Source organism: Poecile atricapillus, chromosome 4, assembly GCF_030490865.1.
Source record: "Poecile atricapillus isolate bPoeAtr1 chromosome 4, bPoeAtr1.hap1, whole genome shotgun sequence".
Taxonomy (NCBI): Eukaryota; Metazoa; Chordata; class Aves; order Passeriformes; family Paridae; genus Poecile; species Poecile atricapillus.
The window spans coordinates 19,457,924-19,602,102 of NC_081252.1; the positions used below are offsets into that span (position 1 = coordinate 19,457,924).

At 39.0% G+C, this 144,179-nt stretch overlaps 3 protein-coding genes across 15 annotated transcripts; 2 read left to right on the forward strand and 1 right to left on the reverse strand.

Moving 5' to 3' along the window:
- Positions 1-36,178: 36,178 nt before the first annotated feature.
- On the forward strand, positions 36,179-61,289 carry OTUD4 (OTU deubiquitinase 4). Of its 7 annotated transcripts, XM_058837094.1 has the most exons (22): positions 36,179-36,343; positions 37,885-37,968; positions 40,894-40,944; positions 41,260-41,306; positions 43,096-43,168; positions 43,640-43,721; positions 43,940-44,084; positions 45,966-46,023; positions 46,409-46,526; positions 46,753-46,817; positions 48,487-48,587; positions 49,855-49,979; positions 50,093-50,273; positions 50,847-51,012; positions 51,775-51,895; positions 53,566-53,621; positions 54,175-54,333; positions 54,843-54,981; positions 56,031-56,110; positions 56,186-56,300; positions 56,966-57,006; positions 58,653-61,289. In XM_058837094.1, the coding sequence occupies exons 1-22, from the start codon at positions 36,179-36,181 to the stop codon at positions 59,877-59,879; spliced, it is 3,399 nt and encodes a 1,132-aa protein (XP_058693077.1). In that variant the 3' UTR covers positions 59,880-61,289. The 7 variants fall into 7 exon arrangements, with proteins under 7 accessions (XP_058693077.1, XP_058693073.1, XP_058693075.1 ...); XM_058837090.1 differs by having other exon boundaries at positions 56,031-56,300; XM_058837092.1 differs by having other exon boundaries at positions 54,175-54,258; positions 56,031-56,300.
- A 1,678-nt stretch (positions 61,290-62,967) lies between these two features.
- ABCE1 (ATP binding cassette subfamily E member 1) lies at positions 62,968-79,880 on the reverse strand. Its single transcript, XM_058837098.1, has 18 exons — positions 79,757-79,880; positions 73,755-73,919; positions 73,360-73,445; positions 72,753-72,850; positions 72,246-72,363; positions 70,207-70,344; positions 69,993-70,062; positions 68,838-68,934; positions 67,789-67,878; positions 67,062-67,183; positions 66,185-66,406; positions 65,708-65,767; positions 65,565-65,623; positions 65,279-65,389; positions 65,047-65,189; positions 64,831-64,953; positions 63,740-63,851; positions 62,968-63,495 (listed from the first exon to the last, which is right to left on the reverse strand). The coding sequence occupies exons 2-18, from the start codon at positions 73,855-73,857 to the stop codon at positions 63,448-63,450; spliced, it is 1,800 nt and encodes a 599-aa protein (XP_058693081.1). The 5' UTR covers positions 73,858-73,919; positions 79,757-79,880; the 3' UTR covers positions 62,968-63,447.
- Positions 79,502-112,867, forward strand: ANAPC10 (anaphase promoting complex subunit 10). 7 transcript variants are annotated; one of them, XM_058837105.1, is made up of 5 exons: positions 79,502-79,678; positions 86,595-86,711; positions 88,029-88,119; positions 88,857-88,977; positions 112,495-112,867. In XM_058837105.1, the coding sequence occupies exons 2-5, from the start codon at positions 86,597-86,599 to the stop codon at positions 112,723-112,725; spliced, it is 558 nt and encodes a 185-aa protein (XP_058693088.1). In that variant the 5' UTR covers positions 79,502-79,678; positions 86,595-86,596; the 3' UTR covers positions 112,726-112,867. The 7 variants fall into 7 exon arrangements, with proteins under 7 accessions (XP_058693088.1, XP_058693089.1, XP_058693085.1 ...); XM_058837106.1 differs by lacking the exon at positions 79,502-79,678 and adding an exon at positions 79,706-79,728; XM_058837102.1 differs by lacking the exon at positions 79,502-79,678 and adding an exon at positions 80,009-80,191.
- The last annotated feature ends 31,312 nt before the right edge of the window (positions 112,868-144,179 follow it).

A 144,179-nucleotide genomic window follows, 5' to 3' on the forward strand; every position in this document is an offset into this window, starting at 1 on the left:
CATTTTCAAACATGGCCTATTTTGTTTTGGCATCTCAGTGTTTGGCTATCAAATTCCCAAGATTTAGCTGCCACCACAATTAAAGAGCATCTTTAGTAGAAGCAGCCAGACAAGCAAAGATAAAGTGACAGCAACAACCCTGACGGCAAGAGGGACCCACAGAGCAGAATGCTGGCCAATACACCTGTAGTGCCTGCAGATACTCTGGCTCACAAAAAACCCCTACCACTGAGTGTCAGCATGTCAGCTATGAGCAGCAATGTGGAGCTGCTCAGAGTCCCTGCAGGGATGAGTTACACAGGCACTGGAGAAGGATATCCGTCTGTAAAAAGGAGCCTGCACAGCACAAATGATGAGCTGTTCTTAATGTGTCTGCTTATACCTGGTTTCAGAATAAAAGCTTGGTACTGAAAGTATCTTCCCTATTGCCAGAAAGAAGCACTTTTAATTTTTGTCCTAAATCTTCCAAAGGTGCAATGCCTACAGAATTTGCCAATACATAAAACAGGTTCTGAAACTCTATTTTTTCCACAATAGAAGGTCCAGGTTTCCTATCATATCCAATCTTGCTTGGAACAAGAAAACCTTGTAAGCAGTGATACCATAACACCACAGTGCAACACATAATGCAATTTTAGGTCCTTTGAATGTTTGACCTATATTACATAGGCCAACCAGATAGTTACTACAGTGCTCTCTGCTCAACCTGGTCAAACTACACCTTGTGTTATACTCAGATTATCCTTCCTGATACCTATTAGGGAGTTTGCCACAACCTCTTGCTCTGGTTGATAGCATCACAGATTGCCTTCCCAGCAAACCCTGTGGCATACAGCTATGTTTTTCTCTCCACATATAAGTTTCTGACAGAGAACCACAAATAACCTACTAAATCCCAAAAAAATCTGTGACCAGTCTTCCACCTGAGTGATTTTTTTTTTAAATCATGCTATATTTTCAAGGCACTCTTTGTAAGGAGAAAGACCAGAAGTATTTTAAAATCTCTTTCATCTTCCAGGGCTCACAAACTAGAGAGGCTAGGCAGTCACAGGCTTTGGGAATCTACAAAATGCTAGCCTTTACTTCCAGCTGGTACTTTATCTTCTTACTTTGACTACTAGCAAAGGTAATAGCTGTGATGGTAGTCGTAATGATTTTGCTGTCAGACAGAAAAAGCTTCCACGGCAGCACATCCAGTTTGAAGACCAATATGATCTAATCAATAATACATGAAAAAGATACCTGTATGACTAAAAAAAGACTAGGATTGACAGCTTTCTAGAGATGTCTTCCAGACTGTATTTTTTCTTGCCCAAGTTACAAATTAAAGTCGTGCTATGCAGCTATTTCTCTTAAATAAACAGCCTCTGACACCTTGAAAAGCACTACCAGCACCCTTATATAGAACTCAGAGCATGCACACACCCTCTTTGTTAACTGCACACCCACTGTGACTCTTAGGATTTAAGTACAACAGAGGAATCAATGGGATGCACACGGAGGAGTGTACTCCAGATGAGCAGCAGCTTGCTGGAATCCTGATACCTCCCACCTCAGCAATAATACATCTCCCCCCTCCCTGTGGTTACTAAGCTAAAGGCATTGTCTGAGAATGGGAGCTCTTTGTTTTAGCACTCTGATGGAATTCGGGTTTCAGGCTGAACCACTCTCTTCATGTAAGCTGCAATTATTTTGTGACAAGGCCCATTTTGGAGAAGCTATGGGACAGGCCTGTTGCATTAACAATTTTGAGACTTTCCCTTTATTATTAGGAGTTTTGGAAAGCTGAAAGGTTACTGGACTTCTTAAGAGTGCCTAAAAATTTTTTTCTTTACTTTTTGTCCTAATGGAAACAAAACCATTAAGATCCCAGCATCTCTCTGCACATCTTTCTGTCAACTTGAATACCATTTGCATCCATGTGGCTGGATTTGATAAAGCATAAACATCTCAAGGCAATTAGATTCCTACAAAGTTTTATGCAGAAAGGGCAAAGACTCTGAAAATACTTCTCTATTTATGCCTATCAGGTATGTGTCAGGGAAAGGCAGAAGCATGAAATTGTTAAACATCTGGGAATCCACAGAGTCCTCCTTTATGAATATAGTCCTGAAACTATGAGAAAAACAAAACTCAGTCAGACCTTCCACATTCTGGGACACTCTGTCAAACAAGAAGATGCAAACTGATGGGAAAACTGAATACATCCCTAGCCCATCTCATTCCAGCACTTGGCCTAAATAACAGAGTCCTTGTTTTCCTGGGTTTTGACCTTGAACAGTCAGGTTTATCTCACCGGGTTCTGTTTGGCCTTGGCACAGCAGCTGTCTGAAAGAATTTCCAAACCCAGTATGTGATGACTCTGTTTGTCCTAGCACATCATACCCTGACCTAACATCTGAATGGGGCAACGTGGGTGAACTGTTTAGCATGCTCTAGTACACTGACAGGGGTCACCTGATCTTCCAGCTCCTTTTGAACATGATGGCACATAAGCTCAGAGAATTAACAAGCAGGTAGTACTGTCTGTTGGCTTATTGTCTTTATCCTACGCATTTCTGACTGGCCACTGCTGCTCCAAAATAGAAGTTAGGCAACGTGGATTCATCTGTCTTCATGTGAGCAGTTCTTATGTTCAAGTATTCTGAACATATTATTCTAAATTATTTCCTAGCTCTTCATCAACCTCTAGTTTTAGCAACACTGTCCAGTCTGTGTCATAAGCTGTGGCCAGTTCTGGGTCCCCAGCATCAGAAGGACATGAACTTCTTGGAGTAAGTCCAGAGGACAGTGATGAAGGGCTGGAGCACCTCTCCTGTGAAGACAGGCTGAGAGACCTGGGGCTGTTCAGTATGGAAAAGGCTCCAGTGTGACCTTATTGCAGCCTTCCAGTATCTAAAAAGGAGCTTATAAAACAAATGGAGAGCAACTTTTTACATGATAGTGATAGGATGGGGGAATGGTTTTACACTAAAAGAGCAGAGATTTAGATTGGATGTAGGAAGAAATTCTTTACTGAGAGTATGCTGTGTTGTCACTGCAACAGGTTGCCCAGAGAATTGTGGATGCCTCATCCCTGGAAGTGTTCAGGTGTTGGATGGGGGCCCTGAGGAAGTTAATCTAATGGGTGGCCTCCCTGCCCATGACAGGCGTGGGTGGAACTAGAGAATCTTTAAGGTCCCTTTCCCCAAACTGTTCTACACATAATTGATGCGTGCATGATAAAAAATAGTGTCACTCTAAGTGATGGTGGAGTGAGGAGAGAAGCACCTTTCCAGAATGGCACTGGTTTTAAATGATCTAGGCTTTGAGCTAATATTTGTTGCTAGCATAGAGATTGGGGGTTTCCATTAATATCTTTCTTCCTTTTAAAATCTACTTTATGCGAGCAAGTGGAAGTTTTTGATCAGGAAAGGCAATAAAACATGGGCAAAGCATGGACAACACTGCAGGACTTCACAGGAAAAGTGAATAGTGCAGCTATTCTGGAATGGTGGTGTCAGCCTGGAATGACTCCCTACTGTGACATTTTTATTCCACAAAACCATTGATTTATTTTGGATGACAGTACACATATGCACAATTATTCTGAAGAGCTATTCTGGCCAATGACACTAGGCAGGCAAGCATGAAGCATGGTTTTTCAGAGCCATAGGCAGTTTTATTGCTGTCCAGGTCACATCAAAATCTGTGGGAAAATCATGGTTTCAGCCTCTCAAATCCCAACACAAGGTAGAGCAGTATGAATTATATTCATTTACCTTAGCAGAATTTTATTTCAACTTCTTTAAAAACCCTTCTTAAAACCTATTAGTTTTAAATGCAGATTAAAACCAAGAGAATATAAGCTGGGAAACATTCATAGATTTCACTCTTCGTATTTTAACATGCTGAAGAAATAATAGAACTTTGATAAACTTCAGTTAACATTTTATACTGAAAATAAAAGTGATTCTGTCTGTGCATGTGTGAAAGTGTACAGACTTTCGAGATAATCTTTCTGGAAGTTTTTTCATCAGGTCCTGGATAGGACTAGAACCTTGAACAACTTTCAGCTGCTGAGCCACAAAAATGCAGGAACTTGTGGAATTCAAGATGTCTCTGGGTGGCTTCCAGAGGGTCATAGAGAGATAAGGAATTAAAACCAGCAAATGAAAGTTTGCTGGGCAGATAGCTGCACTGCCATAAAGAATGTTTTGTGAATCTGCAAATAGAGAGCCTGATCTAGACTGTTATCAACAATTAAAGAGGAACCATCTGTGCCTGCACAAGGTCCATGTACAGAAACATCTGGAGAAGTTTGCAAAGTCACTGTTGTGTGTTGGCCTTGAATCCTACCAGTATAAATTAAAATATCAATGTTATTAAAGAGCTTATCACTACTACAGTTCTCAGTTTTAGTTGGGACATAACAATTTTTTTTACTGCTTATTCAGGAAAATGAACATGTTGGACTTTAACCTACAGGGTTTATTCTTTCTGAATTCTAACACCATATAGACAATGAATTTTATAAGCCAGGTGATTAAGTTAAGGGTTGAAGAGATAAAAAAAAAATACCTGTCATAAAGAACCTATATGCTCATGTTGTTCTATACATAAGTTCTTCTCAGAGGCCACAGATGTATTTATACCAGAATTTCTGTGACTATTGAACAAATTTCATCTTTCACAAATATTTGCATTCACTGGTTTTGAAAAAATGAAATAAAGAGAAAACATAGTAGCAGATGCCAATGCCACAGCTAGGAATAAACTCCTCTGTACTTGGGAACATTTTCAAAGGTGCTAAACTTTAACTTTAAAACCCTAGAATGGTTATATTGTTTCCATTACCTGTAACCAAACCTCAACAGTAAGGTTAAACCTGCGATAGCCAACCTGACATTCCAGTATTTTTAGATGCATAAATGAATTAAAAATAACCTAAAAAGCTCTTACAAACAAGCAGAAAAAAAAGAAAAAAGAGACAAAAAGCTATCAGGAGTGTGAAAGTGGATTTTGCACAGGATTAACTGCTTAGAAAGGCTCAGGGTGAAAAGCTTATTAATCCTAACGTAGCTGAGAAATCTGTCTGCAAATAATTTTAAAAAAACTGCCTGATATCTACAGAAGCTAATGACATTAGATTTAAAATACTTAAATTTATACTCAGATTCATATTGTTTTCTGAATTGGCATCATTGATAGCGAGGGAATTTGTTTAAAAGGGAGAGAAATAAACCCTACCCTCTTCATGGATACAAATCCCAGCTGCAGCTTACCTCACACTTGAGCTGAATGAAGTGCAGAATAATCCAAACTTTATTTGTGCAATTACTGAAAGTGAGCAGTGGTATCAGAAACACACATTTAGAGACGGCTGTCAAGTCATTTAGCAGTGTCATGCAGAACTCATACATACATACATACATACATCTATAGATATAGATATAGATATAGATATATAAATAGCTTTTTTTCATACTGATAAACATTCTTTGAAACTGCTTGTTTGCAGGATAAGAGGAGACCTTGGGCCTTCTGACTCCAAACAATTTTAAAAAGCCACTAGACTTTGTTTCCAGTTTCATTCAGTTAATCTATTGTACTAAAATCTTTCTTGCAGCCACTTTGTGGTATTTCAGTCTATACAGGATTTAGATACTGTTTTAAGAAAATTCTTAGCTATTCTGGATTAAAGAAAATAACCACAATATGAAACAGAAGTCTGTATTTTTGGTTGTTTCCAGACTTGTCAATGTAGCTCTCTCTTCAGTGTAGTTCTTTTTGTAATAAACACTTCAGATCTTTATTTTATAGTAAGTATATTGTTATTCTTAAGCAATTATGTAAAAAATAACATTAGGAAAGGATACAGATAGCTGGAAGCATACCTAAGGAACTGTGTACTTCTGCCTCAAGCCACCTTAGGCTCAGCATTGCTCTAAATCTCAAAAATTACATTGCCAGTGTTAGTATTTTTACAAGGTTCGTTATCCATTGATTATTTGGGTAGAGCTGGAAGCCACTGAAAGAGAAGCTGGAAAGAAATTTTATTGCATCTTGTGTAACTCATCAGCCTCCACTTATCCCTGTATCTCTTGACATGCAAAGCACTTGAAAAGGCAGTCCCTTTGGAGAAAACTGAGAGCATATGCACATGTCATATAGAGAGCAAATAAGCTGGAGAATGCTGTATTACTCTATTCATTCCAGACATTGTAGTAGGAAGACAAAGGAAGTTTTATAACCACAGATAGCATACACCCAGATGTATGATACACCTAAACATTTGTTGCAGGTGCAACAAACACTATGTTTGCAAGACAGAGAAGCTCCATGGAAAGTTTCTAAATGATGTAGACTAAGTACAAAAACCAGAAAAATATATAGCAAAAATGTAGTTGTATGGAAAAGGTTGTATTGCTAGCCAAAATGGGGCTTGTGGTCTCACTAAGACTTGACACAGCAGCAGTGATGTTAAGCAGGGGGCTGAGCAAATGCTCCCCATCACATGTAGGTTCCACTCACACTATCACCAAAGTGACCTGCTCAGAGCTCTGGCTCTCCAGGGACACCACTCAGGGCCTGGGTACCTAACATTGGTATCCTGATGGGATAACCACCTGCTTCCTGGGTGTTGTAAAGGCTGAGCTAGGCTTTCATGGCTAAGTAGACATCCTTTAGTACACAACAGACTATCACACAACAGACTTCAGTACACAACTGACATCAGTTATAAGAAAGGAAGTGTATGGATGCATCTTTTCTTGTATATACAGCAAATTCTGGCTTAACCCAAGTGCTCCTTCTTATGAATTCCAGTTATTTGTCTGACTGACTAAAGTGAGCTCTTGATTTCCTCCTGTTAGCCAAGGCTGAATTGCAAGATAGTTCCTTTTATTACAGAATTCCTTCAAGATGTATTTTCATAGTATTTTTTTTAGAGTAGCAGCCTACAATAAGAAATCAGAGAATTTCAGAGTTGATTAGGTGGGAAAAGACCTCTGAGATCATCGAGTCCAACCTTTGAACACCACTATGTCAACCAGACTATGGGACTTTTCTTAAACAGCTGCAGGGGTGGTGATTGCACCACGTCCATGGGCAGTTTATTCCAATGTTTAATCACCCTTTCTGTGAAGAAATTCCTCCTGATGTCCAACCTGAATCTCTCCTGGTGCAGCTTCAGACTTTGTCCTCTCATCCTGAATGAAGTAACCCACACAGGTATATTTAGTTTACCAGGTGTGTTACAAGCAACAATAATATACTTGCCAGCTAGCTCAAATATTGTCATTTTCTCTAAGGATAATCTGCTCCAAGTGCATGAATAAACTTTATTTCTAGCAATGTTCACATCTCAGTAATTATCACTCAAGTCTTGTTAAGGACACCTGGAAGGTCTGTCATAAATAAAAAAATCAAAAAGCAAATTTTGAAGAAAAATTTTGGACTGATATCCTTGAGGGGGCATGTTTAGTAAGCAGCACTACCATCACCTCTTTTCTCCTAACCAATAGGCCTCAATTATAAAGATGAAAGCACTTAGCACTCTCCTAGACTCCAGCTACATCTCTCCTCTAACACAATCTGTCCCTGATGCAAGAAAAAAAAATTACCCTGTGCTCATGTGTAAATGGCTCAACTTCCTTAAAACTTAAGTTTCAAGAGACACTTTATAGAGATAAGAGATTTTTTTGAGAGATACTTACTGAGCTTCCCTCACAGCAGCAGCTCTGTCCTTCCACCCAAAACTATAAAAAGTGCTGAGACTCGTGTCCTGATCACTGCTCTGAAAGTCAGGCCAATAAATAGCCCCTAGGATTGGGTTCCTGATGAGGTAAACTGCTGACACACAGCAGCCCGCCTCTCCTCACACTGCTGGGACGCACACAGACGGTGAGGCAAAGTGCTTCCAAATAGCAGCTTTATGCTCATGGACTCCCTGTTTTTCAGAATCTATTTTCCCTCAAGAATAAGTATTTTTTTTTAATACTTGCAGCTCTTCTACTTTAAGGGGAGCATCAAGAAAGCCCGTCAGCAATTCACTGTGAGGACAGAGGGGAAGGGAGTTTGATTTTTCATAGCAGATTATCACCAGCTGTCACATACTTTATGTGTCGGCAGGTATCAGGCTGGAAACAAATTTGTTATTTTATTACACAGCTCAAACTCAGATCCTTAACAACATGGCCACATTGATGTAGCTGCTGAGTAGAAGACCACGATTTGGACAGTGCTTTTTGAGATTTTTATATACAAACACTTCAGGACAATAGGAACAAAAACCTGCTTTCTGTACAGCTACTTGGATTAGCTGCTTCTATTCTTCCACAAGAGAAAGTTGGCAGAGCAGTAAAAGCATATCTATGTACATTATTCATGCACATTTATCTGTCAGCAGGTACAGTCAAAATCCTCTTGATAACGACTTTCAATATTGATTAAAATAGTGTGCATGTTTTACCATAACTGGAGACAATATTTTATGCATTCAATAGGCAACACTTGATAACTCACCAGTGATATAGACAAGTTTATTTAAAAGACACAGCAAAATTTTTGCATCCTTGAAGTTCCCTTATGAGTATCACAGGAATTTTACTTCTAAACTGTAACTGCCAAGGTGCTGCAACTCTATATTGACAAGTCTCCTAATTCTAGGTCTAGATTAACTAGACCGTATTTATTTGGTGTGCTAAAGGAGACTAATGGTTAAAGCACTCATGTCTCATTGTGGCTGAGGGAAAGCATCAGAACTCTACACTTCACAGATTTCTGGGAAGCTAATAAGATGTGTGGCTGAGGCTGTAAGCCAAGAAGTGGGCAAATGGCAGCAGAAAATAATTTCAAGTTACTTCAGGGTCTTTGCTGAGTCATATCAGTTTCAGTGTCTGTATGAGCAAGTCTGTGTGGATTCCACATCACACTCAAAAATACCAGAATGGATTTTTGGCCTGCCTTTAATATTTTTATAGCTAATTTACAACATCTGCCTGAAAATGCACCACAACAGATAGAATAATGCAGACTCGGATGATGTGTTTGAATATCTCATGCAGCCATGATTTCACAGATCCTAATCTAATTGCCTTGCACCATTACTGAAAAGCAGTGTTCTCTTAACAGTCTGCCTGGTAGTGGAATTATCATCAATACAGACAGAACCACTGTAGTACAAAATTTCTACTAATTATTTTCCATTTTTTGATGTAACAGCTGATGAGTCTATTATTCTCATCCATGCCTCATCTCTTTTAGGCCAAGAGAGTGGCTCAAGGCCCTTCTCTTCTACAAGATGGACGGGCAGAGTACAAACTGGTTTATTTATCAGATGAAGCACTGAGAGGCACTTTCACACACAGAAATGAGTTCTGCATCCCATTTTCCTCCCTGCTCTCTTCGCTGCTCCATGAAAGGAAGAGACCATGCCTACCAAGCAGCAAATTATAATAACCACACTCAGCTCAACAGTGTTTTATCACGGATTTGGTTGATAGATTTGGTCAAAAGGTAAAACTAATCCCATGGAGAACAAAGGCAGCAGCTCTGTATCATCTGTGACAGAAACAGACACAATTCTCACCTTCGCTTTGCCTGCTTCCTGTGGGCCAGCATTGCCCCAGACTTATCTCTAGGTAGCTCTCACCTGTACTCATCTTAAACAGACAAACTTTTCCATGGTGTGAAATGGAGAGGGATAAGCCTTGACTTCACTGGTACATCAAAGCAGACCTGTAACCTCCCCTTTTTTGCTGCAACCCTTTCAGTAAATTCCACTTTATGCAGTTAATGGATGGACAGAACCAGCTCTGTCATTATTATGACCTGGTTATATTATATACATATATATACCTACACACATATATATATATGTTCTGTAGGGCTTTTTATTTTACTTGAGTTTTTCTTTTTAAAAAACCGTATATTGAAAATTTATGCTTGGAATATAAACCAGTTTATGGGACTGTAATTTTAACAGAGCTTCAAAATAAAGTTTTGCCAATGGAAAACAGCAAGTCTATCACAGGGAGAAATAAACATATGCTCACTGCTACTATTTCTACTGTCAGAGAACTTCCTGTATCCCTAGATCATAAAGACTTAGAACAATATAGTCTAGGAGTTAGTGGTAAAAAGATTTACTATGTCATCCTACTTACTACAACAGTGTGCTTCGTTCAGCCTAGAGGCTTCTTCCATTTCACTCAGAATATCACGTGAACTAAAATAACTCAGAGTCAAGAAAAAATACTCGACTGTATGCTGCAGTTTATCCCATCTGTTTCTAATTTAATCATACTAATTAGCTGAGCTATCATAAATACATTCTCCTTCTGTCATCGCTGTTCACATTCTCCATATTTATCTGCAGATGCCAGGAGCACTTATTTGTTCCTGCTGCACGGTAAACATTGTTGTGTCAGGAACCCTGCTGTGATAAAACTTCCCTGACAAACAGCCACCCTCAGGGAAAAAAACAGTGCCCAGCTCAGTAACAAGTGGTAACAGGCTATCAGTGGTGACAAACACTCCAAGATTTTACATCTAACAGTTTGTCACACTTCAGCAGTTCAAAGCAAAGATTTTTAGGAGCCCAGGACTAATCTTACCTATTTGAAAAAATCTTTATTGGCATATTAACCATGCAGTATAACTCTGTGTTATATATTATGTCTAGGGAAAAAGCAAAAGTAAGAGGGAATGTGATTACATGTGGTACTATTTTGCACCCAGGTAGAGAGGAACAGTCCCCCTAAACTCTTAGGATCACAGACAGGAGAAAAAAAAAAAAAGAAAAAAGGAAGAACAAGAGTATTCTTAACATTTTGACAGTCTGTTTAAAATCACAATTCAGTGCCATTCAGTTTCTACACAACATCTTTTAAACCTATGATTTGTTTGGATACAGCAGTCACAAAATTTAGCTTGAGAAACTAAACAGGAAAACATTTAATTTCTATTTCCTGTTTCTCTGTTGATATTTCATAAACTATAATCAGATTGTGCCTTTTAAGGATGCCTGTTGTTATATACAGATAAAAAACTATAATTTAAATCAAATGTTCAGTGTCAGACTTCGAGGTTTTATGCAATCCCACTGTAATCCAGGTCATGGATAGATACATTTTTCTAACAAAGAAGTAGATTCTGCATAATTCAGAAGAGTTTTACACAGAACTGTATTCTCAGATGGATAAAGATGTGTAAATTCCTCAAAATCAAAGGGAACTGATACCCAGGAGGGCAAAGCAGACAAAACAGCCCATCAGCAACTCAACCACATGAAAGACCACAAAGAAACTCCAAAGCCACCCACACAGCTGCCTGAGGAGTCTGTCAAGGCATGAGAGGCTCTTGTTCAGCTCATGTTGCTGCTGGAAATGTGTTTGAAGAGCTTGGCAACACATCTGGATTTTACAAGTGGCACACGAAGATGAGAAAAATGAAATCGGATTGAATTATGTGCTGCAATACACTGGTGGTGTCACATCTCAGCTAACTAGAATGTAATTTAATTTACAAGATAATGGAATGATCCCCTGCATTTGTTACTTCCAGAGGGGCAGCTGACAAACATCCACAGTGTGAGTACAAACTTAACTAGACAGTCACCTAAAAGGCAAAGAAGATAGGATCCCTTTTCTAGTATATTAAACTGTATTTATTTTTTATCTATTCTAGATACCAAGAAAGCCACCACTTCTGGAGGCACCAGGTAATGAGTACCAGGTCTTGAACATCAAAGATCTATAAAACCAGAGTAGGAAGGGTGAAGAATCAATTCTGTTTTTTCTTCATCCTTCTGAAACTACCAGCACTTGCCAGTAAAGTAACAGAATAACACAGCTATTGTATCACTTGCTATTGCTTTCTACCTCTTCGGTTTATATAAAGCTGACAGAAATGCCCCATCTTACTGTCTTTCTACCTACAAACTTGGATTTATCCCTTCTCAACTTTCTGCTTTCCTCAGTAAGGAAGATGGCAAGAGACTTAAATTTTCAAAATATTTGTCAATAAGCTTTCCAAACAGAACATCTTAAATTCTGTTCTCTACTACGCCAACATAGGTAGCCGCACTGAAACATGAAGAGAGTTTTTGATGAGAAAACACTAACTTTAAACAAGTTATTTTAGGTGCCTTCAGTTTGCTGCAAGGAGTAGAAGGGAGAATGAGGCAAAACCTGGAACACTGAAGGCATTTGTCTTCAACACTTGTTAAATGCTCCCTTGCTTTGTTCATGTTGTCAATCTGTAGTAAAATTAACAGGATCTTAAATACACATGGTGAAGACTGTGAACTCCTTATTCAGTCTCTGTTTAATCTTCCACAACACTTTTTGTTTAAATTTGTGAGTGACTCATAGTAGTGGCTTCAGCCAAGCTTAGCACAGACAGACTGTGTGCATGCCCACACAAATACTGATGAGTCTGTTCCCACTGTTGGCTTGTAGGATTCTCACTATCACTATCTTGAGCTTTTTGAAGGAAAGACTTCTTTGCATAGGCCTCTGCCGAAGTGTCTCATATTCTGGCTATGGGAGTAATTGGAGACAAAAGTCTCTATATGTTCATTTTCATTTATGACCTAATATTGCAGATTAGTTTTTACATTGACTCAATTGAAACATTTGTCTTGTGAATTATGCTTTTATAGGCCTCTGCATAATATTAACTTTTTACAGTGCCTTTTAAGACAAATTTATGTCACAACAATATTCTCAAAATAAGAATCTATTCACATGCCATTGTTCATTGTTCCACACAGTTAGGGGACTTCTGTGACTTCCTTCCTTATCAGACCTGTGCTCCAGACCCTTCCCAGCTCCACTGCCCTTCCCTGGCCTCACTCCAGCACCTCCGTGAGTTTCTTTAGTGAGGGGCCCAGAACAGGACACAGCACTGCAGGTGAGGCCTCAGCAGTGCTGAGTACAGAGGGACAATCCCTGCCCTGCTCCTGCTGGCACACTGGTGCTGATCCAGGCCAGGATGCCATTGGCCTTCTTGGCCCCCTGGGCACAGCTGGCTCATGGTCAGGGGCTGAGGACCCTTTTTTGCCGGGAAGATTTTCAGCCTGTATCTTAAAAAGCCCACGTAATCATTATATGGTACAGAAAGGATTCTACTCCAGCTCACTTCTTTAGTGATGGATTCTTCCCGTCTAGTGAGCGTTTTAAGCCACATCCATTTTGTCATCTGGCCTGTTTCCTGGCTGCTCTAATGCCTATGTCAAGCCTGAGGGAGGCTGTGGAAATGCACACCTTGGGGCAGAGTAGGATCTTTCCTTTGGCACCACCGCTGAGTTTAGGTTAGTGAAGTGATCCTGGCACCACATTTGAGGATTCTGGTGGCCTATTATTAAGTGCACCAGCAGTAGTGAAGTGTAACAGGGTTTAGCTGTGCTTGAAGTTTCACAGCAGTTCAGTGGAGTGCTCTGAAACACTGGCATCTTTAAAGGTCTAAGAGCCAACCAGTTCTTAATATTGCCTTTTAGGTCTTTAAATATGCAAGACTGTGTCATACACTGAGGCACCATGTGAAAGCATAAACCGTTTAGGACTAGGATAGGGTTGAATTAATGAAATTTGACATTTAAAAAATTGAGATGGGGAGCTGACAATATCAGAATATGATTCTAAGAGCTTTTACATTCATTTTGATGCAAACCCTGTGCATCTTTTACTGGCTTTCTATTGCATTGATCTGAATCTGATAACAGGATACATCTAGCTCAAGATCTGCCTTAGTGAAAAGCAGATTTCTTGAGCTTATCTTCAGGGAATGAATTGAAGTCAGGTGTTTCCTTGAAGAAACTTGGTGGTGACAGCACTGATTTCAAGCTACACATTTCAGGACTTTTCCTTGGCATTTATGCAGGTAAACTATGGCTTGTCTTGTCTGTAAGGAGATTACTATTACCTGTAGTGGACTTGGAGAGATGAAGATTTTCCTGTGTTTAGATGCAAGATCTAAGGTAGATAAATTCTGAATTAGTAAGCCTTAATTTCTGGCAAAAATGAAGGCTTCTTCACCTTCTTCTTAAAGAAAGCATTTGTTACTCAGACTAACCATAGTACTACTATAATTTCTCTGTATTTACAAAGTCTCATTTTATTAATCTGAGTCATTCCAGTCAATCTTTAGTTAAAATTCTTACTTTAAAATCCTACCCTTTGATTTCATAACCAAATCAAGCTGATGTAATCCATTTTTTGGGCACAGCTGAAGACTCCCCACGTACCAAGAGATGCATTTTACAATTGACCAGCTAATTAAGATCTTTGAGTGTATGGTGGCAACAGGTCAGCCTAGACCTCAAGGCAGCAAACATGACTCATTTCTCTTCTGATTATATCATACCTTTTCCTGTTTTCAGATCTATTTCTACAGCAATCTCATTGACAAATTGATTAAAATTTGGGGGAACTTGATATTATGTAAGTAAGCTTAAATACTACGTGATGTACCATAATTTACAGGCAGTGACAGTCAGAGGAGTATCTGAAAAACCTGCTTAGTTCCTCCCATTTATTGTAATCAATAATACAGTGCCAACTTGTAAAATGAGAGGTGGAAGATACTGCTGCCTAGGGATGGAAATATTTCTTCTGTTCATATTCTGCTATAACCCATCAAACACCAGGATAGAACTACAATTTAGATGTCTTTCACTGCCAGCTATGTTTGATGTCGGTAACCAAAGTGGTTAATAATTACCCAAGTCCTTTCCTAGATGTTTTTGAAATATATTATCTTACAGATACTTAAATCTATCAATTTATCTAAACTTTTGATGAAATTTGGCAGCTTCCATGTTCAAGCATGCTTCAAGCTTCTGGAAAGGCTGGAAGAAGTTCACAATACTGTTTGCTGCTAATGCTGTAACATGAAATAAGTTCTGGGCTTCACATCAGCTGTCATGTCCCATCACAACAATGGGGCCTAGTGAAAGAAGAAAGAGGTAGTTTCAAATAATATTTGGGTTCACATGATCCGAATGGCTACCAGATGGGGCTCTGAGGTGCCTGGGGATCTGCCTGGGGGGTTGGGAGTTGCCCATGCACGGTGCAGATGGATGAATAGGCTCTCTGTCCCCACTGCCCCAAGTGGGAAATCTGACTGATCACATCTGGTGAGAGCCCTGAGTTGCACCACTGGAGTAGACATAATAGGGAACCCATGGGCAGAAGGGCTGACAGTGCTTCCTAAGCTGTCAAGTTGTTCCTTAACTGTCCCTTTTACATGATTTATTAATTCTCTGGTACTAGACAGGAAGCTTGAGTGAGGAGAACATTTTCAGGAACTGCATGGATTTTAGTGCTGCTGGCTTCAAAAATCCTTCTTCAGTCAGAAGTAGAGATACAATAAAGGGAAGGTGAAATGAAAAAAAATTACTGAAATGTATATATTTAAGTTTCCAATTATCAGAATATATCTTATAAATAGAAAAGTAAGCCAGATTACTTATCTGTAATACAGGGATTTTTAACAGTAGCTACAATATTTGTATTATTGGTGTATCGGGTTTAGTTGTGTATCAGACAGCTAAAATTACAGCTAATTTTCTGATAGTTTAAACATCTGTTCTCAAAGATGGCAAATGGCTGTTTACTAATAGTGAACTTAAGAATCAATCACAAATTTATATCTTAGGCTAAATAAAATCAATAAAACATCCTCTCTACAATTCATACATTAGTCATGAATCTCAAAGCACTCGAAATAACTCAAAGCTAATATTCACTCACAGCTTTTGTGTGTAAAACCAGCTGTTCTAATAAACTACTTTATTTGGAAATTAAATCTACTTTTATATTATTGCACAATTTGAAAAAAAATTGAAATTAGAAATGTGATAATTTTTAGCTTGTAGAACAGTATGCAGTGGGTTGTTTGGTTGTGAAATATCTTATTAGGTGTTTGCTATTTTGCTTCTTAGAATGTATCTTCTTGTATATTCACAGTAGTGGTATTGGGTCAAGAAGTTCATATTGGACAGAGAAAACATGGTGGGATGATTTGCAATTGTTCTTAGGTGCCCTAGAGAGATGGTTGAGAAAATTGTGTTTCTTTCAGGAGTTTTAATTTGGAGAATGTCATTGCAAGATTGAGCTGGACACTGTATCCCTTGTGTCCTAACCCAGTGGATTCCATGTATGTAAGCAGGATACAGCTGGTTCCATACCAGGAAAAGAGACATCTTGTAGCACTCTATGATTGAAATGGAAGATGAATAGGGAAAATCTGGCCTGGGTAACTGTATTCCACTGAGCTGAACCTCACTTCTCTCTTAGCTGTCCCACGGTTTTGCTCTGCACTGATAACCAGTAACCATGATTAAGCCCAGAAGTAGCTGCCTTTTAACGTTAACTGTGAAGACACTTCATGTGTAAATACTGATTTATCCTGAGCAATGTGTTCACTGAAACATGAACACAAAAGTGTCTGACTCTTGTGGCATGTCAAACCCAAATGAAACAAGAAAGCACTTAAGTCATGCAAGATGTTGAGGTTTTCAATCTGATTTTCAAACAAAACCATTTAGATTTGCTTCAGAAACTAATTTAATCTGGATTGTTACGGGGGGGAAAAAAAGCTGAACTCATAATTTTTATGCTTGAAAGAATGTCTCTTTTTAAGCCATACCAGAATTCCAGTGACTTCTTTTTTGGACTGTCTTTTACTATAGAGCATAACAGGCAGTAAGCAGTTTCCTGACTTTTCAAAAAACTCCAGATTGCATGGCAGATATTTCAATGTCAGATGCTTCTAAGAAAGCACATTCTCATCACATGGTTTTTGCAAGTCATTCACCTGTTTATTAAGGACTGACTGAAAAATTGCAAATCAAGGAAAAAAAAAATAATCTCTTTCAGGGATTGCTGCAGACAATTCAGCTTTGAGACTGGAAACGAGGCATGGAAGTAAAAGCTGAAGCAGGACTGAAGGGAACAAAAGCAGCCTGACCACTGTCTCTGACTTATCTACCTCTACCCCCTTACTATTTTCTTTACAGTAAAGAGATTCATTTCTATTTTGTATTCCATTCATCCTTCTAGGGACTGATTTTTTTTTTAGTGGAAGTAAGAAAATCTACAAAACAAATCTACAAAACAAGTACTTTTTTAAAAAGATGTGGAAACATCATCCCTTTTCAACAAAAAGGTTTCATGTGTTTTCCTTACCTGCTGCACTCTAGGAAAACAAACTTCTTTCACTCTGTGCAAGCTGTAATCATCTGTACTCTTATTTTATTGTGCCCATTGGTGCAATTATAGAAATTTCACATTCCCTGAAAAAATATATTGTAGTTAAAAAATGCACATATATACATGTATATACTTCTGAATATTTTGCAGGCTGAGAGAGAGGAAAATTAGTCACTGGCTTGTAGTCAGAGTGTAGAAGCTGATGCTTTCACTTGGTGTTGCACTGCACAGAATAAAACTGACCTGCTCTAGAATTTATAGAAATATGTCTACACAGGCAAAGACTAGACACAAACACTGAGAAAAAAACCACTTGGACGACTGAAATAAATAGGAGGAACCAAATATATTTTCCTCCATTCTATCTCATACTATGGAATGGAAATGTTTATTTTGTTGGCTGATGTTTATCCACTAAAAATAGCAACAGACAGAAATTTTATAAGAGGTGATATATTTGTATGAAGGTTGAGAGTGAGCTGAATAAATCAATGACTAATACAGTGATGAGGGACATAATGGCTTATTTCTACCCATACTTGACATCATGCATTAATTTTGTAGAATTATTCAGGTCTTGAAATAGGGCAGAGGAACAGTCTTGATGCCTCTCAAAGGAAATGGAGAGGAGACAGATAGGAGAAAGAGACCTAATAGAAACAGAACATAAAAAAATGTTTATAAAATGTGGCAAGGCAAGCATTATGGGCTCTGATTAGTAAGTCTAGAAGAAACATCAATATCCCAAAAAATAAAGTTTAAAATGTTCTGTGGTGGAAGTGATAGATGTCCAGTTAAGCATAAGAGAGGAAGAAAAAATGTCACTGCACTGCTGAGTGTTTGAGTGCAGTTCAAATTTTAGTAAGCAAATGAGAATTTCTACACATAGGATTACAGAATCACAGAATTGATAACACTGGAAAACACCTCTAAGATCATCGAGTCCCACTGTTAAGCCAGCACTGCCAAATCCACCACTAACACATGACCCCAGGTGGCACAACTGTATGTTTCTTGAACACTTCCAAGTACACTTCCACTACTTCCCTGGGCAGCCTGTTCCACTGCCTGGAAGCACAGCCACCACCCTTCACCATCTTTCCTAATGTCCAATCTCAGCCTCCTCTGGCACAGCCTGAGGCTGTTTTGTTGCTTGTTACTTGGGAGAAGAGGCCACCTCCCAAACTTCTCCCAGGCATTTGTAGAGAGTGAAAAGGTCATCCCTGAGCTTCCTTTTCTCCAAGCTAAACATCCTCATATCCCTCAGCTGTTCCTCACCAGACCTGTGCCTCAGACCCTTCAGCAGATACGTTGTCCTTCTCTGGACTCGCTCCAGTCCTTCCATGTCTTTCTCACAGTGAGTGGCCCCGCTTCCACTAATGCCAGTTGTTGGTGCTTCATTCCCACAGATAATCACAGGGATAGAAGGCAGGCAATCCTCAAGGAGCTATGGTACCTCCTAGGCTGAATCCAAACCGGGAACTTTTCTGTTACCACAGTCCAGCAAGTCCTGATGATGGAGCAGACCTCAGCACAAATGTGATAAACTGCTCCAGCTTCCAGCAGGAGTCACCTGGGAAGAACTCTCCACAGAGAGGATATCTGGGCGCATATCTGGGCCACAGATCAGGCCAGCATCTCACCCACTTTACCTGCACACACAGGGACAGCACAGGCTCATTCTGTGAGGGGACACTGGGAGCCAGAGTGCTACAGAGGAGTCGAGGGGGTCTGGGAGCTGGGACAGTTGTTGTGAGAATGGGGACATCCATGTCAGTGTGGGGCAGCCTGAGGGGGCCATCACTACCCCTGACTTCCCAAATCTGAAACGGTGTAACTACTGCTTGCACAAGGGGTTGCCTGTGTACCAGGGGGCACACATAAATAAGTCTGGTTTGGGATTTGTGATGACAGGTGGTTTGGCTAAGGGGGAAGATCCCAGTGTTAGGACCATATTTGGAAGAGGAATGTTTTTCAAGTTTCCTTTGCAATCCTTGATATATTTTTAGTTCAAAAATTTTTACGAAAATTGACTTCTCTAACCGATTTTATGAGTACACAGCCAAAACACTGAAATGAGAAAACTTCATTCCTACTTAAATGAGAAATTTACAGTTATCCATAGAAACACTGCTCCCACAGACACACACACACTGCCACCACAAAAAGGCAATCTGGTCTGTTATGTTCTGCTGCTAGTACTACACTCAGCAAAACAAACAGAAACATGTGCCATTTTAAGCACGTGCTTAACCCTTTCCTGAATCAGAGCCTAAAACTTTCCCAGTATTCCTTCCAGCCAGTACAATTACCAGATTGGATGCATGAGGAGAACAGCATAAGGGAATGTGCCTATTCTATGGGACAGACTATTTATTTTAGACTTTCTACACACACTGTATTCTTCCTTGTCCAGTCCTGCTTCATTAATATTAATAAAAGCTTGTGTATTCAAGACATTTGTAATACAGAATTACATTACTCAGTGGCTCTAATTATGTTATTTCTTGAGTTCCAAATTGACTCCCAGCCGTACTCATATTACCAGGTATAAAAAAGAATATGATTCATCATTTACAGAAAGTACATTACATAAGTCAGTTACACAGTTGCACAACTGAGCACACAGACTGTCTGCACTGAAGGTACAAATAGGAATAGGAATGGAAATAGGGAAGATTTTCTATCCTTAGTTTGAAATCAAACTTAGACTACTATACTGATCATGTGAGCTCTGGCTGAAATAAGAACAAAAAACATCCATCACATGTTTTAGATGTTTCAAACTAATAATAGTCTGGGACTGGTTTTCAAAGAAAGACATAGCTGTGCTTAGGAAGTGTGTGAATCCCAAGTACAACTTCTGTGAATAAAAGCTTTGTTTCTTTGATTCTGTCCAATTCCTCATGAGAAAAATTTACTCCATATGTAGTACATATAATGGTTTTGCAATTCTAATGAAAAGTGTTAGCTACAGGCAGATTATACAGCATCCAAACTCTGCTACATTCAGCAGAGTGTGCTGTGGCCTACAGATGTGGCTCCAATAATAGTAAGTGAGCTCATCCTCAGTGTGGAAGATTATTCATTAGGGAGAGAATAATGTAAGTGATATGATCATTACATCACCTTTTCCTGTACATTATTCTCACTACAGCTGACAGGGACAACATTTCTCAGTCTAAAGTTACATTATTTTCAAATTTTGCAGAGTCTAGATAGAAGTGGTGTTTGAAAGCATATGGAAAGATTTGATAGTAAAGAAGGGGTAGTGCTGCAGGGTTGAATTGCTTGTTCATTATTTCTCTTTTCTTCTTATAAAATAGTTATTCCATAGTGTTACATCCTCTATCTATCAACAGTGGCTATTGCAATTTGTAAAGGATCTTTAGAAATGTTTTAAGAAAAAGGTTTTTAAATCTATATAATCACAGAATCACAGAATAAGAGCTTTTAGTTGAAATAAAGGGCCAATCTGATCAGTGTGTAAAAGAGATCTTAAACTCAAAACTGACAGAAATTACGATCTCAGGAAAAATGATGTACAGATAACAGCAATAACATATTTTGATGAGGATGGAGTCAGTGAAGAAATATGAAAAGATTTCTTAGCTTTTTCTGTGCTTTTAATAATAATGGTTTATACAGCTATAGTCAAGGATGAAGAGAGAACCACATTCATTATGACTGAGATGAAATTTATCATGATAGTGTGTTTACTGATACTTCTGCATAAAGAAGGGTAATAACATAAATCAAGAGCAGAAGCCTTCCTAATTTTGAAATTATGCATATTTTGGTCTTATTTTTCCAAATCAGGCTGTTGTTCCACAAAGTTCTCAGCAGCTGTCATCAGAATGAGAATTACTATCAAAAGTTTGTGAATGACTTAGCCTAGCCTATATTAGTACAGACACACACATTTGTATATTATGGCCTAGTTTTCCAATTTGCCACTAAATGCAGACATTGTGAGGACTTAGAATGCTCCTGTGCAAATCTAACTGAGCATTTCTAGAATTGAACTGATATAGCAAAAAAATACCAGTTCCAAAATGCAAAGAGTCGTCCTATTTGTGCAGCAGACATTCTTCAGACAACTAATAAAGCTTTAAAAATAAACCCATTCTCTCCATTTAGTGTATTTGATTGAACATTGAGGTGAGAAACAAGAACAGACTTTTCATTCAGTTCCACTGCTTTCCCTGGTGAGGACTTCTCTGCATAACCACATGCCACTGTCAGTGTTCACAGAAAAGAAACATGTTGTTGGCTTAAACACAGGAGCGTGCAACTGATCCAAGTATCTTGCATAAGGAAATTAGCACAAAATATTTACCCTGGTTTTGGCTTCTTTGCTATGGTATCCACCTCGTGCACTTGTTGCATTCACAAGGATTTCCTGCTGTTGTGTGCACCAAGCTGGTTTACTGCAGGTGTTCCTGCTTCTCTACTATATTGTTTTTCCTGTCCACACAGTTACCAAGCAATGCAGTATCAGTCACCATGCAATGTAAGTGCTATAACACCAATAGACAAGTCTTTCAATGCAATTCAATTGGAAACCTGCTCACAGAGAGAAAATGCCTTTTTTTCTCTAATTCCTCTCATTCCCATATGTGAATAAAAAATGTTTTCTCTTTTTTTAAACTTGGGTATTCCATACTTGATAACTATGATTTATATGTTGTCCTTAAATGGAAGATTTTCCTGATAGAAAGCACTTCAAGATTATTACAGTGTACAGTACCAGTAACACGCAGTCTGACTGCAAAGGGCTCACTTCCATAGAAAAATGGAACAAAACAGCAGTAGGTATTATCTATATAACCAGAACACTTTGCCATCACCTCTCAGAAGACCTGTTAGATATGCACCCCTATATAAAAAATGACTGTTTAAAAAATGTTTGCCATTTGCAGGAGCTCCTGGACGCCACTGCTGCCATGTCATGACCAAAGTGGCTGGTGGCTGAGGGCTGATGTGCTATGGGAAGTTTCACCCAGAGCAAGGGTTATATTCTGCCAACTTAACAAACTTGTGTGGGAACACGAGGCAACTTTGCTTGGAAAACTTTGTGGTGTAGATGAGTCCTGAGGAGATGAAACTCTCTGGTTCCAAGGCTACTTGTCACATGGACAGAGCTAAGTGCTTCCAGCCCCCTTTCCTCATCCCTGATCACTTCCACGTCTGTGCCCACACCCTGTTTGTTCTATGGCGATTGTTTGTGGAAATGAATAATAAACCAGAGCAGAGAGCTGATCCAATATTAAAAGCTCTCCTCCTCCCCTTCCCTATTTTTCTATTTTTGCAGACATGCTGTTGAGAGAAACATCCACAGAACCAAGACCTGCAAAGCTAGGAACCAGATCTTTGTAACATCACTAAGAAGCCCAAAGGAAATTAGATACCTAATTAAATCTGTGAATCTGACCTTATACGACCTGTTTAGAATAGTGAGAATGCAGCTCTTTGGATTCTGGTAGGTTCCTCAGATTCTTCCCTGGCACCCTAAAACTCAGTTAATATTCTTCTTCATTTACTTCATAAATGGTATTTTAATCTGTTGTTTTCTAGATGCTGAAGTTACATTTCACAAATGTTTCACTAATTTAATTTGAGTGGATGCTGAAAAATGTACTAAAAATGTTGACTTAAGTCCTAGCTGAGGGATATGCAAATGCAACTGTATTCCAAAGATATTTGCATTAAAGATCTAATTGAATTAACTGTTCACACAGCTTCTACAGTCAGCTTGTCATGGCCTCCTTTCAAGCTTGACTACATCCATTTTTGATAGAGAGATTTAAAAGATTTTCTCCCTTCCCCTGGGATTAAAGATAGGGATGAGCACTAATTAGCCACCTGCACCCACAGCACAGTGCTACAGCTTGTTTACCTTACAGAATCTGCTGCACCCCTGGGGAAAAAAAATCAGTGTGGTGGTTTTTTTCTTTTAAACATTTCAAGTTCAGTTTTTTCAAGAGAGGTTTAACAGTTTGCACAATTGTTAGCATTACTAGGAGAAGCAAGAGTCCCTGTTTCTCAAACTGCTATCTGGATTCTGTAGAATAAATAATAAATATTGGGGTTTTTTCTTATCTTTTTAATTTTTCTTGTTCATCAACTGAGTTACACATTTGGTGTTAGCTGCAGTACTTTTCTGTCCATAACATATAAAATGAGACTTTGAAAATAAAAGCAACATTTAGCAATCACAAGAGCTTTACTCATGTTAGCATGATATAGAATCCACTAAATAGGCAATTAAAATAAAGGAAAAAAAACGCAACCAGAAATTAAAGAAACTTCTTCATAAATCCTTCAATGTAGTGATGCTTAAGTAGATTTTTAAAATTGTTTTTTAAATTGAATGAAGCACTATTTATGACTAGGAGCTGAAAGAGTTGCAATTTAAACTAGTCTGATTATTTTTTGCTGTTTTCCCTTACCTTGGTATTTTCTGACTAAGAATGGTAAAAAAGTGTTCTGCTTTGTTTGCCTTTTATAAGTTCTGACTCAGTGGCAGGCAAGTACTACTTATGGTCCTGATGTAAAGCCTAGTGAAGTCAACTGGAATGTTTCCAATGACTTAATTAGACTTTGGATTGGGTCTGAAGTGCAGCAATTTACTCAACTCTGGAGCATAAATTACAGACATAAAAAACAAATTATTTGTGTGTTGCAGGATTACTGACAGCAAAATGTATGATGTCAGAAAAATAATAGGCAGAGATAGCCTGCACAAGTTGGAAAAGCTTAAAATACAGCCAAAGATAGGGGAATACTCTTTGTCGGGAATAGAGACAGTTCCAGTGCCAGTGGAGGAAAGTTGAGTAATTTGACAGAAATTATGTGATTAATCTAGCAGAAGACATTATCTGTCTCCCTCAGTCACCACTCTGCTGCCTGAGCATTGGACTACTATCTGGATGAGATGATGATCTGCTGGTCAGCAGGAAGGGCTCTGAGTCTGTAACCCCTGGAAACCCCTTTGGAAATGTTAAAAATTCCAGTGGCCAAGACTCAAAGCAGAAGTGAACAGTGCCAGCCAAACACATCAGCTGAGTTTGTTGCTAGAGTAAATAAGATAATGTTGAAGAGAATGGAATGTGAATGTTACTGAACAAGAAGTGAGGCAATCTCCACCTGAACCATAACATTTTGCTGTAGAGAAATATCTCCTAATTATTGTTCTTCTGAAATTCCATACTGTATGTCTCAGTGAGTTAGGAATGATACAATGAGCTAGGTAGGCACTTGTTTCAGTAAAAACTTACATAATTTCTCCTTTTATCAAAACCTTGGGAATGCCAACATCTTACCTGAGCTGCACCGGAGAAACTAACAAAAAGATTTGCTACAAAGGGGTTATTTGGTTGAACCACCTATTCTCAGATAAGCATTTTATTTCAGCACACAAGAGCCTAATCAGTGAAGAGTAATTCTACTCTGGAAAAAGATTTATTATTTTGGAGTAAACCAATTTTTTGTTCTGGAAAAGCCTATCTGAGCAAGAATCGTTATCCTGAAATAGTTGATTATGCAAGAGCTATGTCAGCCCATCTTGGAATAGATATCTTTATCTTCCTTTTATTAGCAAATCAGGAAAGATTTTTATTTAGAGAAGCATTTACATAAAACAGTTTGTATTTTAAGAAAGTGAAAAGAAATAAGAAGAAATGTGGGTAAGATACCTTTACATCAGTAGCTAATACTACATTGTAAGCCACATAACTGAAAGACACATAATTTGATTTAAAAGTTGGTGTGCAAAATAAAATGGCATTTTTCAAAAGACACAAAGATGCGAGATCAACTTTAAACTGAGGTACGTATTTTCACTTAATGGGTTTTGTCTTACATAAATTCATATGCAAAATTTATTTATCCAGTAGCATTTTCTCATTTGGTTTTAAGTAATGTTTTGCTATTGGAAGTCATCTCCCTCTCCCAAAAGCAAACAACAACTCTCCCACCATGAATATGTAAGAAAAAAGTTTTAGCATTCTCTTTCTATTCAACTTTCTCCATATTTTTCTCCATTTGTTTCACCCTTTGTTTTCAGAGTTGAAAACAGAGGATGGACAGAGAAATTGGACAGACAAATGGAAATTAAATGTCAAGGGTTTGGGGTTTTTTTCTGTTATTGCACCAGGTGACACAGTAACAAACACAGATAAGGTACTGAACAAACAAATCTTTCCCCAGATCACACCTGTGTCTTAAACTATGGTTATTTTTTACCACTCTATCAGTCTAATAACAGATTCTCATCACAATCCTTTCCTCACTTACTGCCTCAAATTGTCATGGTCATCATAACACTTTCCTAACTGGAACAGAAAGAATGGGAAAGGGAAAAGCATAGAGAGAAGAAAGCCTTTGAATAATAGCTGGAAAGAAAAATTTTGAGTAACTGGAAATATTTGTCTTTTAAAATCATTACACAAGAAAAGATGCTTTTCTGAGAGAATTCTTCCCTTTGTTTTTATACTGGCAGAAACTGTTGTCTTTTTCTTAAACAGCATCTGTTTTCTGCTGGGCAGATCAAGATAACATCACCTCACACACTCCTGCTTTGGTCCAGTAAAACATGCTCAACTCTTCCTATGTATACTCTGTGTGAATTACTGTCAACAGATAATAAATTATTTGATGCAAGGAGTTTGTTTAACATTATTAAAACAATTTCGGTAGCATTCCCAGGCAGGTTTTTTATACTAATTTTCCCACATGAGAATGGCAATTAGACAGTATGAAAAGTGACTTCCAGTTCCCAAAGTTTCATTTCATTTGGGAGCCCATATGATTTAGTGGCTGGACAAGTTTAAAAGACAAGGAGCCAGAAGAGTTTAACGTTTTTAGCATCAGTTCACTGAATCACCTTGGGCTACTCAGTTAACTGTTATGTTCTTTAGTGAAACCATCTGTAACACTGGGTGAAAACACCCCCACATCCCCCCAAAAATACCCAACCTCATTGAGAAACAAATGCTTAAGTCTGGTTCTGTTCTCTAAAGCAAATAAATTGAAAAATAAAATAAAAAAAAAAAAAGAGCAAGACAAATATGGCACAAGAAAAAGACATTCCTTTAGCAACCTTGCAAGTCAAGCTGAGACACAGCTGCAGTGAAAGCCTTCTCAAATGCAATGCTGCATATCATTAAAAGCCAGCACAAAATACACCCTGATGTCTACTTGATTATTAAATGCTTACTTTGAAACTAGAAGGCAAAATTCAGACTTCACTTATATAGCTGCAGCCTCACTGACTTCAGAAAAAAACAGTGGAAATCCATGGAGTAGCATCCTGTGAAGTCTGAACTCAATGCTCACAAAGGAAACTTTTAAGTCAAGCAACAGGCATTGCGTTCTTTGTTGACACATGTGCTTGCTTGAAAGCACTGTGCATTTTTATGGTACTTTATCAAAGAGAAAACAGTTGTCATGCCATTGTTCTAATCCGGACACCAGCTCAGACTGTCTTGTGAAAAACAGCAACGCCTCTATTACCATATAAAGCTGTCCAGCAAATGGAAAAATTAATGTGGCAGCAAAGGCACAAGAATAGAGATCAGGAACCCACCCAGGCTGCATTTCCAGATGTATCAGACACTTCCTGCATGATCATGTACATATCAAATTTTGTTGTTCCAGTTTCCTCATCTGCAAAATGGATAGGGAAGCTCTTGTTCAAGAGGTTCTGTGCTTTGAGATCGAGATGTAAAAAGCTTAAAAGGTCTCTTAAGCCTTTACTTTTAGGGCCTCCCTTAAAAGTAAGGGAGGAACTGCACATTGTTAACTATGGCAGCCTTACTTAATTGTTTTCCTTTTCAGTTAATGCATTATTCAGTTAACTTGGCTAATCACTGAAAACATCCTGTAGTAGAGGCATACACAGTTTAAATGCCCCAAAGTGTCATCATCAGCTGAATTAATACTAACTCTTACAAAAAGTGCACATGAATTTTGCACTTGGAAATATGCAGAAGGCCTGTATCCCACTGAAATGCAACACAGCCTGCGGGAAATCTACAGTTTCAAAGAGCATCACTTGCAGTCACTGACAAACCCAGGAACACAGTGGTATTGTCAGCAAAGCAGGTGCTATCAGTGGCACTCCTTTGCATTATCTTAATCACAAGCACATAATTCTGTCCCTGCACACATCAACAGTGGGACTTAACCGTGCCACAGCACAGGGAGCCACTAATGCATACAAAGAGCCTCTTGTGGCATCAAGCCAACAAAACAGCGCACTTCTGTGCCTGTACTCGGCTGGCAGAGGCAGAATAAATGGGAGAACAACCTGACAATCCCCTGCTGCTTTATTTACACCTCAGAGTTGTTGTAGTACAATGGCTGGGGACAGACTGGGCTCAGAGAAATGGACATTATTTAGTCCAGTGTTCTGGAGCTGGGCTGTATCCTTCATTTTCAGTCAAAAATCTCTTTTTCTGCTGTGGTGTGGTTTTGGTTTGTTTTGTTGGGTTTTTTGGGGGGAGGGAGATTGTGTTTGGGTTTTTTTTTGAGTCAGACAGCATGCATGGAGTGCACTGCCTGTACTCCTCTACCAAAACACCACTCCGAAGTCCCAGCTGCGCTCTCAGCTCACGCTTGAACACCCAAAATTCCCGGGGAGCTACCGGCATCTAACGACCAAAAGCTGAACTACAGCCCAGGCCCCGGCCTTATCAGCCAGAGGAAAACCACTGCCCTACAAACGCCGCGGATTCTCACTTGATCTGGGGCTCAGAACAGCAGAGGCAACAGAAGGCTAGAGCTGGAATGCCAAAATATACATAAAAAAAGACATTACTCAGCAAGATTCGCTCCTACAAGTCCATCTCTGTATTTTTACTATTTACCACTAGAGCTCTATTAGTAACGTGACATCCTGATTTTATTAATGAATATAATTTCATGCGCTCACACTTACTTTAAACAAAGTTGATACTGCTACGAATTGCTACCCCTTCCAAAGCACTTCAAAGAATAAATATTCTGCAGCAGTATCAAATATTTATATATTTTAATGATTTTTTTTTTTCTTGCCTTGTAAAAAGACAGGCTCCCCCAATCACACACAGCCTCCTTACACATGAAGAGAGGTACCTGGTTTCTGGAAGATTCTGATTTTGTGCCTGATTTAAATGTAAGGCAAAAAAATGGTTCTATCCTGGTAACTTCTCTGGGTTTCTAAAATAAAATAATAAAAATAAAATCAATCAGGCTGATTGATTTGAAATTTAATTTTAAATGTGTTTGCTTTGCAAAACAAAGTAATAATACTAATACTACAGAAGTAGCATTATTAGGCAGCATGGATGTTCTGTTCAAGCTGCTGAAGGATTAATCTTGATTTGCTGAAGCGTTGAACCACTTTCTGACAAGCATCTTTTTCTGCAAGCAAGGTGGCAGTATTCCCTTCATTTCTTTTCATTCAACCAGCTTGCTTAAATGGATTACCTTGGCTGTTTTGTTTTGGTTTTTTTTTCATTATTTCCAGCCATAAATAAAAAAGAGATGGAGATTACAGGATGATCTCTACTAGTTCTACACACTAGAACAACTGATGAACCAATCACATTCTCTTCCTGCAAGTATACTTCAAATTTTTTAATAAAATCTTTTTCAACTCAAAACATATTTAGACAATCTCCTTAAGAAGAAAGGCCAAATACATTTACAGTAATCCTATTCAACTAAAAGCAACTATAAAGAGGTTTTTTTTCTGCATTATTTTCTTTCAATTCCCATATTTATCCACTAGGAGTTTGGTATGAACGGTATCATATACTGAGGCACATGTAAAAGTGTAATAACTACCGGGGGGGGAAAAAGAATAAAAATTAATTCAACAGTCCTCATCTTCCCAAACAGTGAAATGTATGTACAAATTAAGATGTTATGTTTAAGTCTGAAATGTCTCAGATGCATGTAATTATACCATATCCTCTTTGCTATCAAAAATAAATGGTAAACTATGCATGAAGACCATAATCAGTACATTTTAATGGTTACCAAACAGTGAAAAATCAGTCTTTAAGACACAACTGTATTTTACTATAAAAAAATAATTTTAAACCAAACTTTTCTGTTCACTGGCTTAAGACTAATTTTCATGACGACTGATTTAAAGCACTCCTCCAAGTGTTACTGTTTACTCATTCCAAGCTACAGGAAATATTTTTTCTGCAAACACTGCTGCCAGACTCCTGTTTTTTTCTAGCTGCAGTCACACAGTTACTTCTGTAAACAGGATTATGGCATTGGTTCCCTTGGACGTGTGGGAAGCTTCTGGCAGCCTCTCGCAGAAGCCACCCCTGTGGGCTTCCTGTGCCAAAACCTTGGCACACTCACCCTACACAAAGCTCTGGTAGCATAAAGAAACTGTGAAAAGAGTAATTTTTTAGCGCAATGTACCTACCCGTTCACATTACCTAAAGTGGCAGCCCCCAGCTCACAGCCAGTTACTCATGTTCTAGCCTTACACCACTAAAAACACCGTTTTAAATGGATTTGGTTCTGCTATCTTCCTTCTGTGCTTACAGTACAACCACTCATGAGTTCTCAAAGCTTTTAAAAGCTTCAATTTACCTCAAATACCTTCTTGCCTCAACTTTCAGCTGTTCTTGACTTTACAAATCTTCAGACCACCATCTTCAAGACAGTTTATGAAGTGTTCCTCAAGGGTGGAAGGAACAGCTTTTACCACAACATGCTTTTTATCATTTGTGTTATACTGAGTGGTAACCATTTTTCTAAAATAAAATCCAACCAACGAAAATATTCTTCCCCAAATTAGAGACTAATTTGAGAATTAGAGAATGGGATTTTCTGCCCAGAATCTGAAGCTACACCTTCCACAGCAGCGTAAAAAACACTTCTGGTATAACTAAGAAGTGTGACCCTCGTGTCACATACGGCCCTTTTATCCTGTCTTTTTCATTCTATGTGGGACAGCATTAATTAGTTGCTCCCACAGGAATTCATTCCACAATCTCAAACCAGCCCTTCTTTTGCTAGCACTGTTGTGCTGAGATATAAAGCTGCTGCCTGTGCCATCAGCCCATCACTTTTTGGGTGCTGCCCACCTGAATGTTGAGCACCTTGAATCTGATGTGGCATTAAATCTTTTAAAATTCTAGCCTTGACCAAAGCTCTCCAGAACCCAAAATGTTACATGATTACTAAATTTTTGAGGAATAATTATTTCAGAGTCAAGCAGACTGCATTTTTGTAGTTTCCTGAGATGTACTGAAGGAATGCAGATGCTGGGAGTGTACAATCTTTGGCTCATGCATAAAGCACAAAGATGCCGTCAGCTATAAATAGCATGTAGGAATAATGCAACCATTTCTATATTCTGCTATAACTGCACCTCTGTTCTCCATGAGGGACATGCAATCCAGGTCTAGTCTTCATCAGCAGAAATAAATCCAAGTTTGTCCACACACATCCATAAATAAAATGGTATCACGGAGGAATTAAACTAAAACCTTTATCAGGCTGTTCAGATTCAGTTCAGAAGGGGTTGGGACAACTCAAACTCTAACATCCTTTGTCTCTCAGGCTGGGGTTTGACAGGACACAAATCTCATCATGGACTACTAAGCAAATACACAACTTCTTAAAACATTTTTTTCTTAACCAGATCACCCTCTTTTTTTTTTTTTTAAACTATGTTCCCTTAAGCACCAGGCTTTATCATCGCTATTAATATTCATGCTAGCTAGCTTGAAGTATTTATTTATTAATGGCCCCTAAACTCTTTGGCTTGATCATGTGTTTGAGTGCTGATCAGAGAATCACAGAATCATGGAATGGTTTGGGTTGAAAATGACTTTGAAGATCACCTAGTTCCAACACTTCTGCCATGATGTCCTGGCTTTGGCTGGCATAGAGTTATTTTTTCTTTTTTAAAGTAGTTGGTACAATGCTCTGTTTTGGATACAGCATGAGAAAATACTCTGATGTTTTGGTTGTTGCTAAGTAGTAAGCTTACCCTTAGTCAAGGACTTTTCAGTGTCTCATGCTCTGCCAGAGAGGAAGTGCACAAAAAGCTGGGAGGGAGCATGGCCAGGACAGCTGACTTACAGAATCATACAAGAAGGGGTTCTAGCTCCAGCACCTCTGCCACAGGCATGGACACCTTCTTCTAGATCAGGTTGCTCAGAGTCCCATCAAACATGGCCTTGAACAATTCCAGAGATGGGGCATCCACAGCTTCTCTGGGGAACTTGTGCCAGTGTCTCACCACGCCCAGAGTAAAGAATTTCTTCCTAGTGTCTAATATAAACCTGCCCTCTTTCAGTTGAAAGCCACGTCCCCTTGTTCTATTGCTACAGGCCCTTGTAAAAAATCCCTCTGCAGCTCCCTTGCAGCTCCTTTCAGGTACTGAATGGCCGCAGTAAGGTCTCCCCAGAACCTTCTCCAGGCTGAAAAAACCCAATCCTCTCAGCCTGTCTTCACAGCAGAGGCGCTCCAACCCTCTGAGCAAGTTCGCAGCCCTCCTCTGGACTCGCTCCAGCAGTTCCCTCTGATGATGGGAGCCGCAGAGCCCATGCAGCCCTGCAGGTGGGCTCTCCCCAGAGCACAGCAGAGGGGCACAGTCCCCTCCCTCGCCTTGCTGGCCACGCTGATTTTGAGTTCCCAGCCTGAACAAGCTTTTTCAGTCAGGGAAAAAAAAAAAAAAGGTTGAATTTGCTACACACTTACTCTTCTCACAACCTTCCCACTACTGCTTTGCAAACATTTCGCGTATTTCTTCATGTTTGCTAGAGCATTTCCGAGGAAGAGCAATGAAATATGAGAATACACTATTTTTATACGGTTGTATTTCACAGATATACGCAATTACTGCGGCAGCACGCACGTACAGAGGGCACATTTCAGCACCTTCTCCATCTGGCAGTGCAAGCGGCTGTGGGATGTCCCCTCCGACCTGTGTGGCTGTGGCGTGATCCCTGCGGCCGGCGTGACGCGGGCTGTCCCCTGTCCTGCCCCACACCTGTTTTCCGGGCTGTTTCCTCACTAAGAAAAAAATGGCCCGTCAGGAAAAGGCTTAGAAACGTTTCGCGTTGCACCCCAGAGGTGGAGCGGGCTGCTCCGGCCGGGCTGCGCAGCGAGGGAAGCGCCGGCACATGGCAGTTCCCGCCCCTCGCTGGGACCTGCTGGGTGAGGGGAAGGAGAGGTTTCTCGGCTGTACCACTGCGGGCCTTGCGGGTGAGGACGGCATGAGGCGCCTGACGCTCGCCTGGACACTGTCCGGCTCCTCCGAGCCGACCGGGGCCGGATCCCAGCGCAGCATCCCAGCGCTACATCCCGCTCGCTGCCCCGGCGCCCGGGCGCGCCCCCCGCCCGCCTCTTTCCCACCTCGGCGCCCCCCCGGCACGGCGAATGGTGCGAGCCGCAGGTGTGGCCGGCGGGACAAACCAACAGCGGGCGGGGGGGATCGGCGCGGCGGGAGGGCGGGACGGGACGGGGCTGGCAGCGGGCGCATCACCGGGAGCGACGCGGGCGGAGCGGCCGCCGCGGGAGATTGAAGTGCCGGGGCCGCGGCGAGGCGAGGAGCGTGAGGCGCTGCCGCCGCTGCCAGCGTCGCCCGTAGGGAGGAGAAGAGGAGGAGGGGGCCGGTAAGTGCCATGAGCCGGCGGCAGCGGGAGTGCGGCCCCGGCGGTGCCGGTGCCGGGGGGGGCGGCCGGTCGGGCAGGGCACGGTGGGGCTGCAGCCGCGGCCGCGGGAGGCCGGGGGACCGCCCCTGCCCGAGTGCCTGTCTCCGGCCTGTCCCGCAGAGCCGCCCGTGCCCGACCTGCGGGTGGGAGGAGGCGCGTGGCGAACCGGGAAAGGGCGCGCGCGAGGCGGGGGAACACCGGGCTGATCTGCCCAAGGTTGCTGGCCCAGGTGTTGGGACAGGCAGACCGTGACCTGGATCACAAAACCAATCTTGGTTTAAAGATAAAGTTGGATTTTTATTTTTTTTTTTTTCCCTGAAAAAAATTTTTTCAGCTTGAGTCAGCTTCCTGGGCTGATTCAGGGTATGGGCAGTGAGAGGAGAAACTCGTGGCTGGAGCTGCTGCACGTGGTACAAGTGCTGGTTGAAAGTGTTAATAAAGCTACTGGCTATTTAGAACATCTGTATTAACTCTAATGAGAGCATCTGTAGGAACTCTAATTAGAACATCTGTAATAACTCGTGAGTTATAATTTGGTCATTCTTATCTTGATGGTGCATTTATTTTAATGCTGAGGTGTTTCAGGTGCCTTTGGGTGGAGGCATTTATCCTTGAGCCTTAGCAAATTTGCATATGGAGTAGATTTCTTCATTGAGAACTAAACCTCTAGAAATGGATTGATTCTTGTATAGCAGCACTTGGAAAAAATCTCTGTGGGTCATCGTCACTTGATCAGCTAAAGGGGCTGATTGCAGGAAGAGCAGGATTTTAGAATACTGACAACTAGAAGACTTTAATGCTCTAATTTTCTGTGTATTCACTTAACAGGACCACATTTACATCCTGTCACATACTGAATGGCCTAGTGTGTATAGGCATTCTTCAGTCTAACAGATGTGATGAAAGGCATTTGCCCTTCCCCTCACCAGCCTTTAGAATCACAATGACAAAAGGCTGAAATATATGAGAAGACAGATTTGTTAAATATTAGAGCATAGTTCTGCCTCTCACATGACAAATAGATTGAGGAAAAATAGGAGGAAAAATATTCCTAAGAAACTCTGTAACTGGACACCAGTTTGATAGGTCTCAAAAGTATCTTTCCAAATCACTTTTATCTACAAAAGAAGCAGCTCTTACATGCAGGACTCTGCTATGTTGAGTTTCTTGAATTAATGTGGCACCTGAGTCAGTGGCAGCAACTGCTTATAGTTCAGCCTTGTTAGATGAACTTTCCCGTCTTCTGGGGAGAAGTTGGAGCTTTTCCTCCAGCCCCTTGCTGGTATTTTTATCCCCTTCCTGGTGTAAAACATCCGTCCCCATGCTGCCTCACTAGCACCCTGTGTCTTGGAGGTCTGGCTGTGGGTAGAGCTTTGCTTTCGCTTCTTTCACTTTCTGTTCTCCTTCTCTACAGAGATCCCAGGAACTGGCATTTGTTTCTTGTTCCTTTCTGGCAAACCTGAGCTTCTGCTATGAAAGATAGAACGATGCTGCTTGTAAGGAGCTGGTGGAGCACTAGGCTTGGGCTGCCTTATAACTTGTGTTTATTAAGTAATTTTATAATAATATATAATATTTATTATTATTATTATCATCATCATCTAGGGATCTTAAGTCACCACCCTCCCTAGGCTTATTACTGTCAGCCTTACAAGTTTGAAGAGCATCCTTTCTTGTCACATTTTGTGCATCAAAACCTTCTAAATCCTGTTTACAATGCCAGGCAAAATTTAATCATGCAATTGTGATACAAATGTTTGGGCATCTTACAAGAGTAGCATACAAGTAATACATTAAAAATACTGAATGGCTGTGGCATTTTAAAATCAATTTTTAATTAATCCATTTTTAATTAATTAAAATTAATTAATTTTTAATTTAATTATCTCTGTTTTATTTTGATCTTCTTTCTTGCAAGTGGATGGAGTTAAAAAATAATCTTACAATCTCATCTGTTGTGGGGGAAACCCCAAACCAAGCAAAGCCTAACTAAACACACAAATCCCACATACTGTGGATTAGGTTTCAGACAAAATCATAGAATGTGAAAGGGGTGGAATGAGCCTTAAAGATCATCTAGTCCCAACTCCATTTCCCTGTGCAGGGACACCTCCCACTGGACCAGATTGCCTATGGCCTTATCCAGCCTGGCCTTGAACACTTCCAGGGATGGGGCATCCGCAACCTCCCTGGGCAACTGGTTCCAGTGTCTCTCACAGTGGAGAATTTCTTCCTGATACCTAACCTAAATTTCCACCCTGTGAGTTTGAACCTGTTATTTCTTGTCACATCACTACAATTCCGGGTCCCTCTTCTGCTTCCTTTTAGGTCTCCTTCAGATACTGAAAGTTTTTTGTAAGATTTCCATGCAGCTTTCTCTTCTCCAGGCTGAACAGCCCAAACTTTCTCAGCCTGTCTTTGCGGGGGTGGTGCCTCACTCCCATTATCAACTTCGTGGCCTCCCCTGGACTTGCTCCAACAGTTCCATGTCCTCCTTGTGCTGGGAGCACTAGAGCTGGACACCATATTCCAGGTGGGGTCTCAGCGGAGGGGAGTAGAGGAGAAGAGAATGTCCCCCCCTTACCCAGCTGCCCACGCCGCTTTGGATGCAGCCCAGGATATATCTGGCTTTGTGGGCTGCGGGCACACACTACCGGGTTATGTTGAGTTTTTCACCAACCTCCCCCCCACCCCCGCCGTGTCGGTTCTAAAACTAAGAAGCAATGAAATGATCCTGACCGGGGGCGAGGCTGACAGCCCGGCCCCGGGCGCTGTGTCCGCCTCCTCCTGCTTCCTCCTCCTCCGGGACTACGGCTCCCAGCAGCGCCCGGGCTGAAAGTGAAAATAAGCGCCAGGTTACGCTCCTGTTTGCGCCCTCCCCTCCCTCTCTCCCTCCCTCCCGGCGGGCCGCACGTGTCCTTCCTTTCCCTTTTGTTTTCCGCCTGCAGGCCGGCTGCGCGCCCGGGACGCGCCCGCTCCCCCCGGCACCGGGACCCGCCGGAGCTGCCCCCGGCCCTCGGCAGCAGCCGGGAAGCCGCGCCAGTGACGGAGCTGCGAGTCCGGGCTGCGCAGGAAACTTTGCCGCTTCTCTCCGCGCTCCCCACATGCGAGTGGACAACGTGAAGCCGGCTGCTGCTCTTCCTGCCGCTCCCGTTCCTGCTCCTGCTGCTCCTGCGGCTGCCGGCGGGCCAGCGCTGCCCCCGGCTGCTGCTGCTGCACCTGTGCCCGGCCCCGGAGCTGCGCCGCGGCTTCTCCTCGCCATGTGGGACTAGGAGGGGTCCGGCGTTCTCCTCGGTGAACATGGATGCGGCGGGCAGGGCCGGTGGAGGGGAGCAGAGCCATCCCGGCAGCGGCGGGGACGCCCCCGGGGACACGTCCATGGACCGCTACCTGCGATCTCAGGGCTTGTACAGGAAGAAAGTGGCCAAGGATGGGTCCTGCCTTTTCAGGGCTGTGGCCGAGCAGGTAACTGGTTACATAAACAAAGCTCCTTCTCACGAAAGCATGGGAAGTGGATCTCATTAGTGGGTGGTAATTAGTGTTAAAACGCAGACAGGTATAGGTTAAGGTTATGCAGTCATGTGCCAGTGAAAAACGTGACTGTTAAAATGATTTCCACCTTGTGAGGTGAGAGAAGTTATATGTGTGCAGCTGCCTTATGCCACCAAGAAATCCTTATCTGTTTTGACCTTCCACCGCCTCCTCAGAGCTTTTTTCAGTGTGAGATCTCAACATAGGAATACAGCTGTTGGGTATGAGATTGTCTAGGAAAAGGAATTTAGTGGAAAGAGCTGAGAAGCCACGTTCTTAGTTTTGTTAATTAGTTGACTATAAATTGAGAAAGTAATTTATTTTCTGTTCTTCCTGTTGAATTCCCCTCCCCCATTTCAGTGTTAGTGTTAAAGGAAAAAAGCGACAGCGTCATCTTGTCTTAAGTACAAGCAAACAGCAGTGGGAGCTCTGGTGCTTCTGATTGTGGGAACCCAGATTCCTGTGCTAATTATACACAGATCACTTTTTTAAAAAAAATTCCTTTCCCCACTGAATTGATAAGTTCAGGCAAGCAAACACTATTGATTGGAAGTGGGTAGTTTTTTATCTCAAGGAAATATATATATATATATATATAATATATATTGCTATTGTGACTTTTTAAATTATTACATAGAAAGTTTCTCTCACATTCAAGTGTTGATAAAACTTTTTTTCAGCTATTACATTTTTAATATCCCATTCTTATTATGGAATCATTTAGTTTAGAAATGACCTCTAAGAAATTAAGGTCTTTAATTGAGAGTTATTAAGTGTTTATCTGCAAATTTGGGCTAATTTGTGCACTCTTCATTCAGAAACACTGAATTTGGAAGTGATTTATTTTGAGGGTGGTGTGTAAGGACTTCAAGAGACACTGCAACTTAAATTGTCTGGAACTTCCCTGTGTTGTACTTGAGATAACTTGGAACCTGCAATGAAAGTAGTAGTTTCCAAATAGAGATTTGAACAGGAGGTAGATTGTGGGTGTCATATTGGGAACTGAATTCCTGGCTTCCAGAAAACTGTTTGGGCAACAGGCCTGTTGAAGAGAAGGTAAACATGCACCGTGAGACTTGGTTGGACTTAGCTTGAATGAATGCATGTTGGTAGATGACTTCCTCATCCATTCCTGCTGTGACTTCCTTTCAGTTAACTGAAGTCTTTTACAAAGAAGGCAGTTAAAGATTAACAATAAATGCTATTCATTTGCTTCGTAAATCCTCATAAAATCGAAGGTTTGAATTTAGCAAACCTGTGAATTCTGCAGTTACTTAATTTTTTATTAAGTAATTGAAGTTTGACTTGCCTGAAGATGTTGCTGCTGAATGAGTATGCATATTAAATATTCTTAAAAATAAAACTAGAGTATTTCCAAGCCTGTATTTAGACAGCAGTCATTAATTATTTGTGGCCTGTCATCAAAACTCCTGAGATCCAATGTCACCTTGTTCTCTTTCTCCATCTCTCCCTAGGTGTTGCACTCTCAGTCTCGGCACATTGATGTTAGGATGGCTTGTGTAGACTATCTTCGAAAACATAGGGAGAAATTTGAAGCAGTAAGTATTTTTGTTTTCTTAGTCAGCATTTAAGAAAAGTTACTTTATTCCTTCTGCTTTGGTATATTTTGCACCTCCCTGTGTTTGTAATTATTTTTTTTGCAAATATTCATCGTAGCTAAATATCAGTTGATGCTATTTAAATTAATTAGCACATATGTGGTAATAACTCATTTTCATAAGCCTGGAGAGACTTGTGTACTCCTTGGATTGGAGTGATGTGGTGTAGGAGGAGTTTTTAGTGCTCATGAAGAAAGGAAAGCAAACTTAATCTTCAGTGGTCTATAGTGAAGCTACTGTAATCTGGATTTTAGTGTAGTATAATGCCTACTTTAATAAAAGTCATAAAATGTTCTTGTTGTGCTAGTTAATTGCTTTTCCAATATATAAGGGATTTGACTGATGAGATTAGTGATATTCTTTTCAGGGTCTGCAGTTTATTATGCATTGGCACTGTAGGTTTTCTTCCCTAAACATCTGTAACTAAGCTTTTCATCAACCATGGATGTAAAATATTTTGATATTCATTATATTTGGTCAATGCTGTCAGTATTAACATTACAAATTTCTTTTTTTTTTCTTCCTTTTAAAAGAGTATTGATCAATAATGGTGCTTCTGTTTGTATGGGTTCTAGTGTACATACTGTTACCTGATTTCCAGGACAGACAAAAGGGGAGTGAGTATGTGTAAGGATCTGCTACTAGAAGATTGTTACTCTATTTTTCTGTTCTAAATTTACCAAACCCAAAATACAAAGACTGTTTTAGGTATGCACTGGCATAGGGAGGAGAAGGAAAGCAGGAATAAGGGTGTGTCTTTGTGCTATAATTTCTGACCTAGTACCCTCAGCTCAAATGTGAGTGATCACATACCATGTGGAAGTTATCAGGAATTAATGATATAATGATATAATTATACATGTACATATCTACATATCTACATTATATATAATGATATATAACAACTCTCTAGGACAATGCTGCTCTGACTTGACTCCTTCCAGTTGTTTCTGACAACTGGATGTCTCTCTTCTTAAGGTCATTTTTTCACTGTGGACTTTTTAATCCCTTTCTTTCCAGAATTACCCCACTAACTCCAGTATCTGCTTCTCTACTCCTGTTCTCTTGTTCGATTGTGTAGTGTTTTGAAATTTCATGCCCTTTTTGACTCTTAAGTGCATGTTGTTTCCCATATTATCGTTTCCCATCCCTGCTTTGTTAGCCCTAGCTGGTTTTAGCATGGTTTTAGTATTGTTTTGGTCTCTCTTATCCAAACTCCTGGTCCCAGTGTTCTTTATTTCCCTTCAGACATTATCCCAAGGTGTGACCTCTCCTCTGTCCATCTTTGCTGTCTGTCTGAAAAGTCTCCTTTTTAAAAGTTTCTTGTGAGAGTAGGTGTTTCATATTTGTTTTCATTTCCCAGTGTTCTTTGTCCCCCTGGTACCTCGCTTCAGCTCTGCTCATCTCTTTTGCTACCTCTGTCTCTCACTCTGCTTTGTTTTCTGTTTGGGATACAGCACTGTTCTCTCTCTTTAAAAAACCTGAACAGCATAAACAACAAATGTCTCTTTCCCTAATCTCCTGGTTCAGCTGTTCACTTGCTGTCTCCACAGTAGTTATGCTTTATTGACATGGTGCTGCTTCCTGAAGTTTCTCTTCTGTCTGTTGTAATAATTTCAGCTTGAATTTGTGTCTTTCTTTCAACTGATACTGTTAAAACCAAGATTTCAGGAGTGTAGCCGCCATCTTCATTTCCATCCTCCGCCTTTCTTGAAGTGTTATCTTGAATTGCTGCTGTGTTACATTTATTCTCTAACTCTTCAGTTTCCTATGAGAACTTCCTGGTGTCCTTCCTTTCTTCCTCTGTGCAAATGTTCAGTTTAATTTTGACACAAAAAGTAACTGCTGTCTGTGATCATGTTTGGCTCATTCACCTTTTTCAACTTCACACATGATTGCTTCTATCTAAATTAAAAATTATGGCCAGGTTTTTAAGTTCTCACTTCCAAACGGCTGAACAGAGCTTTTAAATTCACTACTCCACTCAGTTCTCCTTATCTTGTTTCTTACTCACTGTGGGTAAAGAGACCATCCAGCCTCTAGTTTAAGTTCACAAAGGGATTTCCTTCTTGTTTTGCACCTCTGTGGATCTTTATTTCAAGTAAATCAAACAGATTGTGACTAATGAGCAGTTTTTAAAGGCAGCCTCTCTGTGGCCAATGTGGCTGAAACACTTTGAAGTTGTCTGCAGCACCTTCCTCTGCTCTTGGCACATTTGAATTTGGCCTCCTCATGTGTGTTAGAGAATGCAGTTGAAGGATCATTTTCTTGGGCTGGCACTTGAAATGTAGCCTGATTGTTTGCATCCTTTGCTGAAAGTAAAAGCAGTTTGAGGTGATACAGAACAGAAAAAAAAGTGCTGTCTGAGTTGGCTGTACTAGATCTTACCACTGCTTCCATACTATGGGAATGTGACTCCTGTTTCTGATTGTTCATTGCTGTTTATTTAACAAGATATTTGAATTCAAGTCCACAATTCCTCTCTTCAGTGACACTCTGCACGCCTGAGATGAATTGTCCATAAACATCTACATGACATAATCTTTGCTTTTTTCCAGATTCCCCATTTGGCTGCCGAGTTTCTTTTTGGGGGGTTTTGTTTGGTTTATTTTGACTCGTGTGATGATTTTTAAAGCTGTTTATGTGGTTATTTTCTGCAAGGCAAACCTATGTGTTTGACTGTTCATTTCTTCATCTCGACATCCCTTTATATTTAGTTTGTAAGCTTTTTGAGGGCAGGAGAGACTTCCATTTTCAGTGGCACATTTCCATTGGTACAGTGGGTTGGGGATTCCATATGCTGCTCTACTGAAAATGACTAATTACTACTGGTTGTTTTGTTTTTGTTTTTTTTTTTAAATACAGTTCATAGAGGGGCCATTTGAAGATTATTTAAAAAGTTTGGAAAATCCACAGGTATGTTAAACCTCATTTATAATAGAAAGCAAATACTTTTGTTGAAGTTGATGGCTAATTGGATTTTTTTTTTTTCCTCTCAAGTGTGTTTGATTGAGCTTAGGAGGTCTTTGAATTATGTGAATATATAGTTTTATGTGTGTACTCTCTACTGTAAAATGATTTGGGGAATTGTGTTTTTATGTCTTGCTGAACTCCAGATTCAGTGTTCATATATTTATTTTCAACAATGATTTCTTGCATCTCTTGATCTGCTTATGAGGAGGTATAATTGTATGTTTGTTTGAACTTCGTTTTCTTTTGTTTTCAATACAGGAATGGGTTGGACAAGTAGAAATAAGTGCCCTTTCTCTTATGTACAAGTAAGAAAACCTTTCAGTATGTTTTACTGAGATAATTTCTGTTGTTTTGTTAGTAAATCAGTTGGAACAGCAAAGATAGAATTATGTTATACCATACCATAGTCCTCCATAAAATTATAAATATATTTGAAAATTGCATCTGTCAAGGGATTAAATTAAAATAGAGAAGTGACTTTAGGAAATGACATTTAATCTGCGATGTGAATACAGGTTTGCAGTAATGCCATGTATCTCACCTGCACAGCCAGTTGTGGGTAATCTCATACAGTTTGTATTTTGTTAGTTTTAATAACCTAGTTTTCCTGTTAAAATTGCTTTTCTTTCTGTCTTTCACCAAGTCTTTAGTTCTAACCCTATTGCTCATAAGTGAGCTGTACCCATTTCCTATGTACTAAATCTTTATTCACAAAGTAGTGAGAAACAATGTGCTGAATATTTATAATTGCTTTCTAATTATTGTGCAAGGCAGTGAGTAATCCACAGCATCTTCACTGTCTGCTGTTTATAAACCCATTAAAAATTCAGAATTTCAAAATGTTTACTGTAAATTAATGGCTTTGTCCATAGGTGAGACAGCTGATAAGAGGAAAGAATCGAGCTAGTTAAATATTACCTTTGGGTGCTATGTGTGGGAAATGGCATGGAATTCTATCTTTGTATTTTTTGTGAGGTGAATGGGCCAGCTTGGAGTTGCGTGTCCTGCACGTATGGGGGAGGACTGAGCTGAAAGTCAGAGCAAAGCTTGGCTCAAGAGGCTTAGTGAGAAGGTCTGATGGTTACACTGAGCCAGGTTGTAGAGGGATGTATCTCAATTTAAGTCAGCAGACTTGGATGCTTAATCACATCAGAAACTGGATGGTCATGATCTGTTGTATTTCTGTTGTATTTCTGTTGTATTGGCCATGAGAAATGTATTCTCCTAAATAGGAGTAGTTCATTTTGTAGTCATGCCACACTGGTATCCAGGGCCACAGCTGATAAATGAATAAAGACAATTCCTGGTTGATAATAGTGGGTGTTTTTAATTATCATTGAAAGCCACATGAGGGTTTTGTGGCACAGATGCAACTTTTATGTGGTATTTCACTGCAGAGGTGACGCCACAAGGCTAGTTGCTGCCATGCTTGTTTTGGGAAGACAGGCTTCTACTGAAAAGGCAATTAAGAATCTCAGGGAAAGTAGGAACAGTGATAGAGTTATGGGCAAAGTGTTGCTTTCTTTCTTGCATGCTGGCAGACGTAAGGGAAGCAGAAGCAAGAATTTCCTGTTCTGTTTCAATAAGTGACTTTCAGACTTTTCAGGCATAGGATAGAAATTCAGTACAAATAGGTTTGACTTCACTTCCACTCCTCAGACCTCTCACAAACATAGGTCACTTATCTAGTAAATTTCTCTTTGCGCCCTAAAGTGGATGAGTCTTCTTTTCCTCTCGGAATTGCTTTTTCTGAGTAGTTGTAAAAAGTTTTTGTTTTTTAATCCAGAAACTGTGCATATACTTAGTTGTTTTGCAAGACTGATAACACTTTTGCCTGTGTGAGAAAGAAGTTGAAGGAATTGACAGGTTGTTAAGCGAAGAACTCCAAGAGAACATTATGGATGAAACGGAGAGAGAGAAATATTTTAAGTTTAAAATCATGACAGAGATTGATTATAGCAGAGAAATCACTAGGTGTTTTTTGTGGTTATGTATCTTTCTTGAATTTGACTTCAGTGCTCAAATTTGTACTGATACTACTTCTAAAATAAATTCTTATCTGCTACTTTTTTTTTTTTTTTTTTTTTTCCCCAGGAAAGATTTCATAATATACCAGGAGCCAAATGCTTCTCCTTCACGTGTAACTGAAAATGGTTTTTCTGATAAGGTAAAAAAAAAAAAAATTATGGCTATTGTGACACGCTGAAGTAAGACTTCTTTATAAACAGCAAGTAGTTGCATGTGACTTTATTATTCAACACAATGAAATGTTTTGAGAATTCAATTTCAGCAGTTTGTTTTGTATCTGTTTAAGGCAGCTGTGCTGTTAATACATGTAACACTTCTTTTTAAATAGATGGGATGTATTTAGGGTGAGGCATATCTTTCTACTAATATAAAATTCTGTAAAAATCAATTTTCAGGCACTAACCTCTGTCTTGAATTTTTTTTTGGCTTTTGTTCAAATTCTGTTTGGTTTAAAGGACATCCACCAAAAATTTTGATTGTTTTATTGATACAATGAGATCCTGAGAGATAACAAAACATATGGGTGCCTTAAATTGAATTTAAAGGGTGTGCTTATGAAAAATCAAGTGACCTGCAAAGCCTAAAATATCCATGTGATTTTTTTCAATAGGTATTGCTGTGCTTCTCAAATGGAAACCACTATGATATTGTGTATCCCATAGAGTATGCAGAGAAGGCTGCTCTGTGCCAGTGTGAGTATTAGCTGTTAGTTAAAAATATATTTTTGCTAAAAATCTTAAAGCTATCAGTATTAGGTTTCTGGAAAAGGCTGTGTATGGAAGTTTATTATTGTCATTTTCAGTAGCTTGGTGTTCAGTTTGAGTTGTCAATGCCATCTGAAATAGTGGAATAAAAACTGATTTAGCTGGTAATTGATTTTGCTCTTCCACTTTCTCCTCCCCTTATCCAGCTCTGCTGTATGAGTTGCTCTATGAGAAAGTGTTTGATATGGATGTAAAGAAAATCATAGCAGAACTTAGCGCTGTTGGTGTGACAGAGGAAAGTAATGGGAGCAGTGAAGTGTCTGCTTCGGATTCGGAAGATGACAACTACAGGTAAATGAAATTGAAAAGTTGCCTGTGAACACATCTTAAATGAGTTTTCTGAGTTTCAGGTGAGTAGTGGAATCCAGAAATCAGGGTTGAAAACATTTTGAAATTACTAAGAAAAGAAGCACGAAGAGGTAGGGTTAGAAGTGTGAAAGAATGCAATGCGTAATCTTTACTTCCCTAAGGATAGGCTTCTGGCCTTCCTCTGTTCTTCCTGCAGTCTAGCTTTCAGTCTCTTTACATAATGAATTATTGCCATTGCAACATGTGCCTCTTCCTGTTTAGAGTAGCAGAATTCCCTGGGAGAACTGTTAGTGTGCCAGTCTGGCAGGGTAAACTCTGTGAGAATGACTTGGCTCACTCTGCAGCTGAGTAGAGTTACAGGAATCCGATCCAGCTTGTGTGGCTTCCAAACATCTGTGGACTGGAGTACCTGCTTGAGGTGAAGGTAGTGGAGACATACAGATATAGCTTGCTCCATTTTGATCTTGATCGTAAGGAAGTGGGTTTATATTGTTTTTGCTGAATTCTTCAGGAAGCTTTGAGATTTTGAGCTGACTCCTTGTGCACAGTCATTTCCAGTGCCATTTTTGCACTTAGATATTGGCAAGTTTTCTTCTGTTTAATAGGATTCTTAATTCTGGCTTGTATAAAATTCCAGTGAAACTGTGGAGATGGTTCTGCATCAGTGGATCATGTCCCCTCTTCCCACTGATTGTTACAGTCCTTCTCTATGGCTTTGCTGTGTGGCATGTGGCAGAAGAAGTTCTCTGAGCTGTTGGGAGTTGGTTTCTCACACAGGTTGAAAGTAACAGAGAGGAAAATCATCACAGGAAAAAAAAGTTCTGGGAAAGGGTTTAGCTTTTTTTCATGTTTGGAAAAAAATACTAGGGAATGTTGCCAATTAAAATACAAAGTATTTCTGCCTCAGGAAACAATTATTATAGCTAAATATCAGCTGATGGAAATCTTTACTCCTTTCTGTTCTTGGAGCTTTCCTGGGATTCAAATGCAGTAGCCTTACCCTGTATCTTTGGAATTCCTAGGAAAATATCCTGCTAACCTCCTTAGCACCTTTGGAAATAAGGTCATATGCTCACTGGAGGCTGTGGAACTCAATGTTTTTGATTTAAACCATATGTCCTGTAATGCAGGGGCTGGTGTGTGTGTATATGTGACTCTTGACCCAGTTAACAGACATTTTGCTGAGTTTATGAAGTCCTAAATCGTTTGCTTGTCTTGAAGTTGATTTCATCATGTTTCATTAGCTAGTTTTCCAGAAGATTCTTTTCATTTTATAAATACAAACTTTTCAATTATGTTGTTAATAAATGCAATGGTTTTGGGGAGAAGTTAATGTTAAGAGTTGCCTACAACTGTTGCAGGAAAAATACTTGGGACTTTCTCTGTGGAAAGTATTTTTCCAGTGATGTCAGGTGTAGAAAAAAAGAGTAAATTAGAGTGCCTGATGCAAGTTAACTAATGGAGTGGGTTTTGGTTTTAAGAGTTTTTCTGTGTCTACTTTGCAATGTTTTCCTCATGTAGTTGCAAAAATTTTAAGAGGACTTGTGTTTCCCTGGTCTTCTACCCCTTGCTTTTTTTTTTTTTCCTGAGTGACAACAAAGCACACATTAACACAGACTTCCTAAAATTTGTACTTAAATTCAAAATCTTATTTTTTTATCAAAGTAACTTAAAAATACAGTTTTTTATTTTAGAAAGCTTTTTCATTTCAAGAGATGAAGATAGTCCATGATATGCTTATTGTCAGGAAAACAAAGAGAATTGTAGTTTCAGTATTTTTATCCTCTTTTAGATGTGTCTTACCTGATTTTCAGGACGTAGTAATTCATTATGAAAACTTAACTTTCCTCTGTCCTATTACAGAAGTAAAGCTACAACAGTTAGTGATATGAATGGAATGAAGTCTCTTTCTGGCAACAAGGTATTTATCCACTGAGACTTCTTTTCTTTCTAATAACTCGTACTCGGCTATATTTTTTAGTATTTAATATTCATGAGAGACTCTTGAGTTAATGGCTTTCTTAACATGTAATATCCTAAAAACTACCTGTTTCTTTGGAAAGTAATGTATACTTTTGATGTGCTGCGAGGTGGATAGGGTCCTTTTTAGTGCTGCTTAGTTCTTAGATTTGTTCTGGCATGGTTAAAAGAACACCATTTAATTTTTTTTTTCAAAGCTCTTTATGCTCTATGTATTTTTAGCATTTCCATATTTCAGTACAAGGCTTGAGCACTGTGATTGAAAAATGCAAAGCTGGATATGTCTGTGTAGTTGACCATTTAGCACTTTGTTCTGTTCCGTGCAGCACCTTGAGAGCAATGGGAATCCCACCTCATTGGTGTTGCCTAAAAAGGTTCTGAAATCACTTGATCCCTTGGTTTACAGAAACGTTGAATACGATGTTTGGCTCCGATCCAAATGGGGTGAGTAACAGAATACTTCAAAGTTGCAGCTTTTGAAAGCTGTGTGAAGTGAAGCCCTCCTGAAGAACTGATGCAAGTGGCAGTTTAGGTTTAGTTTGGTTTTCCTCACATGGGTCAGTGGGCAGACTTAGGGCCTGAACACCTGGTTTGCATTTTTACTCTATCAAGAAAATAATCCTTTTGGTATATTTAAACTAACAGTATATTACTGCTTCTGTATTTACAGATCAGCAAAAACAAGATTTCTCTATTGCTGCTGGCATGCAATACTCCATTGGAGATAAATGTAAAGTAAGTAATATTGAATCGTAGTTTAGAGACACATTAACATTTTGCTCAGGGTGGCCATTTTCCCTCTTTGATAACTATCTTGAAATTGCAACTTTCTAAATACTCTTGGCTTGTGTCTTCAGCTGAGGATATACTTGTTCTTTAATTGTTGGCAGTGTTCATGACTTACAGCATACGTACGACTGATCAGTGCAATTTTGCTCCACAAGTTAACTCCAAGAGTATATGTAATAAGATGACTGGGAGCCTCAATGTTAAGCATGGAACTGTAGATCCATGTATTTATGTCTGACATTGGAGATAGTGATTACTCTTTGTTTATTAGTTTTGATAAAATCTCAGTACTTCCAAGTAATGAAGTACAGCTTGCTTTAATTACTGCAGATCCTGAAGTTTTGGGCGATTCTTCCTCTCAGGGTGTTGCAAGTGTGTTACACAATTGGTCTTCAAATTCTGTTAAGATTTATATGAAGTGTTGCTGCTTAAGAAGAAGCAAGGTTTGACATGAAATTCTCAATTTATAGATTAGTCTCCTTAGGTGTATTAATTAAACTGATGGTACTTGGCTAAACATGTTTCTTTCTAGGACATTTGACCATCTGTTAAAGTTACTAATATTAGTGATAAAATATTCAGTTGGGGGTTGGGGTAATTATGCAAAACAGGAGCTCTTTCAGTTTGTACTTTTTTATTTGTGTGATGGAATCAACCATAGTGACTAAGCTGCAGGAAAAACACATCTCCAAACTGGAAAAAAAAACCCAACCACAAAATACCCCACAAGCCCTCAACACCCTGGCCCCCAGACCAACCTAATGCTGAGTCGATTATTTATTGCTTAATAGTACTTAATAGGCTTAAAATTTTCATTTAAGACCCTAAGGCTGTCTTGTGTAGTATTTATTGAAGGGTACAAATATTAGGAGAGAACAATCTGGTAATTAATACATTCTCTCTGTCAAATTATATATGTATATGGCAAGACAGTAAATACATAATATAAAAAACATGGGAAGAAAACATGAATAGTGAAAATTAAAGTTGGCCAAATTAATACAACTGTAAAGCCAAATACTGTAGTGAAACATAAAGAAACTTATTTTTTATTCAACAGAATAATTTTAAGATCATTGAATGTCAGTCAAACAGGTAGCACTATGATCATGTCTGAAGAACTTCTTTTAGTTGTTCTTAAAAAACCTTTTGAAAATAACTCCTGAAGTAATTGGTGTTCATTATGTTCCTAATTAGACTACATCTCACTGAAGTGAAGTGGATTTTAATGGGGGAAAGCTTTGAGTTGTATTGTGAGAGAGAGTGTTTTCAGTAAAGCTGAAAAGCCTGGCTGCACGATTGCTTTTAACTTTCTCATGTGGTTTTGAAAAGCATATTTCATTAAATAGTGTTCCCCAGCAAGCTGTTTGTTTGTGGGCTGTTTGTTTAGTGTTGTGTGTGTGTTTGTTTCAATAGTATTTTTATTTCTTTTTGAAGAAGCCATAGAGATTGAAGATTGTTTTTGATTCATTTACTAAACTGTGTGTGTATTTCTCAGGTCTTTAGTTGCCCAGAGGAAAAGTTGAGTTTCTAATGTTGATATTTTAAAGTGACTTCTTCTCACAGTCCTCTTTAGAGCTAATCCACTTTTTTTTCTTACTCTTGTTCTCTGCAGGTGCGCTTAGACCATAATGGGAAATTTTATAATGCCCATATTCAAGAAGTTTTTTCAGAGAATGGGCCAGTTGTTGTATTTGTAGAAGAGCTTGGAGCAAAGTGAGTGCTTAATCTCTTTTGGGAGGGAGCACCAAACTGAACAAAGCATTACTTTGGTTCAGAGTTAATCTTCAGCCCCTGAAATGTATCTGTTTCTTTACTTGGAACAGTACTACCACAGATTTGTTAAGAAAACAGAATACTATTAAACAAAAAAGAAAAATTGATTATTACTTCATACTCCTTTATGTAGTGCCAAGTAGTCTGGGTATACTATAGTATAGTTGTGGTGTAGAACAGTAACTACATTAATAGTATTTTAATTTTATTTTTTGTGCACAAGATTCAATCCTAAACAGATTGTCACCAGGCTAATAAGGTGTTGCTTATACTCAATAATTAGATGCTGGATTTGTGACAAGCTTTTCATACTGAAAGATCTGTTAAAGCACCGAGTTCCTCTGATGGTTGAGTAGCTCTGCCTGATTTTATACAGAGTTGCTGTTTAGATCAGCATCATCTTTGGCCTACCTGGGACAAATTAAAGTTGTTGCTGTGGATTTGATGGTTTTGGTTGTGTGGGGTGGGGTTTTTGTTTGTTAGGGTGTTTTGGTAGGGAGGGGGCAGGGAGAGAGCAGTTTGAGACATCCCGAGCTCTGCTGTAAGTCCTGTGACTTCTGGGTCAAAAAAATCCACATTGATTGTATTTTGGGAAGAGGAAACACTTTCAATCAAGGTAAATGAGAAAGATGCCCATTAATCTCATTTGATCTCTATTAAAAAAAACATACTGCAAGATATGAAGATTATCTTGCAGTTTGAACCCATTTTAAATTGGAGTTTAACCCGTTAGAATGTCTGCCTTTCAAGTAATGTAAACAGTTGCTTGGACAGCATCCTCACTTAAAAAGGCAGTAATTGTTCTGGGATATGCACCATCAATGTAACATCTTTCAATTCTGGCACCTATTGCAGGGTTGGTAATAAATTTATCGAAGTATATTGCTTTTATTTAAGTACATTGCTTTTTGTGACCATCCCCTTTTTCTGTCTGCCCTGAAGACATTACAATAGGCACTTCACAAATGGCTGATAATTCCTTACTGATAAGTTTGTATCAACTTACAGTTTTATGTAAAAAGGGAAAAAAAAGGGGTTGCTGTTCTATATATTGCTTGAGTGTAATCATAAATGCAAAGGATTTTAAATGCAATGTTCTCAAAAATGGGAAGATCTGTCAGTATTAATGAACATGTGCTATTAATTTATGCAAGTCCCTGTCTGGTCTTTTAAGATATTATTCTCTCCATAATTCCTTGTTTTGTAGGCATGCTGTCTCACTGAAGAGCCTTAAACCTCTTCCACAGACCTCTCCTATGGAGGGCTGGAACACTGTGCCAGGGAAGAAGATAAAAAAGTTTTACCCAACATGGGGGCAGAATGCTCAGCCTGGTAGGACTGTACCTTAGTGTGGCACAATCTTCTTTGTCAGATGTTTTGTCCCATAGAGCTTAAGAAAAATGATTAAAACTAAAGTCTTACCTGTTTTCACATTGCTATCACAGATGCAGAGTGCAGAGGGCCAAAGAATCAGAGCAAGTCAATCAAACCCCAGTCAGCACTACCTCCTCGACTTCAGCATACTGTGGGAACCAGGCAGCATCAGTTCTTGTGTTCTGGGCCCCAACCTCATCAGACCTCAACTGAGCAAAAAGCTCCCGTCAGGAATCCTTCCCAGTCTGCAAGGTAAAGCTGCAAACAGCATCTTCTCTGGCTTGAACTCTTGACTGAGCATCTGGAAGCCCAGGTGCCTGCTTCAGATGCTTCCAGCATACTCTTTTTGAAATACGTTGCCATTGAATTCTTAGGAAGTGTCCCAAGTCCTTAAGAATACACACAGGAAATAATAAGCACAGGAAATTATAATAAATTTTTTTTTTCTTGCATGGCAGAAACTGCCTGCAAAGCCACATTTTTTTTCTTGGAACATGGATGTTAGTGTGGATTTTGTTGTACTTGTTTTTCTTTTTGGTTGGGCTGAAATAATGTTGCAAGTGCTTATTGGGCATGGCTAAGATCTCTCAGCTTCTGCTGAACCTGTCATAGGGGGCTGCTTTGTGTTCTGACTTAGAAGTCTCTGAAACACTCCTGGTGTTTTGCCTGCATTTGTTGGTAGTGACTTTTTGATTCCTTGGGCTGCTACAGTAGAGTTTCTATTTCCATCATTGCATCTTTTTTCCCTCCTAACCCACAAGTTTGTACTGGATTTGATCTGGAATTTCTTAGTCCAAGTGATCCTGCTTTGTTTTTTCCCTCCAGGAAAGTGGAGCGTGAGCGAAGTGAGGAGCTGAGCCATGGCAGCAGGGACTGTAACTACTTTGGGCTGTCTCCGGAGGAGCGCAGGGAGAAGCAGGCCATAGAGGAGTCCCGTTCCCTTTATGAGATCCAGCAGCGGGATGAACAAGCTTTTCCTGCTCTTTGCAATGTATGCTGTATTCCTTGTAATTAACAGTGCATTTTCCATACTTGCCTGTGAACCTTTCATTAGCCATTGGTTTGCTGTCCTTGAATCACACTGCAATGCAAAAATTAGGAATATTTATTTTGCACTCACTTTGTAATTAGAAATACAGGTATCTACGATGCTTTATATGTTAAAGATAAGAAAATACACGTAGTAGTTTATCTTGGGAATAATTGAACATCCACCACACAGGGCTTTAGGCATGTAATTATGGGAGACAGATGAGCATCTGTAGCTGTAGGATTTTGGAGAGATCATTCTATTGATACAATTTTAATGAAAGTGGGTGGGAGTCTCAGTACATCCAGGGAAGTGAGCATATTCTGTGGGTAAGGTGCTACTCTCCACTTAGGTTTGTTCTAGAGATGTGTGGGGCTTTTTGGGTTTAAATCCTGGGGCAAACAGAAACAAGAATAAGGCTAGGAAGAAAGACTGAAGCCTAAGGGACAGAGGTTGCTCTCTCCTCCTGAGCAGTAACAGTTTGCTGTATTTACTCACTTGCATGAATGCTCTTAAGGGACACTTGGCAAAATTTAGCAATGAAGGAGAAAGAGTGTATGAATCTGCAGAATACTGAGCCAGATTCCCCCCTTCCCCTTTCTGCTTGTCACAGACATAAATATTATTTGTCATGAAGGCATTATAGTATCATAGCAGGTGATGGTGAAGTGTCACTGGACTGATTACATAAAGTGATATTTCTGCTTTTGTCAACTTCTTCAGAACCAGTCAGTCTGTCAGGCTGCTACACAGACTGTGGATAATGTAAACCAGAAAAAGTTCTCGAATAATGAAAGAAGAAACAGCAAGTGGACAGCAGAGGTGGAAGAGCAGAAGGAGAAAGGTAAAACTAAATGGGTTTAGATAATGTCTCTTTTTTTTGTTTGCTTGGTTTTGTTACCAGCCTCAGAATTTATTCAAAATGAGGCATCTGTTTAGGCATTGAGGGGGGAATTATCCTAAGCAGCAGTACCAAACTAAACTGGGCTGGAGTTAGGAAAGTACATTTCCCTGCTTCGTGAATGTGGCCGAGAGAGTAGACTTCTGGCTGGGATTTTTGTAATAAATGAGAAGAGAAATGAGAGAAACAAACAGACTTATCAAAGCTACCCTAAATTAGATCTTTTTGAAACTGTAGAGTGTGTGGCAGAAAGTGCCAGTGGAAGAAGCCTTAAGAGTAATTTATGAGAAAAGCAAGTAAAAGTGTTCACTGTGGCATGGTTAAGAATTAGTATACGATGGTACAGGAGAGGGAGAAGATAGTGTACAGAAGGGTTGGAAAAACAAACCTGTTTACAGTAGAAAGTGCTGTCACATGGTTAAAATTTTGTTTGGGTTTTCTCCCTCCTCCCAGTCAGTTACAACACTTTAGCTTCTCTTCATGGACTTAAAGCTTTTCCTCTTCTGTGAGGAAGTGGAACATGGCAGTAATAGATGAAAACTGGGTACCAGGAGGAAGGTAGTTAGCCAATCTCTGCTGATTGCAAAGGAATTTTTTTCCACCTTTGCAAAGGAACATTCACGTTTTTAAGGAATGTTCATGTAGAAAAAGCTGGAGAGAAAGTAAAGACTCCAGTGTCATCATGGATTTGGCATGATGAAGGGCATGGCATGTTCAGCTTTCTGTGCTTTTTGTGACGCTCTGGATTGCGTTGCCTCTTGTGAAACTAGGTTAACAGCCCTATGGGAATCAAGTATACTTCCTTCTGAGTGTTTAGGGATTCTTATTGCTGCTCAGGGATTTGGCAGTAATTCTCAAAATCAATACTGTTTCCATTTATACTGTTGTCTAGTTGTGACAGAGTATATAACAAGCTTTTAAAAGGTCTATATCTGCTATTGATAATCTGGGCATGAGTGTGATTGACAAGCAGTGGTAGCCAGGTCTGAGCATAAGCCAGAATGTGAAGAACTTGTTCAGATCTTATTATGTCATGACTGTTTTTCAACACTGTCTTCCCCACTGAAGTGTTTACTGGTGCTTGAGAAGTGAAGGTTTGTGAAGCAGTCTGGAAACTTTCCTAGATCTTTTAATGCACTGCAACGTTCTAAACTGTTTTTACTCAGTCAGAAGTAGACAAGACTTTGAGCTTCTGTTATCTTAACACTTGAATATGAAAATGCCGATCAGAGCACTTTCACTTTAAGCACAGTACAAACTTCTGTTTCATTAGGAGCAATTTAGGATTAATATATTTAAAGGGACAGCTGCATTTTATTCCTGCTTTCTCCAAGCATCACTGAAATGGTTTCCAAACATCAGTAAAGAACTCCTGTAGAGCTTGGAGAACCCAGGGTGAAGTAGTTGCTCTTTTACTGCCCGAACAACTGTTTGTTTTAGGATGCTTTGATCTTTGGTAAAAATAGAAATTTAAGTTTTCTGAAGTAATATATACTAAGATACAGGTTTGATTTTGAAAGTTTAATTTTGGAAAGACAAACTAACTGGCTTAAGTTGTGATAGCCATAAGTGGTGTAATGGTTCATTTACTAGGTTATGTCTTGGTGTTGCAGAGTCAAATTCCAGGCAGATCCACTTAAGTCAGAAGCTTGAGCCAAATTCATCTGAGGTAATCTTAAAGAAAAGACCAAATTTTTTTTTAATGTTATTGCTTCTCTGATACATGATTAGCAGAGCAATAGCTGCCTTCAGAGCTGTGATTGCTGCTGCTGCTTTAGAGCTTTTAGTGAAATACTCCTAAGGCTGGAGGCTTGTATTTCTGTCAGCTTTCCTCAGCCCTGTAATCTATACATAGTCTTTTTCTGCAATTGGAGTCCTCAAACCTGGGCTATCGAGAGTGCTTACGAATCTGGATTTGTAATTGCTTAGTACAGTCTGTACTTTCAGTATAATGGGACCACAGAAGATTTGATGTTTGCTAATAGCTACTGTGCTAACAGACCATGAGCTCTGAAGTTCAGTGAAGATTTGTGGCCTCTTGTTGGCTTTTAACCTTTGCTGTCCTTTCAATGAGCGAAATGTCACACTAGTATAATATGTGATGGGTGCTTAGCCCACTTTGTATGGAGTGTGGTTTATTTTTATTATTTTGTGAATAACTGTTTGTAAAGTTAATCTGACTATTAGACTAGCGGTGTATGTTGTTTCTAACTTTGCTTTAGAAGAATAGTCAAGATGAGAGTTATCCAAAAGCTTCATCTCCTTTGGAACAAGTAAAAACAGATTCTCCGATTCTTGCTGAGCAAGTAAGAAATGTTTGTTTGATTTCAAAGTTTTCCAGTCAGGACACTTCAGACAAAGGGGAGCTTCATCACAGCCACGTATGTATTACAATACTGGCTTTTAATTACATGGTCATTATGGTGATAATGCTAAAATTTCATATTTACAGTTAGGAATCTGTTATGTCAAGTATAAAGATTGTAAAAGGACAGCCCTTGATAGAAAAGTAAAAGTATATCTATTCTTTCCTGAGAGAGGGGTTATTTCATACCTTTTTACCAAGGTAACTGTGCTTTTCCCTTTAAATTCTTTAGCTTTTCCTTCTCAGGTTTCTCCGAGGTTATTGGTAATTGCTTGTTGAGGGTGGCTTTTCTTTTGGGTGGGAGATATTTAAAGCTTGAGGAAGTGGTTCCAGCACTGATGACTCTGTGGTACAGGCGTGGTTGGACAGAACTCAGAGCAGAGCTCTCCACACAGCGATGCAGCTCAGGTTTCTTTGGGTATTTTCCTAGTTAGTACTTCCATGTGGGGATGGTGGTAGTCCAGATAAGACTGAGCCCTCAGGGTCAGCAGCCATGATGGGATTTAGATTTGTTTGTTTTTACAGAACCTGACCGAGTGCTTGCCGACCATTACTCCAACGCCCTCTCCAGTCTTCTCTGAGGTGCATTTACCTCCAGCAGTGCCTTCTGTACCAGCCATTGTGCCAGCTTGGCCAAGTGAGCCAGCAACATATGGACCAGCAGGTTTGCAGAAATATTAACATTAATCAGAAGTTACTAACCCTGGAAATACTTCAACCCTCTTACTAAGTTGAAGATACCCCCAGGAGACACTGGCTCATATAATTCCACATTCCAAAGGCAGACATTCATAGGAATGTATTTTCTCACTGCTGAAAGCTGGTGAGAGTTCTAACAGATCTTTAATTGCCTGTATGTATAGTTTGCTTGACTCTCAGCCTGAAGGTATGAGAGAGTAGTGTACTTAATTGGCTGTTTTTCCTCTTGAGTGGGATAGCATTGAGTTTTGAGGATCTGCTTAAGGTAGAACATATTGTCAGCATGTTGAAACCTGCTAAGTGTTTGTGCTCTGTGTCCCATATAATAATAGACTCCTTAGTTGACTGAGGCCTCAGCTTGGGGCTTGTATGTCCGGAACTAATGAGATCCATTTGGACCTGAGTTGCAAAGCATGTGTAATGGGTTTTTGTGTGCTGTGCATATCTTGTGGTCTGTGGAATTAGCTTAGGATCAATAGTGCTCATTAGATCAGGTGCTGCATTTTCTCTCACACTGCTGTTTCTGTACAAGAACTAGCTTTCAGATCAGCCTCCTCTGTTCACATGAGACAGAGGCAATCCTGGCTCACTTGACTGTGTCTGTGACAGAAGATGTGCAGCCAAGTTGATCTAAGCTCAGATTTAGAGTTGACTCTAAATGACTAGTCAGAATGACAACTTCAGCGATTCACATAGAAGTTGCAGTTCCTCCATTTTTTCCTCCTTCCTATTTCCTCCTGGCATTCATAATTTTAAAAAGAAGCATGGGATCAATTTAGCTATTTCTGGAAAGCTTAACCTACTTGTTTCATTCTTTCTGAAAACTATTCTTTGCATTTTGAATCCTGCTTTTCTGATGTCTTTTGGTTTGTGATTATTTATTTATATATACATATATATTTTCATATATTCATTTTTCATAGATTATATTTTCATTATTCATATTTCCTATATCCATTCATATTGATACCTGTTTTGTTTCTATATATGTTTGTTGCGTTTTTTTCCCTCTAGGTATTCCAACCCAAATACCTGCTTCTTCACTGATGCCAGGACCAGCAACGGGACCTGACTCTATTGTATCACAGGCTCAGGTAACATCTGCTTCAGTTGCTGGAGTTCCTGTGTGGCTACAAGCAGTTAACCAGCCTTTAATGCCTTTGCCTCAGACTCTGAATCCCTATCAGGATCCACTATACCCTGGATTCCCTTTTAATGAAAAGGGAGAAAGAGCCGTTGCACCTCCTTACTCCCTGTGCAGTACTGGGGAAGACTTACCTAAAGGTGAGAAGTCTAAATTTTACACCATTTTTCCAAATAGGTCTTATTTTCGTAAAATGTAGATAAACACAACTTTTTTGGGTCCTGTTGTCATTCTTTGTCAAAAGATCTAGTAGTTCCATGATTTAGGATGTGGGAGGGACTACTGAACAGAATTGTAACTCTTTAGTTTGCATTGTCAATGTTGTGACTTTCAAGTGGTCACACCTGGAAATCTGGTAGGATGATTTTGTGTCTTAGCTTGTCCCACCATAACTTGAGGTTTTGTGCATGTAAAGAATTGTCTTTGGAGAACTGCTCCTGTCAGAGTAATACGTTTGCTCATGTCATTTAAAAGCTGTTGAGTATTTCCTTAATAATCTGGGAAAATACAGGTTTTGGCATACCATGAATGCAACGTATGCCCATAGAGAACATCTCATGTCTGACTGCACAGTGGTGTTTGTTTAGTGAACTGTTTCTTTAAAAACTAGTTCACAGACTGTTAAAGCTGAAATTTAAACTGCTGTTGTGTTCTAGATATCTTCCTGTGGCAAAAAACCCACAACTAATCAATTGAAGACAAGCAATAATACCAGTGTTCTCTACTGAAATGGAACTTTATGCAGTTTTTGTATCAGATGAAATATTTTAGGTCTTCATAAATATTTTTGTTCTTGTTTTTTTAGATAAGAACATTCTTAGATTTTTCTTCAATCTTGGTGTGAAGGTAAGTCTTCAAACTTACTTATGTTTTCATGTTGGTTATAGAAATCGCTTGTAAATAATTGTCGGAACTTGGAGTGCAGGAGTTTTGTTGCTGTACATTTCAAGTCCATCTTTCAGTTTGAAGTACTTTCTTATTTTGTGTTCTGTTAACTGGGATTCCAGCAATTGTCCACAGTGCAGTTCAAGTCAGCAAAAGTCAAATTCATGTCAACAGCATAGTGAGCACTATTGGCTTCCTGCTCTGGCTCCACGACCAGCAAATTTTGCTTTTCAAAGTCCCAGATAAATCCTAAGTGTGAAGATGCTTATTTCAGATCACATGCATAGGGAATGAGAAAATGCCCTCAGACTGCAGCCCTGGCTGTGTACTGGCAAAGCCACTGCACTACAGATCCCCAAATCTTTTCCTTAAGTAACCTGCATATTTGTTCCTTCTGCTCAGGTTAATAACAGTATTTCACTTTTTTCAGCAATTACAGTAGTGTGTATGTGTAAATGTGGTGCAAATCTGTGTGTGTGGTTGGAGAAGAGGTTCAGCCAACATTTTCCATTGCTTGGCAAGGACTGGCTGTTTGCTTTATTTCTCCCTTCTGCACGTAAAAATGTTCCTTTTTTACTTTCTTTACTCCTTATGTCAGGCAGAGGACTTGGGGCAAGGTGCTGGGAGATCTTGGGCTGATTTCAAGGGACTTTTGCCATAGCAACAATATTCTTTGGTGTCTGGGCATGGAAAGAGGGAATATTCAGCACAGTTTCCAATGTAAATTTGATACCTCTGCCTAATATAAGTCTCTGTGCTTAATAGGAAATCTGTAAGTTGTTAATTAGCAAGTGTCACCACAATGCATTTAAACAGCTTCAGTTTCCTAAGCTGACAGTCTTGGGACTCTCCTTACTGCTACTGTGGATTATTAGGATCTAGCCAGTCGTTTTGGTACTTCAGCACCATCTGCTGGTCCCAGCCTATGTTCTAGCGGCTGCGCTGCTCCGCTGGTGTCTCAGGGTACAGCAGGCCCGGGATATACTCTCTGCATTGTCTGTCTGCTGCTCTGCTCCAGACCTTGCCCTGCCCACACCCTTCCAGTGCACATTTAGAGGGAGAGCCTGCAGAGGAGGTCTGCCTAGGCTTTTCAGGATGGTTTGCTCCAGGGACTGTTTACAGAGTCCAGTTCATTAAGGTGGAGGTAGGGAAAAGGGAAGGGGTCACAATCTGAGGTTATCTGAGGATAACTTCAGTGCTGTGGCCTTTGCAAAGTGAGGTCTAGTAGAGTAACTTGCCAATATAAATAAATTGCCAGTAGAATAATTGCCAATAATTAAGTGTGATTTTGGAAAACTAGTTTGAAATGTTTCTCTTCAAACACATAGCTAGAGCTTGACTTACTGTGTCAAACTTTGTCTTTAACCATATAGAAATTGAAGTAACTGTTGACCATTTCAACTGCATTTGGAAGGAAAACAAAAAATAAGAACACCATGCTAGAGTCATAGGATTTAGAACTGAGGGCAGTCACTGTAAAGAAAATTAACTTTTATCTCCTATAATTAACTGTTTCAAAATGGTAAATGACTGGTGTACTTTTGTGTCTGTCTGAACATTCAAAAGACCAAATAACTGATTTTTTTTTCCCCCCTGCTGTCTTGCAGGCATACAGTTGTCCCATGTGGGCACCCCATTCTTACCTGTACCCCCTGCACCAGGCCTATTTAGCTGCTTGTAGAATGTACCCAAACGTGTCCCTTCCTGTGTATCCGCACAACCCCTGGTTCCAGGAGGCTGCTCCCACTCAGAACGAAAACGAAACCGCACGACCAAACAGGCACTTTGCTGTCCAGACCGAGGCCAGGTCCAATGGTCAGATTCCACAGGTTGACAGATCTCCATCACTGCCTCTGATCATACCTTCAGCTCAGGTGACAGAAAGTCAAGGACAGGTCTGTGTCGAACCAGAGAATCCAGCGCAAGCTCTTCATGCGAACTACGAGGAGTCCCTGAGAGGGAAGAATATGTTCCCGCAGCCGCCCTTTGGACACAATCACTTTCTAGGAGCTGTTCCAATAGCACCTCCTTTCTTTCCTCACTTCTGGTATGGGTACCCAGTTCAGGGTTTCATTGAGAATTCAGTAGCAAGACCTAACGTCGTCTTGTCACCTGAGGATAAAGAGGCAGCAGTTGGCACCTCTGCCAGCATGTACGTGGGCAAAGAATGCAGCCCTCCAGTTCCTGGAGTGAACTGTGCAGAGCAGCTCCAGAAGAGCAACAGTGGCAGCGGCTCCAACACCGTCCCATTCCCAGTGGCTGCTGCAGGGACTCCGAAAGACGCTTCAGCCAGGGCGCCTCAGCTGGAGCAAACCTGTCCATCGTCTGCTTCTAAGCAGAAAGCAGATGGGCAGCAGCATCGCCCTCCACAGACACAGGGCCCAGAGAGGCCAACGGCAGGGCCCAGCACGCAGCCACTGCTGGCAGAACCTCCCAAAAACGAACTGAAACCCGGCACTCCTGGCCGGAAGGAGAAGCCTGCTAAAGGGAGAGAGTCCAAGGGGGCTGGGAACGTGCAGACGGAAAGCAGGGCCCAGAGAACGAGGGAAGAGAGCTCTGAAGATGACACTGAGGTTTCTGACATGTTGAGGAGTGGCAGATCCAAGCAGTTCTATAACCAGACTTACGGAGGAGGCAGAAGGCCCAGACCTGACAGGGGTTATTCCAGCAGGGGAGGATACCAGTTCCAAAGAAACGAGGAGGCCTGGAAAGGACCACCCAGCAGAAGCAGAGATGACGGCTACCAGTATCAGAGAAACTTTAGAGGGCAGCCATACAGAAATGACAGGAGAAGGGCAACACTGGGAGATAATCAGAGGGGGCAGCAAGCATAAAATGAGTGGATAATTGGAAAATTTAAGAAGCAAAAAGTAATTTGAAGTAGCAGTTTAAAATCTTAATTTCTTTTTAGTGAAGTTCAATGATACATTTAATTTTTGGCTAATTTGTGGCAAGTAAAGACTAGGAGGATGTCAAGTCCTACATAGGGTTTTTGGGGGGATTTTAGAGTTTGTTTGGCTTAGCAGTTTTTCTTCAATGTCAAATTAGGAAAAAAAAAATAGGTTTAGTATTGGGTTATTTTTTTTCCCCAAAAGGTTTGCGTTTGTGATAGAAGATGGGTATGTGCGTTTACTAGAGTGACAAATGACAGCATTTGATGTGATCTAGATTCTAAAATTGACAGTAACATTGCACCAAATATAAATGTATATTTTATCATTCAATGCCTTAGTTCTGAACTGAGCTAAAGGAATTCTCAGCCTACTGCACTGTTGTCTCTGATATGCTTCCAACCCAAAGGCCTTTCATCTCAAAAAGAAAAAATATCTGTCAAACTTGAATGTTTCTCTTGTGTGTTACACGTATGGCAGCCAGCTAACCCTGTGTCTTAGGTATGTTGTATATAGTTCTTTTCATAATCATAGGGTATATTTTTGAATTTTAAAAAGCATTTATTTGTTGAAATCAAAATCAAGACAAGCAGTCAAGAATACCTGTGTATGAACTGATAAGAATGGCTGTTTCCACCATGAATTCTTCTTAATGCTGGTGTGACTAGAATGGTGCCTATGCCAACTGAATAATTACAAAGACAATAAAAATGTAGATGCTATGCATTTCCAAAATAATTCTGCATCTGTTATAATAGCAGAAATTTTTTTAATGCCACTTTAACACTAATGCACTGACAAATCCTAGATATTTTGTGAGGAGATGCATAAAGTACGTGTTACGTTTTTTTAAGTTTGTACGATTGAGCTACTGTTCAGTATTCTTTTGTTGTTGCACTGTTGATGTTTTGCATGTACAACTCCTTGCTGGAACTACTTTTAAAAGCAAGAATGGAGAGTCTCAGTGTGCTCTGCTCTTCCCTACAATTCAGAAGAAAGTGGCTTCTGCCTTATATTTTTACACTGTGTCAGAGTTCTGATGCTGTTTCTTCTGAGCCCGGTTACGATCTCCAGTGTTCCTGTTGCCTTTGCAGTCTGGATGTTCAGCTGTCCAGGCTCGGAGAGTGCAGTGTGCACAGTATTCACTCAGCTCTGTTGCTCTGTAAAATTGAACTGTTGTGTATATTTTTATATCTCTGTATACAGTAGTATAGGTGATGGTACCCATTCATTGTGTCTGAGATTGTACACCCTTGGTGCAGAAACCAGAGTGATAGTTACATGATAAAAAGTTTGTTTTCAGATGCATGCTATGTATAAAACCCTAATTAAAATAAATGTTTTGTCTTTTCACTTGCTTTCTAAATTATATTCATGTATTTAAACCTTTTGCAATGGCATTCAATGAAGTGTTGTTCTTACAGAGCAGGTGTAGTAAGCAGCAGAATGATGAATAGGATCTGGCAAGCAGCAAACAAAAAGAAGCCATAAACTTAATTTGGAGTTCTTGTTTGTAGGGGTAGGGGTCATGCTGGAAGCTTTTTGGTTGTTCTTTTTCAAATCTAAATACTTTTTCATTCAGAAATGTATTCAGGATTTCAAGAGGCAATCTTCACATTTTCAGGTAGAGAACAAGCACTGAGGGATTTAACTGTTGTTACCATTGTGATTCTCTGTTTATTTCAGCTCCTTTCAAAAATGTAAAGAGGGCTGTTTGTTGAGTTTACTGATGCATTTTAAACTCTCAACTCCAGCTTTTGTGGACAACCGAAATTTGTGCAGCAGTCACTGAACTAATCATCCTCTCCTAGAGCAGGTAGTTCATCACAAGCTTTGTTGCAAGAATGAAGGTGGTAATGCTTCCTGCAGAAATTTATGGGGAAACACTGGGGAAGAGAGGCACGGCAGTAACTGGGAGGGATGTGCTTCTAGAATTTGCTTTCAAAAGCCAGCTTCTTTCAGCTGGGCCTACATGGCCTTGCTACTCTAGGACAGTGAAGGACTGGAAGGTGTAGATAGAATTTCTCCAATGCTGATCAAGTAAGTCTGGTTTCCTCTCTTGCTGAAGAAGTAGACCGACTGGCCCAACCTCTGGCCTGGGGCAAGATGTTTTAGACTGCAGGATCCTCCTGTTAACATATGTAATATTTAGTATATAATGAGCTGTGACACACAGCTGAACCGCATCTTTACCTTATCCTTATTACAACTGATAGAGAAGATCACACAACATCAGTCCAAAGGGAGTTAAGCTGTACAGAGGAGAACAAGTTTAGTCAGCTTTTTGAAGTTTCTGTCTGATCAGGGTGGTTGTGTAAGGATGCATTCAATACTTCTGCTTCTTTAGGGAGTCCCTCTGCAGGTGTGGAACAGGTGCATTGCTGTTACAAGACACAGGGAGGTAGTTTGTATATACAGTACTCAGTACTGCCAGAGTTATGAAATAACCATGTTACTAACACACAGAATGGCAAATCACAAAAAACCCCAAATTCTTTCTGTAGCTTCTGGGGCAAAAATGTAAACAAGGGACAAAGCCAGGTTTTGTCATGGTGTTTTTCACATGCCAATAAAGACAGACAACTGTTTAATGAAAAATACCCTTCCTTTTAAGATACATAGCTGAAAGTTGTTTTTATGTCTGCTTAAGTAAGCAGGAACTTTTAAACTTTCCTTCAAATGATTCCCTGAAGGACTTTCATGTATATGGAAGTAAGTTTTTAACAAGGTTTTTTAAGTTAATTTCTTTTTTTTCATAGTAAGGATCAATACTTTTACTTTAGGGAAAAGTAACTTCTGCATCTTAGCCATATATTTCTTTTAGATTATTTCACTGATTATTTTCATCTCACTAGGTCTAAGAACACACACAGGGACAGATGATTAAAAAAAGGTGTAGCTACCTTCTTTTACATTCTTTGTACTGCATCTTCTGTGGGTGCTACAATGTGAGAAAAGGGTGTGTGAGATTATATAAATATACATGCTTCTGAATTATTAATTGAAGAAATTCTGCAGTGTCACAGAAGAGTTGTAAGTTAGGTCGATATTTTATTTTTGAAACCCTCAGCCAGAGAGATTTAACCTTTTTAAAAGGAGTCACTCCTGTAGCGTAACATTCTTAGTAAACTTTCCTCTTATACAGAAAACAGCTTCAAAGATTTATTTTAAAATGAGGAAGTTCAGTCAGTACTTGGTACATGAGTAGGATATATTGAATTGAAAACCTCCCTTAAATTTTGAAAAATCAGGAGACCCATTTGCACAATTTCAAGGTGGTCTATTTTGAAATTATTACACTGAAAATAGGGCTGTGTCACCAAAATATACAAAGTGGCAGTTTTACTCAGACTAGGATGTTTACTGCTACTGTCTCATGTTAAATGCAGCAAGAGATTTTAAGCTCCAAAAGATTAATTGTTCTAAAACCTGATCTGAGCCATCTCATCACAGCTGTTTAGATTTCAATGTGCATTTCTGGATGCCAGTTAAAGATGCTGGGATTCAATATTTAGTCATCCAGGAAGAAGTAGTTTCCACTCTTCTTTTGTTCCACGTCCTTGGGAAGAGAAAAAAAGTCACCATTACTTGAAGTAGTCTTTGGCAGACTTGAACATAACTAAAATAAAAGACACTTATCTAAACTCCATTCTGCTTCCCTTATTCCTCTTTCTAGTTTACACTTGCTGTTTTTCCTGCACAGCAGAACTGCCCTGTCAATCTTCATTTTGTTCCATATTTTAAAATCTGGTTTCACATTAAACAATCACGGCTCCTGTACTGTAAAGATGTTCCTCTCTTACCTTGATGGAATTGAGTTTGTTTATTCTTGGTCTGTAATTGTTGGGGTCTCTTCTAAAAGTGATTTCAAGCTGAGATAAAAACTTATTCATTCCAGCCAAAAGAGTCTGTGGACTGTTGAGAGAGAAGAATATTTTAGCTACATTTTTAGAAGTTTTCTATCATACGATTACAGGCAACTTTGATCTCTGTCCTGGGCTCACTCAGGTCTGGAAATGCAAATGTGAGCTGTATTTGACATAACATGAAGTGCTACATTTCTAGTCGAACCCTGTCTCAGAAGCTGCTGAAAGATGAGAGTAGTATCTCATTGTGGCTTCCAGCTGTGACTTTTACTTTCTTTTTATTTTGTATCTACACGAGTGTGCTGGTACACTTCTATTCAAGGAAAAAACCTCCAACACTTGCACCATTCACAAATCTAACAAAGATTGTAACATTGCTTTCTCAAGTATGAGTGAATGATTTTGATTTTTGAATTTCAACACGTGTGTTCTGGGAAGAATACCACCAAAGCCAGGGTAGCAGAGGATTGCAGACACATGGCAGACCAATGTATTTACTTCATCTGGCTCATGCCAAGTACTCACTGTTCTAAAAGCCTGGTTTCTGATAAGGCTGCTCATCAAAAAGTCTCTATAATCTACATGAAATTACTTACAGGAACAAAAGCAGACATCAAAAGGGACAGCTCTGAAAGAGTAAATACACAATACATGCTGGCATCAAGACTTGCCCTTCACTACATCTGCATACAGGTACCATTAGTACGCTGCTTTCTTTTCATACATCTGAAAGTTATTTTCAGAAGGGTAGTTTACAGTTAGTACTTTTTTCATTCCTTGGTCTCTTTCAACTGTAATTTAGCCATCATGCAGTTGCTTAAGGCTTGATCTAGTTCTTGAGGGCTTAGTTATGTTCCCCAACCCTGCCCCAACTCTGGTTTAAGGCAGCCTGTAAGTGAGGATCAATCCCATTTTTTGTTCCACGATTCAAAACAAAAGTCAGAACCATTGAGACAGCCATGGATGCATCTTAAATTTCTGTAGGCAGAGATAATAATCTTGTTTAGTAATCCCAAAAAATCTCTTACCTGTTTGCCAGTGTGTTCTTGGAAGGAATGCCATCAAAAACAATCACACGATCAGCAAGATATGTAGCCATGATAAAATCATGTTCTACCACAAAAGCTGTTTTTTTAGCATGGAGAATGAAACTGAAATGAGGGGAAAGAAGAAAAGAGAGAGTAATGTAAACTCAATGTAATACTACTGCAAATTTCAGTTCCTTGCCCACCATGTGTACTCACCGTTTAATGACTCTGGCAGCCATCAGACGCTGTTCAGAGTCCAGATATGCTGAGGGCTCATCAATCAGATAAACATCTGCAGGTTTACCCAGACAAAGAGCTAACGCCACACGCTGCAACTCACCACCAGACAGCGTCTGGACCTGGTGGTGTGGGGGAAACAAGGCCATGCTTAGTTCAGGTACAGGTGGAGAGTTAAGACAATGAGGATGTTGATTCAAGAAATTAATACCTCCTGGTCAATGATGTTTTCTATCTGAAGAGGTTTCATCACGTCAGTTACAAACTGGGGGTGTGTATAGGCATCTCTGATCTTCTCATGAAGCAGCTGACGGACACTTCCCTAGCAAAAGGAAAATGCTGCTATTCAGTTTTATGCACCACAAGAAAACAAGCAGAAACAGAATAAAACAAAGTATTTATCTAAAATAGATATAGATATAAAATAGGCATAAAAGAATTTCCGTCTGTGCATTCTGTAGCAAACACGATACTTAATAAATAAGACTGAAATGTACCGTAGATTTAGGGCTGATTTTCTGTGGTTTGTAACTAACATTCAGGACTGGAACCTCACCTATAAAAAGACAAAATTAATAATGTAAACAAGAAAATTTCCAGTATCCTTAAAATAGGTTTCAGCTTAGGTGTAACACATTACCTCCTTCGTCAGGTGTAAGTCTTCCCGCAAGCATTCGGATAAATGTTGTTTTGCCAGTTCCTAAAATACAAGTTACACATTAATCACTTTTTAGTAATTTAAACCTCTAACAATTAAGTCACTGATAGAACAACAGCAAAGACTATTAAATAAAGAATACATTTCAAAATTAAGACTGCTTTGAGAATTCCTATATTAACTTCCAGAGTTTGCTACTACTTGCTTTTTCAAACGGAGGAGACATCTTAGAACTGCCACCTAAGTTTTTAAAATGGGGTAACAGGCAAACACAGTGGCACTGTTAACACTCAGTAACTTTACATTCTCCCGTCAGGGGACTCATGCTGTGGTGTCTTCACCAGGAAACAAACAGCTCAATCTGACTCAAACACAGTAATTTTGCAACCTGGCTCCCAAAGTGAAGAAGGCAGTATATTCAGGGCTGGAGAAACAGTTTCCAACAAAAATTGCACTTACCATTTTCCCCTAACATCACCATAATTTCAGAATCGGTGAATTCTCCAGCTACTATGGATAGTTCAAATTCTCCCATCTTTTTTTTCATTCCTGGATACTTGTACATACACATCTTTTTAACCTCTTCTTCGTTAGCTGTTTCAGCTACTTTAAATACCAGAGACGCATCTCGAAACCTTAGATTTTCTGTTGGAACATAGCCATCTAGGAAAATATTTATGCCTATAATGGGAGGAAAAAAGATCATTAAAAGAGGTCTGTAACAAAGTAGAACAAGATGAATTTCAATTCCTGGCTGTAAATTCCATTCAGGTAATGAGAATGCTGGATTTTAAATGCTGTGTTAAAAGAAGCAACAAGACCTCCTCTTTCAAGGTGTGCACATTATGCAAATTGAATGAAAAAAACCAGAACGGCTGGAGCAGCTCTTCCTGAAAACCCACTGTTAGTGATGTGTGTGGAGTTTAAAGGAACTCCTGCTGTCCGGCCCATTCTGTCAAAGCCAGTTTGCACTGAGTCTCAGCACTACAAATAGGGTTAATTCAGCTGAACACTATAGACCTCTGTACAGTGCAACCTCTCTCCTGCCCTTTCTCTACTGCTTATAGGGTCTTTTGTGTAACTCCACTGTTTACAAAACACCTGCAAGCATCAAAATGATGTCCATAGCAAGAGAAAAAGGGCATTTCATAATAAAGGTTTTTGGGTTGAGTTACAAATTTAGTTTCATGTAACACAGAAATTCTTCAAAAAATCAAGTTTTTTCATTGCTGAACTGTAACAGGAAGAGGACATGTTTATATAGCAAACAACTGCCATTTGCCATTTTGCTGTCTCTTTTGGGTATGTTTCAACAGAGAAATATGACAAGAATTACCTTCTCTTACGCTGAAAGGCATGGTAACAACACCATAAGCACTTGGCACACCATACAGGCAGCAGATAAAGTCAGAGAGATAATCTAACACACTTAGATCATGCTCTACAACAATAATGTACCTGAAAAACAGAGCCAGAGAAATATTTTTTTACTTCAATGTAAAACATTTTTCTTTCTTTTTTCTTACTCTAGTCTTGCATCAAAACAGGAGTTACCAACGTGATTTTTAGTTAATATGGTTTCTTCACTTTATACTAAAAAAAGGAGAGAGTTCAAATCTCTCACAAGCATTTTTTAAACTGTCCACTAAATTCGTGAATGATAAATTGGAAGTCCATCTTCAGCGTAAACTGGCAACTTCTCTATACACAGTAAGTGGAAGGATGCTGATCGATTTGAGTGAAAAATACTTATCACATTTTAAGAAAATAAGAAGAAAAAATCTTTGTGAGAAAGGGATGAAACAGCAATATTCAGGTGAAAAGCAACTACCAGTATTCTCCCACCCTTATTACAAAATTTTGAAATGAGACAAGAAATTACAGGAAATAAGCTTCCAAAATGCAAAAGAATAAAACATTACTGACTTGGAATATCTGAAACATTTGTTAGTGTACCCTACTGAGAAGTGAGCACTTCTGAGAGGATGGACCGGGTATTTCTTCCCTCTGTAAGCGGTCATGCATTGTTACAGTCTGGCAAAACATCTGAAGCTTGTATTTACCTGTCAGGGTTTATTAGGGATCGAATGGTAATGGCAGCCTTCAAACGCTGCTTGACATCCAAGTAGCTGGAAGGTTCATCAAACATGAAGCTAATCCCAAAAGGAAAAATGAAGTCTTAGTGAATGCAAGCTTTCTACTTATTCAAACATAATATTAGCATTTCAACCATTAAATACATGGAAATAAAAAAATGTCATTATTTTTACTGAGAAAGCAAGACAAAAAATGAGAACTCTGCACACCTGCCTTCATTCTCTGCAGACTGTCATGTGAAAATGAGTTAAGTATTACTTTCCCAACAGTTGTGACAAAGTTATCAAAAGTTACAAGAATCAGCATTTAGGATTCCCATGCACTCACTCAAAGTTACCTTAAATTTAACATGAACTGAAAAGTCCAAAAATATTTTAGAAGACTGCAAGAAGGACATCTTCGAAAAATAGAAAACTGAAGAAGGAAAACCACTTGAAATTCACACCAAACAAAAAACAACAGCCCAAGCAGAAAAAAACCAACCAATCAAAAATTCATGAAAGCAAAAAAAGCCAAAACACTGTAAACTCCTCTGATTTTGCTGTCTTGGTCCCAAGGAGTCAGGAAACAACAAAGATTAGGCAGAAATTTCCTGCTTGCAAGACAGGAGAGGAGGGACTCAGTTTCCAAGAGGTGGAGAAGCAGCTGCACCTTTCTCATTCAGAGAGGCTAAGGGAGGTGTGCTGTCCGACAGGATACATTTAGGTGGGATTAGGAAGAGGTTATAAGGCTGTGATTCTGAAATCTAACACTGGCTTCTGAAATCAGCTATTTCCACTCAGATAAATAAAAGTATACAGAATCCAGAGATTACATATGAAGTAAATATGGCTTTCAGCTGATGAGTTGGCAAAAGCCATTTTTTAAATATTTTTTAAATGTCATTTAATAATTCTTAAATAGTTTTCAATATTTCAAACAGAAGTATTATTGTTAAGAATAAGTGTAAATTTGAGGACCATATTCTGAGACAGATTATTAGAAGTAATGTGTAACAGAAATAAATTAAACATACATATCAGCCTTCTGAATGCAAACAACTGCACAAGCAAATCTCTGAAGTTCTCCTCCTGAAAGGTCCTCAACATTCCTTTCTTTCAGGTGTGTTAAGTCTGCAAATAAGTGGTTAATTTTAGGTATGTTATAACCAACAGAACATATTTTTATTACTTACAGAAACACGTATAAACATAGCAAACATTCTACAGAGATGAAAAGAAAACTGAAGGAGAATAAGCATTCACTTTATACAGCATCAGTATCATACTGCTAATACTAAATCACAGCAAATTATGGCTTTCCTGCAGCATTAGTTAGGGAAGCATGGCTGCTTCTTATCATGCAGGACTAAATTCTATTTCTTCTTCCACCAAATACTTGGAAAAGATTTCTGGCCCTAAAGAGAAACTATACCAGTTCTGAAAGTGTTTCTTGTCAGACTTGGCTGAAGAGCTCTGATTTTCAGGAAAATCAAGTCCCTCAAAGGTTACAGCAGATGGGTGAAGCAGGTATTTTCTAAGCAGTTTAATGAACACCACATTTCAAGAATATTTTGAATAAATTAAGTGGGACTCAAAGCCCACGATCTTGGTGGCAGAATGGCAGCCCCACCTTCACTATCCAGTTCCACCAAAAAAAATCCCATTGTGAATTTAGCAACAACTAAATACAAAACACCTACAAGACATTACTAGGGTTGGACTATGCAGATATTCTTATTAATTTTATTAATCTCAGAAGTCAGTGTTACTTTAGTGTTACACTAAAATTAGATACATACAAGATTTGTGGGGAGTGTGATATATTAGGATAATATTTTTTACATGCAGTGGTTCTCCCAGGGGGATGCTCAGATTTTGCCACATTTGTGAGCAAGCAAGAACAGCAGATGTTAGATGGAATTTATCCAGATTTAAATATAAGCACTTTTTACTATGAAACAGAAACTGGATTAGATTGTTAACTAGCATGTATCAGCTAGTTTGCCACCAAAAAGTATTATTTGTGTTATTCATATTACAGCATGCCCTGGGCTTTACACTAAAGCATCTTTACTTTTTCTTTTTTTTGAGTTGGTATAATTTACATGTTCTATCACATTATGGTAACTTGATTGTTACCATAAATATGAACTTCTCAAATGCTTTAAAATTTGTACAAAATTACTTACCAAGCTGCTGACATACAACAGTTTGTGTCTTAGTTTCATCCTTCCTATCCAGAATTGATCCCACTGTTCCCTGCATGATAAATAATAAAGAAACCCAACCAACATTAAAAATTTCAGACAGTTCTGAATTATGCTGCTCAATAAAACCTTTAAACACATGGGAAGTACTACAGAAGAAGCTCACAGCTTTCTATTAACTCATGGAATGTCTCACCTTTGCAGCTTTAGGGATCTGGTCCACATACTGAGGTTTAATGATAGCTTTAAGGTCATCTTCCAGGATCTTGGTAAAATAATTTTGTAATTCAGATCCTCGGAAGTAAGTCAAAATTTCTTGCCAGTCAGGTGGATCCTGTGACAAAATTAAAGCCTGGGTTTACTTATACCTTTTAAAAACATAGTAAGAACCCCTAATTTTAAATTCAAATAAATAAGGCAAATACACTGCTTGTAAGATAACTGTACTGTGCTGGTTTTACCCAAAACCACTACAATAACACACCAAAGAAATCCCAAAAAACATTCTAAAAACAAAGTTTAGAGACTTTTTTTTCCCAGGTTTCACTAGCTTTAAAAAAAAAAAAAAATTTGCACAGTTAAGAAGCTACTAAACTGAAACAACTTCATGGGGAAAATGACAGCATTGATTAGTCTAACCACATTTATTATCTATCTGATACAGCTAATCCAAAGGAAAAGGAAAAGGACTGGAATGATAAAAGCACAAACTTGCACAGAAGATGCAACAATTCTGGTAATTTTCTCTGCTTCTAGCAAACATTTCAAAGGAAACAGAAGGAAAAAACAAAGGAAAAAATGACAAACTGAAAATAAAAGGAACTGTTCAGAGCAATCACCCAGGAAAAACTGCAAACTGTACTACTCTGAGGGGTGCTGAGTTAATTACTTTGATGATAAACAGTATGGAATCAGACTGACACAGTCGTATTTCCAAACCAAGCAAATACACAGAGGAAATGCTTCATCAGTTTTAGAGCAGAAGCAACATGGAAGATTCAATTCATACCACGTGTTTCTGTGGTCATACTGATATGGCTCCTTCACAGCAAAGTCTGATATTGGAAGCATGGTAATTCAATTAAGTACACATTCAGAAAGTCAAAAGTTTTGCTATTTCTGCAATACTAACACCTGAAACAAGAAGTCCACAAAATAATATAAACCAAACTTGAAAGACAATGTAAAATGTAGCTGGGGAATTATTATTTCTTTGCAGCTTTAGGTAGCAGCCATGAAATGAGCAGTTTATTTAAACATTACTTTTTCAGGTAAAGTAACTGCTGAACACAGTTCACACTTATTCTTACAAGTGCTTCTTGAAGGACAAAAGTGTGCATCAGAATTCAATCATCCCTGTGCAATCTGAAGATAAGGAAGTAGCATCTGAAATACTGCTGAGTCCTAATGGTTATTATTTATGTCTTTTCACTAATGTATTCACCCTTTTGAGTAGTGCTATGTGAAGAAGCTCTTGTAAAATATTTTGCTCACTGGCTGCAGTTTGACTTGGAGTAAACACAAAGGAAAATGGATTATGAATTCCCATGGATACCAGCAGATGACAAGTTGTTTTCAAGAACATGTCTGGTTCTCAAAAACTCTCTTATTTCTAAGTAACTAGCAACATGAAGAAACTAAGGATTTTTCAGAGCTCAGTATTCAAGTGTACAGTGGAAAGTACCCTCAACCACAACTTACAGTAACAACATACTTCATGAGAAATCTTCCTCAAAACAATCAAAGATAAAAATGCCTAAGAGATCCCAAGGACACATGGTAAGTGCTCATAGACACTTGAGCTGTTCAGATAAAAACAAAGGTAACTTAGAGGAAACTCTAATACTTGGGCTATGGAAATCCCTGATGGGAACAGGTGAATTATGCAGGGAGAAAATCTTGACCTTTTTAAAAGACTGGTATTAAAAAAAAAAACCAAAACAAGCCCTTAAGTGTGACTTCAAGACAGAAACCTACCTCTGATTTTTATCTTCTGTGAGCTACAATTACAATTAGTACCCTTATCTTTCTTGAGAGGTACACACAATTTGCAAGAAAGCCTTTGTTAGCAATAACCTTCTACCATTGGTCCTGCGTGGGGTGGGTCACTGGCTGTCAATAGACAAAGTGCCAACATCCCCACAAACCTACCATGCTCACAGATAAAAATGTTCTGTCCAAAAATATAAACACAGCTATCAAAAAAGCTAACTCTATTTTATTGCTGATACATACATCATATTTTCCAAGATTTGGCTTCTGTTTTCCTGCTAAAATTTTCAAGGCAGTTGATTTTCCAATACCATTGGTTCCAACTAATCCCAGTACTTCACCTGGACGAGGGATAGGCAACCTGTAGAAGACATTGGTAAGTTTGTGTTAGATTCATGCCATCACACACCAACATTTAGTGGTCAAGTAAATGTTGCAGCACATTTTCAGACTTTCTGATTATTACAGCCTTTGTAAACTTGCAAATATCTAACCCAAATTGTATCAAATTCCTTAAAAATAGAAGAGCATAAGAAATATTTATGGGCAGGTTTTTTTTAAATAGGGGCTCTGTAAAATGATCCCTAATGCTAATTTATTTCATTATAATACTTTCTAATAAGAAAAATGTAATCAACATTCTAAAAGGAAGCTACTGGGGTAAAAACCAAGTACACTTTGACGTGCACTATGTTTACACTATCAAAAACTTGGATTTTTTGTCTCTTTGATATTTGAAAAATAAAATACCTGTGAAGTTTGAAGGCATTGGCACAGTATCTATGTGTTGTTTCTTTCTCCAGGTTGCTAGGTAAGTTAACAATTGACAAGGCTCCAAAAGGACATTTCTGGAATTGATATAAATTGTAGATTATGAGTACACACAATTTATTAACAAAAGCCTATGTTTTGTACTGCACCCAGCTGTGCATTTACATTTTTAAATGGACTTGTACAAAATTTCCTTTACATGGTCAAACTGACAAGGAAGTTCTATACCACTTTTTTCAAACTAATAGTCTGCAATTTAGACTGTCATTCTACCATACAAATAAGGCACACTGCATGTATTTTCCACCTTTCACAAAATAACATCTTTCTGCTGCTAGGTGTCTACAGACACAAACAAAAAACCCAAACAAAGCCAAGCAAAAACAAAGCCACAAACAAAACCCACACCTTGCAACCCAACCAGCTCAGTCAAGTGGCACTTCTTCACTTTCTATAAACAGTATGTTAACTTGGTCGGATTAGTCCAGGAAGGAAAACTGCTTTTTGAAGTTACACTACGCATTACTAAATATAATACCAAAATTAGGAAAATTTAGCACTTTAAATAAAGCAGTTTAATTTTTACCTTGATGCAAATACCACAACCAATACAAAGAGTTTCTGAAATCCATGCTATTTTGCTCTGTGATGTGACTTCTATGCAAAGTTTTCCTGGTGAGAAAAATTAAGATAAGGTCAGTAAAGTTTCTGGTGAATCAGAATTCCTACCTACTAAATTCCACAGAGGAACATGCAACTGATAAATGCTCACTGAAGCTTCAGATTATCCAAAGGCTTGAAAAGTGTCACTATTACTAAGAATTGTTCATGCTTTTAGTGATATTTCTAAAGGCTTTATGAATAAAGAAAAGCTTGAATGATACACAAAAATCTATCAGTTAAAAAAGCTCATTCCTTTTAGTAAAACTGATTTAAACCATCCCAAACTGCTTCAATACTTTGTTACATTGTATCTCTTACCCATTCGAACCACTGGACAGCTCTTCTTGCATTCCTGACGACATTTCTTTGGCTTACACTTGTCATGGTTGACTATTGCAATTCTTGTTAATTTGTCTGCCATAATGCACAATTTAGGGTTAAACACATACACCAATTAGAAGGAGTAGTGGGAGTCTTCCAGACCTTAAAGAAAAAAAATCCAAAACATAAGAGACTATGTTACTGATGGCACAGAGAACAGACATAAGTTACTGCTAGTGGAGTGCAGAGCTGAAAAATGCAAAATTATTTTATTTTTTTCTTCTTTAAGCAATGTGGCAAACAGAGCAAAGTCAGAGATACAAATAACAAGGGTACTGATGTGTAGACAACTGCACAAATTTTTAACATCAACTTTCCATCCCATTACTATTTTTCCAGTGTAAAAATAAATTTGTGATTGTATCTGAAAATGGATTTGCTTCCAAAAAAATCACATTGTAGCAAGAACATAAGAATCTATACAGCTCCAAATTTTAGTTTTACAAGTTGTCTTGTATAAAGCACCATTGTTCACACCGTCAAATTGTAACTACAACTATTACTTCAAGGATATGATTAGAATATACATTTACAAACTGTATGCCAATATTCTGTAGTAAAGGATTAAGACAGTGTAAAATGTAAACCAGTTTTCAAAGTGAAAATCTGTAATTGCATATAAAAAGTAAAGCAGTCAATGTAAGCAGACATTCATGATGATGCTTGATTCTTTAATCCTGAGTTTCATTAGTATTTGAATAACTACAGTTACATTCTGCATTTCCTAATATAGTATCAATGCCTATAATAGATTTCAATAAAATAGTAAAATTCTTTATAAAGAACATAGAAAGGCTCTGCAAAGGGATCTGGCCAAGCTGGATCCATGGGCTGAGGATCAGTAAGGCCAAGTGCTGAGTCCTGCCCATGTGGCACTCCAGGCAGTGCCACAGGCTGGGGCAGACTGTAAGGAAAATTGCCTGATGGAAAAGGACCTGGGGGTGCTGGTGACAGGGACTGACCATGAGCCAGCTGTGCTCAGGGGGCCAAGAAGGCCAATGGCATCCTGGCCTGGATCAGCACCAGTGTGTCCAGCAGGAGCAGGGCAGGGATTGTCCCTCTGTACTCAGCACTGCTGAGGCCTCACCTGCAGTGCTGTGTCCTGTTCTGGGCCCCTCACTAAAGAAAGTCACGGAGGTGCAGGAGTGAGGCCAGGGAAGGGCAGTGGAGCTGGGAAGGGTCTGGAGCACAGGTCTGAGGAACAGCTGAGGGAGCTGAGGGTGTTTAGTCAAGAAAGGGAGGCTCAAGAGAGCCCTAATCACTTTCTACAACTGTCTGAAAGGAGGGTATAGCAATGTGGGCGATGGGGCTCTACTCCAAAATAACAGGAGACTGGATAAGAGGAAACAACCTCAGATTTCACCAGTGGAGGTTTAGACTGGATGTTAGGAAAACTATCTTTGCTGAAAGGTGGACGGACAAGCACTGCAACAGGCAGCTCAGGGCAGTGGTGGAGTCACCATTCCTAGAAGTATTTAAAAGACATGTAGATGAAGCCCTCAGGAACACAGTACATTTATACTTCCTTCACTGTATTCACTCGTAATACTGAAAATAACAATAACAACTTTTATCTTCCTATGAACAAGGCACACCTAAGGACAACTCCCTCCAGCTCCAGAACAAAGACAACTGACTTATGAGGCTCTTGGAAGATTTTAAGATATTACAGATGACAAACTATTTTTTTTTTTTTGTAAAAATAGATGCCATAAAGTACAAAGCATTTCCATCTCACTAAATAAAGGGATGGCAGCCGTACAGATGATGCATGTTCAAAATCATTTCAGTGCTGTCTCACAAGTTCAATGATATAACCGGGAAGCCGTCTGGAAGTACTTCAGGTTTTCACACAGTGCAAAGGTGCAGTTGCATCCAAAGGATTCCAACATTTCTAATTAAAGGAAGTTTTTTCTGTTGAACGTCCAGCTTACCTTTGCTTCACTAAACCAAGGCATCCTGCAGTGGTTTACAGACTATATTTACTACATATGGCTACTGGATGAAGAAAGGTTGTGACTTGCAAACTCCTGAAGGAAGCAATAATAAAATAGGTGCATGGCACATTTATCACGCTAAACTCTACCCTATAAACTTCAGTTGGAAGGAATCCTCCAGATACCACTGCAATATCTAGAAGATGGACAGACAACAGCAAAGGTCAGAAAAGCAGACATTATTGTATCCTTAAATCCATTACTACCACAGGTACAAATATTTTAAGTGGTTCCTTTTAAAAGTGGTAGTCTTATTCCTTTATTCAGTTTCCAAAGTATTTTTAAACTAATATGGAAAGATATTCTTCATCACCTATAAATGAATGTAACTATTAGTCACACTGCCAACCTTACTGTGGCAATTTCTACTTATATTTAATTTTTTTTCTTTACTATTTCAAATTTCCTGAGCCAGAAAGTCCTACTAACACAGCTGATGTTTTCAAATAAATGACTGAATATTAAAAAAAAATAAATTTAAAGTGATTCAACAGTTCTGTATTGCCAAACCAGACTGACAAAGTAGGGCTGAACACTGAAACTGCATCCATAGACCAGGCCAACAGGCATGGAATAATGGGTCTGCAGTTCTCACTTCAATACATCAGAAAGCGACAAACTGCAAGCCTTATTTTTGAAGACTATAAAGGTGCTTGAGTCAGGGTAATTTTCCTGGGGACAGATACTGGATGTTGTCATTGCTTCAAATAAAGATACATTCTTTGGGAAGACATCCCAATGCTTGTCACTAAAATCCTGCAGTTTCCACTGTGAAGAGAATTTGAAGTATTTGAAGAGGGGTGAATCATTCCCTCTCTGTTTTCCCAAAGGAAGTGCCTAACATGGTTCAGCCCTTTCTCCAAGGCCTGAACAGAGAGACAACTGTGGATCTTCCACCTGAGCTGCAGGCAGCAGTGAACCAGTTCTGTAGGTTGCACAGGCGAGCCCCAGAAGCCAAACCTGCCATGGCTCAGAAGGCTGCCCTCCCCAGCCTCCCAAACCCTGCTCAAAGTTCCTGCTGAGCAGTGCCAAGAGCAGCCTGGACATCTCCCCATAGCCACCCACCCTTCCAGCTGGGGTTTAGCCTGAAGCTCCAAAGCAGGAGAGTGGGATGGGGCTGCTCTCAAACACCAAGGCTTGAAACAAGCAATTCTTGCCAACCTCCTCAGCAAGCTCTCCACAGTCTTGGCTGGATAATCAGACTGAAGTTGAATCAGGCTTGCAGCTGAATCAGACTGTGGTTGGTAAGCAATGAAACAGCCAAGTTTGGTTTTTTTCCTAATTCTAACTTACATCGGAAAATGCCCATCTGTGGGACTAGTTTTGAAGGGGTCATAGGACTAAGTATGTACACTAAGCATTTATTAGAGTACGTGGTGGGGGGAATAGAAGCAATGAAGCAGCATGAAGATGCACACTCCTCCCACTCTGCTTCCATCTATATGACAGAAGTGTCAGTTTATCCAAAACTCTCTAGTGGTCTTAACTATTTCCAAATTTTTGACTCCTTTAACTTCTGCAATATTTCCAGGACTGTGCTGATGTCTACAATGAGAACTGTCCACAAAAGAAAATAATAATATTGACTTAGAACTCAGAAACAAATAAACGGTCCAAAACCAGACTGAACTCAAGTAACATATTTACATCCAATCAGCTGAGTGGCATTTAAATTAACATATGGAATGATGGATGGTCTGATTCCAAGGAACAGATGTAGAACTCTCAGGACATTGAACATAGATCAGCAGTGTTACAGTATCAGTAACTGAGCAACACAGCCAGCTCTTTAGGACCAGGAGAAACAGGTACTCAGAAGCATTTGATTTCATGACTGTGCGTCTCCTTTCCATATCAAGAAGAACAGAATAAAAAAAAAAGTATGAAAGTATAAATTTGCTACCAACTACTAGAGTAAAGAGCTGTTTTGAATTAGTGAATGATGATGGTGTGGCATTAGAAAATCTTCACAGAATGGACTGACAACAAATGTGAAGGAAGGAGAGAATGACTAAAAACTGCTGGCTAGAGAAAAAAAGAAGTTCTAAAAAGCCTGCCAGTATCACCTATTTAAGCCAAAAGCTGCCCATTATGTTAAATTATGTCATTTAATACAAAAAAAATCAACCATGTGTCTAAAAATAAAACACAAAACACGTTGTCACAAGCATTCTAAGTCAGCATTCTTAGGCTGTCTGACACAGCTGCTGCACACCCTGACACACCAGACTACAAAAAAAAAAAAAAAAAAAGCAGCCCACATGCAGACCTTGTTATCTGTCACAGAAGGCAACAGCAATGTACAATCTGCAGAACAAGTGCAATGTGCTTGTGCTAATAATACTTATTTCTTTCACAGGCATTAAAGCTAAATTATAATTTCCTAAGTCAAGGAAATAATGACTGAGAAGCATTTGTAATTGCACTGAATTATTCAGACTTGAACAAAGAAAAAATAAAACATTAAAAGTAAATGAAGACTGAAACAGAAGCAGAAACTATTCAATGAAAAATATGAAGGCAAGGTCTGGATTCAGGATTGTGCCATGCTTTAGTTACTTTGCACAAAACCAGTAAATATTTTATAAAATTACACTGCATCAGACCTCAGAGAGAAATGCTGTGGAAAGAAGTGAGCTTGAGAAGCATTTCCAGCTGCCATTGAAAACAAGCTCAAGAATTGCCTTTCAATTCCATTGCTGATGGACTACATACAGTCACACCATAGTAAGAACAAGAAAGCCAAGAACTGGAATAGGCAAAGAAAATTGAAATGAAAGATAAAACAGATTTCCAAACTGCATATAGGGAGATCACAACATCTGTAAGTATCAAAGCAGGAACAATAGTAAATGATACAAGAACTAGTCTATGCTTAAGGTTTTGACAGTTGTTTTAGAAACTGAGACAATGTAAAAAAAGAAGTTTAGACATGCCCCAGATTTCCCTACTGTATTAAATCATTATGTTACTCATAAGACACGACATGAATAAGAAAATATGTTAACATGAAAGCGCATGGTCAAATATACTGACGCTGCACAACGAGTGGGTGTGTTTAGCTTGTGCTAAGGAGTATTAATTATCACTCAATCTTTAACATTTCCCCTTAACATGAAGTGAAATTCGTGAGAACAAACCCATAAATTAGCAATCTAATGAAACTAATGAAAGTACTTCACGACCACTGGTTTAGGACTGCAGTTTATGGAGGGAACCACAGCAGGGAAACTTAAATTAAGGCGTGAAAACTGTCACAGGAACTTCCAGGTGAAGTATCCAACTGCATTCCGGGCAGGAAACACCACCATGGTCCTTGAGAAAAGCCCTGCCTATTTCTTCTTTTGTTCTTACACATACCTCGTAGAAAACGGCCTTACCCCGCTATCTTATCGCACCTGCAAGAAGGCTTGATCTCCCCACCGCCCCACAAGCACCCACGTGGATATCAGCTTCCCCCAGAAGAAGGCAAAATACGGCTTTCCTCCCACCCCGACGAGGAAGTTCCCGGTCTTCACAGCAGCAAAATGCCGGCTCCCTTTCCCAGAGCCAGGCCACCGCCAGCAGGCGAGGATCCCGCGCTGCATCCCCAGGGAAGCCATTCCTGCGGCCAGGAGCAGCGGCAGGGACGGCGCTCTCTGACCCCGGATGGCACAAAACGCGAGGCGCCGGGGATGACGTACCGCGTGTGCAGGCAGTGCCGGCCCGGGCCGTGCCCACGCCGGCAGCGACCCCCGATGCCCGGGAGCCTCCGGCCCTGAGGCCCGGGCGGGGCGCGGTCGAGCCGACCCTTCTCCCACGCTGGATCGGGCGAGGCCGCCTCCCAGGCCAAGCCCAGAGGCGGCGGCCAAGGCCGGCAGCTCGGTACGAGGAGGGGGGCCCTTCTCCTACCGCCTCCATTCCCGTGCGGGAAGGTGGGAATTCCCCCCCGGCGTAACTTACCGGGAGCTCTGGGGGGGGTGCGGCGGGGCCGGGGGGAGGCGGGGTGGGAGCGCGCGCGCGGCGCCCTCGCGCCGCGGCAGGGGAGCAGCGTCCGGTGATCCCGCGCGCGGGCCCGCGCGCGCAACGTGCTCACGCCGCCACCGCCACCCGGCCAAGATGGCCGTCGGGCCCGGGGGGGCGGGGCCTGGGGGCGCGCCACGGAGAGGAGGGGAGGGAAGGAAGGGCGGCCCTCACCGGGGAAAGCAGGGGAGGGAAAGGCGGCCCTCCTCACCATGGAGACCGAGAGCGCGGCCATGCGGAGGGAGTGCGGCGTCCCGGGGCGCCGAGCTCCCTGAGCCCGCCCTGCGAGCGGCGGCCGCGCTCCGAGGGGAGCCCCCGGGTCGGCATGGCGCGTTCCCAGGACAGAAAGGTCCCGCTGGCCTCCGCCTCCACTGGGTAGGTGGTGACGGGCAGCAGCAACAGTTAGACCGGGTGCTTCTCTTCTCAAGGAAAGGTGTTGCCATTCCCTTTCACGACATTGTTTCGGCATTAGGAACTGAGCTCCAATATCGGATTGATACAACGAGAAAGGTGAAGATAGAATGGTCTTGCTAGCCTTTACCTGCCTCGGGCAGCGTGTCTTCTGCACCTGGAACACTGGGGCTACGTGCTTTCATTCCCACCGGGAACAACCGCCATTCTCTTTCGGGAGCCCATCACCTCACTAAGGATACCATCCTCGATAGTGATTATGCCCACGGATGGCTCCCACACAAGGAGTGCCACGACACCAAGGTCTTGCTGGCCTTTACCCGCCCTGGGCAGCGTGTCATCTGCATCTGAAACACTAGGAATACGCGTTTTCCTTCCGGTGGGGATGCATTTCCTGGAGCCCACCTCGGGAACTCGGGCTCCATAGCCAGCACCGAGCACGGACACGCTCGCTCCCGCAGCCGAGGAGCCGGGACGCGGCGCTCCCGCCGGCCCCGCCCCGCCCCGCCCCGCCCCGCCCATGGCGCCTGTGAGGGGCGGCCTCGGCGCCTGAGGGGGAGCGGGCGGGGCGGCGCGCGCGCACTGCGGCCCCTCCGCGGCGGTGGCGGCGGCTGTTCCCGGCGGGATCAGGTGGGAAAGGTGGGAGCCGCGGCTCTACCGGAGGGAGGAGGAGAAGGAGGAGGAAGAGGAGGAAGGTCTAGCACGGGCAGAAGCTCGGCTGGCTGAGGCGACGCGTTCGCGCCGGGTCTGGGGGCTGCCCAGCTGGGTCCCTCCCGCTGTACGCGCGGGGGTCTCGCATCGCCCCCGCGGCCGGAGAGCGGAGCCCGGGCTGGGATCCGGCGGGGCCCGTGCCGTGAGTAGGTGCTGCTGCTTCATTTCCCATACTAAAGCGGTTTGTAGGCCTGGGGGACACGGCCGCAATATAGCATGGTAAACCTGGTTAATTATCATTGTTGTTGTTCATTGTTCATGTTTCATAATTGTTGCAATTATAATTAATATAATTAATATTGATTGAAAGCACTACAAACAAGTCGTGGGGGGGATGGCTACCAGTTGGTTTTTCAAAGCAGCTTCGTCGTCTGGTTGTTAGTTTTCACGACAGCTTCCACCTAATATTTACACTTTTTACTCCTCGTAAATATGTGCTTGCCTCCTTCAAGGAGCAGCTTGTAGCCTTACCAGGTAACTTTGGAAAGTCTGGGCTTCAACAAAACTATTTAAAAAAATTGTTTTTTAGATTGATTAGGAATATATGTATAAAATTGTTAATATAATTATCTTTATTTCTAATGAAGTATATTTTTGACAATGAAAGAACCGGTAGTTTTCAATAACAGGCTTAAAGCAATGCACTGGAGGCAGGGTAAAAATAATAAGTGTATTACAGTTTTATTGACAGAATAATCTGAGGGATCAAATGTACAGGTGAGCTAGTTGAACTAGGGTGCTGCTGAACACTTACTGTCATTATTAAATATTAATTAAACATTAGTAATTGGAATGTTTACTGTTTAATCTTCCATCTGATTAAAAAAATAGGAAGCATAGTGGGCAACTGGTTTTCAGATGTATCTTGAGATCTTTAAAGGCCTTAGATGAGCAAGGGTCCAGCCAAAGAAAATGAGAGCAGTGATAAGAGCTTGTAAATGAGTAGTAAAATGAATAGTGCAGTTAATAAAATCAGGGAATCTTAGACATGAAATTCCCTTCTGTTAAGAACAGGAAAAACAGTTGTATGGATGTTGCAAAAATGCTAATGTAGTCAGTGCAGCCTTTGTTCAGTTTTCCTGGAAAGGCTGTAGTCAGATATTTGCTAAAACTGAATAAAATTATGTGATTGGAATGTAATCAGAGTAATACTTCTTAAAAAAAAAAAAAAAAAAAGCCATATGAGCTCTGATCCTCTGAAGGATTCTGAGGAGGTGGTTTGGGAAGGGAATTTGTCAGTAAGTAGAGGACAATTAACATCAGTGTGCACACAGAAAATACTCTAGTGTGGTTTGTTAAGAGTAGGCTGGATCAAACTTTTGTTTTTACAGTAGCCAATGCACTTAATAAGGAAGGAATATGAGGAGTCTGTCTTGAATTTTACAGGATGACCGCCATTGTTCAAGCTACTGAAGTGTGCTCTAAAAAGAATTCTTTTAAAAGATCTTTTTTAAGAGCTTTTGAAGCTGACATAGCTCACTTTTAAGCAGGGGTGTCATGAAATGTGCTTCCGGAGAGTTCAGTTTTTAGTCTGTTTTCACTGTTTCCTGTAATGTTGAGTGCAAAATTAGAAGGATTGCGAGCACTGTGCATCTAAGGCTTGAAATTAAAAACCTTTTTGAGAAGATTGGTAATCAGCGTAATCTCAGCAGCATAATCAGCATAACTAAGCTCAGTTAACAAGAATTGAGGGAAGAATAGAACACAGGAATAAAAAATCAAAGGCCTGGTTAATGGAGAGGGTGTCAGTGAACAGCAAACAGTATCCCAAAAAATACTGGGCATTTATACTGCATGTGAGCACTGTAATGTATAGTAAAACAATTATCAATTAGAAATTATGTTCTTTCAACTAGCCAGGTGTTGCTTTGTCACATTAACAAGTGTGAGTAAATATAAAGACAAGGGAAGTGATTACTCTGCTGAAAAAGGGCCTTAGCTAAAGTAGTCTGGTTATTTTTTTTAACAATAGTGCTGAATACCTAGACTGTGCAAGAGTATTAGGTTTATTAAACATTGTTAGCGGAGCTTGAAAGGCATAGACACTTTATGAAAAAAGAGAAGAAGAATCTTAGAGCAAATTTGATGAGTGCCCTCACATCAATAGAGGGGTTGCTACATAAAGGCCAGTGATTAACAAGTCTGAGTTCTCTGTAGATCAAGCGATGCTTGTTTTTAGAAGGTGATACTTGATTTGGATGCTAAGGGAAAACTTTTGGGTTGATGAAACCTGAGGCTGGATGTCCACAAATCTCGTGCTGGGGAAAGTAACTCTTTGGACAGAATCTCTCAGGCACATTCAGTTCTCTTAAGGGCCCTTACATGTGTGTATTTAAACAGTTCTGTGCATACAACGTGGTGGAACTACAAGTTTTAATAGGGGAAAACTGCTTTGGGATCTGCAGGTTTCCCTGAGCTAGGATTTTTATGGAGTTTTAGTAGGAAAGGCCCATGATGTATCCTTCACTGTCTCCTCTTGGGTGTGTTGTGTGCTTACAGAAGGGTTTGCTTCCAGATGTGCACCTTTCAAAGGTGTCTCCTGCTGGTACCCTGAGAACAACCTGGCTGATTTGGTTGGGGAAGGCAGACTGTCCAACCATTTAAATCCATTTCACTCTCTTCATAAACTGTGCTTGCTAAAACATCTTCAATTGGCTGTTACTTCACAGGGCTGGGATGTTTTCTGGAAAAGCGAAAACTTCTCTGAGGAAGATGTGGGATAAAGAGTTTTGGGGGGTGGGGGGTTAGCTCTTGTTTGTTTTGATCAAAGGATGTGCAAACCACAGAGTGGAAAATGGCAAAATGGAAGTGTGGCCTTGATCATGTCATTAAGACATTCACATATTCATGCTGTTAATAATAAAACAGCGGTCTCTTAATGATCTTTTGAAATAACTGAATTGGAAAATCAGAGATATTTCTAGCCAATGCTTCTAAAGATGCAGTGTGTCTTTCCATTTTTCAGCACGTGTCAAGGAGAAGTCCTTCTAAAAAAATTACTTGTTTTTACACGACCTGAAAAAGCAAAGAAAAATTTTATTAGGTGATTAAATTCCTTTTAGAGCTAAGTATTGATGTCTCATTTAAAATGAGATACTTTTACTTCTGCTAGTAAAATGCCCATAAGTGTTACTTGAGTGAGCTGGCCTGTTGCTGCATTATTTTTCCTTTATACTTCTATCAGTTTTCAAGTTTTAAAGTTCTGAGAGTATTGGGGAGCTTCAGCAATGCAATCCAGAATGTATTGCTCTTGAGCAGGAGTTCTGTCATGAAAATCTGACTCATTTAGTTCAACCATTGAAAAATTTCAGGCTTTCTCATCACTAGTACACTTTGTGTGGCTGATTTATTTGCCAGAAGTGGTTTGGAGCTGAAATTTTGGGGTTTGAGAAGCTTTTCCTGTTAGATAGAAAAAAATAAGCTTAGTTTAAAACAGAAGGAAACCTGAATGGTGTTTCTTGCTGTATATTTCAAACCTCCAAAATGTAATGCCTCCAATTTTTGAGAATCAGTGCAATACAGGTCTTGCATTTTTAAGTTATTTAGAACTTGCTGTGTGTGCTAAAGCTTATAAGAAGTCTCAACATCATTATCTTAAGGGATTCTGTGTACTTTGAAAATTCCAGTGTTTTTTTTCTAAAAGCATGTGTAATCAACTTTGTGATGTAATCTGAGTGAGTAATGTTATTTCTGTGATTTACCTTATTTTGGTGGGTTTTGATGGGATGTTTGCATGGTCCTTGTGTCTTAAGGGTGGGATTTGGAGTTTTTCATTAATTTTCTCTTGAAGTCAAGAGAATGTCCAGACTTGTTGGTGATAATATTCAAAAGATGTTTTCTATGATGTTTTTGAGATGTGATTAGTTGAATTACAAGTGACCAATTTGGCTTTACTTCATGAGGCTGAATTTTCTGTGTATATTTTTAGAGGTTGGAAGAACAAAACTTTCGCTGTCTGTGTAAATCTGAGAATGAAAATGAATGCAACTCAACCTCTCTTAGTTCACTGTCACAAAAGTAAAAAAAAAAAAATTGCAGAGTTTGGATTAGAAGGTCATTTGAGCTTTAAAATTCACAAGTCCAGGGTAATAGTCTCCCCAATGCTTAAGAAACATAGTTTGAATTTTGGTGCATCATGGGGGTTGGATTAGATGATTTTTGACGGTTGCTTCCACCACTCCAAACCGTTCTGTGATTCTGTGAAAAATGTTTGTTTTTCAAGTAGCTGTGAGCTAAATGTTTTGTAATTTTTTTTCCAAGGTTGTTTTTTATTTAGATGGCATTGGGGTTAATATGTCTGTGAATATATATATGACATCTGTAGGATTAACTGTCTAGTGTCCAGCTTCTCTTCTGAGAGGATGGTGTTTGAACAAGGATTTTGTCTGAAGCCTTTTGTGACACTTGCTGTTGTATTTAGGTTTTTCTACACATGCAATTATTTGGATTTTGTTTATGGTAGTTAGGATTGGAGTCTTGTATATGAGAAGGCAGATAAAATATGTCAAGTCTTATGTTTGCAAAATTAAAAGAAATTACTCAAGGAATTTCAATAGAAAGTGTTTGGTGCACTGGAGAATTCAGATTTCCTGTGTCCCACAAAGAATTTTTAGCTGCAGTGTCATTGGTACATAGAAAATGTTGTCTCTGCTTGGTGTCAGTTCTGTAGTGGGTAAGGCCAGGATCTAACTCAGTCCCTTATTTGCTGTCTGGGAGAGGCAGTGGAAGACTTTTTCTGAGATTAGCAGAGCATGACGTGATGTCATGCATGTAAGCAAAGGATGAGAGGTCAGCTCTAATTCCCTGATTCTTTAGTGCTCTATGTTTAATTTTAAGCTTTAATGTAGTTCTTTCTGTGGAACTTATGTTTCTTTGAATTTTTTTTTTTTTAATATTTTAAGCTACTTCCTAGGAAATAGTAAAGTGCTCTGTACTATACAAAACCCAACTTAATTAAGTTGTCGTGTATGTGATGATAGTCTGGATGTTGAGACTGAATGTGATTACTTGAACAATGCAAGTCACAAATTAATGACTCTAGATTAAGTTGTAAAGTTAAGGAAATGGTCTGTGAATAAATGTGGCTATTACCAATTGCTACAAATTATACAATTTGTTTAAACTCCCGTTTCCTAGGGAGTTTTTTAGGGGAGAAATATCTCTTACTCTAGCTTCCGAATTTGTCGATTAAGATAACTTTTAAGTGTATCTGTGGGAGAGAATAAAGTTGTACTGCTAGGCTTTAAATCAACATTTTAGATTTAAATTGCTTAAAAACCAGAACTGTAAAAATGAAATTCTGTAACCCTAACTCCGTATGCATAAATTAGAATGATAAAAATAAAGTGTATCTTATGAATGTTCCAAGTATGTATTGAATTCTTAAGGACACAAAATTGATGTATATGTGGAACCTCTTAGATATATTACAAATATATATTCTATATATTTATATGCGTTACTTTATATATATAAATAAAACATTCTACAGGTAAGCAAAAATGTATGTGTTCATATCCATGAACCACATGTTCTGTGGTCTGTAATAAAAGTGTGAGGCCAAAGAATTAAACTAACTATGTGAACAGTCAAAATCCTTTAGTTTTCCCATCAAGCTAAAAATGTGTCAACTAACTCACTTGTTTTCTCTCACTAGAAATGACTACCCCAAACAAGACCCCACCTGGTGCTGATCCAAAGCAGTTAGAGAGGACTGGTACTGTTAGAGAAATAGGCTCACAAGCAGTTTGGTCTCTTTCATCCTGTAAGCCAGGTAAATCATAGCAATGGTGTAAAATGTTGAATATACATTTGTGTTTTGGGAGGAATACATCCACAACAATAAAACTGCTGTAGTGTAGGCTGTAGTCACTACAAATAATGCTGGCATTCTCTATATGTGTTACAGTATGAAAGTTATAACTTTCAGATAACTATCAGAAATCCTGCTATGAGGGACTATCTCGCATGAACTAAACAGAACTCATATATTTTATATTAGTTTTTAATTTTTTTTATTATTTACACAGTGAACAAACGAAGCCATGTGAGCAGAATCACACCTAGCACAGTGAAATTGTTCCTATGCTTTGGCATTTGTCCGGGTGTCTTCCATTTTTAACTAAGGATGACCATGCAGCTGGGTGACTTAAATGTTCTGACTGTTCGTAACTCTGTGGGCTTAGCCATTATAGGGTGGCCCTAAAACCCTGCAAGTGAAATGGACCTGTGGTCCTGAGCTGCAGTTAGTGATACCTGCTCAAAATATCTGAAAATCTGTGTTCTTTCCCTTTGGGATGGTTGAGTTGCTATTTCATAAATATCTGTTGGGAATTGATCAGCTGTCTTGCTGCAGCCTAGGGTCAGTGATCCCTTTATGTCACAATATTGTGCCCAGGCTGAATGACTTTTGTCTGAAATCCTGGAATACTGGAGAAAAATGTCTTGTGATTTTGTTGATTAAACAGGCTGAAGGAAATTTTTTATTGCAGGTTAAACTTCAGCTGCTATATTAAAACTGCAACTAGTATGAATAATCAATAAAAGGATGTGATTAGTAAAAGGACAGATAACGAGGGAATAGAAAATATGAAGTTGGAGATGCTTCTTCAAATGTGGTCATTAATTTAGCAATGATGGTTTTGCTATCTATTGCCTGTTCTAGCTAGTACTTAAAAAAGCAAAAATATTTCAGGATATGACTTGAAAAAAATTTTAGATGTGGCTAAAATGTTATAGTGAATAGTCTCTGCTAATGACTTTTATTAATTCAGCAGTTAAGTTACAGAAGAGGTAAAAAATTCTGTTAATTATTGCTCTGGCAACCAGTATGAGTTACTACTTAACCACTGGTAATTCCAGGTCATGTTGACATGGATTCACACCCCACAGGCCTCAACAGCATTGAGCTTCTGCAGATTTCCGTATTTAAGTTTTGTGTCAGAAATAGCATAGGTGCCACCTTGGATATCTAGAAATATTTCCCAATATGTTGTAACTTGGGAGACATTAATTTGTAACAAGTGAAGCAGAGGTACATTTGCATCACAGAAAAGGGATGTTCAGTATTATCACATTTTCTTTTTCTTAGGGTTTGGAGTGGATCAGTTACGAGATGATAATCTAGAAACTTACTGGCAGTCAGATGGATCACAGCCTCATTTGGTGAACATCCAATTTAGGTATTAAAATATACTCCCTATGGGTTAGGGTACTTTGTGTAACTTTTTATCGATTACTGTTTACTAAGATGGGAATTTGGGAAGTGCAAGAACTCCTGGGTTAGTTCTGTTACCCAATTGGTAAGTCAGATAGCATTTCTGAGAATCAGGTTTTCACATGTTATGATCACTAAAGGCCTAAATAAGCAACGAAAAGGAATGTTTAATGGTATGTCAGTTGTGACAGCATCACATTTACTCATATCCGGTGACTTATGTTCTGATTTTGTGTCTTTGAATGTCATTTGGAGGATAGATGACTCCTATGTAGCGTAACAGATGAGTTTTATTCTGTCCTGTGTAGGATGCTTTCAGTACTTTTTCTTTAACCAAACTTGAGATTAGATATTTGTTCTCCTTTTTTATTTATTTTCTTGAGAAGGCCTTGGTCTAGTAAGAGAGTCCATATTTGAAAAGCCTAACCTAAGCTTCATGATTTCCAAGTGCTTATTTGCATTTGTTTCTTGCTATACTGACATTTTAGAAGGCAGGCAAAGGAGAATAGTGAAAATCAACTGTGTGCATAATGTAATTTGGAAAGTCATCTAGTGCTTCAACAGAAAGTTTCTTAGGAATCACTAGGCACACTTATATTCATTTTCAGAACGTTTAAATTCTTAGTTATTGCAAGCTAGCAACAAACTAATCCTGAATATTTTTCTTTATGATGCTTACATAGCTTGTGTTGCTTCTTGCAGAAGAAAAACAACAGTGAAGACCTTATGTATTTATGCAGACTACAAATCTGATGAAAGCTACACTCCAAGCAAAATCTCTGTCAGAGTAGGAAATAATTTTCATAATCTACAGGAAATCCGGGTAGGTCAATGATGCTTTGCATTCTGTCTTAAAACAGCTCTCTCTTGTTAGGACATCTGATGTAATAAAGTGGTTTTTGGAAGTAAAATATGGCATTGGGCTTGAAGGGGGAGAAATGTCTGGGTTTATTTTGATGTTTGCTTCTAGTTTTTATCTTGTAAATTTAGTAGTGGGGTTTCTGGTTTTTTTTCATCAGACTCTTTTACCAAACATCATTACAATTGAATATGTTCATAATATTAGTTTTTGTTTCGAGTATTGTTTCTTTTCTTTTTCTTTTTAAAGTGGGCAGTAACTGAGATCTAGAAATTTTGGATGGGATGTGGTTTTTTAACAATGTGAAGCAAAATCCAATTTTCAGTTCCTCAGATCTGCTAAAGATTTTGAATGAGACGGAGTTGTAGTGTTTTGTTAGTGTTTTTATTAAAAAAAAGATCAAATCCAGTATTTTTTTATGGTGATGCTTCTAGTCAGAGCTGCGATAAGATTTGAGTTGCTTTGAGTCTTAGTTTTGTTTACCTTCATTTAACCATGAAAGTGGATTTGAAATAATCCATGATCTCGGTATAAGTCCACCTTGGAAACTAACTGGGTTACTCATAAGCAGGTATCTTTGCTCATTCTGAGTCAGGGTAGCCTCATGTTTCAAATTCTTCTTTTCTGGAGCTCAGCAGTTACTGGCTGGTATTTCGGGAAGGTTTAACTTACCAGCCTTATATGGCAGCTATTACAATAACAGAAGGATTGGAATGATGAGAAAAGGGTGGTGCTAAATGGTGGCTTGAATTTATACTCCTGGAATTTTTATTTTTTTCACTTTGATTTTCAGTCCAAACAACTCAAAGTCCCAAGAGCAAGTTGTTAGTAGAAGGTTGTAGATGCTGTGTGATTAAAAAGAAGTGTAGCAGACATGTCTGTTAGCATTATGTATATTATCTACATTCTTTCAATGATTTGTGATGTTCTCTCAAGTTTTGACCTATACTTTTATCCTAAATCTAAAATGATTTAGACTTTCTTGACATGTTTTATTTTTCTTTAATTTAATTAATTAAGTATTCTTTTGGAAGAAATGAATCACCACGTTATTTTGACTTTCATCAACTGCAAATTCTGCCTTTCCATCTTCCTAATTATATCGTAGCAATTTGAGAGCTACACAGTATCTAAAGAACAGCAGCTGGATCCCGTCCCCTCTTAGGCTGCGGGTCAGTTTCCCGAGTGTCCACTAGATGTCATTGTTGTCCTTAATTATCACTTTGATTTTTTGCGCTTTTATCTGCCCTTTCAACAACTAAATGATTATTCTTTTTGTAGTCATGTTTAGTACAGCACTATACATCTCGTTGCCTAACTTAGGTTTCTCGTACAGTGGTAAACTCCTGCTCTTGAGGTTATGTGTGGTATTAACATATTAAAGATCTATAAAGCAACAAAATGTGTAACAAGTGTATTAGTTTTCTCCAGTGTCTCAGGCAGTATTTCTTTAGCTCTTTTCTTGTCAAACACGGGATTCTATGCATAATGTATTTAGTTAAAAATGGTACTTCTATATGAAACAAGTAACTAGCATTTTTTATGGTATATGAATGTGACTATAATATGATCCATGACAGTAATTCTTATGCATACCACATGCTCATGTGCTTTCTTTAGTTCCAAACTGAGGAGAAAATATGGTCACGCTTCTTATTAATGAGATACAATACTCTGATGCTGTAAAATGCTTGTGACTGTCATCACCATGATGTTACATGTTGCTATCAATTTTCATATTTCCTAAACTACTTGATACTGTTCCTCTAAATTTTCCTTCAGTCCTGAAACTTTCTTCAGCTTCTCTGACACATGGGGAGCTTATTAAAGCAATGTGAACTGTTATGAGCTCTTTACAAAAATCTGCTTAATTATACAGTGATTCCATTGGCTTCAGTACTGATTAACTGGGTGGAAAATCAGGCTAAAGCATTTTATATTTTTCCATGGATGCTTGCCCAACTCATAGTGTCTAATGAATGTATTTTCTTTCCTAATGGTCTAGTTTTCAACACAATGCAATATGCTGTTAGGCTAAACTTTGTCACAAATAAAAGATAAGCTTTAGTTTGTATCTAGTATGTAGGCATATATTTTTTGGAACCTAAGATGAATGTATTTTCTGAATAAAAGGTTTCTTCCCCCTCGTTTGTACCCTATGATAAGGGTGAGAATGGCCCTTGAAATCTGGCAGGATTATTCCCTTGCTCGCTACTGTTAAGGTGTGTGCACTCAGCCTTCTCCTATGACTTAAGTGCCTTGGTATCACAGCTATTAAGCTTGGAGAGCAAATATTTTTCTCATTTCCAGTTGTGAAGTTTTCCCACATGATGGTACAAACAGTCTGGATGGACAAGATACTCTGTAGTGGCATTTTTGGAACAGCATCCAGACTGCTCAGAATATAATTTAAATTATTACAGTTTTTCCATGATATGAAAATAACCCACTGCAAAGGATATGAGTGAAATGCTCTCTGTGAGGGATCTTTGGTCTCTTCAAGTGATGCTCACCTGCTTGCTGCATTTGTACCTCTCTGAGACATTTAGATGTTCAGGAGTTCATCTTGTTGTAAGAAGATTTATTACTTTGATGCTGAGTGCAGGTAGTATTTCAGGGTATATTCTTTATCTATATATAGTATGTATATACATACCTTGTAGTTACAGTGGTTTCTGCTGTCAGCCTGTAATATAGGGTCTTTACACAAACTGGGTGAAAGCTCTATAATCTTAATACCTTTGATGGCAACAGGGGTCTTTGTTTTGGGTTTTTGTTGGAGGTTTTTGTTTTGTTTTGTTTGTTTGCTTTTCCTTTGGACTGCTCTCTGGTTTGTTTTCAGTTTTTCTTTTGTCCCTTTTGATCTTGCCTGGTGTTTTTTAACCAGGTGCAAGAACAGCAGCCTCCCTGATGGTGTGGGGTTGTGGCTGAGCACCACGGACAGGGCTCCTTCTTCACTGTTTGAAGAGATTCTGCACTAGAGAGGGGATTTACAAACTGGAGGAGTGCCCAAGCTGGGAGGCTTTTCCAAGAGGTAGTTAAGGAAGTGACCCCACAGTAACGCCTGTGGTGTCCAGGGACTGTAGTGAAGAGGTTGGACTTAGGCAGAGATTTTCTGAAATCAAGCAGTGGGCAATCTTCACCTTTTTTCTGTACATGAAGCAGACTTAGATCCTGAGGAGTGAGGACTAGCTTGTCATAGGGCTGTTGCAAGGTAATCAGCCAAGAAAATGTATTCCTGTGAGTCTCTAATCAAACATCTCTAAGGTGCATTTTAAACTGCTTTCCACTGAAGGTGGAGTACTGAGTTGCTACTCCTTTAGATTCCTGACTAAGCTTCAGGTACTTTGGTTAGAAACCATTCCTCTGTGTTCTTTGTTCCGTTCAAGAAAAGAGGCGTTTCTGACCACTAATTATTCCTTACATTCAGCATGTCAATTAAAAATAGTCTGCTTTCTGAAAACTACTCTTCATGCTAAGAAAAGTCTGAGTGAACTTTATAGAATTTCAGTCTGTAGTCTTTCCTTTCTGTCTCTAGGATGCTCCATAGACACAATCATCACACCAGTTGTTCATTTTGGTTGTTACCTTGCTGTTAATGCTGGCTGGGCATGGATTTGTTTCATCAGGATGCACACAGTAAGGACCGTTCCTTACATCTAAAGGACTTGTTCCTTACATCTAAGTTTACTGGTGCTGGAAATCTGCAAAGCAGGGGAGTAGAATGCTCCACTGGTATTAGGTGGTTATTAAACCTTGTGATTGATGTCAAGGGTAAGAATCAAATTTCAGAAGCAGGGTTATTTCTATTTGTACTCTGTACAAATTTCCACTATCCAGCAGAGGATATTTTGTGAATCCCCAACTGGGATGTTCACATGAACTCATCTTTACAAAAAGAAGGCAAATTAAATGATGTAACATTACTGTTTCTGCCAATATCATCATCACTGTAGGTGATATGACCTTTTCATCATTCATGTGCTTATGGAAATAACTAATATATGCTTCAAACTGTGGAAATTATGAACAGGATTACAATTTTCTTGCCCTTTGATACTGTGGAATAGTAAGACATCAGAGCAGAGCTTACTGTGCAGTCATGAAAAATGCAGTTATTGAAATTGCCTTTTATGCATATGACGTGTGTATACAAATAGGGAGGTCCACATTAGAGCTAGTAAAACAATGTAAGATTATTTTGGCCCACACACTATAAAATTTTTAAGCATTTTTGTCTTACTTTGCTATGAAATGAGAAATGCTATTTCAAGAGAAATAAGCACCTCTCCTGTGGAGGAAAACTAAACATGGTTTTTATGGTACATGTTGCATGTAAAAGTTTTGGTTGTTTTTTTTTTTTTTTATCTGAGCATTCAGAAACAGCTCTATGAAGAAATCTTTTCTTGCCACAGAGGGGCTCAATTAGGCAAGGGTACCTTAAAGAGGCCCTGTATTTTTAATTATGTCAGTCTGACTACTTTCTGAAGCAGAGGAAAAGCCATGTGAAACAACGTGGCAACAGCTCTATGGAAGGCAGCAAGTTGATGAAGTACAGAGCTTTCCTCGAGGGAACTCAAGTGCAGAGAGCCTAGGAGCTGATCGAAGCACTGAATGTTACATATGTGTGAAAGCCTCTCCTGCACTCACAATCTTTTTCATGATTATTCTTTTAAGTTCCACTGTGGGAAAGAAATCGGAAAATCACCACCCTCACAGTAAAGCATTTCTAGCTGATGCTTAATCTAAATCTTAGTTTAAGGCCATTCCCCATTGTCCTAACAGTATATTCCCTTGTAAAATGTCTCTGTTTCTCTTTTTTTGTAGGCTCCCTTAGGTACTGGAAGGCCACAGTTAGGTCACACCACCACCTTCTCTTCCTATAGCAAGTGTTTGATAACCTTGTTTCATCTGTTTTCTGTCCATGAAGTTTTAGTAGGAGGATTTGGAAAGATTTCCCCCAATTCTTTGTTTGTTAAATATTTTACTTCTGTAAAAATCTTTCTGGTACTAGTGGCTTAAAAATTCAGATTTTTTAAACTCTATGTTATCAGTGCAGGTAAACTGTTCTCCAGCATGTCAGAGGAATTTTTCATTGGCTTTAATGCAAGCTTTCACTATTGCATTCTAATTACAGTACTTAAAACAAATTCTCTGGTGGACACGAGCAGGTTGCATATAGTGAGTGCTCTGTGTGTGAGGGGAAGGAACCAGATGCTTGAACTTCTTCTGTTGAAAACCAACTGCAAATTTTGGTGAGAATTTTCTCTAGCACTTTTCTGAAGTACGTAGGATAATACTACTGTTGTAGAGTAGTAATCATATTAGTTAGGGGAAAAACTGCTGGTTTTCCTTGATAGTTTCTTACCTTCTCTATATCTCTGAAAGATTTATTCAGGGAAGACTTCAATAACAGAGATCAGTGTACCAATAGACCAGCCCCTTTACCATTCCTAATTAGTTTAAATGAAGGATCTTTTCTTCAGAAGAAGATACTGTTATGAAGGGAGTACCTATGTGGTGAAGGGAGCACATATATGTGTTAATAAAAGTTCTGTGAGAGCACGAGCTGTCATTTTTCCTCTTCGCACATTTTGCCAGTGGCATGGCCATGCTGCTCATGTACAAAAATTCTGGCTAGAGCTGTGGAATTATCTTTTTTCTTCCTAATTTTATTTTTAACTCTACCAACTAACTTCTGCAGCTGATTTACACACACACACACACACACACACGTCCACACATTGTGCTTCTGGGTTTTGTGAAAACATTTTATGTAGCCTTTAGCTCTTAGTGCTACATATAGCTTTGTTTCTTTTAAACATGGCTTTTTCTTTTTAACACCTGGATAGAACAGAGATGCTCATCTGTCTCCCTTTGATAGCATTACCAAATTTTTACAGCCCTTAGACTGATCAGTCAAATTTCTGTGTTCTTTAGCTCCTAGGAATTGGTCCAAGTATGTGTATTGATGTACAGTAGATCTTATCTATTTAAAACAGTAGCCCCCGTGGCCTTCACTGCCTGAAATTTCCAAGTTGTAATCAAACTTATGTGCTATCAGGCTGAGGGAAGAAAAGCATGTTTTTCTTTTACATGCTCAAAATGTAGTGAAAATCCCAGTGGACAGTCGTGTTTACAAGGGTAACTGTCTGCATTCAATTGTGGGTTATAAAAGTGCTTGCTTGAATAAATACACAGAGCTATCAGACAGAACAACCAATAGTTCGTTGGACTAATTGACCTTGTCAGTAGAATAGAAACACTTGCAAATAAAATTCCCATTGCCAGCAAAGTTGCAACTGAAAACCCCTGAAGAAACTGTGTATATCCTCTAACTATCTTGGAATGCAGTGATTCAGGCAGCAGACATGTGCAGTGGGAGGGGGCAGGAGGGGGGAATCATTAACCAAGAAAGTTGTATGTACCAGCAGTTTTCCATGGGCTCCTTTTGCAGCGTGAGGCTGTACGCATTCCTCGAGTCATTAAGTAGTTCACTTTCCATATTCAGAGTTATGTTTTCTACCAGTTGTTACTACTTTTACCATCCCTTGAGTCCCCCTGTATGATTTGTTTTGCTGGTCTGCTTTTATTATAATGTAGCCCTTTCAGAAAAGGCAAAGGTGTTTGGCTGGTAACCACAGCATGTTGTAATGAGGGTGGAGTGTGTTTGTCATTCTGGAGCAATGGTTGACTTCCATGAATGCCGGTGTCTATAACCACACAGGCTGTGGCAGTTTATCTTTTTGAATATATTCAGATTGCATAACAGTGGAAAAGAATCACAGTAAATATCAGCATATCTGGTCTTCCAATCAAAAGCACGATGGAACCATTTTTTTACTTTACCCAGTGATGAGTCATGTATCTTCCCATTAAAAAAAGGAAAATATTTCACTCCAGAAATAAGTCTTCACAAGTGAATTAGTCATATATCAGACATTTCCTTTTAAAAGTTTGGATAATGTCACACAGGTGGAAGTAGTATTAAAAAAAAAAAAGCAACTGTGTAAGACACAACAGGCTTCACTGTGTACTATAAAAACATGATTTTATTTTGGTTAGAAAACATAACAGGAAAAATGGGATTTGGAAAATAAAGTCTGAAAAACAGTCTAGTTAGCTGCTAAATAAACTTCAGAGATGAAGGTTTAAAAAAAACCACCAAGATTTGTAAAAGGAGGCGGGGGGGGAATAGTGTATTTCACCTTAAGTAAGGGACAATGTGTAATAAGGGATTTTGTGGTTTTACAGCTCGGTGCATGTGTTTGAAAGCTGTTCTCTCAGCAACGTGGGTGGCAGGTTATGCTACCATATAATGTATTGTAGTTGGCTCTCCACACTTGTCAGGGTTAGTGTTCAACCATTCGGAAAATTTTCCCATTGTTCTATCATGTGAACCAAGGCTAGTGTTGAATTCCCAATAACCTTCTGCAGGAAAAAGAGGTTTAATTAGAAAGTTTGAAATTTGATTACTTCTGTTATTGTCTTAATGCACTTCCCTCTAATTTCGGTGCTTATCTGCAAATGCAATCAATTTTTGCTCAGAAAGATGAAAAACAAACTTAACTCTGTACTGCAGTTGCTTCCACACTTTAAAAAAGAAAACTTGTATACTCAATTCTGTCTTTCTTCAGCATTAACACTCTATTTCCATCTTAAACATGTTTGCTTTAGATGGATCATAGCTTTTGGCAGCTACTGCATTTTTAGCAAATAATACTGTTTCTAGTAAGAGTTGCAAAAAAAAAAAAAAACAACTTTGTGTGAGGTCCTTGTAAACTGAACCTTGGGAACGTTATGTTATTTCTGTATTTTCCCTTCTTTTGTGCTTCTTCTCTATTTGTGTCATGGTTATAAATTACATCGTTTGAACTAGAGAATTAAAAACATTTCATTTTGTGATTCCTGTAATTTTAAAAAAGAGAATGTTTGTTTTATGTGTATTTTTTTTTTCTTTTTACCTGTTATTTCAGAGGCTGGCATACAGAGAAATAAGCAGTTATGGTATTGAAATACCATTGTGCCAGCACCTCCAGGGCATAATCCAAAAAAACCAGAAAAATCGCCTGCTGGGTTGTATGCAGTAAGCTTGTGTGAACATCAGTGTCTGCTGTTCACACATCATTTTTTACTGGAAGTTCCTGTTGGAATAAAGGTTCTGTGTTTGGAGAGTGCACTGGGATACTTGGTGGACAATGGTTTTTCAAAGTTTGTATGGATTTCTAATTACAGTTTACCAGTGTAGACTCACTGGATACTTCTTGCAGATAATCATTAATGTTTCAGAAGTAAGAGAAGCAAGCAGAGATTTGGCAACATAACAACTGTAACAAGAAAGATCTCTGCTCTTCTCTTCATTTAGGCATTCTCTAGAAGACTGAACATGGGAGTGAGGAATAAGGTGGGTGGATGGAGGGGGAGGTGACAGCATGACAGAAGATACATACTTAGTTTCCCTACTTCAATATTTAACTCCTTCCCTTCCTTCCCCCTCCTTTTTTAATGCAAGTGTGGTGCCTAGTTGACATTTTAAAACATTGAAGTGCCTCCGGCATTACAGCTTATGGTGGGTGTCAGTGTGATGCTCATCTAGAACATCTTCATGATGTTCAGTCAGGTGAACCCCCTCAGTTAATCAGAATTCATTTGAACTGTGGTTTAGAAAACGTGATACTGTGCACTTGCAAACTGGAGCATGTACCAGCTTCTACTTCATCTCTTATGTTTGATCTCTCTGCGCTTGGACAGAAGGATGGAGACCCTGGTAGGCAAACTGTTTAATGCAGCTTTTTACTTGGGTGTTTGCAAGAGTTCCTGGTGACATAAGGCTTCAAGTTTTGAACTAGGGAAAATGAAAATCTCTGTTGTCTGGCTGTTATCGTTTATTGGCTTTTGGGGAAGTGGACTCTAGACGCCTGACCTTCCAGTTATTTAGCAGAGCAAGGAGGTAGGTACCATTGAAGAAACTGTCTGGAACAAAGGACATTTATTTGATCTCAGGAAGGCAGCATTTTAGGAAGGAGATCTTGGAAAAGTGCAGCAGACCTGTATTTGGAAGGGAAATTCTATTTTTCTGTAGTAAAGGGCCCTGCATACTGCGTGGAAATTGTTAAATAAAGAGCTATTTCTCCGTCTCATTTTTCTTCTTCTACCCTACCACATTCTATAGTCATGCTCTTTCCCATTCTATAAGCTCCATAGGCCTGAGTAATCCAAAATTATCTCCTCTGGTTTTGGATTCCAAATGTGAAAACATTGTGGGAGTCACACCACCATCTTTTGCTTGAAGGATGTAAAACAGTTGTGTCAAAGCTGACAGGAAGATGCCGCTCACTCCCGCTTTCCTCTTTCTGGAGAGGTTGCTCACTATTGGGAAACTTCTTGCCTTTAAGCTACTTTTTTCTACACTGTGAAATAGGATTGGGAAGATAAAGTCAATGAATTATAAACAATCGTCTTTGATTTACCTGATTGCCTTCTTAGACTTAACTGTGGAGAGTAATCCTTGAAGGGAGCACTAGATATTTCCAAAAATTATGAAGTGCTAAATGCATGCAGCAAGGTCAAATCCAAGACTGATTCTGATCCCTCTGGGTGCTACTACTAACGTAGTATTGAAATCCTCCAAAGAGTAAAGCCAGCAGACAACATTTAATTTGGTTTAAGCATAAGAAAAGATATGAAAGGAATGGGAATATTTTTGGATACCTAAGAAAGTTTTATGCTGTCATCTCAACTGGTGCTGGTCAGCTGGCACAGCACACCTCACTTTCTGTTTTGCTTGAACAACTTGTAGGCACCAGCAACTGAAAATCTCCTGTGACTGTGGTCACCACCCTTTGCCAAACCAACAGTTTGTCAGCAGGGTGGAAGGAGGAAGTGGCCCCAGTTTAGAAGAAATTATTATCCAGTTTGCCCAACACTTATTATTCTCTGTATGTGTGGCTTGCATATTATAATGCCTTTATTTGCATCTGGATAAATGAAGTCACACTTGGCTATTTGTAGTACATACTACTTTGTGGCAAAGTTATCTGGGGTTGCTATTAATTAGGATTAGAAAAACCCCAAAACAAATCCATTAAATACACTGGATGTGCCATGCTTTCTCAAGTCAGTCCCTAAAAAAAAAAAAACCCCCCAAAAAAAAAACAAACCCAAAACCCAAAAATTTCCATAAAATCAGGTAGAAATAAAGGAACAAGTGTATTTCACATAGGTATGTGGGGAGATTTTATAATTACAATTAGCCTTTTTTTTTTTTTTTTTTTTTTTTTTTCATTCTGAAGCCTAACATTCTAGTGGAAAGCTGAGATTTTTCACGGTCTCACTAGGAAAGTAGTTCTGAAAAGGAATTGTGTTGATGTGGTAAGCTATAGCAACCCTCAGTGTTCAGAAGAAAATGCTACCTGGCAGCTGGTAGAGATCTAGAACAAATCCAGGGTTCTGGAGCAAGAGACTCAGTTGCTTCAGAGCTACCACCATGGCAGCTCTTTCCAGAGGGAGGTCTTGCTCCCGTAATTACTGAAATGTTATTTTGGTCAGGGTCTGCATGTAGCTTTGATGAGAATTCTGCTACACAGGGTCTAAATTCAATTCTTTGCTAAATTCTATTGGGTGGGAAGGGATTGAATGTGATGTTATCCTATTCCTTATCTCAAGTACTGCATGGAAATGTTTCTATAGATATGAAGTATAAATTTATTTCTTTCTGAGAGCTGTTCTCTGTCTTAATCTGTCATAAGATAACCAAGATCATGTGTTGAATCGGAAAAACCTTTCCCAGGCTTTTTCCATTTTTTTGTGCGAACACACAGGAGAGGGTGGAGTGAGAATAATAATGTAGCATATGTGTCTGGCTTGAGAGCCTGTGTGCTCTAGCTGCCTTCATCTAATTCCTAAAGTACGTTTATCTAACAGTCCTATTTAATTTCAGAATGAATTCTGGAGTGTTTTATGTCTCATGTTAAAGGAATGTTAACAAATACAGTTTTTATTGAAGCTTTTTATGAATGCTGTTCTTAGTCACAGTTTTTGAGTGAATGTGGCCTAGCCCATAATACTTCTTTTTTAATTATTATTTTTTTCCCCCTCTGTATCTGTCAGAGATCAAATTCAACTGTGGGTATGAAGGATTTTTTTGGATTATTTCTCATAGCAAATGCAGAAAACACTAATTTGTTTGTTTTAGTTGAGATTAAATTGTTACTTCTTAGTAAGATGATGTTGCTGAGTGTAATTGGTAAGGTAAAAATCAAATCATGTTTTATTTTTTCATTGTTTCAAAAAGAGTTGCAATTCAGTATCGGGAGAAATTATATAGTAAAATTTTGAAGTAGGCTTCCCTCTCCTTGACCAGGTCTCTGTTGTGGTTATTATGATTGCCATGTGTAACAGATTTTCATAAATCAGCTTTTGGTAAATCTGGCACTGCTGGGGTAGGAACTTCTATTGTGGAATTACTGGACTTTCTTCTATTTCTTTATACTGTCATGAGGAGTTAAAGATTTATTTGCATAGCAGAAATGAATTAAGCAGAGGAGCATATGTAACCACAGGACTACACAGATTTGCAATCCAATTCCATCTGCTTGTTGTTGACTGCACTTTGCTAAGCAGAAAGATGACACCCTACAGTAGCTCTAGACTTAGGACATAGCAGGCTGGCTTGTAAACAAGTTTTTAATTATCTCATTCTCATGCTTTGTTTTCCGCTGCCCCCTTATTTTTCAGGAGCATACTTAGGATGTAATTTTATTTTAATTCTTACACAGTTTGTGGTAAAGAGCTCATGTTCTTAGTCTGTAGGATGTAGTAATAAGGCAATTCCAGATCCTGTTTATAGCAGAAATGCTGTTGCAGTGAGGGAGTCATTTGCCCAACAGTGTATAGCACCATTTTAATATAATAATTAAATACCTTTTAATATGATCATTTAAATACCTTTTTTAACTGTACAGTTTTTGAGTGAATGGTGACTTGAGGGATTTTTGACTCCCAGAAAGAAGTCAAGAAATTAAATTCATCTAGATTGAAAGAAGCAGAATCTAGAGTCTGACCTCCACATAAAACAACAGAAAAAAAGCCTTGTGGTTTTTTTTGGACATGCATTCTTATTGATGTGTGAGAAAACACAAGCAAAAGTTAAAAACTACTGCATTTGTTCCAGTACCTTAAAAAAATTCTGATTAGATGTAAAATTAAATGCTTCCATTGGGTAACAGTTCTGATTCCAGCTTTGCAAATTTATAAGTGTATTCTGGCTCACATAAAACTATCTAGCTGAACCTCTGACAGATATATTTCTTCTCTTTTAATATTCATTCATATGAAAATGTATCTCCAGTGAGATGTGTTTATGAATTTGAGAACTTTCTGAGATGAGAATCTGCATTTTAAATTTTCAAAACAAATAGTTTTCACAATAGTCTTTTGCATTTGTTTCCAATGAGTAAATATTCTGTGAGCTGTGCATTATGCTCTGGATCCCGTGAAATGCTACTCTGCATTTGCTTATTGTGTGCTACAACACACTTCAGTAATCTTGAAGTTTATTAGGTTTTTCCCCACTTGCTTTTACTGAGCGTTCACAGACTCCTTATCCAGACACAGAATTTTTGCATTTGGTACTTCTGCAGGATTTGGGGATTATTTACAGAGGTTTAAGGTCTTTAAATTCCTTGATTTTAGGAGAGGCAACCCTCTGTAATTCTCAGAAACAAGCCATTCCTGTGAAACCAGGAGAAATGCTTTCCCTTAACCCCAGTGCTTTTTGTGTCTAAAAGCAACAACTTGTCCTCTTTCTGATAAAAGGTGAGTAGGGTTTTTTTCATGTGGTAGCACTCAGGTATAATTTGTTCCAGTCTTTTCCTGACAAATAAAATCACTCAGGAACTACCTGTGTAACAGGTAAAAAGTTAAAGGCATGCCGTTTTGTGGGCCTGTCTTCTGGTAGAAATCAGAAATCTAGTTCTCTTCAATATGTAGTAATAGCTCTTTTCAGTGAGGGGAATGAGGTGTTTTTTTTTGGTTTTGATGTAGCTTCTTCCCCTCACCTATAGAGTCCTTGAGAGCTGGCAGCTGGCTGCTACTACTGCTATAGACTATTTTTAAACTATCATGATATTCCCATTTCTTTTTCACATTTGTTCATTTCCCATTTTAATTTTCTGCGTTCTCTGGGATGCAAAGTGCATGGCATGAAATGTGGTCATTAGGTTATTGCCACTAAGTTATTTGAGATGGTTTGATGCAGAATTAACTCAGTGTGGCCAGTTTTCAGACACTTAAATCTTTAGTATTCCTTGCATAATTTTTTTTTTTTCAAATACTTTCTTTGTATAATTTAACTGTAGCTATGTCTAGACATATTTCCTGAATATGGCTAAACAATTTTGAAGGTAAATTATGACCTGGGTTTTTTTGCACTTTCACACAAACATAATATCATTCCATTATGTATGTTAGGATGGGAACTGCAGACATCTGCAATACACTTTTCATTGAATTTGCAAACTTCTGCCCCTTTGTAAAATTAATTATTTCCCAGAAATGTTTTCCAGCCTTAACTTTCATTTGCAATCAGTTTGTGCAGTGCACCCATTGAGTACATTTAGATTGTCGTTCCTTCTACCCAGCAGTTCTAGTTTGAAGAACATTCATAGGACTTCTCCCTTTATGCTTTTCTATCTTCTAGGTTTTAATATGTTCATTCTTGTATATGAACATACGTGTATATGTATACTCTTATACAAGGCCATTGTTCAGAGCACTTGTTTCGTGCTCACAGAAAATTCTGTCTATACTCCCTTTCTTGGAAGAAAAGACATCATCAAGTTCAGCCTGTTACCTTTCACAAAAGGAAGCTGCTTTGTCCCATTCTTCAGTCAGCAGTTCCATTTGTAATGCAAATTCACCTGAGCTTCAGAATGTTTTTTTAAAATATACATTCAGACTTTGCAGTAGAATGTTCCACTACCCCAGTTCAGTCTGTTTCTGTTCTCTTTGTGTAGCTGCCTGCTCTTTCATTACTGGTTTCCCCTGTCCGGTTGAATGTTGAATAGTTGAAGTGCTGCTCTCTTATCTGAGAACAGCCTGACTCACCTGGAAGTTGTAGGAGATGATGTCTTTATTTTGGATGGGTGCTGCTCTGAAGGGAGGGACTAAGATTTTGATACCTCACTGTAGGGAAATCTTAGGTCTTTCAGTGTGTGTGGGGTGAAAATTCAATTTTGTGACTAAGATACAAACTTAAATAAAAGCGCTAATAAGGTATTGTCTTAAGTAATTTTTAAGAACTGTGTGCCCTATTTTTGTTGTTTTGAAAACCTTACTACACATACTTAATCACATGGGTTTTTTTGATACTTTTGTCACTATTTTGTATTATGGCTAAAAACTGTTGAATGCAGATAGTACTATTTGTTTGAGTGAATATGGGAAGTTATAGTGGCTTTTTTTTTCCCCCCCAAGATTCTGATCAGGTGAAAGTTACTGAGGGATTTCAAAAGCACTCTGAAAGTTACTTGTGTTCGTTGGTCATCGTCTGCCAGGTTCTTGCTTAGAAGTATCCCTACAGTTACCTTGTGCACCTGCCTCCTCCTTAGTAAGTGTCCTTAAAATGAAGAAACATTGAAGTGAGATAAACTTCAATTTGAAGTGCTCCCCTAAAGGTATAAAACATTTGTTTTTACTAAATGAGATTTGCACTTCTTTCTAAATGTGCAATGTTCAGTGTTGGCTACATATTTTATAATAATTTTATAGTAATTTTTTGTTGTTGTTTTTTAAAAGTACTGTTTCTTTTTTCACTTCTGCTTCTATAATACTACAAGCTACTGATAATTTGAGTTGTAAAGTACCCTGGGTTAAAAAAAAATATTTAAAAAGTCCTTTATTCTTCTTTCAGAATGCTGGAATTTTGAAAAGACTTGCAGCAAACCATGGATTTTCTACTATTCATTTTTAAAGCCAGTCTGTCCAGCTGCAGTCTGTGCCAGTATGGCTGCAACTAAAACTTGACCCAGCTTAGGTACCAGAAATAGGCAAATGGAGGCAGAAAGCTTGTTTTGGGCTGCATTACCTGTTTTTTGATACTGTCAGCCAGGTCACCACTCCAGAGCATAAGCTCAAGATTTATTTTGTAGCTTTTTCATCTTCAGCATGCTGTCTGCCAAGCTCAGGGTAAGTAGCAGGTTCACACTGGAGCCAAGTCCCTTTAGGTGTGAAGGATTTCCCCTGATACCAGGAATCTTCTCAGTTGCGGTGCCCTTGCAAAGGTATGGCATTCCTGTGTGACAGATGTGGAGTGAGATTAGGTCCCTGCAGGAGAATACTACTGCATTTAGGGAATATTTGCCTTCCCTTCCTCCACTCCCTTCTCAAATATGTTATGAAACTCATTTTTCTTTAAATCAGAGATCAAAAATTTCACAGCTGTTATGGCTGATTTCAGTTGGAGACAGTATTCCTTCTGGAGCAACAGATTCCTGTTTAAGTGGAATCTCTTTTAGATGGTACCAAACTAAACTTAGAAAGCTTCCTGCTGTGGGTAGAAGGTTTGCCTTGGAGTTTTAGGCTTTAATTCTGTACTTGCACATATGAAATTCCATTCTAGACTGCATTGTCATTCTGTATTTGCTGGTTGGATCATTCTGCTTTTCAAAGGGACGTGGAGGAGATTTTTTTATTTTTTCCTGAAGTTCCAGTGGATAAAACAGTTGCCACTTAAAACACACAGCATAGCAATCCTTAACTAATGAGTTTTAATTTATGGATGTGTCCGGCATAAAGTGTTATGTGAAAGTACAAATGACCTCACTGAAATGAGGTGAGAAGAAAATTAGTTAAAAACAAACTGTCTAAGGCTGTTCAACATTTTTGTCCTTCTCTGAAGCAATTTTTATATCTCTTGGGGTAAGTATATTTGTAATAAATGTTGAGCTGCCTATATATTGTTCTTCACAGAACATACTGAAAAAGTGGATATGGCACAGCACACGGGAAAACAGTGTTTCTTTCTTCCAGAAGGACTTTCCTAGTAAACAGTCTGTGACAAATTCCTGATGGTTTCTGCAGGTAAATTTTCTAGAATGAAGAGCTATTTTCAGCCACGTTCTTGAGAATGAAGTATTCAAAGACAGTTGTCAATTTTTTTTTTTTTTTTCCTTCCCTTTGCTTTTTTTTCCCTGCCACCCAGAGTTAGGCAGACAATATTTTCTGAAATTGCAACTGAGTCAGTTCTGGCTGACAATTTCACAGAGGTTGAGCATTTGGCAGGTTATTTATTTGCCTGTCAGGCTGGTGGATGTACCTCACTGTGCAAGTGCAGTGAGCAGATGCAGAGGTGGGAGTGTGATGGGCAGGGTGGTGGTTGCTTAAGTACCACGGACAGGGGCCCCTCCATGCATGTCCAGACCATCCTTGACTTCATCTGTCAGGAATTTTGTATGTGGGCAGTTCAGCAGAGCCTTGACCCCTTTGCAGGCATCATTATATGGGATCCTTCATCACTTGGTGCTTTTGAAAGAGCTGCTTTTCCTGTGAATCCGTGTCCTAAAGCTCTTGGTATTCCACAGTGTGTGCCATTGTACCCCATTTCCTCCATTTGATAGTAGGCTCATGTGCACACTTAATCACCAAAGGCTCCCCATCATGCCTAAGACTTAATTGTTGTCCTCTTATATGCTCTTCATCTGACTTCAGCAGATTTCAAAGACAGACTATGAGGGCATTCATAAAGCTGATTTTCCCTGTTTACCATTCCATGGATTAAATTTCAGCTCTTCCTAACTTTATTCCTGTTGTAATACTGAAATTCTGCCTGAATCAACTATGTACATCTTAGAAGATACTGCATTGGTTTCTCAGCAGTATCAAATAAAAGGGCTCCTTTTTAACTGTATGCAGAAATGATAATCAGGACACCCAATTCTAAAGAATATCAAAATGGACCAGTCACAAAGACCATTTCATGAGTTGACTGGTGAGTCATTCTTCCAAATGAAGTTTAGGTTGTATCATACATGGCTCAACTGGCATCATCTGCTCCCTTCAGAAAGCAGCAATGGGACACAACCCACTTAAGTTGTCCAACATACTTATGCTGCTCAAGTAATCCAAACAGGAAATTTAGAAAGGTGGTATAAGAATCTGTATTTGAGCATTATGAATACTAATCCTTGACCACCAAGGATTTGCTTTTCCAGATTTATTTTTCTTCCTTTTATACATATTCTTTACAGCTTGGTTTGAGTGTTTAGTTGTCTTTATTTTAATTGCATACAACTTTCTAACGCACCTGGGCATTTATTATTTTTTAGTGTTTTAATCTGGAGCGGAATAGTCTGAAGGAGGTTCTATAAAACTTCTTGCAAGGATCTTTTGGACCTTTTTTCAACCTTCCCAGTCTTCCCAAAGGTTCTTTCTTTCATTTAATTTGAACAAAGAGCCTATAGGATATTAAAAGATAGGAATTTTTAGTGTTTCCAGGTTTTACTCTCTAATATAGCTTTTTCTCTCTAATATAGTTTATTCTGCAATGGGTCTCCTGTCTACCCAAATCCACAGCTGACTCTTTCTGAGGGATGGACTGTCCTCCTTCAGACTCTTAAGGAACTGCTGTTTAAAAGAATGGAAAACTTCTCTTGCCTAATGGACTGAAATGAGATTTCTTGACCGTTCAAGGACGTGGGTGATTATGACCACAGAGGCACCTCCTTAGGTGGTCGTTGCTTCATCCCAGCACACAAGTGTGCTGTTCACAGTGGGTCCTTTGAGCCTGTTGCTGTGTTCCCTGTTAAGTTGCTAATGTGGTGTCCCTCCTTTGGCTCACTTGGAACTCAGCAAGTTTCTTTTGGACATGCTTCATTTTTTCTCCTGGAACTGGTGCATCACTGCTATTAACTGGTTCTCTTCCTTCCTAAGTGAAGTGATGGCTGAAGCCCAAACTCTGCTACTTCATGTGTTGACAGTTCCAATACTTGGAATTATGCAGAGGCACACAGATTCTTAGTCCTGGTAACTAAATGATGGGACATGGCAGTTATGGAAACAGAATTTTGGAAGTTAAGCCAGCTTTCTTTCTCCTTGCCAGTTGTTGTGGAAACATACTTTTGGATAGCTGTAAAAAACAATGGCTAAACAGGAAAAAGCCTTTTCCTGCATGGGAAAGTTCGTGTATTGATAAATATTTTATTTCTGAACATAGCATTTCTTTTCCCTGAAACTTAGTTTTATAATCTGCTGAATGGAAGAATACGTTACTTATTGAGAACACCTGCTTTGAAAAGCTTAAGTTTTATAAAAACTGTATTGTAAGAACTAGCTAAGCACAGAGAGACAAAATTATATGTGTGAAGAAGAGTTGGCTGAGTCACTAAAACAAAAGCAGCTTTAACAGTTTTATGAGAAAAGTAGGAGTAAAATTAAATACTGTTTTATTTCACAGCCATTTGAATCTAGTAGTAAAGTTGATGAAACAGAAATTTGATGAGGTACAAACATCTCAGAATCATGTTTCATGCTGAAGCTGTGATGGCAGCAAGAATTCTCAGCTTTCTGTCAGTACATAGGTCCTCTTCTGCACATGCTTCCCAGAGGAAAAATATGAGCTGCTTTTTCTTCCTATATATATATATATATATATCTGTATTTATTCCCCTGAGCTGGGAGCCCTGTCTAGCATATATCTGGGATGTGTTTGTAATTACACTGAATGAAACTACTTACAGTGAGTTTTTCCCTTTCTATATCTTTACAAAAGATACCTTTAAAGGGCAGGAAAAATCATGTCTTATTTCAAGGATGTTAGCCTACTGTAAACACAGCCAAAAACTTGGGTTGCATTTGTAACCTTAGTAGAAGTAGCAGTTAGAGTTATATGCCATTTGGAGACACCACAGAATGTAAACAAAATATCACTGAGAATGGAAAAGAGGTCAATATTCAATTTAGGTAGGATAAATACACTAGAAAAGTATTCTTTGGGTAAATAACTTCCTAGCCTATAAGGAGGCTAGCGATTGTAGAAGCAGCTTCCTTCTAAAAGCTCTGGTCTTGTGTTTAGTCATCTCTCTGAAGTGTATCCTCAAGTTGCCTTGGTCTTTTTTTATTTTTTTTTAATTTTTATTTTGTTTTGTGGTTTGCATCTTCTGTGGTAGGACACACATTATTTGCAATAGTAGCCTTGCCAAATATGTATGGAATTCTGTAGAATCTCTGGACTGTACAATAAAGTGAAGAAAAGGGGCTGTTAAGTAGGCTGGGGAGGAGAATTCCATTGAGAGCATTAATTTTCCTTTGGCTCCAAGTAATGTGGATTCCTGGAGCTGAGAGTATATGTCCATACGTAAATCTGTAGCACACAGAGGACAGGAAAAATAAGAAAGCAGTGGAGAGAAAGCAGGAGAAGAGCTAGAGTATAAGAGCAAGGACAAGTGAGTGATTTTTCCATTTCAATTTTTATCCCTTTGTTCTTTTGTTTTGACTTTCATAGTCTTGTTTTCCAATTGTCACAAAATTTATAGTATTAGAAGCAAATATAAAAAAGCCACAAACCCATGGCTTTTAGTATATTGTACATTAAGATTAGTCTAGAGCTGCAGGAACTGTCCTGAGTTACCAATACTGAACTTGCACTGATTCATTCCTATGTTTTCCTTTTCTTTAAAAAACAAAACTTTTCTAGAAAAACATGTAACAGAAAGAAATTTTGAATTTTTAATTTCACTTGGGTGATTAGTAATAAAACTGATTTTTTTTTCAATTTCTTGGAAGACAGTTGATAATGACTGAGTCTTAATGATCTATATAAGATTAAAAATACATGAGGAAACTTAATCTGGTATTTGCTTGTAGTGGACTGATGCTATAGAGTTGAGGTGAAATATAATTATATCTGTATATGTGTGTGTGTCTATATGTATAATGGTCTGTGCTTTTAAAGAACAAGCTTGACTTTGAGCAAAGTCAACTGAAATGGATTTCAGGTAAAGTATTTGTTATGGGTGGAGCTGCCAGTGCCACTTGTACTTAAGGTTGTGCGACCCTTTCCATTTTAAGGCTTAACTCTTGGTTACTTTGACTTTTGCCAAACTTCAGACAGATTCTTCCATGCCAGATATCTGCTTTGGGTTGAATTTTTTTAAAGTTTCGGCCAAAGCACTTCTGTTCCAAGAACAAGGCTAGGGAAAAGTATGCTGTTTTGCTTGTGTGAGAATATTCTGGTGTCCTTCTTTGATGCTCCAGTGCCCCCAAGCTCTAAAGCAAGGATTTGAAATTTGGCAATAGTTCAGCCTTTGTGTTGAGGATGTGCCTTTTGCCTCCCTGTAAAAATCCACCCAAATTTCCAGACCAGTTTACAAGGCTTTGAAAGATTGCCATTTGCATGGGCTTAATAGGAATTTCTTAAAACTTCACAGTAAGCTTCCTTTAGATTCTGTTCACACTGGGAATGCTTCAGGCAGAGTAGAGCTGCATATTTCATCCCACTTCTGCTAGGAGTAGTGATGGCTGGGTTTGGGTGCTGACTTTGAACTAGGAGTAGGCAGCATTGTGTCTTGTATCACCCCTGCCTATTCCCATGTCCTGTTCCTTTTCCCTGGTGATGGACCTGGGCCCTCTGGAAAACAAAACTGTTTCACTCATCTGAAAGAGCATGACAGATGTGGAGGAGAAGAATTTGGGAGAGTGTGTATGTCTGGTTTATACCATTCCTTTGGTCACAGAAAATGTGTGTATCATACTGGCAAAACAATACTTCCTTTTCTACTTAATGTTCAGTTTGGTTTTGTTGTATTTAAACCTCAGTAGTTAAGTGGGTATCAAGGTTTTAATGTGAGCATCAACTATGTATGCATCAATTAAAAAAAAAAAAGGTTAGATTCAAATACAGTCATACATACAGGTCAGTACAGGAATGTTAATTTAGTGGGCAGAAATCAAGAGCTCACTTTTTTCAGACATTGAAGTCTAACTCTGACATTTGCATTTAGTACACTGTAGCCTCCAACTTCATCACAAGTGTTGTGTGTTTTGTCCAAGAGGCAACTGTTTGACTGGAATGGGGAAAGGGGCCTGTTTTGAGGATGAGTCCAGGATTTGTACAAGTAAAGGCTGTGTATTCATCTGTTAGGGAAGTTGAAAAATGTGGAGTGAGGGAAGCTGAGATTTGGGGAATAAAAAAAGTCTTTGTGGCTAAGACAGTTCAGTGGTGCTTGATGAATTGTGTGCTGTCTGTGCTCAGTCGTGGTGGTGTTTCTACAAGAGGCATGCATGTGACTGTTCCTGCTCAGACTCCGTGTTGTGGCTGGCTTGAGCACTTGTATCCATTTGCAGAAATGCAGAACTGCAAGTGAACTCAGTGGGAGCTAAACCTCCTGTAAAATCCTGTAGACAGTAAAAACTGGCTCAGAGTATGTGAAGTTTGACATCTGGAGCCAGAGAACCTTTTAGTCTAATTAACCTAATGCCTGATTTGCCAGTTTTACAGGTGAAGGAATGACTTGTCCCATTTCTGTAAAAAGACTCTGGGAGAAACTGGTTGCCTTTGTGGCAGGACTGGAAAATAACATGCTGTAAATAGAGCATATAACCACCTCCCTTGATCAGGGATGGAACAAAGCATTGAAAAATATGCCATACTTTTATCTCTCATACCTTTTTTTTTTACTGAAAGTTACTTAGTGTTAATTAATCTATTTCATACTGATCTAACCATAAAAATCTTGGTATCTTAGCTCTTGAACTTAAATTTTCCATTTTGAATTAGGAGTCAAAATTTGTAAACTCTGAGAATAATATTAAAATGCAAGTTTAATTAGTACTTAAATTACAAGTAATTGTAGTTCTCTTCAAAATCACAGTCACTTGACCTTAGTAGTAGTTGAATAAAATGTTAGGAGGATCCTTTTTCTCTGTTTACTATGAAGATGGAAATCATCCTTGCTCAAGCTGTTTACTGCCACCTCACCATGATAAATTTCCCTTTTCTAAGCTGCTTCAATTAGACATCTTTTTTTTTCATCCCTTTGTAAAGTCAGCCATTACCTAAAGTTTCCTATTAAAAAAAAAATAAAATTAAAATGTTTGAAAGAGAAAGCATTACAACAAATAAGTGACTGAATGTTTGTGGAAATGTCTAGCTCCCAGAGTGAAATGATTTGCTGCTAAGGTTTAGTGAATTTAATGCTTTGGAAATAATTTGTTGGAGAGTCTGCAGCAGTGGAGAGTTTTGGGTTGTGGTTATTTGTTGGGTTTTTTTTTCTTGTTCTTTCTTTTAAGGTGGAGGTGTAAAAGATTGTTTTGTCTGCTACTTTAAGCTGAAGTAGTCATCAAATTTTTTAGTTGTTTCTTGGGTTGTTTTCTCAGGGTGTCTGCTGCCTCTGAACCAGTAGCTCTCAGATGAGTCTTTTGAAAACTTCAGCATAAACAAGGCATTTGACAGGATGTGCCATGCAGTATTTTTGGGAAAAAGATGAGAATTTGAGCTGCTCAAAGCACATACATCTTCTTAGGGGAACTCAGCTGCTAAGAACAGCACTCTTATTTTCCTAGCTGTGTGAATCCACTTGCTAGTGGGCAATTGTTTTGTGTTTTGTTTTCTTTCCCCCACAAGACTTCTATTTACTTGTGTGCTCTTCCATGTGTGTTTTGAGCTGTGCTTTGAAGTTGGGCAGCTAGCTTTAAACAAAAGCTGTTACCATGCTCTGCATAGCATCCAGCTTGATTTCAGCAATCTGTTGTGTCAGTGATGTGGTTTAGAGTTAACAAAATGCTGTTCTTTGCTTGCCTTGACATTGGTTTAAGTAGGATTAAAATTGAAAAAGAAAAAATCGTATCGCACTGGGTATGTTATATAAAAGGCTAGTTAAATGTGATTAGAATGTGATTTAATGGCTGTGCAGCAATTATTATTGGTCAGGCATCTGTGAGATGAAGTTTGAGGTATCTTCTCTTCTTTCCTTTGTCACCTTCCTTTTCCTCTTTCCTAGTCCCTCTAATAATCTAAAGAATTTCTGAAAACCCAGAACTCTATGGGCATTTAGTTTCCTACATAAGTCACTCTAATATATTGTACTTCAGAGTACCTAGATAAAACAATTTAAAATGCATATTTTGTAATCTTTGAGCATTGTTCTTCAGTAAGGAGGTCTAAATGTTACACTTTACTTCCTTGAATTTATACTGAAGTCTGTATTTTTTTATATTGATTTTTATTTTAACATTAGGGCACAAAATGAGGAGTAGATTCTGAAAGGAAAAAGCAAACACAACTGCAGAAAACCAAATTAATTTGTATATATTTACATGAACAGTAAAATAGCTATGATATTCAACTATTATTTCAAATTAATTTGAAAAAATAACTAAAATCTGATTAACAAGACCACTTTATTAAATGGGTTTAATATGTGATCATTTATATGAAATATGTGAACTGTTTCTGAATGTTTTGCTCTTTTGTCTTGTTTTTGGCAGCAACTGGAATTAGTGGAGCCCAGTGGCTGGATCCATGTTCCTCTAACAGATACTCACAAGAAGCCCATTCGCACCTTTATGATCCAGATTGCTGTTCTCGCGAATCACCAAAATGGAAGAGACACTCACATGAGGCAAATCAAAGTGTACACCCCTGTGGAGGAGAGCTCCATTGGTAAATTTCCCAGATGTACAACAATTGACTTCATGATGTATCGCTCCATCAGATAAAATGTCCTCATGAGGAATAATAAAGTTATTTTTTCATGACTATATCATAGCTAAAGAATTCAGATACTTAAAGAGCAGGGTTTACTTCAGTGTAATTATATGTTTATACTTTGTACAATTTTGAAATAAAGATAATCTTCTGTTACAGTATGGTGTAGTCTGTAATTTGTTTCTTTTTCTAGGAGTCTGAGTGCTCTTGTACTCTCTGAGAGGGGTAAAAACAATCCAGGCACTCTTAGAAGACTGTATTTGACAGGATGAGAATCAGTAATTAATTTTATATAATATGGGTATTTTGGGGAATGATTTCTTCCGCTAATGATCATGCATGGAAATAGTTCATTCCTCTGCCTAAAAATTGCACTTGTAAAAGCTACTCCTCTTCTTGAACAGACACAATCTAAAGACATTACCAGTAGTATTTTCCCATTATTGCTTATGCTAATGTACCCTTTTCTCTAGAGGGTTGTTTCTACTCATTGGCCATGTGCATGGATTTAGCCTTTTTGTAACTGCAAAGTGAATCATAGAATTACAGAGTATCTCCAGTTGGAAGGGACATGGAAAGATTGGACTTGATGCTGCTTCCTGCAGGACTACCTAAAACTAATCCATATGGCTAAATGTTGTCCAGATGCTCCTTGAGCTCTAACAGGCTTGATGCCATAACCATTTTCCTGGGGAGCCTGTTCTAGTGACTGATAATTCAGTGAAGGTGACAATGACATGAAGAAAACCAAACCTTTCCAAATTGTTCAGTGTAGTATATACATTAATATAGATACACTGAGTATCTATAGTACTCCATCTATAGGGTATCTTTAGTACACCACAATGAGTGTAGGTCATCTAGAACATGATAGCTGTTGAAAATAGGCAATTTAGGAATGCTCTGGCATCCTACAGCTGTGTGGGAATGCATGTGGTGGTCCAGTGCCTTCTGAAGTACTGGGAACTCAAGTGTAACACAAGAAATCTCATGGTCAGACAACAGAATTATTTTAATGCATGTTTTAAAGTAAAGGGCATTGCAAGGAAAATGTGTGCTCTGTCTGCTTGCTGTAAGTAGGAGTATTTAACACCTCTACTAATGCCTCATAATCTAATCACTACTTGTTATTTAATGTTTTAAAAAATTGAGTAGATTTTAGAAAGAGAGGTTGTTGAAGTGCAAAGGTTTCTTTTAAAATGTTTGATACTGATCAAACCCATTCTTCCTCACAGCACCATGAAAGTTGAGGGTCAATGGGGAGAGTACAGGTCAATCCAGACTAAAACTTTTGTCACTCTTAATTGTGAGCAAGGGAAGACTAATAATAGTGGAGGCTCATAAAACAATACTACATCATCCTGCAGAGGAGAAAGGAGACGAAATAGAGGAAAATAGGAAGTTTTGTCAAAGAAGGAGGAAGATTTAACTATTGCAAAATGTTTTATATACTTGATGAAGCTGGTGTTTACTGAAAAGTTTTATCTCTGGCTGAACTCCACAGTATTAAGGAGGGTCATTAAACAGGGCATTTCCTGATAAAGAACCTTGTAGAGAAGTGCATGACTAGTTTGGGGTTTCTATCTAAATGTGGATTCAATCATTTCAGGAGGACCTTAACTGTACTTTACCTTTCCCTGTAAAGGATGGATCAAGTGCAGAATTCCTGTTCAGCAGAAGCTGGCTGAATTTGTGCCTTTCACCAAGTCTGTCACTTCTGTGGATTTTCTTATCTAGCGTCACGGAGTTGTACATTCCTATTCACTTCATTGAAGCAAATTATGTACATTTGATGTGCACTTTATATTCTTCTGTTTAAAAAACAACAGTAGACCTCTCCTGGATTTATTTTTATTATTTATTTATTTATTATTTTTAGTTACTTTTGGTAGATTATGGATGGTTTTTAAGAAAGGAGATTATTAGGCATGGAATTTTCCTGGTTTTCTCCCAGAAGTTAAGACAGCGGTTATCCATCCTAGCTTTGCATCATCATCACACTATTCCATGCTTAAGGATTCTACCACAGATAATTCTGTGGTAATTTCGTGCTTTGGTCAGTAACATTTATCTTTTCATACATGTCACTCTGCAAGTGATACCTCAGTGCCAAACATTATCCAGTAAACTAGGAACAAGCCTGTCAGCACAACCTTGTTATTTTTATTTCTGTCCTGCCATCAGTAGGTATAACTTTTTGATCTTTAGAAAGCTATTCTAGCTTTTATTTATTTTTTTTTCAAGCCATCAATGCTCATCAATGCTATATCCTCATATAGGACATAGGGCCAGAATTTGTGTCAAAAATTTGGAATTCTTATTTCTGGCAGTGTTGTTGAATAAGCTGAAGTGTAGCTTGACTACTTATCCTGCTGTTGTGAAATTACAGATTGTGTTCAAGTGGTTTTAAGAACCCATGACACGCATGGTAAGCTGGGTTATGTCAAGCTTTACTGTTGGGGAAGGAATCTGTACTTACTTGGAAACAAGTGCAGTGACCATTCTAAATCTACATGAATTTTTTATGTGTTGCTTTGTAACAGTTGTAGATACATTGCATTGCATTGGTATTTAACATCTGTGGAAGTGCTTTTGTTTTTTAACATTTTTGGCACTTGGTGACATAAGGCTGCTGATTATTAAGTGATGAGATCCTAGATGAGTGTGTCTGAAAATAAAGCAAGTTGCTGCCTCTGTGTATGAATATTGCACTTAGTGTTTGAATTGGGATAAACAAATCGGGCTGCCAAGTCATTTGGGAAGTTACTTACACATATGTTGTGTTTAGCTGCTGCTTCTTTTCCTGGCTCATTGTTTTCAGACACACAGTTGCCTGGAATCTTATCACTTTCTCTTTTTCTCTTGTATAAGAAGCACCTGATAACTATCAAGTAGTACAAGTAATGTTGGAATGAATGATAGACTAAATGGAAGATGTATTTGTTCTGAAAAATCATGACTTGACAGTAATATGATTCAACGCTTCAAATAGTAGTAATTTAGGGGGTTTAAAACCTTTTCTTGGAAGGTCACTAGGCCTTTCTGCCTCACAGAACAGAAATTTGATTCCCAGTGTAAGTGTAAAAACCTTCCTTTTAACTAAACTTTAGCTTATTTCCTTTGCAGACTCTAAGAAGAGAGCAATAATTGAGTGACCAGGATCTTGAGGAACTCCTGTTGTAATGAAGGACAGTACCTGTGTTTTGACTGTCATGTCTGTCTGTCTGTCTTCTTAGTACCACAGTGTAAATAAAAAAGGCAGATGGGTGGAGAAGGATAAAAGAGGTATTTGCTGCTTCTGGTTTCTAAAATGGAGAACAGGAAAACATTTATGTTTTGTTTAAATTCGCATAGGGAATCTCTGGCAGAGCTGAAAGTTGAAGCCTTATCATCACTGTCTTCTCTTTTCACTGTGAAGCTGATACTTAGATAATGATTCTGTTTCAAAGACAATTTTTTCAGTAATGCAATTTCTGTATGTAATTCCATTTAAAAGTTTAAACTGTACTTTGGGTTTTGCTTTTCTGGTTTAATGTGTAGGGGAGATGCTTTTGCCAGCATTCTGACTGTTGATGCACCACTGAAACTCTTCAGCTGAGCCTCGGTGCTTGTTCTTGCCTTCCTGAAGTATCTTACTGGTGGTACTTGTTTTTCTTCACCTGTGTCAAAACAATTTTGGGAAGTAATTGAAACATTATTTATGCTTGAAATCTGTTTATATGTTAAGAGAGAGACAGATACTGAGATTGCCAGTACTGATTAGCAAAAACTCATGAACTTGGGCATAATGAATTAAGTGATGGAAGAGACTGAAGGACCATGGAGAGCTACTGGATATTGGGGAGGCAAATTGTTGCTTCACCTAATAGAGCAAGCCACAGCTCTAGGCAGTAGGTAATTGCTTGAAAAATCCCCACTTTTCATACAGCAGTGGCCACCAATAATTGTAATTGTCTTGTCTCAAGAACTGCAAGTGAAACAGGTGCTCAGGCAATTCATGTCACCTTGAAGTGAGTCAGGGTGATAAGACAGCCTAATTAGAGCTGAATTGCATTACACCCTATAAAGAAAGAAGGAGAGTCAGAAGCTACTCTAGTAAACTTCTCAGGAAATCCTGAAGACTTTAGCCATTTGTCAACCATAAATATGTGTCTTTGCTTCAAAATGGTGATTGGGTTTTTCTATAACCTGTATTTTCAGGATGGGTCTGATTAGTAATATACAGAAGAGTTCATTCCTCTGCCAGGCCTAAGTAAAAGAATAAATGGTCATTATAGTGTTACTGTTTTTTGCTGTGTAAATGAATTATGGAGAGAATTTTTAGTGGATGTTTTTCTTGAATTTACCAGTAAGCTCTGCACCTTTAGGAGAATGTATTTGAATTCTTTGGGATCACTGGATGACCCAGACTGAGCTCAGCATGTGCTTGTCTGCATGGGGGAAGTAGAGGTTTGGGGCTCTGAAGAGCCCATGGTTATAGCAAGCAGTGCAGTGCTGTGCTTTCAGAGCCTGATTTGTTTAATTCCTGGTAACCTTTGCACTCTTATTCCTAAATTTTGTCATTCTGTGTTAATGGCTAATTAACACTGATGCATTGATTACAAGAATGCTTTGCATTCCTTTGCATGTACACACAAAAATAACAGTTTATTTAATGTTTAACTATCACATTACTTCTTTAATTAAATAGGTTTTGTTTTTTTTGCTGGAGCATGAGATAATAATCTAAATGAAATTAAAATGTTCATAATATCAAGACAATGTCCCTCTAAAGATGGGATTGCTGGGACTTCCAGGCAAAGGTATTGGGTGGTCTGCTGTTGGTTTGGAATACTTAAGTGTTCTGGTTTAGATCAGAAAGGTGTTAAGGTGCTTTTATAAAGCTGCATAAAGCATCATTAAACATTGTTCATGGAAGCAAATTGAAAGTCATCCTTCACGTGACTTCTTTGCCGTAACTCCAGGTTGACATTTCAATGGGCTGTTTTACGTCAGCCTAACAATTGCCTGTGACAGTTTCTCCATTTGCACCAAAGAATAAACCTCTCTTGCAGCACTCAAAAGTATTAGCGTGGTTTAGTTTAATGGAAGAATGGGGGAAAAAAAAGCCCCGAACCCAAAGCCCAGGTAATGAAAATTATGCTGATACTTAATGCTGCTAGAAGATATAATCCAGACATAATTTTATATGAAGTGAGAAAGTAAGTTTGGGATCACTGGAAACATTAAATACCTGAACTCTGATCCCACTGAAGTGAATTACTGCTCTTAATTATAAATAGCTATATGATTATAATAATAATAATTATAAATAACTCTAGGGGAACAGTTTAGCCAATATTTAATACTCTAATTTAAGGAAATTAAATGGGATCAGTGACTTCCCAGTTATTTAGATATAAAGAGGCAAACCTGGAGCAGTTTTGGAAGTTTCTTTCTCAAATGCTTCTTTCAGTTTACAATATTAGGAGTAAATTCCATACACATGCAATATAGTGTGAACATGCAAATTGTTGAAATCTTTTACAGTTAGAAGGTAACAATTCCTTGTAGAAGATGAAAGCTTAAGAGCTCTGCAGCATTTCACTTTTTGTATATTTAATATTCTTTAGTATATGACTGATATTGTGTAGGTGACAATGTCTAGCTTGCAGAATGATCTAAACAAAATTCCTAACGGCTATTTTATTTCAATATTTACCACATTTTTGTACTGGCATATGATCTGCAATGTGAAGCAGCAGAGAGGGAAGCTTCTATAAATGATTCTCATTCACCCTAGAAAAAACATTACCATGACAAGCAAATAATTTATGACTAAGTAATGTCTGGGCATTTTAATTAGAAAACACCTCAGGAAAGGAATTGTCTTGTTCTCTGCATTTGTGCATTTCCTTTAAAAATGTATTTCTCTCTTTGCTTAAACTGACTAGAAATTTCAAGTAAAAGGTAAGCTTACTGCTCTTTTGCAAAGGTTTAACCTGTTTGTCTACACAGCTGCTTCAGGTTGCTCTCCTGTTGCCAGTGAAAATCGGTATAAAATAAAGTGTTCATTCTGGTGCTTCAGAGTAGAATCTTTAATCTGGGGCACACATCTCTAAAGACAATTTCTATTAGGAACAAATGAACCCATACAATCTAATCTTTCAGTTGTATTTAATTTAATCTTCATGTTTTGGTTGGCAGGATTTTTAATTTTTTACAATGCTTTTATCTTTAAATGCAGTGTGATTTTTAATATAATACCTACTGCTAGGCCAGGATCTCGTGATCTCTTGTATTCAGTATTAAAGCTTATTCTACTTTTAGTTGAGACTAGACTTAAATGTTTCAGATGTTATACTTCTCTGTTCTATCTGGTACTATTTCCCATTTGGCAGTTGACAGGGGAGAATTACAGCACTTTGTAAAGGTGCATTTTCCATTGGAAAGGTGTGAGCGAGACAAAGGTTTGAACTGAAATCTTACTGAAAGTTTCCAGGTTACTGTTAATCTTCTAGCAGAGATAGCTCATCTCTCAGTACAAGTTATGTATATCTTCATTCTATTTGATTTTCTGTTATTAATTTATTGAAAAACCAGGAGTCTTTATAGTCTGTGACTTCTCAACTATGTCTCAAGTTATTCTGAACCTTCCTAGTAGGTAGAGATGTAAATCTCAGTGGGAGCACATGTGCACAGATGTTGCTGTATCCTACATTCCCAATTCTACTTTATTTCCATGCTCTGATTATTCAATGTAGTTTTTTAAGGCCTTAAAATAAAGCAGTGAGGTAGGTAACAAAAAAAATAATTTTTCTTTTAATTGTATTTTTAATTCTTCCGTAATTTCATTTTTCTACCTGTGGTAACATTTTGCTTTTAATTCTTCCTTGTTTGTGATGGGGTTTTTTATTTGTTTCCTTCCTTTTCACATTTTATGAAGACTTTTTATCAAGTAGTTTTACTTCTAAAAGGAGAGAAATTCATCTGGGTATATCTGAAAAAAACCAGGAAACTGTCTCATCCCTGGATCTCTCAGTAATATTTTTTTGAGTATACAAATGGCTGTTCAGACTGCTTTCCTGCAGATACTGCAGTTTTCATTTCTTCCAGATAGAATAATCAACTGTGTTCTCATGTTAACATAAGGCAAAGCCAACCTAGTTAAACCAGTGGAACAGTGCAAGCCAGGAGAGAGTTTGTTCTTGCGTGTTAAGTGGAAAAAGATTGATACACATGTCTTGGGAAGTTTGCAATGACAGGTTTATCTAAATTGTCAAAAATCAGGATTATCCGAATAGTTTATACAATCTTCCTGTTCCCATAATTTATGCTGCCTTTTTGTATATGATTGTGAATTCTTTTTTTCCCCACCTTATTTTAGGAGTGAATCAAAATCACATAGCAAAAGGAGTCTATTACTTCTGGCTCTTCTGGAAATTTGGAAAGTATGGAGTGAATGAGGTGAAGTCTTGCAGAAAGGGAGGACATGGTTTTTTGATCAAGACAGATTGCTCTTTGGAAAGTTGGACTGCATCTTTATTTTCCCACACAATTACTCTAGCAAATTCACTTGAATATTTTCATAGGTGATCACTCATTGTCTGTGTCTTGAAGGATTTACTCTGAGAGTTCTGGTTCAGATTTTCTAAAGTATTAGTGAGAGTACCCGGCATTCTCAGATGTTGCTGAAGGCAGAGGCTTGCTTGCGTCATTCATTCTATGCAGCTCCAGAGGAAAAAAATTCCATTAAAAACAATGTAATTCAGTTATTGGGGACAAAAGTTTGCATTCAATTAGTTGATTTATCTAGCTTCTGATGGCAGCCCCAATTTTTTTTTCTCTAGAAGTCATCATGTCTGGACCCTGCTTTCTTCATTTGCATTGCTTGTTTCCTCCCCAGTCTTCAAACTAACCCCAGTTTCATCTCCAAGTGTGAGCGCTTTTCCACCCTAGGCTTTAGTTTTCCTCTCACCCCCATTTTCTTTCCTCAGAGCTCTCTGTCCCTTTCCCAGTCACTGTGGCAGCATTTTGTATCCTATTTAGTCATACATTTTCTCACCCACTACTCATTTTCTCAATATCCCCTCTGAATCCCCTAATTTTCCATTTTCCCTCTCCTAATTCTGAAGATTTTCCTTTCTTTCCCAGCTAATACCACATGCTTCCTCCCCACATTGCATAATACATACTCTGCCTGTCAGCTCTCTTCCCATTCCACTAAAGTCACAGATGATGAGATTATTGAGAGCTCAGGGGAGAGATTTATCGGCTTTTGGTTCTAATACTCAACCCAGCCCACGGATACAATACCTGAAAGCAGCTATTACAGAAAAGGGTTGTCTTTGCCCCATATCTTTGCATCAGATCATGTTCAGGATTACTCTGTGGGGTGGGCATTTTTAGGCTTGGCCAAAACTGGGCAGACTTCCATAAATGGTTCTATGTATTTCTATGTGTATATCCTACTCTCTCTCTGTTCCCATCTAATTTCAGAAACTCTAAAGCATTTGAGTGCTAAAAGTTTCCAAATAAAAGATTGTGAGAGTATTTCTCTAAAATGGCTGAATAGTTTTGGCTGGAGTTTTCAAAAATAAATTCAGCCTGAGGCAGACAGCTGGTATGGGAAATTTCAGCTAACAGAGTTGCAATTTGGCTAAGTTTTGAGAAACTCGGAAGAGATTTGCGAGGGAATGAACCCTGGGTAATGTTTCACATTTCACCAAATAGTATCTTCTGGGCAATGTGCTTTGTCACTTTGTGTGGACCTTCCCATTTGGTATAAAATTCATTCTCTACAGAAACTAGCTAAGCTTCAGTACATTGGAACAACTATTTTTATTTGGGGTTTATAGACTCAGGGTTTTAAAAATAATTTATTTGCTTCCCCAGTCTACTTGAAGTATCTTTCTATATAGGTACAGTCTGCCAAGGGTATTTGTATTGAAAATATCTTTTTTCTTTCATGCTTTTTTATAGCTTCCAGGGGGGATTTGTGCTGGAGTAGCAGTATCCCAGGGTGAGCTCTGAGAGGGTTTTAACCTAGCACTGTCTGCAGCACCCTGCTGTGAATCTGCTTCCCCAGTGTGCAGTCTGTGTGGTAATAAAAGGAGCAGAGTAACTCCTCCTGCCCCCGTTCTCCTGAACTGCTCGTGTGAGCCAGGCTTACTCACACTCTTGTTTTTCGAGCTCTGTCATCATTAAACTTTTCTTTCTTCTTTCTTTCCCCTTCTGCTTAGATTTGCACTGGGTTTCAACCTGGGCATACCTTCATTACTGCAGGCCATTTTTTGGGCTATTTGATGGTTCTTGAGTCCTGGTGTAAGGCTGTAACATGCCCAATCTATTAAAAAGTGTTAAAAAGCCAGTTTTTTCTGTCATGCAGGGTTTTCTTTGCTAGACAGACCTTTCAACCATCCTGACTGTCTCAAGGTACAAATATCTGTCTGGCCTTCAAATACCAGAGCGCATCTGGGCTATCAGGAACTTCTAAACTCAACCTTCTAAATGCAAAAGCTGTGCTGAAGGCAAGGAAGTACTTGACAAAGACAATTTGGATCATATGGAGCCTTTTTGTGCTCTGGTGGTCCTGAAGCACTCAACCCAAAATAAGAGCAAGCCAAAGAAAAAAAGAACCCAAGCCAAAGAAAAAAACAACCCAAGCCAATCTGTTCATCCTGGTAGATAATTAAGGCATAGAAAGTCTTTCCCCACCTAATTCATGGTAGCTCCTATTACCATCTGGGTGGGTGAATTGGGATAGAAAGGCGTGCTACCTCAAGACAAATCCCTTTTCTGAATGTAATTCCTTGTTTCACACACCTGTTCAAAAGCAGCCTGCTAAAATCTGAGCACTGTCAAATGAACTAATTAAAATCATGAATGCTGTGGAGTGAGTAGGGATTGATTTTATTGCCCCTCCCTATGTCTTTTCAGTACAAAAAATAAGAGGATATCAGGTTATGTCAGCAGAAGTTCAAAATAAATAAAAGCATATTGTTCTTAAAGCTGTATTTAAGCTGTGTAGCTTAAACCTGGCTGAAGCAGGTTGGAGACATTTTAAGCTTTTGCGTAGTTTCTAGACAGGACTGAAGAAATTCATGGAAGAAAAATCCTTTGAAGATTATGAAATCCAAAAGAAAGGCTGTAAATTGTTGCAGATTTCTGGAGTACTGGTGTAATGGTGAAATACCATTACATGCTTGTCCTCTTACACTGCTCCCTTGGGAATTGCTTGCTGGTGTTGGTCTGTACCAGTGCCTTTCTAGGAGCAGGATGGTGTCAAGCCCTAACAAGACCAAACAACTTTTGCTTGGAAAATGATAAGGGAAACAAGAATTTGGAGAAACAAAGTGACTATGGGGGACAATAATTTCCTACAAATGTAGGAAAAGGAATGTGTGTGTTAGGTTCAAAGGTGAAGATTTTTCTCTGCTGTTCCGAGCACCCTCCAAGCACTAGAAAGTGCTTGAAAATATTCAAGGACCCACTGGATAATTCCCTGGGGTCCTGTCAGGGACAGGTTGTTGAACTAAATGGATCTTATGGATTTATTTGTTGCTGCCATTTGTACATTTTTCAGTGATTAAGTTCTTCAGCATTTTGCTGTTGGCAAAACTTGTGTAGAATGTGAAGCCAACTGAGAATAGAAATATTGTGATTTGGTAATTACTGCATTTCAGTAACACCAAAAAGCAAAATTTTGAGGAGGAGTATGTGTAAGAAAGGAGGAGGGGAAAAGACCCTAACTGTTTTCTCATCACAGTACACCGAGAAAATGTTTAGACTGATACATAACCTTCATAGTGTTATGTTCTATAAAATTGGCAAGAGCTTAATTCTTAGACTGAATGCTATGCTTGTTTTGAAATTTAAATAATAAACAATTTATATATGTATATATTTTAGCTTAAAATCACATCTTGTCGGACTTGGCTGTTAATAAAAGCTTATGGTGGAATCAGCACTCTGTCCATCCAGTGAAAATATGAACAGGACCACACAAAATGCTTCCACTGTGTCATTCCTTTTACTGCTGTTCCATTAAAATAAACTCCTTGCCACAGAACTTACTTGTCATTTCCCGCTTTTCAAAAATATCACAAGTAATGTAGTTTCTAAATCTTTTCCACTTCTAGCTCTGGTATCTACTTGATTGTGTTTGCAGAAGATTTCTGTATTCCTCCCTGCCATTCCTTTTCAAACACATGCAGAACTGGATCTTAGATATACTCTATTAAATGCACTTTTTGGCCAACACTGCTTACAAGTAAACCTAGGCCAGTCAGATAGTGTCATATTCATCTTGGTTTCTGTCATCACAGATTCCAAAAAGAAAGTGCTTTAGCTCTTTATGTATGTGTTCTTCTGTCCATGTCACTTAAGCATTTATTGAGATAAATTTTTTTTAATTGGTATCTGCTTCTTGTTAGAGTATGCTTTTGTTTTTCTCCTGGATTTCATAGCTTACTGAGCTCCACTGAAGTAAGAAGAATAATTTATAGGCATTTGTTGGACCGGATAATTAGCTGATCTTGCTTGTATGTTTGTTCTATCACCTATAATGTTGTCCTATGTCATTATTAGGTCTGCTGGGCTTTTTTAGATCAGAACCGTGTGTTCATTCTTATTCAACTTCACTGATTCAGAACTATTTTTCTCTCATCTGACAATGGGATTTTCCTCTGTTTTTTGCAAAGCATGATATTTTCTCTTCCTTAACTTTTTCTAATTTACTTTTCTGAAGGCACATGCATAACTAGGATTTGCTTAAAAATCAGAGGAACCTGTTTACCAGAGAGATATTTTGGTGTTTCCTCTTCATATGAAAGTTCAGATGAAAATTCACAAAATTTCTTGAAATGTCATCTTAGAACTCAAATCATAGGTAGTAATACCTTCAAATCACTAATGCCCAGCTAACAGTGAACTGGGACTCTGGAGATTTAAGATGAGTTGTTGTCACACAAATTTATTGTTCAGTACCACCAACTTTACTAATTCCTTTGGCATTGTATCACCTGATAGACTCTATCACCACACAGAATTATTAAGGTGCTCTCCCTAAGACTCAGCTACAGCGTTGTGATCCAGTGATGTTCCCATAAATTATAAGAATACATCAGACTGGTGTTCTGATAGGGCTATAATTCTGTTCTGGTAACAAAACACAGTAAAACATTACAGGTCCTGTAGACATCCTTAGCAGGTTTTGTTTTAAGCATGATAGCACATTTTAGATTGCAAATCAACTTCACCTCTTAAAATCTTGGGCTCAAATAACAGCACTCACTTGCTCATACAATTAATGAATACTTACAACATTTTGCTATGTTTTTCTGTGCAGTTAGTTTCCAACACCTTCTCTTAGTTTACAGTGATGTGAATAATCTGCATTTGCATGCACTGGCATCAGTGTTCCCAAGCCAGCAGGCAGGGAATGCTAACTCACAGGGCTCTGCTTGAATGCATCACTTCTGCTGTGCTCTTCCCCTCCCCTGTGCCAGCAGCTGAGAGAGCTGTGAGTTTTCCCTACACTCAACATCTTTCTGGCTCATTGTCAGTCAAGCCATGCCAACTGCACCAGCCAGTAAAAGCATATAGGAAAAATAAATTTGTCATAGGAAAAGTACAGAAAAAATTATTATTTTCATGCAAGACTACAGTAAAGGCACTGTTAGGCTATACATTGCCAACAAGAAAAAAATAACTTTCAAAATCAGGGGATTTTGTCAATGACAGTGTGCTTGAGGACACTTCCACTCAAAGGGTTAGGACCAAAACTTGTTTTTTTAAAAACTGCTGCAACATTAACATTTTATTAACTCTATAAGTGGATGAGGTAGCACAATATCATTTTGCCCTATCATTCTCAAAAATTCTGAGTGAATAATAGTAAAGGGATATGCTGGCTGTTGCACAGGAAGTTACAGGAGGTGTGGGTAGTGAAAATTATGTTTGGTGATGAGCAGTACTTTCTACAGTAGTTTGTCCATTAAACCTCTAAACACAGTGGCTTTTTGGTTATGTATAACGTAATACAAAATAACAGAAAGTTGAAATAGTTGTTGATGAAATACCTTTGTGATGGTAAAGAAACTCAGCAGACTTTTAGTTTTTAATCTTCCCTAAACACACACTTGCCATTTCCTCTTATTATAGGAAGGCAAAATCAAACAGACTCCTGTTTTTGTAGCACTTTGCTTCTAATCACAAATTACAACTTCTGGATTTGTATGATTATTTTATGTCTAATTCTTCCAAAGAACTTTGCAGGACCATGCAGAAAGCATTGTGATACTGAATGCTTCAGCTTATGCTTAAAACGGCTTAGTCTTGGCACACCAATCTAAATAATGACAGTTTGCATTTTTTGTTACTCATACATGTCTAGCAGAATCAATCTCCTAAAAGTCAGTAGTGCAACTAAACATTAAATAATATACACAATATTTGTCAAACCTCTCTTGAAGGACTTGCAAGTACATGAATTATTTAACTTAAAGACTAAGATCAAGCTCATTAATCTCTACTTAATATATTTTATTGACGTATCAGAGACCTAATTTTGCTCAAGGCTTATTCCATGCGTCAGAGGTGGCTATTGAGTAGAAAATTACTTTTATTGCTCTGGAAATAACTATTACATGTCATAAAATGGTGTAAAATTTTCTAAAGTCAAAGTGTTCAGAGAGTATAAAATATGCAGAACATTACAGGTGTTTAGTTTTGACATTTATGGACAATCAAAACTGATGTTCAGTCAAACTTGAAGAAACAAATCTGTACCAAAACCAAAGACTCTTTTCCATTCTGCAGAGGAGATTTTCAGTACCAAGAACACTTAGGAGTAGGAGTTTTCACGAGGAAAAGTCTTCCCTGTGTGGCAGAATGCTAACAAACTATGCCTTCTCTTACACCTGCTGTCTCTCAGATCCTGATACAAGGTGAGGCACAGGGACTATGATGGCCAGCTCCAAGTAGGACTAGAGATTGGTGCTGGCAAATTGCACCAAATCAACTCCTCTCCTGACATGAAATGCAGAATCTGTTTTAATCTAATGATGGAAAAGGAGTGAGTCACCCATTGCTCTGTTAGTTGGATGTGCATAGCACATATGAAGCCATATAAGTTAAAGAAAGTTATTGGGAAATAAGAATCCAAGAGAAAAATAAAATTTCTGCTATACAAAAATATAATTAATGACAGAAGCAATATTGACATATTTAATGTAAGATACTCTGAACGCCAGGCTGTTGCCAGTCTAGTTTCTGATGGTTTGTCTTGAAGAGAGGGGACAATGCTCTTTTGCCTCCAGAAGATAGGAAAAAGCTGAGTTTCTATTAATGTCACATTGATTTTGTTCAATTGGTCAGAGATTCTTTTTTAGGTGTACTTGTGTATGGGAAGCAAACCTAAGAATGCCAGAAAAATGCTCTGATTTGCTAGTTTTTTGATGGCCCTTCAGGCACTTTAGTTGAAGCTTTCTCTTCCTCAATGATAATTTAGAACTTGGCAGAAATGTTGTATAAAGTAGGTGTAACAACAGGGATGAATTTCTCCATTCTTTTGGAATGGAGTTTAGCTGTGCAAATTTCCAAGAGATACCTGTACCAGTAAACCTGAAATGGTATTTTCCTGGGCTCCTCTGGGCCCCAAGAAGCCTCAGGAATTTATTGTATTTCTGTATCTGTGTGAGCTCTGGCTTCAGTCACAAAGTCAATTTTTAAAGGCCTAAATAAGAGCCATCCCTCACTTCTTAATACAGCTTTTTAATCTCCAAATGCCCGCTCCATTATCTGACTATGCCAGAAAACCATAGGACCGGTATTTTCAGTGGTTTATTTCCTCTGGCTGTCTATGGAATCACCCACATCTGATTTTAATTAGCAGTTATGAGTCACTGGTGTGTGTGTTTATGAACAGGCAGAGGAAAATACTCCAGTCTGGTTGTTTGGGCACGTCTCTAGGAATTAGGAAAAATTGTGTTCTCTTCCCTCTGCTGGCCTGATGAACATTTCCTTCAAGTGGGTCAGCTTTACATGAAAAATCAATAAACTGTTTTCCTCCCTTACTTTCCTTGTTCTTGCATCCTTTCTGACCCAACAGATGTGGGTTGAAATCACTGGATCAGAAAGGTTGGTGAGCTCTGGTCCTGCGCATGGGTGGTGGTGGGTGAGGGAGAGGGAATTCCACTTTCCTCCATAGTCCAGAGGGAGGTGTTCAGGAGCACATCTGCACCATCTCGGACTCTGGGCTGGCTGTGTCTGCACCCCAGTTCTGATGTATCCCTGCTGGAAACCACAGCACATACACTGCTGGTGTAGCTTTACTGGAATTCTATTCATGTTGTGTTAATGTATTCTAGTTGCAGGAGTAAAGCAAATCCATCTCCAAGGCTTTTGCTGTAGATGAGTTTTGCATGGCTCCATGCTCAACTTGTTCCTTTTGAGGACTCTTTCCTGAAATCACTCACCAAACACTGCCAAGGGAACTGAGATAGCCAGCCTGGAACTCTGGTTTCCACTGGCTGGAAAAGCAACAAACCTTTGGGAGCTATTTCAGATATAGCTCTGATTCTCTGTGACAACATCTTTATGTTTGTTGAGACTCAGGCTCAATGTTGTTGTCTTACAAGCTCTGGGAAAGGGAGAACAAATTTGAATTTTTGGACCCTTTCTTCATTTAGAGTCCTGACAAGTGAGACATCATCTATAAATGAGCAGAAGCCTAAGCACAGAAAACCCTTCTCAAGGATGGATCTTGTGGGTGATCTCCACAGCCCTACTTAGAGGGAAAGAAATGTTCAAAGGAAAGAAGGAAAGCCTTGTTGTAATGTTGTAATGTGTCTCTGTACAAAATCTCTGTGCTGAGGAGTGGTAATTCCTGGGCTGTGCTACTGAAACGTGTTTTAATAGAGTTCATGTATTTCTGGGATTATGGTAAGTATGGCTGCTTCTCCTGAAAAGTAAGCAAATACATTCCTCAACATGAAATCCCACACAAATGGTCTAAACACAGATTGTGACTTTCACTTAAAACTCCCAGTTTTTGGAAAGCATTCTATTTTTTTTTTTTTTATTTGGCGTAAACTGTTCTTGAGTAACTAACTTCTTTTCATCTTACTCCACCCTCTTCTCCTGGATTTCTCATGCTTCTAAAGGGTAATGGGAATACAGTTATCCATTTAATCCCCAACCAGAAATTTTTAAGTCCCTTGCTAGAAGAGTTTTTTGTGCAGGTGTTTTTTTCTTGGACCAAATGGGCTAAATAAGCCTGTGCTTACCAACTTATCATCTGTCCTGTATCTTTTATGTACAAATAGAACAAGTCTCTCAGTAATTAAAAAACCCACTATCTTGCTGCAGGAGACCAGGCTGACTGAGATTATAAGGCTGGAGTCAGTGGTGATTTAACCAATCACTCACACAGATTTTGGTGTGTGTACTTAGTCTAATTGACAGGAATGAAGAAGTCAGAATGTGGACTTATATTTTCTTCATTTCAAGTGTATCCAATATCAATGAAGTCTGAAGCATAACTGTTATTTGGATAGGCTTCTGTGGCTGTAGACTTTTCTCATGTCCACTTTCAAGACAATTGTTTCAAATCTTAAGTCAGGCCTCCTCTGACAGAGGAGTAATATTATGAATAGCTGGAGAATTTCCAGGTGTTACTTTCCTTACACACTCAGCAGGCACTAGGCCTGCTGATAAGCTGCCAGGCACCACTGTGGTATATTTATGCAGGCATAAAAGCCAGATAGAAGTTAGTTCAGCCTGTGTGTGTACCAGTGTGGCCCCTGCCTCACCTCTGCTCAAATTCCAGTAAGATTTGTGAAAACTGAGATGGTGTGGGCACATGGGCACAGCAGTCACCAGCTGCTGAAACAGCTCTAGTTACTGCTGGGACATGGGGTGAGACTGAGTACTTTGTATTTAAAGCTGAATTTTTGTCTCCCCCTCAGTTGTGTGATGTGCTGCTCTCTGGCAAGTCAGGATTCAGGATCTGGATTAATTGGAGTAATGAACAGTTGTTGAAAGTGCAAGACTTAGTTGGTGATGCCTCCAGAACTCATTTTCTCCCAAGAGGGCATGTCCTCTGACATACTGTCATTAAGTCTAGAATTTCTAATGTTTCTACTGTGTGGAAAATGAAGGAAGAAAGAGATTTAAAAAAAAAAAAAATCCAACAAACAGCTTTAATAGAAATATCTAATACTTTAGAGAATTTTTTTCAAGCTGTAAAATTTAATAGACCAGCATATTATTCTGTGGAATACTTACTTTCCTTCCATACTCTGTGGAAGAATATCAGTCTCCATATAATCTCAAAAATATTTCTGTAACATCCTTCCAATTATCTGGTTCCCAAACAAGCAGACAGACTAAAAATTAGAGTTCATAATTAAATCTGTTCCTATTTTTCATCAATACTGTTGATTCACAAACAAACCAACATTGTTACATTTTGTTTGACAATCACAGTCAAGGAAACTTTTTTTTTGAGGGGTAATGATAGAGATACAGGATTGAAGACACTTTTTATGTCATCAACTCCAGTCCTTACTTCCTTCTTATATATGCCTATAGAAGTATATTAATTTTATATATATTGATTTAGTTACCAGTTCATACATAGTTGAAAGAATATTAAGCTAGACTAAACTTCACATAGTTGATATTAGATTTATGCTGTTATATCAATTGAAGAGGCTTCATTTACTGACCCAGAATTACTGTAATTTACAGCAGCCAAGGACATCAGGTACAGCAGTTGTGCTGCTTCTTGCACATGAGTGGAGTAAGACTGATTACTGAGAACAGTGGTTTATTTCCTCCAAGAATACTGTAAAATAGCCTTTAAACTACACTGTGTGATTTCTACACTTAGTGAAACACAGTCTTTTAAATGGCATTTGCTTTAACAGTAAGATGCTGTTATTTGTGCTTGGATTCTCTCTGTTCTTGAGTGCACAATAAAAACCATGGCTGATCAATTTTCTATATGTAGCTTGTCTTAGTTATTTGAAAGAAATCTACAGCTAGTCTGTGCTCTGTATTTAGAAGCTCTGCAGTCTTAATAAGGTGCAAAACCCCTCACTTAATGGAGATTAAGCTCCTTAAAGAAAAGTGCATTTTCCTTGAATATCGATGTCCTTGTTTTTATCTGTGATGTCACTCTGTTTCTCAGGGTAGGGTTATTTTTTCATTCTGGCAGTTCCATCGATGTTTCATGATTAACGAATTCTATTTATATTTTATACATTACATGCTACTGTGAAACTTTGGATTGTGCATTGCTCTAAGATGCAACTCCTTGATATTCTGCCCTAGAAAAACAAACACAATTTTTATTGATATATTTGTTCATTTGTTCAATTGTTATTGATAAATATTTTAGAATGTACTCAAGTATCAAATGACTTGTACTTTTGCACTCTTGGCAGAATGTTAAGTTAGAGTTTGTTTCTACATCAGAAAAATATAGAAACACTTCCATCAGAGGAACTTTAGTAAAGATGGCATTTTACTTACTTGGGATATGAAGAACTTACTGAGCTTGTGCTGTAAGTTTTAAAAAGTCATCTTTCCAACAGAAGGTGTATGTCAATGAGCAATTAACTTCATTTTAATGAAATACAAGTCTATAGGTTGATATCTGTAAACACACCATGATTGTTGTCTGTTAGGAATGTTAGCAATTCTCTGAGATATCTTGAACATACATTACTGTAGAATTAAGCTGTATTAATTGTGCTGTACATCAGCTACCCAAACCTTTAGAGCCTGGTCTATCTCACACTGAAGCTTCTCAGCTGAGAGCAGGTTCTAAATTAACTTGTTGCGGGTTGAAAGTTTGGAATTATACTTCTCTCTTTTTTTAACTTTATTTAATTTGAATATTTTTTCTTTTTGGGAATTTATCTTTTCAGATAAATTCATGATCATCTGCTGCATTCAGAGGATGAAGGATAACATGAATAGCCCAGAAACTCTCTTAAGTAACACATGGCTAGATGTGGGACAGTGTGTCTAGGAAGTATTGCTTATGCTTGGCCATTTCTTATTTTTCTTTCCCCATAAACAATCATCATTACTGCTTTCAGGTACTGAGCTATAGAATGTGCATCTATATAAGTATTTAAAGTTTTCAGTACAAAAAATTATATGGACCCTAGAATGTATCTAATTCATCACTGGCATTCCAGATCTTTTCATGTCAGCAAAGGTAATTTAAGCTTTTGTTTTGTACACATAGTCTTCCTTTTGGACAGAAGCCTAATTTGGAACTGCAGGACTGCTGAGAGACAGTCATAAAATACTGACACAAAGCACTCTCTTAGCAGCCATACCAAGAGATGGTTAGGAAAGATAGCAACAGTAGTGCTGAGCTTTTGTACTCCCAAACCAGCACAGTGGTTCCTTGAATGCCCTTATAAACTATGACTAGTCCTGAACTAATTCTTGTGGGAACCATGCTGGCAGTGATCTGCCTAAAGGATTAAGCAGAGATAACACATTCCCTACAGAGTCCAGCTAGGCTAGCTCCCAAAAGTGTAAGACCAGGAGCTTATTTTATGAGGTCTTATACTGTAATTTTGAAGTGCATGTTGATCTTTCAAAACCACTGGAGGAGAATTTGAGCTTTTCCAGTCACAGACATTGAAAAGTCTTCAGTCAGAAGTCCAAAGTAGATTTGGTGAATACTTCTGCTTAAACGTTGCACCCACCACTCTGTGGTGTCATGGAGACATTATATCCCTAATGTCCTCTATAGATTGCTCTTTCCAAAGCCAAGTGGGTTCTGTGCTTCAGTGAACAGCTTTCCATTACATTGTGTGGGATTGCACTATATGGGATTAAAGAAGAAGAGTCTCATAGGAGAGTTAAGCTGGTTTCATTAGATAAGATGATAAAACTGGAACTTTTCACAAGGTTTTGTCTCAGTTTGAAAGCCAGGTGTCTGCTAGGGAGGGCAGGAGTGCCACTTGGAACGAAAAATGTAGATTCCTTCCCTCTGAATTATTACAATTTTGAAATCAAGGGGCTCTCAGGCAGAGATCTGGGGATAAGAATAGCAGTTCTTTACTGGTGTATATAACAAGGCGAACAAACAACAATAACTACAGCATTAGCAAGAGAACAGAACCAGGGACCTCATGACAGCCTTCTCAGCTGAGATGGGAAGGGATGGAGGAGAGGCTTTGCTTCACAAACCCCCTGTGGGTGCCCCTGCAGAAGACACAGAAGAAGAAGCAGAAGAAGAAACAGAAGCAGAAGACCACCTAACCCTCAACAGGTCTCTTCCAAAATACTAAAAAGTTCAAAAGTTTTCCATTCCAAAGTCACAATATGATTTTATGGTAGGTTGGTAAGCAAGAGATACCATGTAAATTTACCCTTTAATAGATCATTCAAATAATATATGGGAGAGATGTGGGTAAGTTATTTAGAGTTTATATGACTTCAGCAGGTTTTTTTTTTAATACCTTTTATCTCATGATAGCTCTGAAAGATGTTTTTAAAACTGTGAAGAGATTTTTGTGTTTGAATTGTTGTTTGGGAACAATTTAGCAGCCTAGAAATCATCTTTGTGGGTAGAATTTTTTTCCACTCATTCATCCCTTTCTCTTTATCATGTGCTGGAATATTCTTACTAATGACATGTTACCAGAGGAAGGTGAAGCATATAATGCTACTTACAGTGGTTTTACTGCTAACTGTTTGGGTTATAGATGCTGTTGGTCTGCACCTTTATTTGTGAAAATGTGGTTTTTAAGTTAGAAAATAAAAGTTGAATAGAAGCGAGTTAACAAGAAAGTGGATGGAAGTTTTCAGTATTCTAAGATAATATCTGTTCACATAAACCACCAGGCTACAAAGGATTTCAGCATTTTACAAAGCTTCTGCTCAGCTTCCAGCTGGCAAAAATAATGCTATTTACAATAGTAGGAAAGGTGGTGGTTATGCTGTTTTGCATTGCAGAGTGTTCTTATCCCATGTTGTGTCATGTCTCAGAGTAGGTCAGTACAAAATCAAGAATGAAAGAAATGAAACTTTGAAGATATTTGTTTTTTCCAGCTCAGTAACTTAATATTTCATCAAGGGTCTTCTGGGAGCTGATCTGAATATGTTGCAGTGAAGAGAGCAGCCAGGGAGGAGCTCTAATGAGAACTCAGTATACATTCCTGACTGCCTTCAAACAATTTGGCGGCCATAATTTTTTAAAACATTCCAAGCACTCATCTCTCATTGTCTTTTGTGGTTTGGACAGAGTATTGTTGATTGTTGGACTGGTTTTGAGGTAGTCCCCTGAGTGAAATTGTGGATTCTACCTCACACATTATCATCTGCATTTGCATATAATTGAGACATAAGCTCTCTGGCAATCTGCAAAAGGAATGCTGTAGAGCTCTTGTTAAATTTTCTAAGAACAAACACAATAGGAATGCCAGCCGAGGATGTAGGTCAAGAATTTGTCCACAGAATAGTCTTTATTAAATCCAGTGAAATCCTCTGGAGGTTGTTAGATATGAGTTAAAGGAAAGACCTGTATCCAAGACCTCCTTAGTATGGGGATTAAGATGAAATGAGATTTGGATCTCCTTTGCCTCCACACTTGTTTGTTTGAAACAAAAATAATTCCAGATTTTTTCAGTGTTTATTTTAAACTTTTTTTATTATTTTTATTATTTTTAATGTTTTTGGAAAAAGCACCAAGCCACACTCAAACCCAGGGTGTCTTTTTTGTAAATAACATTCATGCAGGACCATGCTTGAGTGTGTTTTGGGGGTTGGAGTGAGTGAGACAGAGTGAGAAACCACAGAGGTACTTTATACTGAACATTGCTCCTGCAGCAGCTCATAGGGTGAGAGGTGACTTTAGCAATGACTTGCATTACATAATACCTCCCATCTCTCTGCAGATGTGTGAGTTTGTTTAAATGTTTTATGAGGTTTTTATTGCACTGTAATATAGTCCCAACCCCTCCACAGTTGCCAGTTTGGTCACAAAATATAATAAATTTTAAAATACCTAATGCTTCAGCTATTCAATAATTTTCTGACAGGCCCCCTGATGCAATTATGGTACCACTATGTCACTGAACTACTTTTGTTTGGGATGTGTAGAACAGCAGGTTTAGTTCACTAATCCTGTTCTTCAAAATCCCTGTGTTTAAGCAGACTTGAACATTCTGTACACTTGTAAAAAAATACTGTTCTCTCTCCCTGTCTCCCTTGTGCTGTGATACAACAGCAGGCTGTGGAATGATGACCAGTGCTTCCATCCTCTTTTGGGGTTACCATGCCTCCTTAATTTGTGGTGAAATTAGCAACTTTTTGAAAATCACGGTGGTGTTTTTCAGGGCTCTGAAACAAACTGAATTCTTGGGCAGCATCTCTGCTGTGTGCTGATATGCTACTTTTCACCCATACAGTGAAGTTTATATTGGAGGCCACTGAATATCAAATACCAACTCACGAGAGACCTGAGTACAGGTAAGTGGAATCTTCCCTTTACATTAAGGCAGTGCTCAAGTAGCCCATTCCTTCAAAAAAGATTCTAATTATTTTTAAAATGGAGAAAATTAAATTTGTGAAAGAAAACCTCAATCCTACACTTAAAAATAATCTTACTGTGTAAATGGATGGCAATTTTAAGCTAAGTAACTCAAAGAGAACCAAGGGAAGAGATACATGCATAATGAAAATGATTCCCTCTTTCCAGTTTCCAGTTTCCAGTTCAAGCCAGGCAACTTCCTGCCAGGCTCTGAACACTGTACAGAGGGCTCAATGGTCAGATCTTGACTGAGAAAACCAATTTTCCATTTTGAAATTCCTCTCAGAAGGAAATGGCTCCTGACATACAGAGTAAATAGAGCTTGAGTGTTTGAGTGGAGTTACGCTCCTAAGGAACTTGTGCTGCTGAGAGGGAGATAAACATGGAGATAGGATCTTAAAAAAGAGCAGTATTAACTTTTGTGTGAGGTCTCTCAATTTAGGAAGATGGAAAGTGTCTGCATTTACAGAAATTTGAGGAATATAAAAATTCTGTACAATTTCTTTTTCTATGATTGCTTCTTTAGGGATGACAGGTAGGAAAAGAAACATTTGGTTTCTGGCATTCAGGGCCAAATGGAGACCCAGAATTCTAGAAAAGGAAAGATGTGTGCTTTTTAATAATTATTCTTCAATGGACTTTCCAGCAGAAATTACTATCTTTTGTACTAAACTAAATTCTTCGTGGCTCCCTGTTAAGAAAGCTTCTATTAAAAGCACACCGACAAGATGGACAAAAATTCCATATTGAAACACATTTAAATTTGAAGTATCCAATTGTCAAAGACATTGGTCATGTAAAACAAATGGTCTTACTTTGGCCTACAGCTTCCTGAGGGGTCTTTGTAATGATAGGATACTCAGAGTAGGGATTTGGGCCTCAATATATCTCGTCTATATCTTCTGTATAAATATCTGTCTATAGTTTGGAAACACAAAAGTTGTTTCTCTAACATAGCCCTGTTTATTTTAAAACCTATTTGTAGATTCCTCAGGTCACCTCAGCAATGGCAACACCTTGCAATTCGTTCAGAGGTCACAAGAGGTAGTTTTTTACCAGCAGGGATTACTACAGGGACCAATAGACTTTGCTGATTTCACACAATTAGCCAATGACTCAGGAGGTGTTAGAACTTAAATCCCTACATCAGGCTCTACCTTCTGGGCTGTAAAATAATGACAAAACAACCAGCTATGATATCTACTTTGTATGTCAGATATCTCAAATTCAACTCAGTAATGTCAGATGGGTAGCAGAATGGAATGTTCCAAAGAACTGCAAGAGCTCACTTGAAACAATGCAGGGCTGCTTTTCCCTCTGGATAATTGCATAAATAATTGCATGCCTGTGCCCTCCAAGTTATCAGTAAGATATGAAAGCATTGCTCATACATTTCAAACATTTTATAAATACTGTGTGTATATATCTATGCCGACTGAAATTATAATTTGAATAATTAAATTATCCTTGTGATAACTTAGATATAGTTCCATTTTTATTCTGCTCCTCTGTGAGTTGTTTCTTGTGTGTAGAAATAGTCCTTTTACCTCGGTTAGTAGCAAGAGGTGTTGGTTGAATACCTGTGCTTTTGTACAAAGCTCAACTTTTGGGGTAAAAGATGACATATAATTATACTTTTTATTGTTAACCTGTGAAATACAATTATCCTTACATGGATAAGAGTCAGTGAGACATTCAGTTTAATGGAGAGTGTAACCTAATATGGAACACTTTGGTAATTTGATGGGTTTTTACCCCCTCTGGAGATGGAATATTAGAAATATCAATATAAACTGAGAAGAAATAATTTTGACTTAATTTTAGCCAGATCAAAAGAGCTTATAAGGAAGGGTAAGGAGGGAGAGATTTTTCTATATGTCTGTCATGAGTTTATTGAAGTGCAATTGTTCTGCCTACAAGGAAAAGAGCTAAAGCCAACGTTTTTCACTTCCAAGGTGTCGGGATTGAATGTACGGAAAAAAGATTGTGAAGGCACAATACCTCAGGTATTGGTTTGTGGAACAGATGTGAACAGTGAGATATTCCCATCCTCAGCTGGAACATAGTTCAGTGGGAGTTAACTCCAATTGACACTGGGGTTCAGAGAAAGCGAGGGCAGAGATTTTTGGCTGTATGTTGCTTTATTTTCTTCTGTGTAGCTTTGCAAAGAAAGGAGCCTAATTTTGCTAGAAGCTTTCCTCAATTCAGGAGGAGCCAGCCATCTCCTGTGCTGCTTTCCACCATCTGAATAGGAATGGGCAGAGGGCCCAGGAGCCACATTCTGCACCTTAACCCAGTGACGCCTGAAGAAGCCAAGAGTCCTTCCAAGCAGTTGCAGTGGGAAAGGGCCAACAGCTACTTAAGAGTGCCCCTTACTCACATCACAGATACTTTGGGGGCTAGAAGGGAAGTAGTAGAAGGCAGCTGGGAGAGCTGCCAAGTGTCACACTTTTGGCAGCTTTGTCACACATTCCTTCAATTTTGGACTTGGCTCGGCCGCAGGAAGACTTGCAGGTTTCTGCTTGAAGTTTTCCTTACTTACCACGTGGGGCCACTGTGGCACTCTTGAGGAGGAGACATGGGGCATCTCCTCCCTGTTGGATCCCAGGCAGGAAGGAGCTCCTGGGAGGTAGAAGTTGCAGCAGCATAGAGGCAGCACATTTCCTATTGTCCTCACTGCCTTTGCTTCGCTCCAGGCGGCTGAAACAACCCCGAGCATCCCAGGAGCTTCCTATCACTCCTCAACTGAGCAGTTTCCCTGGCAACCCTGGGCCAGCGCTGATGGATCCACATCCCAGCTCCCTTTTCATTGGGAGCACCTGTTCCAGGTGCTGGGGTTTTGTAGTTTTTCACTTTGTCCTTGCCTTCTTCGGGGCAGGGTGTGCTGACAACAGCATTAGGTGTTTGGTCATCAAAAATAGCACAAGGGGGCAAGCGGAAGGTGAGGTTATAAAGAATTGTTAAACGGGGAAAGCCTGCACAGCAGGACAAGTGAGAAGTCATATCATCACTGTTGAAGATACACACATATCTTGAGGTAGTTAAGTTCTCTGATGGTGGCAGAAACGCTGGAATTTTTAGTTTAAAATATTATTGGAACACATGTTGACTCTTAACTTTGCTAGGCAAATACTTTGCAATTGAATCCAATACAGCTAAACGATCGTTTTCTCAACAGTAGTGCCTGAAAGAAAATACCTCTTTACTTCTGCCATGCTGCATTACTCTTTCAATTTCTGATTAGGATCATAATTTTCTTGTCCACTTGCATTTGAAATACTGTGTAGTTCAAGCTAAATAACATTCCTTTTTCTACTTGGATGGACGCTAAGACGGTTATTTAATTTTATATATTTTTAGGGCAGCATTAAGTTGGAGTGCTGGGGTGAGGGTTTATACTGTCTTCTGTATATTTAATGCAAATTATAAAATATTTGAAATAACTTCACGGTGACTCTCACTTTTGTCACAAGCACTATGTAACTTGTCACAGAGGGAACCAGCAGTGGAGGTCACTTTTCTGAAGGGGTTGGAGGGAAAGAGAAACTTGCTGTTCTCTCCCATTTCAGTGATACTGAGTGACCTGCTCAGCCCGGAGCAGCAAATCCCTGGGGCCCAGACACCCCCTGGATGCAGAGCTGACCACAGTGACCCACCACAGCTTGGCTGCAGGGGTGTGGGTTGATATTGGTTTTCAATTTAGACAAGATGTTGTGTGAGTCACCCTGCCCCCTGCCCTCCCACCAGTGCTATGAATAATAAACTCAGGCAGAAGCTGGGAGCCAACTGATGTGCTGCCAGGGCACGGTTCCTTCTCCCCGTGCTCCTTTCCCTCTCGGCACTTTGCTGGACCTGCAGGGCCTGTTGTGGGTGGAGGTGAAACACATCTGGAAGGGGCTGATTCAAATGGCACTCGTAAGTGAAGAAGGAGGTTCTAAATCCGACCCACCCTGGGGAAAAGGGGCTGAGGTCATAGGAGGGCAGAATGCAGAGTATTATTATAGTGAAAAAGTGAAAAAAAATTACATCAAATGTTTGCTTAAGGATCAGGAGTCCTGACCCAGCCCGTTTGGTTTGCCAAATATTACATGAAGCTACATAAAAAACCAACTCTAACCTCTTACAGCTCTCCCATTAGGTCACATTAAGCTTTGGCAGGGAGGATGGTCCTGCTTGGTGGTTTTTTTGATTTGTGGTTTGCATTTGGCCAACCTGACTTATTTAAATTTATTTTATTTTGTAAATGCTCAACGATAGAGTAAAACTCTAAACTTTTTCTGGCCAACATTTATTGTGGAAAAATTCTGTATTATCAAGAGATCTTTGCAGAACAGCTAACAAATTAAAACAAAGCATTTCAAGCACATATTGAAGTTCTTTTTGCAAATGAAGGAAATGTACTGATGGCTTCAAGCCATTACTTTTGGTTTTTATCCATTTTTAGCCCTCTGGGCTTTTAGAAGCCTGGTGTCTTTTGACTCTCCCCATGAGGACAGCAGTGCCTTTGGCTGTGGTGCAGCCAGGAGAATGAATCAGAATATGTTCTCCTCTTTATAATTTTGTTAACCTTTTAACAAGTTTGTCTTTCCTGCATTTATGAATTGCTATCTTGGTGAGCCTGTTTGCTCCCATGGAGGCTCAGTTTGACTGTTGTTATTGTACTAGGAAGACCTGAATCCAAGGAGGGACTTTCCTAATCTAAAAGAATATTAAGTACACTCTATGTAAGACATTTTTTTCCTGGTAAAAACAGAATTTTAAATAATGTGGAGAACGATATATTCTTTATATCTTGTGAACGAAAAAACATTTTTCCCTATACATAATTTTTTCTTTACAGAAAATACACTAACAAGAAAATTAAAAAAAAAAAAAAAGAAAAAAATCAGTTGCATTTTCCTTAGCGGGCCATTTTTGATTTGCTCAAAATAACAGAAATACTTTGTTTTGCAATCAGATTGGTAGTTGTCTATGTGTGGTAGAATAATAGTCCCATTCCTTCTGAGGGCTACAATCTTGTGACATATACTTTTATCTTTATAGCTTTTTCTGGTGCAGTTGCCAGGTTTTATCATTGAAATATAATCTTGTCAGAGATAAAAATTCGTACTGCATGGAACCCAAGTAGCTGGAGCTAGGAAGCACTTGATGAAGCCTTCCAGTGAACCCACTGCCTTCTAACTTTTGCAATTTTTGTATGTTGAAAATTTCATTTAGATGAAAAACATGCAAAGAAACCATTTGATGTGTTCGTAATATTTTTCGGAACTTTCCCAATCTGAGGGTTAAAAATGGTACTTTTCTCTTTGAAAAGAAATTTTGCTACTGTTTTAAAAGTAAGTGACAATAATGCATGGAAAGCAATAGATTAATTATGATTTTGTCTATAAGCTGTGTATCAGAAATATGTCTCCTAAATGGTTTTAAAAAGTGTGAATATGGGTTTGACTCAACAATTGCAATTATGTCCTGCCAAAATCCATTATTGTGTTCTGTGCACATATGTAGACCAGCTTTTCCACCATTTGGTATATTAATTGGTATATGAATATATGCTCTTGTGGTGGGTTGACCCTGGCTGGATGCCAGGTGCCCACCCAAGCCACTCCATCAGCAGGACAGGGGACAGAAAATATGACAAAAGGTTGGTGGGTGGTGATCAGGACAGGGAGAGATCACTCACCCACTACTGTCAGAGACAAAAGAGACAAGGCTTGGGTTAGTTAATTCAATTTATTGCCAAGCAAATCAGAGTAGGATAAGTAAACAAAATCTTAGAAACACCTTCAACCCATCCTTCCTTCTGTCTTGGGTTTAACTTTATTCCTGATTCCCAACTTCCTCTCCCTGCAGCGGTGCAGAGGGACAGGGAAGGGGCATTGCAGGCTCTTCATCTGCCACTCCTTCCTGCACTCCTCACAGTCTCCCTCTGCTTCAGTGCAGGGTGTCTCCCACAGGGCACAGTTCTCCATGTACTTATCCAGCTTGAGCCCTATCCACAAGCTGCAGCTCTTCAAGAACTGCTCCAGTGTGGGTGCCCAAGGTCCTAAGTCCTGCCAGCAAACCTGCTCCAGTGTGAGCTCCTCTCTCCATGATCTGAAAGTCTTGCCAGGACCCTGCTCCAGTGCAGGCTTGCCCCAGAGTCACCTCCTCCTTCAGGCACCCACTGCTCTAGTGTGGGTTTCTCCATGGGCTGCAGGGGGATCTCTGCACAGGCTGCAGCTGCTTCCCCATGGGCTGCACCAGGGGCTGCAGGGGAACCTCAGCTCTGGCACCTGGAGCACCTCTGCCCCTCCTCCTGCACTGGCCTGGGTGTCTGCAGGGCTGCTCCTCTCACATATTCTCACTCCTCTCTTCTCTGGCTGCAATTTGCTTCTGTGAGCAGCTCTTTCCCTTCTGGAACACATTCTCCCAGAGACGTTACCACCATGGCTGCCTTGGCCAGCAGCTGCTTCATCCCAAAGCCAGGCTGGCACTGGCTCCATCACACAGCAGCTCCTGACAGAAGCCACCCCTGTACCAAGGCCTTGCCACACAAGCCCAGTTCAGCCCTGCACATAAGAGACTGACAGCGCTGCAATCTGGTGATTGTACAGCACAGACTCAACACACGTAGCTGTGTTTGTACAATGCTCCCTACATTTGGCACTTAGCTGAGCTAATCACTCGGCTCTTTGGCAGGATAATTAACCAAATACCATGCTCACCGATACCTCAACAGAATTGTTTCTCATCCTGGAATTAGCTTGTTGAAACAAGTTTAAATGTTCTTATTCTTAAGCTGTAGTGCCGTCAGCAGGGAAGATTTAAAATGAATTACAAAAGTCACTTGAAAAAAATACAGTGTCTGGTAGGTTTTTGAATGCTCATGTAGTTTTTGAACTCTTGGTTGGCTTTTTCACAGATGCTGGCAACTACAGCAGTAATTCTATTGGTATGGTTGATTATCTGATAGCTACTGTTAAAGCACCAATCTGTTCTATGGGAGTCACTGTCACACCAGCTAGGGATGACCTGACTGAGGTCACGCACCATCTAAAGATGAAAAATTCCTCTGTAGTCTGATACCCTTGAAACATTTTGTTCCTCTGTGCACTTTTGATAGCAAAACCACCTTTAAATGCCAAAGCCATATTGTCATAGCTGCCACTGGCTCTGTAATACAGAGCTGGAGACACATTTTACAAAGAGATGTGTCAATGACATTTGCATTGTTGGTGGAGAATGATGCTAAATTATTGAAAAATTACAAAGCTGAAGACAGTTGCAGGGAAAGTTTTTCAGATTTGTGTCTATGCTGTACAAATTGGCAGCTATATGAAAACATAATTTCCATTTGTTTTTGAAGTGTACATTAAAAGTGTCATTTAAAATTGGCAATGAAAAACCTGTACAAAATCTCAATAATTTGTTGGATGGAAAGGAAATTTCTTGTTCACTAACGGTAATCTTCTATTATAGCTTATGACTTTGCATTTATGAGTTTACAGATTTTCAGATGTGACAGAAGAGGTAAAATATGATGTTTCTTGTTGCAGGGTCAGCCTGTTCCTCAGTTCCTCCAATTTGTTATTAGCAATGCTTATTAACTTGCCAGAGGTTTGGATTAAATGCTTAATCACCATTATGCTAAAGCTGAGAAGAGGTCATTACTTCCAGTTTTACAAATGAGTAAAGCCAAGGCATCTAAAGAGAGGTTGTTTCTGTCAGTAATGGGTCAGTCCTGGTGATTATTCCCCAAAACTAATCCTCAAAATAAGTATCTTGTCAATCTGCTCATATTTGATGTGCTTTTGGCACAGAAAGCTGGATACTTAGCAACCTCAAATATTGAAATATAAATCAACTACAGAATTGCATAGGTTTTCCTCACAAACTACACTATCTGTTTGCATTATTATGCTGTATTTTGATTTCTCAACAAGTTTCTCTGACACCAGAATTTATACTCATCTTGGCTATTATTGTGCACTGGCCAGATTTAGGTTCTCTATTCAGAATAGACTAGCTGATGGCACAACCAACCAGCATAGTTTGAATAATGCCAGTATTCTGAATTTAGATTTACTGTCACTCCTCATCTGTGATACTTCTCAGTTATGAAGTTATGAAGCTATGTCTGTGTCAGATCCCCTAAAATTCTCAATCTCTGTGTTACAACTGCTTCTGGGTGTATAGGGATGTAAGAAATGTTTTGCAGGGGTAAGTTACAGTGCCTGGGCTCCCTTTTCCTATTTGACTCGAGATGGATTAACAGTATTCAAGTTATATTGATATAAACATGTAGTTTGTGTGTTCAAGTTCATGGTGCTGAATTCAGTATAAATAATTCACTGAAAGAAGCGAACAGAAGAAGAAAAGCGGAAGAGAGCGTTTCTGCAGGAAAGGATCTGGGAATCCTGATGGATGACAAGTTGACCATGAGCTGGCAGTGTGTCCTTGCAGCCAGGAGGGACAATGGCATCCTGGGGTGCATCAGGAAGAGCATGGCCAGCAGGCTGGGGGAGGTGGTCCTGCCCCTCTCCTCAGCCCTACTGAGGTCACACCTGGAGTTCTGTGTCTGGGCTCCTCAGCTCAAGAAAGGCAAGGGGCTCCTGGAGAGGATCCAGTGAAGGGCCACAAAGATGATGGGGCTGGAGCATCTCTCTTATGAGGAGAGACCGTGGAAGTTTGACCTGTTTAGTCTAGACAGGACTGAAGGGGATCCCAGCAATGCACATAAATATCTCAAAGGCAGGTGCTAAGAGGATGGTGCCAGACACTTTTCAGTGCTGTCAAGTGACAGGACGAGGAGCAATGGCCACAAAACAAAACACAAGTTCCACCTAAACCTGAGGAAGAACTTTTTACATTGAGAGTGGCAGAGCACTGGAATAGTTTCCCAGGGAGGCTGTGGAGTCTCTCTCCCCCTGGAGCCAT

What these genes read in the sequence shown, in the direction of transcription:
- OTUD4 (XM_058837090.1), top strand. Translation starts at nt 36,179, where the DNA reads ATGGATGCGGCGGGCAGGGCCGGTGGAGGGGAGCAGAGCCATCCCGGC. An exon ending in CTTTTCCTGCTCTTTGCAAT is followed by an intron (nt 51,013 to 51,774) that starts GTATGCTGTATT and finishes CAACTTCTTCAG; the next exon opens with AACCAGTCAGTCTGTCAGGC. An exon ending in GGGAGCTTCATCACAGCCAC is followed by an intron (nt 54,334 to 54,842) that starts GTATGTATTACA and finishes TTGTTTTTACAG; the next exon opens with AACCTGACCGAGTGCTTGCC.
- ANAPC10 (XM_058837105.1), top strand. Translation starts at nt 86,597, where the DNA reads ATGACTACCCCAAACAAGACCCCACCTGGTGCTGATCCAAAGCAGTTA. An exon ending in TCTTTCATCCTGTAAGCCAG is followed by an intron (nt 86,712 to 88,028) that starts GTAAATCATAGC and finishes TCTTTTTCTTAG; the next exon opens with GGTTTGGAGTGGATCAGTTA. An exon ending in ATAATCTACAGGAAATCCGG is followed by an intron (nt 88,978 to 112,494) that starts GTAGGTCAATGA and finishes TGTTTTTGGCAG; the next exon opens with CAACTGGAATTAGTGGAGCC.
- ABCE1 (XM_058837098.1), bottom strand. Translation starts at nt 73,857, where the DNA reads ATGGCAGACAAATTAACAAGAATTGCAATAGTCAACCATGACAAGTGT. An exon ending in GGTGATGTTAGGGGAAAATG is followed by an intron (nt 65,768 to 66,184) that starts GTAAGTGCAATT and finishes CTTGTATTTTAG; the next exon opens with GAACTGGCAAAACAACATTT. An exon ending in AAATCAGCCCTAAATCTACG is followed by an intron (nt 65,390 to 65,564) that starts GTACATTTCAGT and finishes TCCTTTTGCTAG; the next exon opens with GGAAGTGTCCGTCAGCTGCT.